The sequence below is a fragment of the Ammospiza nelsoni genome, chromosome 4, assembly GCF_027579445.1.
Source record: "Ammospiza nelsoni isolate bAmmNel1 chromosome 4, bAmmNel1.pri, whole genome shotgun sequence".
NCBI classification, from domain to species: Eukaryota; Metazoa; Chordata; class Aves; order Passeriformes; family Passerellidae; genus Ammospiza; species Ammospiza nelsoni.
Genome location: NC_080636.1, coordinates 68,956,964 through 69,101,142, shown reverse-complemented (window position 1 = coordinate 69,101,142; position 144,179 = coordinate 68,956,964). Strand labels below are relative to the sequence as shown.

The following is a 144,179-nucleotide window of genomic DNA, read 5'->3' as shown; positions in this document are numbered from 1 at the left end:
GACCCTCACATATTCCATCACCATCTTTGACATCTTCTCTTCCTCCTCCCACCTCCAGCATGCTCTACCCCTTCTCAGAGTTCCAAAAGTGGTAGGTGGGAAAGGGAAAGCCTGTATTTATCAGGCAGGCAGCCAAACAGAAGAGATAAATAAATTGTGAGCTTGTACCAGGGCCCCTCAGAGTAAACTTAGCTGAAATCACTGGGTAATTTAAGAACAGGAGGGAAAAGGAGAAGATATATGACAGAAAAGTATGATCATACAAACCTCACCTCTAAAAGAAACATGGAGATAAGCACCAACCAGATCACCTGACTGGTGGAAATATGCCTGGGTGACAGAAGAACTCTCTAAGGAACTCTTGCATTGAAGTTCTTAGTCACCATCACAAACTACAAACTAGGTTTCTCTTCCCCTCATTGTCCCAAGAAGTTTCGGTTCCACCTCTGTCACGTGACTACAGCATCACCGTGCCATTTGTGTCAGAGCCTGGATTTTCCCTTTCATACACCCCCAAACAGCAATGACATTTTACATGATGCATTAATGAAAGGCTTAGCAACTGACTCGCGTCAAAACCTAAACCTTTGTGACAGTTAACATTTAACACTCTGCAAGTGCCATAAAGGGAGTCCTAGAGCTGATGCTTGGTGTTGTACAGAGCATGTGGATGGCAAGATAAAAGACAAGGAAGAACGGGATGTTTCAGGGCAGAAACAATCAGCAACTTTCTTTAAATAATTAAGGTTTCTTAGTAGATCAGGTAGACATAAATATTTTCTCCTGCATCTCTCTTACTTCACAGTGGCCAATCAACATGAGTCCCAAAGAGCAGGCCTACCCAACGCCTCAGCCTAGTACTGTAAAGATAATCTCCTCATGAGTTTTTGAAAAGCCGGACCTGATACTGTTCCTGAGAGTGTTCAGAACAACAGACTCTGCTAAAAACAGGTTTGATTTTCACCCACTGCACTAGTAACTGCTTTAATTATAAACCTGAATTGTAGTTAGGGCCTCATCTACTGGCTTAGCTATAACAGTTGAAAACATTTACCTTACATGGGCAAAAAACCCTATAGGGCATAAGAAACAAAGAGAAAAGAGGAAGACATACATAAAATAGCTGTGACATAACCACAAGAGTAACAGTAGAAGTAAGCACTGTTCTTCTTGTTAGATTTTTTAGAAATATTTCAGGTTCTATCTCAAGAAAGTCAAAAATACAAATTGGGACAAAAAAATCAGCTTAAGTGTTTTAATTTTTGCTACAGGCTAATAGAAAAAAATTTCTCAGAAAGAAAATAATTTTAACTGCTACTGACTTTTAACTCGGCAGAAGACCAAAGTCCCAGCTTCTCCTAAAAACTGAAGTGAACACACATCTCAAACCACACAATCCAACATAGTTTCATATTGTGGGATTTAGCAGTCTGTTGCGTAATTTTTTAAGAGGAAAAGCTTCCAAAAGTGAGCAGATGCCGCAGGCTCAAAGTATCTTGGAATATACAAGATACACAAATTGTCTCTTTTTCTCTCAGAAAGGATGTGTCTTTGCTTTTCCCCTTGAAATTCACCTATGCTAAAAATCCAGAATCACAAAACAGTAGCGCAAAATCAATCTATTCCACTAGAGGAGTAATAATCAGTTTCTGGTAATGCATCACCTCTTCCATTCTTCTCTTTAGCTAAGAAATTTCTGTTCTGACTGTTCCAAAATTGTGTCCTTACAGAAGCAGACAAATTCTCCCTCCAGGTTTGCTAACCAACACCAGAAGACAGAACAAAAAATAAAGTGCAATGGTATGTCTACGTTTGTTCTGTACCTATAGAACAAACCCAAAACTCTAGAGAAAATTGCACTGCTGTTCAAATCCCTGCAACTGAACTACCTAAGTTCTGTGTTCAAAGCATAAAGGCTGTGTTTGACATTTTTAAAGCCAGGTCATTCTGGCTGACTGTAGTATCTCTGTACCTCAAGTATAGTTATTTAGATGGTACTTACTACATTTAAAGGTTTTATTACAATCCACAATGCTCTTACCCTACAGACAGGAAGCCACAATATTGCAGCTAAACTTACATAGCTGGTCATCTTCGTTTCCCTCTTGAATTTGGAAAGTAGCCAAAACAGTGAAGTCAGTAAGAAACCCTCATCCCCACAGGTACCAGAGGAAGTTTTGGTGCACAAGCTGCTACAGACCATAAATTACCTGAGGCTCCCTGACAAGTAGAAGGTCAGCCACATGAAAGCGATTCTAACAGGCAAAAACCATCAGTAAGTTAATGTGCTCAATGCTCCTTCATACAAATAAGCCTTTTGAGAAATCATCATCTCTACTGTATGAACACAGATGTGCCAAGGAGCTTCTCAAACCTGTTAGGTGGTACAGAATAGTCACTCCAAATGTTTAGCAAAACCAAAAAAGGACTCACTTGAGAGAGATCTCCTACAAAGAACCAAAAGAGCCTGCCTCTTTACTGTTCCACAGCACAAAATCCAAGAGCAACCCAACCACCCAAGCTACAGGTGCATCAGTAGAGTTCAGTTTGGCACCGCAGGGAGCTTTGCTGCACAGCACGCCCTTCCTTCCTGGGGCAAAAGCCAGGCCTGCTCAGGAACTCTCCAACACTCAGCTCAGCACCACCAACTTCCCTTACACCTTTACAAGTCAGCAGCTGTACTCAAGGTTCAGTATTGGACATACTAAAAATAAAGTCCTTCCAAACACATAAAAGGAATATTAGGAATAAAGTCCTTCCAAACTCAAAAAACCATTGCAATTTTAAGCTTAATGACATCTTCCTATGTGCCAGGCATCCCATACATTTTCCTTAGGCAATGGACAGCTTGCTACGCTATCTCTCCGAGAGGAAATCTTTCACCTGTTATCTTCCCAGTAACTCTGCTGTCCCCATAGACATGAGATGACAATATTCAGGGGCATACCTGAAATCCTTGCATTTTAACATGGGCTGAACTGCTAGGAAACTTTTTAATTGGAAAGGTCACAGGAGACAGATTTCTGGGAACATTTCCAGATAAATGCCACATTTCAGCAATGCTCTCTCATCAGATGTTACATAAAAGGTGGACAGACACTTTTCAGTGATAGCTTGCAGCAGGCCCACCTACCTCCTGAAGGTAAAGCTTAAATCCTCCAGAGCTGTACAGCACAAATGCCATCTTGCAATCCACAGTTGTGGAACGCCAGTCTCCACTGTCCACCTCTCTTGCTGCAGCCATGCACAGATCAGAACTAGAAACCAGAAGCTGATACAAAGTGAGGTGCTTCAGAAACTTCACCAAAAAAAATGAGGTGCTCACCATCTGTTATTATTTCGGCTGGCTGCGCTTTTAACTTGAAATTGAAAAACGTGCATAAAGCCAAAGTCCTCAGTTTTTAACAGTAAGTTGAATTCAGTCTCTCACATCCCAGATAAACATCCTAAATCTTGGTGCACAGTGGTGTGAAGGGATGGGTGCTCTTTGTTCCCCCTTCTATGCAGATATACCCTTGACTGGATCAGCTTTCTCAGTGTCGAATCCAAACAAATTCAGCTCTCTTGCACTAGTATTTTGCAACAACAAATATCATGTTGTCACTAAACTTACAAGCAATTCTAGCAACCAAAACAATAAAAAATTACCAGAAACCAGACCTCAGCCTTTCTACTCACCTCCTTACTGTCTCACTTTTTTCCCTTAATGGATTATGCCTCTTTTCTATTTCATTGGTGAGACGAGGGAAAAATTCATTCCACTCCATATTGTTCCCACTAATTCCCACTCCAAAGCCTTCAACATGTTTAAACATAAATCCTTGGAGCTTCTAACTCTTAGGACTTACCACTTCCAGTTAAGCAAAGGAAGAGTTAAATCCAGTCTCAAGACTCTGTAGTAATTATTCCCTATAACCTCCGTCCATGCTAAGCCTGTCTCACAGAAGAAGGCATGAGATTTACTATCTACAGAATACAAGAAAAAAAAAGGGCAACAAATATTTTTAGTATTTTATTAACCTTAACAAAACCAGCAAATTAAAGGGCGGTCACCTTTTTTGGAGAGGATTCACATTTAAATGGCAGCTATTAATATATAACGAACTATGTACAACTGTGTCAGCCATCAACTGAACACTAATCAATGTAATCCAAATCTTCTGGGATTCCAAAACCTTTATCTATTTTGCTCTCTTCAAATCCAAACTTACGCTTGGCCCAGGACTTTATTGAAAAGATGTTATCTGTAAACAGAATGAAAAACATTCATTTTGAGTATTTAGGAAAGCATGAATTTTAGTCTCAGCTACAACAAAATCCTTCCATTTGCAGTATCTCTTGTCTGTATGAAAAAGGTACATAGTGGGGAACATCATTATCAAGTAGATTTAGAACAGAAAACATGAGGCTCTTGTTAATAACCTCCAAAAAAGAGGAAATCATTTACTTAGCACCGAATAAAAATATGTTATCTTTATCTTTTCTTGCTCCTCTTTTACAAGGAGACTGAAAGCTACAATTACAGTGTAAGCCTGCTATAGAGTGATGAGGTAAGTGTGAGAATGCATAGTTAGTATTTTATAGGTCCTTCTTCAACTAGACACCTACTATGTGACTGTCTATAGCTACAAAAATTGGATTTAAATTTACCGTAAGGTCCTTTCTAGTCCTGCGTGTTTGTTCAGACACTATTTATTCAAGAAGCTTTATTTTAGTCAGGACTTCTCTTTTTAGCATCACATTACTTTAACATATACATTTTGTTCAATTTAACATAAGTTTTCACTGCAGCATTTACTGAAACTCATTACGTCATTTTTAACACCCATAAATTGCAGCATTCCTTAAGAGAGGAAGTGTTCACTGTCTCTGCACAGCTTAGAGATATTTTTTCTTTTCTTTAACCATCACACATTTGGTTTTAAAACTGTCTCTTCAAAAGAAAAATATGCTGCAGCATATAACCAAATTGTCTAATTAAATAGCAAAGTACTTCTACAGGCTGAGGCACAGCTCCTTTACCTCATTCAAAGCCTTGAGAACAGCCTGTCACCAACAGCAGAAAGCCCTGACAACTCCCAGAACACGTAATTTTGTTTCCCCATATGCAGTAAACAAGCCAGGTATAAAACAGTCCAAAGACTAAGACACTGATATCCTGCTGCACTTGGCACAACCAATGATAGCAAGCAGTCCATCAGCAGGAGATCTATTCTAGACAAAAAATTATAAACAATATTCTAAATAATTTTAAAAAACCATAAGGACATATAAATTGTTTGCTTTGAAAAATGGGAATGAATACAGCAAAGCTAAGCAACAACAGAAAACTGAGTTAAACTTCCATATGAATGTCATTACAGTAGCATTCTTTAAAACTATGCATCATTTTACCTGTCAAAACTGATCAATTAGTTTGAGAAATACCTACTTTGTATCAGCATCCTTCACATGGTAGCAGCAATAAGATTCCACAAAACATTCTACTCCTTATAAAGAAATGAACATTCAGAATAGAATTAAACTATCTGAATACCTGGGCATCACCATTTCCAGTCTCTATTGCTTTCCTCATCTTAAGAGATTTTAACTTATCCAAGGAAACAAGTTGCAGGATTTAATATAGTGTACAAGACAGCATCAGAAGAACAAATCTGTTATGGCATATGAAGTATATTCAGTAACAAAACTGAGAGGATGCATTCTTTTTGTTGAATCATAATAGTTTTATAAGTAAAATAAATTCCTCTATGTTTTTTTTAAGTGAGGACTATCCTATGTCAAATTCTTATCAAATTTAAAGTTCTTAATACTAAGTAGGTCTTTTACTGAAATTGCTCTAGTGTGAAGCTGTGTCACTGCAATACACACCAGTCCATCTGTTGGCTGCCTCCTTGGCCACTTGGTTTGTTTGGCCTGAAACAGAGAAAAACACCAACAACAATAAAAGCATACATCACAGTAAAATCATCACACAGTTTCAAGGCACAGAAACTAAATTTTTATTGATGTCATTTTTATGGAACCACACAATGTAAGGAAGTTATTCTACTGCTTCCAAATACTTGTTTTACACTTCTAAGGTTCCAACAAGCACAAAGCTTGGTTAAAGAAAAAGAGGAGTAAAGAGCATAAAAGATACCCTATGAACTACTATAAATTTTAAAAGCATATTTTAAAAGCACATTTTAAAATAAAATGACCCTAGTTTGGCTTGCCTAGGGGCTTAATTGTCTTCACCAAGATTTGAACTAGATATATGGCCTAAAGATATCAGAGGCAACAGAGATGGAAAATATTTCATAATCCTCTCTATACATAAGTAAACCATCACATGGGTATGCATGACTCTACAGAGATAAGGAGAATAACAAGGCAGCAGTCTATCATATCAATCCAAAAGTTTGTCATATAGCTCTGGAATATCTCCACAGCTTTGAGAATCCCTCAATGAAATTAAAACAAAATAATGTTTCTGGCAATTAAACTTGGCTTATGTCCCTTAACACCATTCCAGAACTAAACACGTAATAGTAAATTACCATTACTACAAGCAGGTTTTGTATCGTTTCCATGAGACAAAACAACCAGGAAGAATTCCTCTTAGATCACCTTGCTCCCATTAAAGTAAGCACTGAATCGAATTAAGCAGGTTAGGCTGGAACGTGGGAATTTATCAGAATCATTCTGGTTCTCACGCCTACATGTAACTTAAGCTATTCCCAGTCAGTCTTGTCAGTACTTGCATGATAATACTCATTTGAATGGTCAGCATGAAACTTGTCTCCAGGGTACTGAGATATGAATACATGATCAGGTACCCACTGTTATACACATTAAATATGTTGAAAAATCATCTGCTAGCACACAGGAAGGGAAGTACTCATTACTCCAACCTTAATAGTAACTGATATGAAAAATGTTTACATTGGAGTAATTTCAAAGCCAATACAGTTTCTAAAACTGGCCTACAATTAGAAAGTTTGAGCACAGCATGAAGAAAAGCAAAAAAGATGAACAAAACACTGAGTGGGAAAGAAAATGGCATTTTTGCTTACTTGCATGCATCAGAAATTCAAGTTTAGCCTGAGAGAGGGATCCTTTATTTCCTTTGCTGAGTGCTTGCTGCCATCCCCACTTGTTCAGTTCCACAACTGGGAGCACAGACAACAAACTTGCAGCTGATGGCATTTGGAACAGTACCTAACCCTACTTAATGCAAGTCTGCAGAGTAAGAGCTTCCACTCATCAAGACTTTAAATGTGTGACCTCAGCATTCTACTGTAAAACTTGACAGCTGTATTTGACTCCAAGTAATGAAGTTTGAAATGAAGTGAAGAAAGTGGGATGGCATTAAACTCCATGGATCCAGAGCTGTGAGGTGACAGCATCCTGGTGGTGGGGGAGCCAACCTATTCCACAGCTCTTGTGAGGTCTCAGCAGAAAGCTCAGTTTTGCTGGAAGCAATTGACCAGCACAACAGTGGCAGCATGGTGCCCTCACCCTGCAAACACTGCTCATGTGTGCTAAAATATACATATGTCATCATGTGTTCTGAAAATGTGACTTCACACCTCTGCCAAAGAAAAGGCTGAGGTGATGGCAGACATAGGCTGGACAACAAGTGAGAATTGCAGTCACTGCCTATAACCAATTGTGGCTAGAAATGAAAACATGGTAGTGAGAGCAGGAAGGTATAATGAGGAAATACAGACAGACAGACAGATAATACCCAGTGTCTCATGGCTACAGGTGAACATTTAGCTATCTGAAGACAAGATTTAAGCCCCTTGGGATCAGTCTTAAGTCTTGCCTATGATTCCACTGCGTGACCTTGTGTGTCTGCTGCAACCAATACCATGCCTGAAGAGGAACAAGATAGTTGATAGTTACGGACCTGCATCTCCAGGCACAGACACCAGTCACGTGTGCATCACTGCCAGCATCTTCCAGAGACCTCACAAGAACTGTTAGAAATTAAGAACTCTGCCCCTTCAGTGCTTTCTGGAACTCTTTTATAGTTGCTTGTTGGGACTTTCATTGGTTGCACCATCTGTATGTACACATGCACAGATGATGAGGGAAAGCAGGAGTAGTAAAGCAGACACCCCCTGACACACCTACTTTATGTATGGGTGTAGCTAACTCCATGCTACTTCTGACTGCTTGTTCTCTAGCTCACACAGGGGGATCACACAGCCAGGCTGGTTCTTAGACTGCACTGAAAAAGAAACTCAAGATCTGAAGAGAGCAATAGCATGGGAACTCAAAAATATACACTCCAAAACAGAATAAGGACACCAACTGTGTGAAGCTGTAAAAGGGAGAAACTCAAACACAGCCCTAAGGGCAACTGGCTAATTGCCAAAACCATCACAACCATGGAGCCCCAAACTTGGCTGGAGTCCTTCTGATCCTCCTGCTCACCAGAGCTGCTCTAATTGAACTTGATTTTTGGCAACTGCTAAATAGTACTCCAGTACTGAATCTGCACAAGACAATGAAACGCCAAATATGCAGTAGAGGTGAGCAAAAGAGGAGGCAACATTTTCCAGATGCTTCCAGATGTTCTCATTATCATTAGGCTCTAGTTACAGTCTGCATATAGGCTGACAATATATTGCTGTCTGGAAGCTGCAAAACAATCCATTTGTTCTGGACATTACATATTTATTTCACCTATTTGTGTGACAATGAATCAGTAGACTTTCCCACTCCCATGTCTGCAGGATACAAGTAATTTATTTGGCTAAGGCACATACCTGTATCCTCTGCTGACTAATTTCAGGCACATTTGGCATTTTCTAAGAAAGAAAATGGAAGCTTGCATTTTTGTCTCCAAAACTGAACAAAAGCAACCATTGTATGTACAGCAGTGCAAGGCCCAGGAGCAGCAAGACGTGAAGTGCTGGTCTGTTATGTCAGCAAAACACACCTGGAAACATGCCCAAAACAGTGAAAGGCTACAGGACAGAGTTATTTTGACCAGTCCTCATGAAAGTTTTTTTTCCCCTCAACTCCTAGTATCTCTGGAGAACTGCAGGGAACTCAAAAAGCCCAGATTCTGGGAACTGAACCATTATCCCAAGCATATTGTGATTGTCCTTCTCACAGGGACAATCCCCTCTACGCCCTCAGAGGAAAGCAAAGGTATGGAAAGGAAGGTCCAGCCACAGTAAATGCCTAAAATGAAAACAAGGGTGGGTTGGAAACATGCTTTTCAATGCAGGGAAGTGGCATTCTACCAGCGACCTGCAGGTATTTTGGAGCAGGCCAGGAGACAGAGGTGACAAACGGGCACATGGACAGATGTCAGAGGTGCACCAAAAAGCTTCTAAAGCAAATGGACAGCACCTGGTGAGGAGTCAAGGCCAGCAGCACAGAACATCAGCACAGCAGTGTTTCCAACAAATCTCAACAGGCATTATATATTGACTCAAATCATTGTAAGGCCACAATGTCTCTGATCTGACTCAGGAAGCCCCTACAGTCATTCTCAGCATACTGCAGAACTACAGCCTCCTCTTTCCTTCTTCCCCCAGATTCTCTCACTTTTTCACTGGAAGGGGGAGAGAGTTTGAATTAAAAATCCTATTTGCATTCCAAAATTGAATGGCCAAAACTGCAGAAGTCTCAAATATTTCCACAGGGCTAAAATCAATTGTGATAGTAACAACCACCATCTCCTCAGAAACATTTTCCAAATGTACTTTAGGTTGTTCCTAAAAACATTTTTAAGTCTCACACATATCATTACAGGAACACTAAGGATACAGTCATGGAAGAGTACTCAAATTCAGATTGTAAAGGCACCATATGACAGTTCTGGTAGCTATAGTAAAAGAAACAAAACAAAACAAACCAATGCCCAGAACCAGCTCACAACCACCTGAGCTGGCAGAAACGAACAAAGAGCTGTCACTTTCTCTGATCTCCTAGATCCTACTCTGGCATTTTCTGGATAACTTTAAGGACTCCTAGGTCCAGGAACCTCTACTTCCCCAGAATAACAAAAGCTAATTGTATTTATAAAGCTTACACACTTGAGTGCCAGTTTTGACCTACCACAACTAATGCCACAAGAAAATGGTATGGACTTCCTCACTTAAAAGGCACGTGACTGCAGAGGGAATTAGCACCTTCCCAGGGAGAGAGTCACCCATCAGCCTGTAGGGTGTTAGCAGACACATGCAAAATACAACTGCAGCCTTCACCAGTGGGCGAGGGAGTTATTTTACAGCATGGATCACAATTCCTCAGCATGAAACACAGGGAACAGCTGCAACTGTTCTCAGGGACCAGGGAGGATTATTAGCCCAAAGATTCCCAATCTCTCCCGTGAAACTGGTCAGGGTAAATTAAGTGCATTAAGTGGATTTGAATTCCCGTAATAAATATGCATTCACTTGGAACTAATTCAAAGATGAAAAATGGCAACTACAGTAGGAACATGTAAACTTGAACCTCTCATGACTCTGGATAACCCTCTGCAGAAGGCAGTGGATAATCATTCTCCTGCACATATGTTGTCCTTACTTTCCAGAAACATTACCTTGCCATCATGACAGTGACAGACTTGTTTTCCTACTTCTCCTGGGGTAGCATCACTATAATATCCTGTGACGCAGTTTCCAAAATTCTTTCCACTAATGAAAACATCTCATGCAAATAAAGATCCCATCTCCAAAGGCCAGGGTAGAAGGTGAGCATAGAAATGATACACCTGTCATCCACAGAAAGTACAAAAGGTTATTGCCTAGTAATTCCTACCCACCTGTCCATTCAAACTGACACCACAGACTCCGATCAAGAGCCCATGGCTTGCCATTGGAGACTATTTATGGAAATGATGTGATGAAGTGGCTTCTTAAGGTCCATATTTGAGTATCCTTGAGAATAAGTAATCTACAACACTGTCAACAGGCTGAATGTGGCAAGAAGAGCTCTACAAGAATGTTTTGTAACCCTGTACCAGGCAGATATGTCTATACTATTGGAAATCTTTATCCTCCCTCATGCTTCCCAAATGGGAACTTCCTCTTATAAACAGAATAAAGAGCTGCCGTGTAGAAAAGTGATAGCACATCAGAATTCTGTCAACTCCTTTGAATCCAAAATAACACATCACTCCTCTCCCATACTCCAGTATCCTACACAACACTTTTCCTCATTACGTTAATCAACAGGTCAGAATTCATTACTAAATTCAAGTCAATGTGTAAATATGATTTCTCATTTAAATGGCATCACAAACTCAACTCAACTTTTTATACTGACTTATTTTAGACTCTGAATAAAGTTTCAGCACTACAAGAAAAATCACTGACAGTTATGAATGCTAGCTACTGATCTACAACTATTCTGAAAAGCATAGAACACAATATAAGCCATTTGAGGCAGAAAAATACTCAATAGTGATATATGAATTAACAAAATCAGCATTTCTGCTGCAACACCAGTGTATATATGCTTGGAAATGAACCTGAGCAAATAGGTATCACAGTGCCAGTCTTGTCTACCGGGTGAGATGTAGCAGTGCACAGCTGAGCTACTAAGAAGCTGATTCACATTGCTGAGAATATGGTTTTAAAGGGTCTGCGATCTCTGTCAGTGTGTCTGAAAAAAGTGTCAAGTCGCATCAGCAAAAAAAACTGTATGAAAAGGTCACACTGTCAAATTTCATCAGTATGTACACAGGGTCTTCTTCAAAAATGTCCAACAGAATTTGTCAGAATTGCTACCCAAAAGTTCCTCTATGCAAGACATGGTCTGGCACTTAAGTTTACTATACTCATGTACCTACAGAAAAATACCATTTACCTTTCAAGTGTTGTAGTTGAAAATCCACACTGAAATCTTAGTTGCATAACTAAAATACATCAATTTTCATCCAAAGAGCAGAGGGAAGCAATGAGCTTGCAAAACAGAAACAAGCACACCAACTTCATTCAGGGCTGATTCAGGTCTCCCTGACACCACTCTGTTTTTCTTGCACTGGACAACTCTTCCTTCCCCACTTCATTCCCAAATAAATGCCACACCTTCAGCACAGCTAAAGGAACTTGCACACTTCTGAGCTGCTGAATTGTATTTCACAAGGAAGCCCATGCCAGGGCACCATGGTTTTTGGGCAGATGTGTATTGCAATCTGCTGTGACCTCATGTGCCACAGACATTGCAGAGAAGAGTCTGGAAGGCATTGCAAGAGGTTCTCTGGTCTCTGTCACCACAACTCAAAATATGTTCAACTTTTCCTATGCCATTTCTGAGGTATTTGTTGCCTGTTTTTAAGGTTTCCAATTTTCTGGCCCTACAATTTAAGGCTATTACTTTTTGCCACCTTCTCCATGAACCTGAGTAACAGGCTGCTCCTTTTCTTCTCTTGAGGAGATACAGATATGCACAACCCACTAAGAACCATCTTCTTTTGAGCCCTATTTTTGTAAAGTTTTTTTGTCTCAGAATGTGATTGCTCAATGTCCTTTTGCTCTACTCTGAGCACTTAGTTACATGAATATAGGAATGCTTTGAAATAAAGTACTAGGCTATATCCAGGTAGGATATCCAACACTGACAATGTGTTACAGCTGAAGCCATGCTAAAGCTTTTAGTGCCACACTTTCTGCCTTGAGCAGAAAGATTATTTTATACATCTCATTGTGGGTTATACCACTGCTTTTGTATCTTAGTGTAGGGGTTTTTCTTGGCACAACAAAAATTCTTATATTCAATTCTGACATCTTTTTTCAAAGCCTCCCCACTTAACCAACTGCCTCAGATCATTTGTGTAGCACAATATCCTTGAATACAGATAACAGCCTTGCACCTGCCACTACCGAATGCTATCCATTGGTTATTAGACCATCTTTGCAGTTTATCATGATCATTTTGCAATCACATTCTGTCCTTTGTCCATGCAGTCTCTCCTAGTGTCATCATCTGCAAATATAACAAAAGAACATCTTCTATTGTATTATCCAGCTCATTAATATAAACACTGAGCAGATGCACATACATGACAGACCACATTACAGAGCTTCATCAACTCCATTTCCCTTTCTGATACTGGATTGCTCACACATTATAAAGTAGTTTGAGATTTCACACTACTGCTGTTTCATCAGGATTATATTTCCCTACCTTTCTTAAAACAGCGTCATGCAAAACTGACTCAAAATACCAAAGAGAAACTTCCCCCCAAAAGATCTCATACAGTGGCAGAGAGAAAACTTCTGTGTTGTTCTAGCTGTTTCCAAATTGGTTTTCTGTTCTGAATTTTTCTCTGATAACCTGCCCTTTTCAGTGAAACTAATTCATATGACATTAAAGTGAGAAGGGAAGAAAAAACATTAGAAATACTGTCAAATGTGCTAACATTAGTCTTGCACTTACACAACCTGCCCTGCAAAATCTTCTGTTAAATGGCACAGGACAAGGTATCTATATTAAGAATAAACAGTCATTATCCAGAAAAACACATAGTGAAAACATAACACACCATCCCATAAAATATAGGAGATATTTTAACATAAAAGATTAGTAATACATTTCTTTAAGCAAGGCCAGGGAAGACCTCAATTTGACAGCCCTGCATAATAGCAGTAAAGACAATGAACTAAAATCCACAATACCCTTCCTGATGTAATTTTGCATGTCAAAGTCATGAAAATATATAGGCCAGTACATTCCTTCAAATATCCCCATAACTTTATCAAAATTATCTGAATGGGTGCTACCATACACAACAAACTCAGCAGGTCTAACCCTGGAAGACAGAAGCAAAATACTTACTCCACACAAGCCTTTTTGTTTCATATATTAATGGATCTATAGATTAGATCCTTTCCTCAGGGCACTCCTAAATAGAAGAGTGTCATAAATGAAACCATAAGCCAATTCACTCCTAAATAAAAGAGTGCCATAAATGTAGCCATAAGTAGCCATTTTCCACACCACAAATTTTATCAAGTGTTTACTATTCCCAAGCAGCTCAAGAGCTTTTGCCATAAGGATTTACTGGCAGAGACAATAAAGCTATTCCTATATACTTCACCTATGAGCCTCTCACTTTAACTATTTTTTCTGTCATTCCAATATAAACAAATAAGAAACAAAATAAAGAACAAAAATATGTCTTGTGAGTGTTCTCATTTGATTTAAAGAAAAAGCAACCTTCCAGAGTAGCAAGTTCATTTAAGCAGGGTGTTTGCTACATACATTATCTAAAGATTTGGTCCTCCAACTGCCTTCTTTCTGAGTGTCCAAGGAAAGCTCCGCTGACAAAAAATAGCTTTTTGCTTAACTAGCTAAAATGCAGCTTCATTTTAAAGCAAGTTGGCTTAAGTCGACACTCCCTAAGAATAGTCTGGCTAGAATGTGTTTGAGGTATAAAAACACAAGTATGCATAAGTCTAAATATTTAGGACAATTTCTCATTGCAGAGTAACCTCTTATCTGACGACCAAACACAGAGACAGAGAAATTCTCTGAAACGCAGAGAATAAGAGCCTTTTGCTGAAAGCCAAATGACCCTTCTGGAGTTAAGCTTTCCAGCTTCAGCCAAAAGCCCCATATTTCACTTTAAGCTTTGTGCCTTAGGTATGTGTGTACAGACGCTTCTTAATTTGCCCAGTTTGACCTGGTGGCCTTTCATTCATTATTCTTCATGGCTGTTATATTTTCCTTTTTTTCTAAGTGCCAAAAGCTGCTCACTCATTTACATACTCCCTCATTCAAGTTTTTTCAAATCCATTTTCTAACAGTTCCATTCATTGCAGAGTTCATGAAAATCCCCTTATGAAAACTCATCACCTGTTCCTAGTTGGTCAGAAGATCCCTGGGTGCTCTTCAGAGATTACCACATGACAGACAATTCTGTGAGGTACATGACAAATGACCACATGTACCAGTGTCTTGTGAAGAAGGCAATGAAAGACTTCTTCAGATTTTCTGGATGGAAAGAGAGATTCAAAGACCTCAGGAGAGTCCATCACAAGATACAGGCATCTACACCATCAGTTCCTAACTTGAGCTGACAGCTTATCACTGGTGAACTTCAGCACTGGAACGAAGGAAGGGCCAAGGTGAGAACTCTTTAACTTGCTTTTGTCAGGCAAGGTCCTTAAGCCATTACATTACAGCCTCTGGTAATCACAGCCAGATTCTGCTTAGTAAGTGTTTCCTTAGTCAAAGGATCAGCCTTTTCAATATCTGAAATGCAGGCAAGCCTCCTTTGATTTTCAAGATAAAAAAAAAACCAGAAGGGCTGAAGATAAAGGGGCAGATACTCTGCTCAAATGGGCAATTCCATCCAGTTTCTTATGATTACCAAAGCAGCTTGGATCAGTAATCAAAGTACACATTGGTACCTCCGTTCATTAAGTACCCTGTTCCTTTTCTCAACTTTACTTAACAGCTAAAATTTTAGCATTACTGTACAAAACTCTATGTTCACATTCCAGTACATGTATTATTCCTCATTCTTTCTAGAAACTAAGTTATGTTTAGTTTTCATTAGTTTGATTTACATTTTAATGTAGTTTTTGAACAGGTAATTTAATTTGTCAACCTTCCAAATGAATGACAAGCCATTCCAAGAACCGTATAGGGAGCAGGGGAAACAAAACAAAATTCTTAGTTTATTGCGAACAGTAGAGTAACCATGTCCTTTCGTAACTGGTGCACATCTATTTATACTCTGGTACTCCATGATGAAGGAGGAAAAAAGGCGTGGGTGTGTGAGCTGTGTAGTTTTGTTCTGATTAGTAGCAGATCGCCTGCAAGCTCCATATATGAACATCCATTGTCTACTTCCTGTCATATTCTCACCCAGATTCTCTGGAGAGGACTATATTAAATATATAATACTCTGTAAGATGAGACTCATTAAAAAAGGAGTACTTGCGTTTATAACCATTATTTTTCTACGTACTTTTAAGCAAGTGTCTGATTCATTCCAAGGAAAGTTTAGTTTAACCCACTAAGACTAACTTAAGTGTGAGTGAAGACACAAGTCTAACATCAGCAGAATGACTAATTTCCAACTGCAGACCTCTGTTAACAGCATTGCTGCACAAACTGTAAAAAGCACAGCTTGTTTCAGATGCCAGGTGCATATTTCATGGTCAGTAGCTAGGAAATATTCTCCTAATTGTAAACTGAACATACTGCATGTAAAAGTGATTAAAAAAACATTTTCTCTAAAGGCTTCATCTGTACACTATTGATCTTGGTGGCACCTAGACCAGGCTCAAAATTATTTGTAGATTTCCACTTTTCCAAGTGGAAACATTCAATTTTTTTAATAGTTTATTAGCTGATACTGCTGACAAGGCTTTTTAGTTTAAATCACCTTTCTGATTCAATTTCTGAACAACAATCCATTAAACCATTTGTAAATTATTGTCATTCTGACACATTTTGAGTAAAATTGATGCAACTCATTTTAAAGTCCCTCCATTAGCCAGGATAGTCCAATCTTCATTTAATTTCTTCGCTACTGTTTCTCTTCTGGGAACAGGAACTATTCCTAGCATTAGTAAGTATGTCCCAAAGAATCTACCTCTTAGTACTAAAGTTTTTGTAACATGAAGTACATCTGCATATGCAACACATTTTCAAATTGATTTGAACATAAGAGAATAGCTGGGTGTATCAAAAAAAAAAACAACGCCCAAACTAAGCACTCAAAAAAATCTAAACAAACATTAACTTTTCAGCATTAACCTTTCAGATATTACGATGAATGAAAGAATTGGACAATACAGAACTCTTTTCTCATACTGTCTATATACCCTGACAATTCCTCAGTTTGTCAAGCTAAAATTTTCTTTGTTTAGAAACATCAGAATTAGAAATTTTTGAAGGACCTAAAAGGAAAAAAAGACATTTTCAAATACATATTACATATAACATGACATTTTCATGGTATTCAGTAAAGTCTGGGTGTTTTACCAAAATTTATTTTCACAGAATCATGTAAGTATTAATTTTAGAAAATAACTTGAACTGGACTGGCAGTGATGCCTCTGAGACCACACATTCAGAGAGTCAAAAGAATAACTATGTGGATATTTGTAGTTTAAAATCGTGTCCATTTGAACCCCCTGTCTCTCTTGTTACAGGATAAAAATAAACAGACAGAGCTAAAGTAAAAAGGCTGACACCAAAATTGCTACATGTGTTGTATCTGGTAGTTTGCTAATTTTTGAGAAAACAAGCTTGCCTAGACATGTTGAGATCACTGTTTTAAAGGTAAAAGCCTAAGACATAAAAGTTATCAGTAACCAGACGTTCTAAAAACATGCTAAATCAAAAAGGAATGCTGACAGGCAAGATCCCAGGCCCCATAAATATTAGCAATCATACCACACAGAAGTCAGTGCAGTCAGTAGGTAGCTACTCCTGAGAGAGCTGCCCTATCCAAAGACACACAGTAACAAAGCATGGCTATTGTGTAAGAACAAGCAAAGGCCTAACAATGTTTTACAAATTTTAATTCCTCTTATTACAGTGAAAGAACAAGAAGTTTGAAATTCTAGAAATGTTTATTTTACAGTGAACACTGAAAGTGTTTAGCTGTTTCCAATTACAAGCTGACCAGCAACTCAGAGGAAAGTCCCTACCATTTATACACTTATGTTGCCAGACAAACTTTTCTATAAAATTAATTATGAGAAAAATTTTATTAGCTCCTTAACACCTCTCTCTGGCAGGCAGAAAGAATTAAACATATGCAGCAGGGTAATCTTGATATTAGGTGGAACTTTTTCTGTTGACTTTATGAAAATCTGCATCAACTATGAACTATTGTAAGCTTGCTCTCTCCATGGCTGTGTTGTCTACCATAACCTTTAGAGAATCCAGCAGCATCATCTCTCCAACTCTGCATACACGCATACCATGTCACAAAAACAGACAAATCTCTCTACAATGGCTGCTCTCCCATGACAATATATCCCACCTACACAGACCTGTCTCAAAGGTGAGAAACAATCTCCATCTGAAGCAGGGTCACAAGTTGATTAGAAAAGTTTAAAATCCCACTATTTGTTTGGCTTTTTTTACTTCAAATTATTCTTTTCAGTTTTACTGCCTTTGAGAAATAATTTATTAATCAGTGCTAACTCACAGAAGGTGTCTTAAACAACACTACCAAGTGGCAAAGACAAACTTCTGAACTGCAGAGGTCATTAGAAAAAAATCTACATATTTTGCTGTTCTAGATATATTTTTACAATACTGTTCCTGTAAAATGTTATTATCTGAATATATCCACAAGACCAGACTATTACGTAGCTTCCTCTAGTGGTCAGTCCCTAAACCTTGTTGCTTCTGCTATTTACTCTAGTTACTTGTTACACACAAATTCTGTGTTCAAATGCTGTAAATTTGAGAAGGCATTAAAATTTATACTGCAATGTACCTCTAATACAAAAGCCAAGGAAACTACACCAAAACTTAGAGCAAAACATTGGTTAGTTGACACTAAAACAGTGAACTAGCTAAACAGTGAAGTCAGCAAAAACCAGAGTTATTAGTTTTCCCATTTGCACCCTTGTGAATATGCATTATAATATATTTAGTTACATGGTCAAGTTTGACTTTCCCACCATAAGACTCAGGAAGTAAAGACAGATGTTCAGTTTTTAGCTGAGTCTTCAGATATTTGCTATGAATCATTCAAACTTTTGTTTTGACCCTGAAAATTATGTATGTATGTGTGCGTGTGTGCATGCACGTTTCAATGAGCCTTGCTGCTGTGCAACTGGTTTCCTTCTGCAAAACTCTGCTGAGGGTTAAAAGACACACCAAAGCATTCTCCAAATTTGAAGGCCACTGAAAACAGATGACAACTTGATATAGCCCTAAAATACCACAAGAAGAATCAAGGCAGCTCTCTGTCCTACAGGATGAGAAATTAAGAGGATGAAATTTTACACTGGGCATCAGGAAGATTGCCTTACAGGTTGAAGTCATTAAGGAGGAAGAGAGAAAACCCAAAGGTAGAAAGTGACAACTGCCTGTTACAAAATATATTTTACTGAATATATTTTACTGAATATATTTATTCAACTGTTAAAAAGAGTGTGATTACATAACATAACAGCCATCTCTGACTCTAAAATAAGGTAGTTAGAAATCTGCTCAGGTGATATAACTGAAAATAATCCCAAGGGTTATGTTATCTAAATTGTACAGATGTAGAAAATTGTATCACCCACGTGCAGTTTGAAAATCTGTGAATGAGTAACTTTTATAATATGTCTTTTTTCTGTGAAACAGCAGCAATAACTTTTATGTCCAGCTGAATGTATTTCATTGCCTAAGATGCTTTACTGCCTTCTTACTTTTGCCTTTGCACTTTTCTGCACTCTGGAACCAAAAGAAATTCCCCTAAACCCTTTTTTTTTTTTCTTTCCATCTCTTCTATAAAGCCTGTCAACTTCCATTCAGCTCTGACAAGGGCATTAATTCCCCAAAACTGACACCACCATTTACTCATTCATACATTGCCAGCAACAATGCATGCTGCCAGTGTAGCAATGCCTGACAAAACACATAATGAAGCAGAAACTTAATTTTAAGTTCAAAGACAAATTAATTTTGAAGCACTACTGCACACTCCCCTGGGAAGCCTACAGGTAGCTCAACAGTGCTAACCTCACAAGTGCCTTAAATGCTCATCTCTCCATCATAGAAATTCACATGGAGCTTCCACACATTTGGACAAAAAAACCCAAATGCACAACATACAGACAAAAGACAAGGGCATGACTGAAGCACTAAGTATTACATTTCCTTCCCTTTTTTTCTTTCTTTCCAAGATACCAGTCTGCATGTTACCAGCTAATGCAGCTTGCCCTAGCATTGCAGCTGTGATTTGCTCCCTTGTGCTCTATTTAGAAACGTGCTCACTGCGACTGTTTCAAAAGAGGCTCTCAAACCATTCTGTGAGATGCTGACTGTAAGGGTACCTCAGCAGTTAAAATACCTGATGTTACACATCCCTCTGCTGTTGGTATCTGCCTAACCTCATTCATTTTTACAGCTGGAATCAGCTGGAATGTGTCTTCTCCTCAGGAGAGCAGGCAGCAAGGGATTTACAGCACAGTAACTAACCTCAGGTCTCAAGTTTGCTTATTCCCTGGCATACCATTACATCCTTGGGGAAAGATAACACAGCTGACAAAAAATGTCACAGCTCCTCAAAATAAATAATATCTGTCCAAATTTGGAGAGTGCTGCCAACTCTGTTTATGTTCCTGGCTTTCTCTCAGAACAGCTCTAAAGCTGTGAACTTTGTTAATAAAATAAGAAAGGAGAAAGATTTAGCCACATCTCTTTTCAGAAAAAGTTTTGTGCCTGTTTCTCATCACTTTGTAAAATCATTTTGCCATTACAGCAACCTGAATACGCAGTGGTGCTTGGGTAGCAATGTAAGGGCCTAATAAATAAAACATGAAGGCTGCAGAAGAGAAAATTAAATAAAATTTCATGCATGCTTTTCATTTTTCATGCTAAGGATCAAAATATTAAGTGCATTTCAGTGCCAAATTCTGTATTAAAGTCACTGATAATTCTCTGTATTCCATTAGTTAGAAACTCCAACCAAAACCCAGCATGTCAGAGACAGTACAGTCAGTCAAGATTGTGTAACCTACTTTCATGTACGTGACAATTAAGCATCTCTAATGAAATGCTTATGTTTTAAATAGGCAAGACAAAGTACAAAGATACCAATCTTAACAGCTTGGAACTGAAGGCAAATGGGAGCTAGAGACTCCTCCTCCTACACACATTCTAGGGTACAGCACGAGTTATAGAATTAACATGGTTCTGGAAAGGATGACCCTGATGTTAATTCTAAAGCATCAGAGTATTTCAATTATAGGATTGTTTCTCAACTGCTCAGGTGGTGGCAGATTAAGTATCAATGAACTTCCTCATGTATAACAGAACAGAACATGAAAAGAAATGGTCAGCGTACCTGTTTTGTATTGCTCAGCTTTAAAAAGAAAAGCAGTTATTCTTTGACTAACTTCTGACTACCAGATTTTAGGCCAAAGAAGTGCAGAACTTTTCAGGCAAAGGATCACTTGAAACAATGCACAACTTACGCATCTCTTCAACCACGTCTGGATCACATTCCCTGTATTTGTCTATTTCTGTCTTTAGCTGCTCTTTCTTCTGCCGAAGGGCAGCAAGTTCCTTCAGCAGAGCTGCACGATCCGCCTGAGCATTCAAAGGATGTTGGGAGATACAAAAAAACCCTCCAATTATTAAAAACAGTAATTATCATCCAAAGTTTTTTAAAAATAAAAATATACAATTAAAATTTAAAAGCTGCTTTCACTACTGCTTTCTGTCTATTGAGCATTTGAACTACTTGAGCATTTTATTTTATTACATAGAATTCTCAGAGATATTAAATGATACTGAATACCAGCTGGAAGGAAAAAAAGTTAAGGCCAAAATGTATCGATAAAAGAACAATTTTCTACAACCTTTAAACCATGGTTTAACAAACTCCAAAGAGATCTCTTAATTATTTGGCTTAAAGGTTAAGCAGTATTTAGGAGTTTTAGTCTTGTAATTGTAAAAAAATTGTAATTGTAAAAAAGATGGCATTACAGAAAAACCTACCATCCACCCTTCCACAAATTGAGATGCTGTGTATGAACACCCTCTGAATTTGTCTTTTTTTCTTTTGCACACCCTTTAAGAGCAATGGTCTCAAAAATAAATTCATGCATTTATGTCATGGTAGTCTTTGCTAGGATTGTACACAATACTGACCTCAAAGATTCTATCGATCAATAAGAATCTGCAGACACTGACTCAACATGAGCTCTCCCACAGCCAGCTCAGCACATAGTTCTAATTCAGTCTGTAGCTACAGACAAACACTGGAACTGGCTGATATTCAAATAACTCAAGCTAGGGTAGCCTAGAAGAGCCAGATTGCATGAGTCTGTAAGCCATCGAGATTTTACCAATGGCAATCTCCATGGCAACCCAGCAGTCTGAGGTCTTTGTGGATCTGGGATTTTGTTTACAGTTGTTGGGTTTTTCCCCCCAAAACTTCCATATTTTCCAGTGCTTTTGCCAACAGTTTGGATTCAGCATGTTCTGAAAATGCAGTATGGAAATCAAAAGTTTCCAGATGCTGAGGTATGGAGGTGAGATGCTTGGAGACCTACATTGCAATCTAGATTTTTTAGGACTACTTCTTGATGTAAAATCAGGAATGAAAATGTTGGAAACATCAGCCAGAACAGGATTTCCAGACCAATAGCTGTCTGTAGGGCAGGCCACATGCTGGAGAAGCCCAAGGCTGAAACAGTTTGTTTGGAAACATGACAAGCACAATTATGTGAGAAACCTGCCTGTGATTCCTGATTACAGTCCATTGTGAATGAATGAATAAAGAATTCCCATTAAAGACACTGCCAAAAAGCAGGTTTTAATTGAATTTGTGGAACTGCAACATTAACAGAGTTTGATGGTAAGGTTCACTCTATTCCTTTCTAGATAAATGAAACATACGTAGGGAAAACCTAGAGTGTTTCTACAAAACAGTTCGGATTTGAAGATTTGGCACTTTCCTACAAAATTCAATTCCTCCTGAAAGCTTCTGGCTATGCATGTTTATTGGAGGTTTAAATCACTTTAGACTGAGCATCTCAGAGCAAGTCAGCAACCTAGCAACCTAGAATACCATACAAAGTATTTCTAATATGTTGGTTATGACAAACAGCAAGCCTAGATATATTTTTTCAGTGTTAACAGCTTCAGCAGCAAAGAGCACTGGGCTTACATTACTGCTCAGAACAGTAATTTAGGAAACTATATTACAAATAAGTTGAAAAAAACCCAAACCAACATCGAAGTTTGTAGCTACCAGTTTTGGCAGTTCAGCACACATTGGCAACTCTGGTACAGGCCTTTGGGTAGTTCAAGTTTTAAGATACTTTTATATCTGAAAACACCTGGAAGTACTACATTAGTATCTACAAGAAGTACATACTTGTAGCACTATTTCCTTGTAGGATTACAAACCCTCCAAAGCAACTTACAGTATCTTCACGTCCAATTTTTGATTTCTCGATGCTTTTTTCTAAAGTCTCTTTTTTCTGACTGCTTTCAGCAAACTAATAAGGAAAACAAAGAACAAAATAAAACTTTTCCAGTAACATTAAACAGCTATAAAATGTGCATAAATATTAATACATTTAAATAAACAAGGGAATATATATTTTTAAAATACACGTGTTTAAAAAATAATTGAATTTTAAAATACATGTGTAACTTATGTAATAAAAATAAAGACAAAATAAATACAAAAGTGCCCAAATATAAATCTGAGGCTCTGACCCCCAGAGAAGAATTACAGGAAACAACTTCAAGTCTAAGAAATATTTATTCCTGTGGCACATAATCTTGTTATATACTTCACGTTCAGCATGGGACTAAAATCCTGTTTCATACCATAACCTGGCATCTCTATGTAAAGGACCCCCTAACATGGAGGCTTTGGATCTGATGATTTCCTTGGGTCCTTTTCCAGCTGTCCCTATTCAAGGAAGCAGTGACAAATGCTGCAGCAGCTCCACCTGCTCAGCTGTGGATACCGGTGTTCCCAAAGTGTGGTATGCCACTGGCACAGCCCCAATCCCTTTTACATGCTGATGAACAGAAGCCTCTATTCAAAGGCATGCAAAGCTGTGGCCCCCTTTTACTGTGTGGCCCTTGCACTGCCAGAGCTCACAGAGATCCCTTCCTTCAAGCCCAAGGCAGAGGAATCTCACAGGGCTGGTGTGAATAATCCTTCCATTTTTCTGTTACATCAGGAGAAATAATTTGCCGAGAGAGAGCTCTCTCCTTTAACCTGCCACCCATCTTGAACCAGGCCCTTCCAGTTCAGTTGGCAGTTTTCCAGAGATACTTTGCAAACTCTTAAGCTGAGCAGGACTATGACTCGACCCTGAGGGACACCATACTCGGCATCAGACAAAGCACCTTGAAATATTAAATGAGATGAACAAGAATGAAAAAAAAATTCTAATAAAAAACAGTTACTGCATTGAAACCAACACAAAAGAGGAAAAAAAGAAACAATAGCATGCTTTTTGAGTACCCTTTGTTTTAGTTTTAAAACTAAAGCACCAATCAGTATACCAATATATCACAGTAACTGTAAAAAGAACAGCTGCCAGACCTCAGCTTTTACTCTGCTCTACCCCAAGATCCCCCACATGAGTCCTCCACTTCTACATTCCCCTTCTCACTGAGGATCCCACTGAGTGCAAAAGCATTCCCAGATATTTCTTGCAATCTCCTTGATAGTTTAACCATATCCCTAAAATTGTGCAGCTGATATAAATACATTCATGCAACACTCCTTTGGAGTATAATGCACTCCTTTGGAGGTATAATCACTTCTCAATTTCAATTTAAACTAATGTTTGGTCCGTATTTTCAGAATACTAAATGTAAATAAATCAGGCAGAGCTTACTGCCAAGTCTTGAAGATCAGTCATAACAGTAAAAAGAAACTCCATACTGCTGGTCCATAAAGATTAGGATACAGCCCAACTGCAGCTCACTGGATTTAGTGGTTCCTTTCACAGCTTGATTTAAAAAAATAATTACTCTGTGTTCATGCATGTGTGAGCATGCATACAGCCAAAAAGTCTCCTTTCTAAAAGAATGCTTTAGTTTTCTTCAATTTATATAGGAATTATACTAATGGTAAGACATAATTTGAGGAAAAATATGTCCAGCTGCTTACTTTCTGCTCTCAGTGCAAGAAACCAGAGAGGCAGCATGGGTTTCACTATGTGGCTTGAAGTAGACCAACATCTTAGTTTTGGTGGATAGTCAAAGAGTACTCCTTCCAGGCTTTCCACAAAATTCTTAAAAGAGTAGGTGTGTTAGTCCCCACATGATGCCATACCAAACAGAGGTACACAGTTCAGAAGGGGTAAGTACTTAGATGCAGTTTGCAGTTCACTAAGTCCAGGGAACACAAACCCCAGAGCAAGTCATTTGGCATCTCTGAAGGCAGGATTTTTCTGGAGCAAAACCCACAGAGGACATAGAAAAGCCAAGGAGCTTACCTAGACCCTTATACTGCAAGTGCAAAGAAGCCAATGCTCTCTGCAAGGGAGGTCATAAAGGTGTCATTTTTTCTCTTTTTTTCTTCATACTCATTAAGTTCTAAAGGAATGTTTCTGCTTTCTCTAAAATGGATGTACAGGAGGAGCTCTCAAGGAGTGCAAATTATAAAAGCTGGTTTCCAGCATGGAAGCACCCAATAAGACATCATTTTCTTGCTCCTCTGTATGCCACATCATTTACTAATGCAAGAAATACTAATGACAAACTATGGGAGATAAAGGAATTTCTTAGATTCTGTCCTACACAACATGCAAGGTTACTGTGCCATGAGGTTAGAAGACCTTCCTTTGCCTAAAAGCAAAGATGATTTTTACATAATCTTATTTAAGATATTACCTTCTTAACTCACAGATTTTAATTGCTTGGGTATTTTCTGATTTTTAAATTATTCTTTAATTATTATTACACTTAACAAAAAGAAAATAAATGAATTGACACTTCAGCTCTTTATGCATTATTTTGAAGTCATGGTGGTTTTCCTCTATAACAAATAAATGTGAGGATACAGAAAGGAAGAGCAGAAGGAGGCAAGATATAGAAAAAACCCTAACAGAGGACAAGGATTCAAAGGGTGAGGAACAGATTGCCAGGGTTTGTACAAAGAATCTATGACTATGAGAGAAGCAGAAGGGCTTGGATAGAGAGGTGGAAACACAGCTGAAAATAACTATAATGAAAGAAGGAAAGAAGCAAGGATAAAGGAGTCAGAGGAAGGAAGGATACACATGATACAATACTTAATTGAAAGGCAAGTGCAAATGGCAAATGACAGTTTATAGGGCATTAAAAAGAAAAAAAAAAGCAGAATATGCAAACATTGTGTATGCATGATAGCAGACAACCACATCTGGACAAATACAGTGACTTACTTTCCCACTCACCAGCTGTAGAAAAGCTTGATTGCAAAGAAGTACAGTACCAAATGAAATATTTCAATCCTTGGAGCAACTTTCCAGGGGAACTGGCAAACAATTTCTCAAGGAACATTAACCACCCTGAGAAATCTATTTCCTGCCAAAAGCAGAGAGGCCAATCCAGAGATAAAGATACTGTGTGCCCTCTATGTTTCTTGAGAGACATGTCTGGGCTGACACAGGAACAACCTTCTGCCACAAGTGTTAACAGACCAGCTGTGGAAAAGAAGTACAGAGAGATTCTACTCCACTACAAAGTTTCATGTCTCCTATCTGACTGCTCTGAATCAGCACATGATTAAACAAAATGCAAGAAAGCAGTAAAAACATCATCTAGGGGAAAGAAAAAGGAGAGGAGACTAAATAATTCAAAATTAAGAAGTTAAAAATGTTCTCCACAAGAGCATTTTCATGTTTTCAAAACACAGTGGGAGCCTGCAAGAAGACAGTTTAATGAAGAAAGTAACTAGCATCTATAAAACAGGAGAGTTGGGGAACAATTTCTTTAGTTTACAGACCAGTATGATCAATTAAATGGCCACTAGCCTTAGACACTGATACAATCCCAAGTGCCCAATTTCCGAAAAGCGAAAAATCACTCAAAGGGATGATATTTCCTACTCTGCAAAGGTATCACAATGTTTAGCAAGACGTGTGCAGCAGTTTGGGCGTGCAAAGTGCTGTGTGCTGGTGATAGCACTAGTTCCATCAGGGAACTTGGGGCCTAGTTTGTATCAAAGAACACAGATTAGACATACTCACATCATTTATAATCTAGTATGAACACATTAATAGCAGGGCTCCCCTTCAGCAAGCCACTGATCTACATTTGGAAGAGGAATGTTTAACCCCAATGAACAAGAGCAGCAGGTTCCAGTTCCAGTCTTTCTCAAAACCTGCCTGATAAACTTATATTCTGGAATAAAAATCTACTTTTTTTTTCCTCCAGCAAAGGTTTTTCTTGGTCCTATGCCATCTGATTCCCTGTTTTTAACCACTCTAACCACCAGTATCCCACAAACATGTAGCTTGTCTCACCAGCATATTAAAATATCTACAAACCCAGTATAAGCCATGCAAACCCAGCCCCTGAGCATGTTTACTGGCCAAGAATCAAGCCAAGGTCTCACATGCTAACCACCAAGAGTGCTCACAGCTGTTAACTCACTGTCATTATGGTCTGAAAAAGAAATATCATCCGTTTGGGTTTTCTTTTGGCCAAACACTCAACCAAAAATGGTATTCAAAACTACTGCTCTTGTGAGCTCCACTCACTGTGGCACTACAGAATTAAAGACATCAATTTTTTAATAATTTCTAACTTGTAAAGTTATTTGCTTTAGGTTTGAAGCTCACTGTGCCTTGTTTCAGGCCAAAGGCAATGCTAATTGTCTTTTGGTTAAACGAAAACAGTTCAAGAGGTTTAGGGTAACATTAAGCAGTAGATAGGTGCATTTCTTTTCTATGGGAAAACCAACTCACTACTGAAAACCTTAAGTAGAATTGACAGAAGGTATGGAAAGAAAGTACTTCAAAGCATTCCTCTAGATTTTAAAGAAAGATAGAAAAAACTGAAGTTAAAAACAGACTAATAATATATAGAGGAAAAATGCAAAGATTAACAGCCAAAGAACAATCTGAAAATATTGAAAACAGACCTTTGTGTTAAAAGAAAGGCAGAGAACATTACTAAAAGAAATCACTTAACAATTACTGTTGACTAAAACTTAGAGGAAGAAAAATCCCAAAGGGCAGCACACTGACATGCAGAACTGCTTTCTTAAGTACTACACTAAGCAAGCATACAGCTACTCCTTTTACATGCAGAGTCCCAAATCCATGCTTCCCAGAGTTTCCAAATACATGTAAGCAAACTTTGCAGCCAGCTAATCATGGTCACAGAGCATGGAGAGCCCTCCTGTGACCTGCAGCACTGTGGCCTCTGCTCTGATCCCAGGATGTCCTGTATCACTCATGAAATGCCATTTCTCCATATAACCCATCCAGGGAACTGAACTACAGCAGGAGCAGCCACCAGCTCCACCGGGGCCTCCATCAGAGATGTGATAAATGTCCCATTAAACTCTCATGAGGCACAAACGGCAAACATACACTCGCTACATAAATACAACTGAGATCTATTTCTTTCCTTATCTTTTAACATTTGTGAAAGGAAGAGAAAGCAGCATGCAAGGTCTTACCCTGAGCCACCCCAACTCATTTCAGCAACATGAAGTAGGGATTTATATTTGGTGGGACATAGAAAGAGCAACTAGGACTCTGCAACAGTTCAGGAAATAGAAGTAAGAACAAGAGTAGAGATAAAGCAAGATCAAGTAAGAATTTTTAACTCATAAACTGAACAAGAAAGAAGATTTTTTCAGCAAGAGGACATCATAAAATGGAAGGAAAACAGACTGTCAAAAAAAAGAACGGAAGAGTTAGGGCCCACCACATTTCTGTATTCATAAAAATTTTGTTTTTAAATACTGAAATATAGGTATATTGGAAAAATGTTCAAGAACTCTCTTCTCTTTATGAAATTTTACCATAAGAAGAATTTTAATGCAATCTTTGAAAGAGTCAATTCAAAAACTTGGGAGAGAATAGGGAATAAACTTGATTTTCTGGAGAAAAAGGATCACATAATTGGTCAGGTTGGAAGGGACCACAGTGGATCATCTGGTCCAATGTCCCTGTTCAAGCAGGGTTGGCCTAGAGCACACTGCACAGGATTGTATCCAGATTGTTGTTGAATATCTCCAGTGGTGGAGACTCCACAACCCCTCTGGGCAACCTGTGCTGCTGCTTGGTCACCTGTACAGTGAGTGACCTTATTCCTCCTTTCAGGTAGAACTTCCTGTGCCTCAGTTTCTGCGCACTGCCTCTTGTCCTGTTGCTTTGCACCATCAAAAAGAGCCTCAATCCATCTTCTTCATAGCCACCCTTTTGATATTTACACACATTAAGGAGGTCCCCTGTCAGTCACCTCTTCTTGAGGCTGAACAAGCCTGGCTCCTGCAGCATTTCCTCATAGAATTGATTCTCAGACCCTCAACCAACCTAGTAGCTCTTCACTGGACCCCTCCAGGAGCTCCATGTCTCTCTTCTACTGTGGAACTCAGAACTGGACACAGAACTTCAAATGTGGCCACCAGGACTGAGCAGAGGGACAGTATCACTTCCCTCAACCTGTTTTTTCTAAGGCACTCCCAGGAAACCACTGGCCTTCTTGGCCACCCAGGCTGGCTCACAGCACACAGCTGGCTCAGGGACAGCCTGCTGTCCACCAAGTTCTCTGGGTCCTTCTCTGCTGAGCTGCCTTCCAGCAGGTCAGCCCCTAGCTAGATGCATGCTGTTTTTTCTCCCTAAGTGTGGGACCCTGCATTTGTCCCTGTTGAATTTCAGAAGGTGGCCAGATGTCATTTTAGATGGGACTTGGCCTTTCAAGTTTCATTTCTACTTCTCCTGACCACCTCTCAATACTCACTCCAAGTAGCCTGGCCTTGCTTCTGTTTCCTGGTAACTTTTTGCTTTTGCTTGAGTAATGACAGCAGTTCTTTATTCATCTATGGTGGTTTGTTTCTTGTGTCCTTGGCCTGACTCTTTCTCAGTAGGATGCATCATTCTCAAGTGTGGAGGAAGGGAGCCTTGATCATCAACAAACTCTCCTGGCCCGCTCTTCCCTGCAGAGCCTGGTTCCCATGGGATTCTTCCAAGAATATCCCTAAAGAGGCTAAAGTGAGTTTACCTAAAGGCCATGGTCATCATCTTGCTAGCTGTCCTGCTACCTCTTCATCCAACACTGAACTCTACAATCTTGTGGTCACTACAGCCAAGGCTGCCCCCAACCTTCACATCCCAACAAGACTTCCTTGTTGGTTACTATGAGGTCAGTCAGCACACCATTCCTTGTGGGATCCTCCACCATCTGTGGCAGGCAGTTACTGTCAGTGCTTTTCAGGAACCTCCTGGACTGACCAAGTATTGCTGTACAGCTTCTCCAGCAGATGTCAGAGAGCTTAAAAGTTCCCCACAAGAACCAAGGCCTGTGACTCTGAGACTTGCTGCTAATTGCCTGTAGAAGGCCTCATCCCTCTCCTCCTCTTGATCAGGCAGCCTGCAGCACATACCCACAACAGGGTCACTCTTTCCACTCTGCTCTTTTATCCTGACCCATAAGCTCTTGACTCCCTCATCATGCTCACTAAGACAGAGCTGAATACATTCCCTTTCCCCTAAAATACATCACATTTGCTATTAAATTAAAGGATAGTACACTGATTATTTTAAGTAAGTAACACTTGCTCCAAAACATCATAGTATTAATCCTGCCAATGTGTAAGTTCTTTCTTTTTTAAGAGGGACTGAAGAGATAACAAGTGTGAATTTTTAAGTTTAGCACTATAAATATGTCAGTGATTAAAAAAAAGTATCTGACAGTCATACTAAGTAAGTGAAGGTTTTTTTTTTCAGGGGATTAAACTGAAAAAATACCTGACTCTCCATACAACTGTTTGACAAAGCACTACAAAGACTCTCAAAAACTAATAATTCTTAAGTTAATTCTCAGCATTCACAAGCAGTATTTCTATGTTTTGCTAGAGTATCCATGTGGGAAAAACTGATTTACTTGCCCCTCCCACAAACACAATTCATTTTACATTTCAAGATAAAATTTAGGCCTATAATCCTGATTTACTTAATATGCTAACAGATCAGAGTAAGCTGAAATACGATACAGTAAATTAGGCATGGCTCTGTTCTCAGGCCATGTTGAATACGAGTATTTGGGTTTTTTCTGGCAAATAAAGTAAAATGTGGGGTATTCAGAAGAAACAAATGAGAAATTCCCCCTCCACACGAACCTTCACTCATCCACATGAGGGTTCAAACATACAAACCTGATATTGTTACCTGCAATTATTTTAAAAGTATTACCATACAGCAAGTCTCTCTACATTAAAAGTATTTTAATGCAATTATTTTCCATCTTTTTAGATTTGCCATAATAATTAAGTTAATTTAGAGTAAATGTCTTGCCAAGAGCTTTTGTTTTTGCTTCATTCATTTGCAACACCATTTGATAAGTAGTGGTTATGCAACAAAAACTAACTGCTCAAGGCCAACCTCCTTAAAAGACAAAAGGTGAAAGAAACAGTTGTGCAGGCTCAATGAAAGAACCGAATTTCTGTGGCTGCTTTCAGAGTTGGTGTAATTGGCACAACCTGAGGGACAGATGGCTGTCTACTCAGATACAAATATCAAGTACGCCCCAATCAACCTAAAAAAACCCCAAACCAACAAAAAACAGCTGAAATACCTCTTTCAACACTGTTTCACAAATGCAAGAAATCTAATAAGGAAAGCTGAAAGAACTTCAAAAGATATTCACATGACTGACAGAACTACAGAAAATTTTCATACCTGGACATGAAGGATATGCTTGTTACTGAACATTAGGGTATTTAATAAACCTACAAAGTCCAAGGTGGTAGTTAATAGGCCTGTTCAAGGCAGGAAGAACATAGAAAGATATTTTCCCTTGGAAAGAAAGGGAGAGGATGAAGAGAAGTTTCAATTTTTCCCTGAAGGCTTTTTAAAGATTGCTATCTGAAGCAGCTGGACCATACACTGACAATGCCTTCAGAGACTATGCAGAGACAGGCACAAGTTAAAACACAATATTCATGCAATACTCCCTAAGCTCTCATTCTGCTTAAAGACTTTAGAAACAAAAATCAAACTTTATTCCACAACCTTCTAGAAATGCCCAAATTCTACACTGAGATATTATCAGTAAAATAATAAACCTTAGTAAAATACATCTATCAAACTTCAGAGTTTTGACAGCAGTTTTACATACTAACTCTTTATGCCAATTTTATCATTTTTAAATAATGCTTAGACAGATCACCCAGTCATCTCCAATTCTTGATACAAAGAAGAATCTTTCCATGTGTTCAAAAATAATGAGCTGTTTGGCTGTGACAAGAAAGACCTTTTCCTCTAAAGCCTCCCTGCATCAAAATAACACATTTTGGTGTTATACTCTGGGTTTTTTGTTTAGTTTTTCTTTAATTTTATTCCTTTCAGAAGAGGAAAATTCTATGAAGTGAGACTTCTATAATTGCTTGCTGGTAGCTCATTTCTGCATGCATGTTCATTTCTAAAATAAAATACGCTATATTAATTGAATGAAAAGATTTTAAGGTGAAAGTCAAAGTTTACATTAAATAGGACTACAATTCAGTGTCTCCATCAAATCCAGCTTTGAAAGTAGTACTGCTGCCTATCATTAGGCTGGAAGCTTCTGGCCTTACAGTGCAGGCAAATTTCCAGACAGCACAGAACATTTAAGCCTTTAAAGTTTCTCGGGATGCTGGTTATCTGCTGATCTGCTGAATGGTCATTGCCACCTGCCATGCTGACCATGGGGCACAAGGAGATGTGCAGGGCTGTGTCTCTGCCAGACCTGACTGGGCTTCTACAGTGAGAGCCCTGTTTTTACTTCCAGTTTCTTTTCATTTCAGATTAACACTTTCACTGCAGTGCCAGGAATGGAGCTAGCAGCAATGGAGCCAGCTAGCAAACCTCTTCAAAAAGGTAAACTGCTTAATGATATTACTTAAAAAATTCAGTGTCACACACAATCCTGTTTGAAAAACCTAGTGGTCTTCCTATTTATCAGAATAAATATCTATGTATCCTTTTTAATGTAGTAGGAATCTTCCTTCAAACCTACGTAAAAATTTTTAGAGTTATTACAGAGCCAGTTTTAAAAACAATTGCTCTTAAATCATGCCAATTTTACCTTATGCTCATCAAGGAAGGAAAGGAAAACCTACACTTCACAGTTGCCATCAAGTTAGTTATATATTAACAGTAAAAGGAAAAGCATGAAATTCAACTAATGAACACCAAAGAATGAAGTTGCTTAAGTCCAACAGAAGCCTCCAGAGCACTGTATTTTTAGAAATCTGCCATGACAGCAGTAACTAAGCATACCCTCCAGGGCTTTGTAGAATGCCATAAAACATAATTCCAGAAGGCTCTAATAAGCTACAGCATTAGAAGAGTTCTCTGATGGACATTTAGGACATAGTAAATGCACAATCATTTTAAGATATCACCATTATTCAAGTGCAAGATGCAGAAGTAACAAAAATTGTGGACTATTTAAATAAAATTTTATTAGCATTTTCCAGGGCAATAATAGAGGGAATAAGCCTTACAGGATCAATGAACAAATGGGCATAGATGTAATCAACATATTGACAATGTTTAAATTATGCAAATTCTCAGCCTCTTGCCCTTATTGCTACAGCTTCCCCTGGATGGTTTGAAGTGAGTTAGTCACACCATACCAGCTCTGCAATAGGCCATTTCTTTATGAGTCTAGTCCCTCAGTTCAAATAAAATGTACACGTCAGTGAAAGCCAGAAGGCTGAACATGGGAAGCGTCACAAATTGTCTCTGTTGGGAGAGTAATTACTATGCAAGAGAAATAAAAAAAAGTGAGCCAGCACAGATGGAATCACCCAGCTCACTGGGGCTGCAGACTATCAAAATGGTCAGGAAAATCCAAGGAAGAATAACTTACTAACTAACCAACTAACTAAGTAGAAAGCTAAATGACACATCCTCAAATAAGAGGGGAAAAAAGGAGGCCTAGCATGCATATGGGAAGACTACTCCAACAGCTTAGTCACCACACTGGGATCCTGCCTACATATTACAGAGTAATAGAATGGTAAGGGTTGGAAGGGATCTTAAAGACCATCCAGTCCCAACTACCTATGCCATGGGCAGGGACACATTCCACTAGACCACACTGCTCAAGGCCTTATAATGGCATTAAAAGAAAGACCTCTTCCGCCATCATAATTTTACTTTTCCTAGAAAGGAACAATTTATTGCATTTTCTGCAACCTAATAAAATTAAATTGTAAGCACACATATGTCTAAATTACTGAATGAGAAAAATGTCTAAATAAGTAATTCCTAGCATAAGTCACACACATTAGTTCTGACTTCTGGTTCTGCAAAGGTACTTTTCTGGTTTAGAGGACAATTCTTTAACCATACAATCTACTACCTAAAATTAATAAAATATATATGAAAAAGATAGTGCTAAGCTTTCTAAATGTATTACAGCAAAGCTTCAGATCATGATAAACTCTAAGACATTTTATGCCCACAAGTCCTTTTTTTTCAATAGACAAAGAATTTTTAAAAACACACTGAATACAGCTTTGCAATGGATAATGTGAAAATATTACATCGCAAAAATAAACTGTTCTATTGAAAGCATTAAGCCATGGATTCCAAAGGTGTTGCACATGTACCTCTAGGAATAGCTCATCACTGCTGAGAGGCAAAAAAACCCAAATCAGTGAGACCCTGCATTCAGAACTATCAAAGGCTGAAAACTGCAATAGAGACCTGAGGTGTGTGAGGAGCTCTGCTGAGAGCTGATGCTGCATCATCTACTGAGGACATTTCTACAAAGCAATGCCAAAAGCTTGCTCCACAGAACTGGGTCCCACAGGCTCTCCCTGCTGATGCAAAGCTCCATCTGGGACACAAAACTTGTCCAGTGTCTACAGCAGCATCACCCAACTTCAAGCACCATCAGGCTTGCTACTCCTCACTGCAATCTGTCATCTCCAGGGATTTGCACCTCAGTTCAGGACTGGTTACTTTTAGCCAGCCACTGCTGAGCACTTGTACTTAACTGCAGTCCAGGATCAACCTCCAAACCATGTGGAAATACCCCAACAACTGAGTCAATGGGATGAAGGAGGAGGCTGCTCACACTGGAACAATGAGGACAGCAGAAGTTTCCTGAGCTTTGCAGGGGACGGGATAGGTATAAGTCCAATTGTGTCAGGAACCCACATCTTAAAAAGGAACCCACTAGGCCGCGGCAAAATATCCAAATATGGATAACATTGTAACCAGACCAGTGAAGAGATTTTTGCTTTCATGTCCAGCACATCCGTCTCAAAATACAAAATGGAGACATGACAGCTCACTGATCCACACCAAAAAATGTCTCCTCCAACAGGGCTCATACAGCAATACATAAAATCATCTCAGACTAGAATTCAGCCAATCAGACACAGAGAACACGTATTGACAAGCACTCTATCCAATCTTATAAAACATACGTAATCGTAGCTAAAACAAAGACTAGTTCATAAGGGACAAAGAACAGAGTTCTATTCATGCTAACCTTCTAAAGATATACATTAAATAACCTTGTTGCCATCCTAAAGCCAATTCCACAGAGACCTATTGTAGTTTGTCATGTCTACTGCTTGGGAAACTTTTCCGCTTGTATTTGCAATGCTAACAAAACTTCAGTCTGAGGCCTACATACTTCTTTTAACCATTTCTTAAAAATCCTCTAACCTTATGGATTCCAACAAGCTTCAGTCAGTGGTCTCAAGCAGACTTATTCAGCAACTTTCCAGTCACAGTATTTAAGGAGGAAAAATATGTCTAAAAGGATAGAAATAGACCAAGCTGCATCTTTAAAGAACTTTCTGATGGTTAAAACTAAAAAATTTTTTGTGTGCATTCTAAATAAACAAGGTTCTGTTCTTTTACTTATGTTGTCAGATATCTTCAGGAGGCTTCAAGCCAGATTACTCACAATATGAATATTTTTTTCCATTAACTATTTTCAAACAATGCGCTTTCCTAACATAAGCATTTCCTAATACAGCATTCCCTTAATTTTTTTTACTAAAATAAATTCTTTAACTTTTCATATTTCAATGCTCATTAATACAAACAATTTAATACATATGAAGTCACTTGATTTCAACAAGTTCATTCCTGGCTGGGGGGTGAGGTTTGTTCGGTTTATCTTTTTTTTTTTTCCAAACTAGTTGGCAAATGTGAGTCAGGATGTACCCAGTGCAAATTCTCTCCTTGGTTCAATATATCAGTCATGGGAAGTGAAAATCCCTCCTTTTACCAGCCCTAGGGCAGGGATTTAAGGAATGAAACATCAACTAATCTTTTCTACTTTAACTAACAGAGGTCCAATGCAAGCTTAGTGGGAGAAAAACATTTCCAGCAACTCTCAAGTCTCTTGGTCATGAGTATGTTGAAGCAAGCACAGGGAACAGCACAAAATGTCCATCCTGTATCCTGCTCTAAAAACATTCTGTTCCATCTCCGTTGCAGCTCAAGGTGACACCATTTTGCTCTTAGCTGGAAGAGCAGCTCCAACAGTTTTGGCTGTTAAACTTTTCCTTGCAAAAGCCTCAGAACACAAAAGATTAACCCACAAGAGAGCAACACCATAAGAAATCAGACAAATAACAACACAGTAAAATGAACAGTTTTAAATGGATCAGTGAAATGAGCACCACCACACTGAGGAAAGAAACTAACTAATTGTTTTCCCACGCTACACAGTGCTAACAGTACTGTCAATAGTTACACTAACAAACACAACACCTTTGAAGTGCTTGGTATTTCAGGTCAGATTCAAGTGTTTCGCCCAAGACACAGATGAAAAAATGAAAAAAAATCTAAGCTTAATCTGTTTATACTAAGGCTACATCAGAAAGATTTCTCTTTTCCTCACTCACAACTGTTATACCAAGAATAAACATCTTGTTTTGTCAAACTATAACTGATCATAGGTAACTTCAGGCTTCTAAATCCAACAGACAGAAAAATATTTTAAGACTACATCATTTCACCTTTTCTTAGGGAAGGAAGACTAATCCCCCAGTAAAGCTTCAAAAGTTCCCTTTACAAGCAAGGCTGTATTAAAATTTTCTCCACTTATAAACATTGCTAAAATATTATTTCTCAGTCCACACCCTTGCTCTCTTTCACCACCTCACACCTGTACCCAACCTAAGCAAATGCAACTTCCACATGCAAACAAACCAAATGTGTGTATAAACCCATCTCCCCAAAATGCAGCTGCCAACATATTTCACTTTTTCAGTGGTCTTCTTCACAGATGCATAAGCATAACCAAGAGGTGAAGAATAAGCACCTGACAGAAGGCACAAACCTTTAGGAGCAACCACACCACTGCAAAACAAATCAATACAAAATCCAAAGGGACCTACTTAGCAATTCTCACTGTGGGAGCTATTGGAGGAAATAGTTCTAGCAGATGCTACACAAACTAAAGACATTTGCTATCCTTGCTTTTCAGAAAAACAGGAAGAGGCCCAAGCAGTAACTTGGGGTTAGAGGGCACCACCAAGATACTAATTAGATCAGCACAAGATCTGCCTCATATATAAGTCAGGGATTAGTGCCCCTCTCCAAACACCTGCCTCCAAAAAAGCAAGCCAAAAGATGGGGTCAGGCAGGGAAGCTGTCAAAAGAAACTTTAGCACTGTTTTTAACTGTGGTATCTCTGCACACTGATCACGTAATAAATCCTTCCTGGAAAAAGTCTGATGTATACAGCACCCCTGTGAAGTGCAGCTTAAAACATCCAGACAAAACTGGCTTGATCTTCATTATGAATACCAAGCCAGACTTCTTTGCTTCTGCATCTCCAAGATGGGATGTGGCTTAATAATCACTAAAAAATCTGAAACAAAAAAAAAGTTTCAAGAACAGCTCCTTAAACAGCCTACCAGAATCTCAAGTTCTGTAAAATGCAGAATGCTATGAGCAACCTGGCTGTAACATTCTGAAGTACCAACATATGCAGGCAAAAGGTCCTGCAGCAGGCCCAACTTGTCTCAGTGCTGTGAATTAGTAGGGGAATTTACATCATGAAGCAGCCTGTTCTGTTCTTCCACATTATTTCCATATGACAATTTAGCACTGGGGATCCCTCCTTTCCCTTGACTATTTACCCATGCCCTCAGGAAACACAGATAATGCCTCCTGGGAAAAAGCCTTAATTGCAGCATGAACTGAACTGCTGGATTTTGAAACATGCTTTAAGTAAGGCAGCCTGATTCTGGCTTTTAACTGCTCCACAGAGACAGACTCATGCAGTTAACAATCAATGTGGACAGGACACAGAGAGCAAACACATCTCTCAGCATGCCACGAGCTCCGTATGGGAATGATCAAAGACAAGCAACATGCAACAGAAATGGTACAATAGCTGACTCTTTTCCTCTGCTTTGTATGTTCTGACAAGAAGCTTTGTGATAGTCAGTGACTAGCTTTAGAAGTCCTTAAGAAAATCTGTATGTGTGCACATCAAGAAGAGTACAAACACCAAAAGAGCTAATTTGAACTCACAGACAGAACCTGTTATCATCTTGTAAAAATGTTCAGAGAGCTTTTCATTGAAAATGCCACCTTTCCACTGTGTCAACAGAGAAGTTATTTTCAGCTAGTGAAAATGCTTTTCCCTGAAATGCTGAAACATTTCCAGTCTCATCAGAAAAGCAAGGTAATGAAGAGAAGTACTTTTGAAGAACTCATACCATCATCTAAAGAGAGCTCTCATACCAACAAGCCCAAATGTCAGGGGCAGGGCTTGGTTTGCAAGTAAGGTTCTGGTAATAAAACTATTTCTGGAACAGTTTTATATTGCAGAATTGTTCATATCAGAACGTGGAAATAGCATCACAAGTCAATAACTACATGCCTATTACACTTCCATAATAACAGATGTGTTTGTTTAAGTGAAAGTACATTTAAAGCAGTTCAGCATATTTTTGTAGGCAATTCCTGGGTATTTACCATGGAGCACATTAGGCAGATTCTGCAAGACATTCCAAGGAAGACAGATATTCATCAGGGTATGCCAGAGACTTGCTTGACCAATTTTGTTCAAAATTCACAATGGGACTAGGCCCAAGGGCAAGGACAACAAATACAACTCCTCCTTTCAGCTACTTGGCTATAATATGGAGCATGAGCAACAACAAAAAGGATCCAAGAGCAAATCATTTACATTCGACAAAACAATGGCACCAGGGAGTTGGGTGAACAAAGCAGGAGTTTTGGAATGCATTTGTTCAGTTTTTCAGTTGGCAATTTATGTGCTGGCAGAGTAAGCAGCCTTGTCTAAAACTAGTGTGAATGTACTAATAAGTTGATTAATTTTACTGGGAAGTTCAGTTCCAACTCAGTGCAGAGTTAAACTAATCTCTTTCAGACAAATGAAACTCCACTGGAATAAGAGCCAGTGCATTGTTACTACCAGTCTATAAAAATTAAGTCCAGTTGTGCCAGGTTAAGTCCATGCCTGAAAACAGTAAAACCATATTCAGCTAAGTCAAACTCCCTTTTCAATTCAAGATGGCAAAAAAAAGCATTTTTCTTTTGATTATTTTGATATAACTGTATAACTATAAAGAAATAGCTGAAGTTGACAACACTGTACATAAGACAGCAATGCCTGAGATTCATTCAGAGCTATGCCTGAAGAAAATAATGGCTGTAAAAATGTTCAGATGCTTCCAGTAAATCTGCATTAATTCAAATGATTCTTTGAAGAAAGAACATAATGCTGAATAATCACAGGAAGGGTTGGCAGTGCTGCAGTACAATCACACCACATGGTCTCAAAAAGCTCATTTGTTCATCTTGTTACCATATACTCCCATTGCAAATAAACTGATGAACAGATGCTTTCCCACTCCCATTAGAAGCAGAAAGAAAGACAGTTCCCAAAAAGTAGGAGAGAACCAGATGCACAGAACAGCAATGTTGCAATGAAAGATGCCCTGCTCCTCTGAAGAGGAGCCTCTCCTCCCCCAGTCCTCTGCCCTGGCGAGGCCTCCTCAGGAGTGCTCTGCCCTGCTCTGGGGTGCTCAGCTCAAGAAAGACAAGCAGCTACTGGAGAGGGTCCAGCAGAGGGCTATGGAGATAAGGAGGGACTGGAATATCTCTCTTGTGAGGAAAGGCTGAGGGAGATGGACCAGTGCAGCCTGAAGAGATGACTTCACAGCAGACAGGGGACCTTATCAATACAAATACCTTAAGGACAGGTGTCCAGAGGATGGAGCCCAACTCTTTACAGTGAGGGCCAGCAAAAAGACAATGGGCAACTGGCACAAACACAAAGTTTTATGTAAGTAAGAGAAAAAACTTCTTTCCTTTGAGGATGACAGAGCACAGGAACAGACTGCCCAGGGAGGTCATTGACCCTTTTCTGGAGATACTCCAGATCCACCTGCACATTATCATGTGCAACCTGCTCCAGGTGAACCCGCTTTAGCAGGGAATTGGACTACATCTCCATCTTCTAACCCCAACCATTCCTTGATTCTGTGATTCGTGACCAATTTGCTCTTTTCTCCTGCTAAAAGTGCAGTATGGGATTACAGAAGTGCTCACAAATTAAGCCACCAATAAAAGCAAATGAAAACACAATGGCCTAAGTAGAAACCATTGCCTCATCTACTCAGGTTATGCATTCCAGCTGTCATCACTTTGATTGCCTCATGATAGCCTACCTTATAGAAAAGACACAAAAGCATGCTACCTTTGAGTCCTTAAATGATGCTTTGCACCATGACTAGCATGCTTTCAGCAGCAAGTAGACAAGAAGTTTTCTCAAGCTCCAATAAGAACCTCCAGTTTTCCTGAGGTAACAGTAAGATAATGACAGTGCCCCACTATGAGTGACAGATAATTCCTATAGTAAAATCTGTGTGACATGTACATTTGTACACATGAGAGATATAAACAAAAATGACAAGGGGGTATAAGAAAAAGCAAACCCATTCAGATAAACAAGTATTTTTCATAAAACAGATTTACCTGAGACTCTAACTCCTCCAATTTACGCTTCCTGGCATGAAGAGCTTTACTTGGGAAAGCCCAGAAATAATTGGAAGTTCCAATTCTATCAGTGTCCACCATGCCATCATCAACAAGGCTCTGCAGAATCTCTTTCACTGACATCGAGGCTAAGAAAAGCAAAAATGTAAAATCAGAACTGCATAGCAGCTGGACTATGGAAAATTATGAATACCACAAAGTACCATCTACAATCATCTGTATTGCCCTCCAGTGTCAGCTAGCTGGAAGATTTCTCTAGGACAACATGCTCAAAGCTTCACTTGAAGGGATGAATCTTTCTGAAACCAGCAGTTTGCTCCTAAATGCTGCTATTCTGCACATCTGCTACCAGATGTTTGCAAAACACTGCTCAGAAGTATTGCACAAAACACATGCATGTTACACTACAATACCATAATAAGTCCATGAGAGGCACCTGAGAAGTTGTCCTGCAATCTTAATTCTAACTTGGGATTAACTTAAGTTTCTTGACTGGGAGTGTAATTACATTTCACTTTGTAATGGAATGTATGTAGCAGCATACATTTCACAGCAGCAGAGACACTAAAGCCATCAGTCTACAGACTCAGGAAGGACAGATTCTGATTTTCATTATATTCACTTCCAATACAAAACATCATTTACATTCACAAGCATCAACATTTCTGAACATAACTGAAAATTTCAAACCTATGGTATAATTCACCATTTAAAAAAAAATGGTACCTGTTCAACAAAGCTAAGTAGTTATGTTATCCTCAGGTGTTGCAGATATAAAGACTTTTGAGCTCAATCACAGGTTTTGGTACCTGATGTTCAATTTCAAGATTACAGGGGGTCCCATATCTTTTGGAAGCTATAGGCTGGATGTCAGGATGGGAGCAGGTTAGTAATTTTTCTTTTCAGAGAAACTGGGGCATGGGTTGTGTGGCTAAATGCCTTCATATGCAGAGACAGGGTGAATTTGGACTATTCAAAGGTGTTAATGGCTTTAGAAACTCTAAACTCAATTTTACTGCAAATTACAACTAAACACATGCACTGACATACCAAACAAGAGAGCACCACATCTCTTCAGAAGCCCATGAATGCCTCTGTTAGCTGCTGACACAACTGAAAAACTCTGCTTTTGATATTCACATCTGCAGTTCTCTCAGCAAGTTCATTTACTCTTGCAGTGCCACCAAGATAAGCTGGAGAAGGACAGTGGTAACTACGTAAACATTAAGCTTTGCCTCCCTTCTGTCAATGAGCACAGAGGAAAATGAATAAGGAACATACAAAACAATCCAAGAGCACAGATAAATCCTCTTGGACCTAATCCTAAACCAATGGATCTCATCAGGAAGGCTTTCATAGAAAAGACAAGCCCCTTCCATCTATAGCTGTCCAGCCACTTCTGGAGGAGAAAAGCTCAAAAGCACACTACCCATGTACATTTGGACTAGGATTTTAAACATTTGTGATATTACAGGCAGATATTTAATACCTGAGTGCAAGCAATGATTTCATACACTGAAAGTCACTGCAAGTCAGACAGCTCAGAGCCTAAGCAAGCCCCCATCCCATGTCACTTTTAACACTACAGCCCTGCCACTGACCAGTCTCCCATTCTAGCTGTATTTTCCATTATTAAAATCACAAACCTAAGATTGTAGCCAGGAAAATTTACACTGCAGGACTTACCTCAAAAATGATTTCTTGCTCAAGAGAAATAAAGTTTATAAACACTTACTGATCCCTTTTTCTTTTGGAGCAATCTTCTCTAGATCCTTCAACTGGAAGACATCTTTCTGTGCAAAACATAAAAGACATTTCAGTTCCAAATGACAGCATCATCTAAGCCTGAGTGTTTTTTACACTAAATCAATGCCAACTAAAGCAAGTACGAAATACATTGTATGCTTTGGTTTTGCTTGGGAAACAGCCTGCATATCCCTCAGTAGAACTGGAACATTCTGAGAATTAAATAATAAGAAAAAAACTATTATTGTAACAAGCCCTTCTCTTTCCTCTGGTGATCTGAAGCCATCATATTTCATTTCAAATTAGACTATAAAGCCCTTAAATCCCAGGTTAGACTGTCAGCACAGACACCCCACATTGCTCCAGTACTCAAGTGTCACAGTATTTTTTCTAAAAGGTAAAACATGGTGCATTACATGTGCCACCAATACAACTGTAGCTCAGCTTTTGGATCTCCAGGTTTCCTCTCCCCAGAGACCCTTTCCAACTCTGCTCTCAGTTTTTCTAAAGCTCAGATTTCTTTCTCCTCTCATAAAATGCAGTGAGATACTTCCTAATTTCCTGCTGTCCCTTCTTATGGTAACAGACTCCAAATGAGATGTCCATAAGTAGCACATGAAGAATTTAATATCACCGGTGCATCTTTATTCCTTGTCTCCCCCTGGGGATGGCCACCTGATCAGAAGTTAAACAAATGAAGTTTTGCCCCTGTAATTTTCACCCTGATGTCACAGGGCATCAGTGAAATGCCTGCCAGGGTAGAGAGTTCAGCTACATCCACAGTTAAGCTCCTTTTAGGACCTGTTTTCCCACCAATGTAAATGCAGGACAATTGCAAGTTACTTACTGTTTCAAAAAAAATCTCCATCATACGGGCTCTCTTCTCTTCAAAACTCAGACCTTTTTTCTTGGACTAGAACAGGGGAAATAACAAAAAAACTAACCAAGATATTCAGTCATCAGAATTAGTATGTGCTCAGAATTCAAATCTATTTATCTGTAAGTTATATCTGACATCCTTTAAAATACCTGACCACCAAACCTAGGCTTTCAGATACACTCCTTTGCAAATAATCTCTACACTAAGCTCATCTATGAAATGGAGGAACCTACCTTTAAGTTTGGAGCCAGCCATTCACATAACCCAACCCCACTCCAGCCTCAATGCTCCTTGACACATACCAATCCCAAAACATGTATTTATACCAAACTCACACAAATGTTTAATAACTCTTACAAAGATAAAGAGTATCTTCTGTTTGGTTTAGTTTTTTTTTAAATTACTTTCTATCTTGTGATATGCAGAGAGTAGTGTGAGCTGTAGGCCATTCAGGCTTTTTTTGAGGAGTTACAGAGCATTTTGAGATATGCCCTTCTTCAAAGGTCCAAACCAACTATATAATTTCAAGGTCATATTTTAAAAACCATGTTGCTTTTATTTCTTTTCTCTCTGGTTGTGTGACCAAACATTAAATAACTTGGGTTGAGCTCCAAACAAAATGCAGAAATGGCTATTCACAAACTGCTATCAACAACACAAAACTGAGAGACAATCTCCTCTGGTCACTTTCAGAGGTGCTATTTTGATATGCCTCTTATAAAATTAGGATGTAAAATATTTCTCAGAGAATTGGAGTTTTTTTAATAGCATTTACCATAATCCTCAACAACCCAAAAGCAGCAGCCACAATTGGAATCTGAAGTTTCCCCTTGCCCTACCCTGATTCATACACTGTGTGCAGCTACAAAAAAGGGAAAGGGGGATAGAAAGGGCTAAATAGGATGTTGGCAGAAAAAGGTCTCATTTTGAAAAACAAACAAACAAAAGGCATATTGTCACCTATAAATCAGTGGAAGTCAGTAGTCTAACAACAAGATACTTTGAGAAAGATATGGTTATGTTTCCAAGTTTCCAACAGAAAGGAGTCAACACTATTTTTACTTTTTAGTAGCAGCTTCTTTTTTAAAAAGAACACAATCAGGCAGTACATAACACTTAAAAACATACACCAAAGGCAAAATGGCCAGATTGATTTACTTTTAAAAAACAAATGTAAAAGCTAGCTTATGCAGCTGCAGTAATACATAGACAGGAGCAGAAGCAATTCACTATTATATGTCACAAAGAGCACCATTATTATTTTTTTAGGTCACCTCTCCTCTTTCAGCCGTCCATACCCTAGGTCAGCACTGCTGCCTCCTGCGATGTCAGTATATTGCAGGATGAGAACCTGGAGCTGCCGTGAACATTTAAGCAGGAGCATGAACAGAAAGCAGACGGATTTAACTTCCACCTCCTGCTTTCTCCAAGAGCCGTCAAGGCGCCAGGAGCAGCAGCAGGAACCAAACCCGCAGGCGCACGACGCGCAATGGAAGCGGCGCTTCTGGAGCCACGTGCTTGCAGCTACGCCCCCCGAGGGCCACTCCGGCAAACAGAGCAAAGCAACGAAGCCAAAAGCACTCTCCGTGGAGGTTATTGACTTTCACGTTAATTCCCACCTCACTGGCAGGCATTCCCACCACAAATATTAACCACACCACGGGCATCCCTTTCGCTGCCGCTCCCGCGGGCAGACGGAGGAATGCGGTGCTGTGAGCGCACCTGCGATCCGCTCTGCCCGCTCCCCACAGCCGCAGTCAGAGGCTCAGCCTGGCCACACCTGGGCTCCCGTGTCCCGGGGGGAAGCAGCGGGCACCGTACCCACCCCGAGCCACAGCCACGGGGCTATGGCCGCTCCTCCGGGTGCCGGCTCGTTTACATCGCTCTTCAACAACCCAAAGGCACGGCCCACGCCGCGCTGACCTGCACCCCCAGAACCGGCACCGTGGGGCCTCCCCGGAGCGGGAGCCCCGCTCCCCTCAGAGCCACCGGGGCGGGGGGACAGCGAGGCCGGGCACCGTCACCCGCCATCACCGCAGGGGCGGCTCCCCCCGCAGCCTTTGCGGGCGCCCGGGAAGGAAAGCAGGGCGAGGCGGAGGGCGGGCGGCCCCGCTTACCATGTCGCGGGCGGGCGGCGCGGTTTGATTCCGGCGCCACCGGGCGGGAAGAGGCCGCCGGGAGGCCGCGAGGCCGCGTGCGCAGCGCCGCCTGCCGCCCGCCCTGCCCGGCCCCGCCCGGCCCGCGGCCCTCACCGCCGTCACGGCGGGAACGGGGTGGCCGTGCATGGCGCCGTGGTTTCGGCCGGTGTGTGCGTGGCTTTTTTTTTTTTTAATTTTTTTTTTTTTCGTTTGGTTTGGGTTTTTATTTTTTTGGGTTTTTGTGTTTTTTTTTTTTTTTTTTAATTGTAGAATAAAACTGAGGGCACAAAAAGAACATGATAACCGTGGTCTAGCGCCACACGTATTGTACTGAACAAAAGGCCTGTCACAGGAGCCACGGGATGTGGAAAAATAAACCCTCGCTGCCCGTGGAAAGGAAGGGCCCGGCCGCATCTGGTGTTGCTTGAAGCAGTTGTTCGTTGCGATGACTGTTGTAGCAACTTTAATTACTGACGGCTTGCTTTAATTATTATTCGTGTTGTAAATCACTTTGCTTCAGCTGCAGCGAGTTGTGGGAAATTGCTTTGCAACAGCAGTGGCTTCATATGTGCCATACTAAGTCAAGAGTTTAAATGCAAGCAAATGAAAATGTGCAAGGTGAGATGTTAAGGCAGTTCCTGTGAATATTTTCAATGCCTTTTGCAAGGTGACCCCTTCCTTGAAACCTGACGTTCTTTTCCAATGATCCCATTCCTCATTGTATGCACCAGTGCGTTACTAAAAATGAAAAGCAAATTAGAAAAGACATTTTTAATACAAAGGTTTTTGTTCTTTCTCATGTGCATCACATTTTCAGCTTGCTAACTCAGGATGAAATCTATTGGTACACCCCCTCATCTGCTGTTGAAGGCTCCTATTCTGTCTCCCTGCCTTTCATTTCCTTTGGCCAGCCCTTAAAGTGACTATATCCCCACACTCCCTGTGACAGTTCTTTTCCTCCTGTCACCCTCACCACTGCAGTCCAAGGGTCTGGGCCCCTTCTTGCTCCTTCACAACCTGAAACAAAACTGAGCTCTGCTGTTTTTCTGCTGCTGCTACCAAGCAAATGATTGCTGCAACATTTGCAAAGCCCCCATTGCAGTGTAGGTTTTCTCTGAGCAACACATATGAGCGTCAGGATGGGTGTCAGAGCTGAGCACGCTGCCTGCAGTAGAGGAAGAGGAGAGGAAGTGTTTTCAGAGAGGCATTCACTCTTGATGTGGGCCTGGAGCAAGTACCTCGTGTCTTCCGTTCAATACTCATAAGGCAGCAGTGCTCCCTTCTCCCCATTACTTGTGAAAGTAGACTGCCAGCAAACACCCAGGTGTCACCCCGAGACCAAGCCAGCACCCGGCTGGAGCACACACCTGGAACCACAGCTGGAATGCATTCCTTGTTTCAGAGGTTGAATGTGATCACAGCAACCCAGAGAGCCCATCCACCTCCAAAACATGCTCTTGAGGAATATTGGGGCAAGTGGCTCTGCAGGTTTTCTCTGCCCATGGCCCCTGGGTGATGCCTTAAGACTTAGCTTTCACATTTTCCAGATTCTGTACTGCATTAGTAGATAATTCTGAACTTCATATCAAGTGTTAGAAAGTTCTCTTCACGTTAGTTAGACAAAACAATCCTTTTCCAGCCTGAGAACCAAGGACACCACTGCAGCTTCAGGCCCAAAAGGTATAAACAGCAGCAAATTGAGGAGAGCAGCCTGGGAGGATGGGACTTCATAACCTGAAGCTGTAATTGGACAATTAACCCCAATATGTGAATGGACCAAAACTTATAAAAGTGTGAAAACTCGTGAGTTGGTGTTCACCTTGGGAGGAGCCATGGCCGGGCTCTTGTAGTGCCCAAGGTGTATCCTTTGAAGGCCTTTTAATAAATACCTACTTTATTCCTTTAACACTGTCTAGCCTCTGCTCTAGGTATCCTCTCTAGGCATCATGGGGACAGCCAGGCTCAGCTGCCCCAAGTGCCCTGGCAGCCCTGAAGCCTTTAAAAGTGTCAGGAAAATCCATAAACACCAGAGGTTTATGTCCAAAAAGGAGACAGAGAAGTCCTGCAACTTCATTCAAATAAAGGGAGAGAGTCCCCTGGGGCACACACCTGCAGGGTTTTCTCTCTGGAGGTTTCAGAGGGCACAGCCTCCTTTTATCCCCAACTCCCAGCCTCATGTTGCCTCTTCCTTTCCCCACTGGCTGATGTACTTGGAAGGTAGAGCCTTCCTGAACTGCCTATCACATATTCCCCCTCGTACCTACTATTTTACGCCAAAGCTCAGAAACTCTGGCTTGGGCAGACCCGCTTGTTTGTTTCAGGAGCCAAGCTGTCTGGGCTCTGCAACAAACCTGCTGCCCAAAGTTAGTACAGACATTAAGACCCATTTCAAACATGTTAACCCCATACCTTCACCCAGCAAATTTGTTGTAAAGACATGAGCTTTCCTCTCAATGGCCACATCACCAGGTTCAATTGGCTCTGTAATAGGAGGTTCCCTAAAACCTCCCACATTTTGTAGCACCTGGTCAAAACTAGTTGAAAGACCACTGGGTGGGTGAAAGAGGTCCCAAACAAAAGTGTGTATCTCAATGCTTTGTCATTTGAGGGGTGGTTTTCCTTTACTGCAACAAGTGGAATGAATTACTCCTAAAATACATAAAGGCCTGGCATTTTTAATGGGCTTCAGAATGTCTAAAGGTGGTATTTCACAAAACTGCTAGTCTTATGATTCTAGAAACAAGACAATGGATGGAAATACAGTGTAATGGAGACTTATAACTGTGTCTTTCTGTTAGAATATTGTTCTTGTTTTCCTGTGATTTTCTTAAGCTTTAACAATCTGGGCTACATTTTCTATTCTAGGAGTCTGACTGAGATCTTTAAGTACTGGTCAAAATAGTTTTCCACTGTTCCTGAGTTAGAGAAAATACAGTGCTTTGCCACTGTAATTATGCTTGGATGAGACAAAATTTCTACTCTCCTTAATTTTGCTCTTACAATTGACTGTAGCTGAATTACAATCAGAAATTCTGTTTTGAAGGGACAATAAAGCGACGATGGCAGAAAGCTTAGCCAATAGAGAATGAAAATTGTCCTGGTTTAATTTTGTTCCTTTCATACATATGTGCCATAGCACAGTCTTAATTACATGAGCTATTTTTTCAGATGGGAAGAGGTCAAGTTGAATATGTCAGGAAATGTAATCCACAAATACCTGAGGTTTAAGACCAAAAAGGAGACAGAGGAGTCCTGCAACTTAATTCAAATAAAGGGAGAGGCCATGGGACATTTCTCATGGGTTCTCTCAAATTCTTAGGGGATGCAGCCTTCTTTTTATCCTAATTTCCCAGACATGTTTCCCTCTCTCTTTCCCCACTGGCTGAGGAACTTGAGAGGTACAGACTCCCTGAAACACCTAATACCTAATACCCCTTCTAATGTATAACCCCCCTCCCATTTTTCTTTTTCGTTGTGTCTCTGTTTTTTTTTTCTCTAAATCCAGAGATATAGCAGAGTCTTGAGTGAGTAACAGTTTGTGTCAATTAGTGGAATTCCTATGGAATTTATGGTTTTTCCCATTGCTTCTTTCACCTTGCTGTATCTGGCCTTATTTATGTATCAGGCCCACAGTTTGTCAGGACACCTTCTTCTCATTCCTTTCCAATAGCAGATCAGTTTATTTCTAGAAGGGTAAGAGCAAGCCTCTTGAGTCCTGTGGCTGCCTTCCACAGCACCTGTATGGCTGAGAGCAGTAGAGCTTGCAGGACAAGGAGATGCTCACCCCTGGGGGGTGATACCAACCTCTCTGGGGTCCAAGCAGTCTGTCATGGGCCATGGCCACACATCCGGAAGCAATATGATCCATGAGTATCCCATACCGGCCAGTCTGCAGCATCTGCTGCCTCATTTCATCCTTGAATGAGCTTTTGGACTGTAAGCAGATGTTCTCCCTACAAACATTTAACCCTTGAGTGAAAAACCCTTGGTGAGAAATGCTAGCTGGCCCTCCCCCAAAAGTTCCTGCTCCCACAACTTTGCCAGGCAGAAGTGAGCGTTACGGATATCCTCGAGGCGAGTAGCTCAAACAATAGGATTTTGGTCACGAGGCATTTCTCTGAAGGAACAAGGCATTCATGTGCCTAGCTCAGAACAAACCTGAGGGCAGCAGCCTTCAACTGCATGTAGCAATGAGCAGCAAGTGCTGGGTATCTCCTCTACCAGCACATCCTCCCTAGGGTCTGCCTAGGGAGAACATCTGTCCACAGAAATGACATTGACTGTTCCACTCCACTGAGATAGTTCACTTTGGTCCAAATTAGGGAGCATTCACATGAACTATCAGTAAAACTGTGGGGAGAGTTAAATGCAGAGCAGCACAGCTGGAGGTGAGAGAATGTCAGGCTAAGGAACAAGGAAACGTTTTTGAATGTGCAGTGGTATGTTAAGGGGTACCACTCTAAAGAGAGAAAGCCTGACTTAGGGTGGCTGCCCAAAGTACCTGCTCCTTTAGCTACTTTGGCCCTGTTCTCCCTGACATTGTTACTCGTTGGTGAGACTGGATTCTCTAGTCCTATTTACAGAACTCCTGAAAGATTCTCCTGCCTCATGTAGGTATTTTAATAAGTACCACAAGAGGGTCAAAGAGGAAGTTGGTCATTTACTGCAGATATTTTCTGGTAAACAAAAGTGTTCTCTGGTATTAGTGTTCAACCTGTCTGTCTGATTTTGCTCAGTGATGAAGAGCCTCTGCTGTAGTAATCCAGGGAACAGAAAACATTTCTAGCCTATCAATAAGAAAAGATTTGGAATGTAATAAGCATCTTACCTACTAAGCCCACTGGTTTCAGGAAATCCTGTGCTATTGCTTCTCTTCTTCATAGTATTTTTTTACATGGGAAGGAACAAGTGCTCTGCAACTCTGAATGTCAATCCAACACTGCTCGGCTTCAAGATGTGATGTTCTTTTAGCTGGCAAACAAATAAAGCCTTTGGTAATCATCTGAATTTCAGGGCAGATAGACAAGTACATTCAGCACCAAGAGTCTATGAGCGTGTTTTCATCTGGAGACTGACAGAAAACCAAAACTGATCCATTACATTGTACTAAGTTTGTCTTTAGGAGAAAAATGAGGCCTCGAAACATGGCTGCTGACACTCCCTGTGACTTGCAAGAAAATAAAACACATATTCCTCTAGAGGGTTTGGGGGAAAGAGCCACAAAAATGGACAGCTGCTCAGTATTTCAGCTGTCTCATTTCTGACTGTCCTGCCACTGAGCAAACACTCATCACTGGGGGTTTCACCAACCCTGCTAGTCCCTCCATTGAGGCTGCATCCAAGCCAAATGATGCATCTGAAGATTCTGTCTTACTTCGTGAGCAAGTTCCCAGTCACACTGAGTTCTCAAATTATTCCAGTTTGGAGAGTTCACCAGTGACCAAGAAGACATAGGTATTATGTGAAATTGAAGTTAATACAAGCTGGAAATTTGTTCTTACAGGAACAGAGTAAAACTGAACTCCTAAGGCAAATTTTCTGTTCTCCACAATAATTTATTTTGGTTTTCTGCAACAGACTGTTGAAAGATTATATCACACCTCAGCTAAAAGATACTGTGTACTTCTGTGATGCAAGCAGAAAAGCTTACAGCTCTTAATCTTACTGCCACCAATGAAAATCTTAATTTTTATTTCTGTAGTGAGGAAGGAAGAGAGGAACAAGGAAGTTCCAACTCTGCACCTTCTTCTCAAGAACAATTCAAGTCCGTCTTTCCTCTGTGTCATAAAAAATTTAACACCCATGAAAAAATCAGTTTCCTTAGTTTGTGACCTGTGGTGTCAGGGAAGAAAACTGGAAAAAATTACCTGTCTTCCTGCATTATGGGGTTACTTTTAGGGACAAGTGAGCATGAGACATATGAAAAATAAATCCTCAACCATGAAAATAACAGAGGAAACAAGCTTTATTTTTATTATTTGAAATTTTTGTGCGTGGTAAAGGTACACATTTGACTCTGGTTTTCCTACATTTTCAAGACAGAGTAATTTTTTTTGTCAGCTAAAGCATTATGAATACCATGGCACACAGGAAGCTAAAACTACACACACACACACACACACACACACACGCACGCACGCACACACGCACGCACGCACACACAAACACTTTGATGTGCATCTTTCATCCTTGACCTTAAGGAGAAAAAGTCTGTATTTAGCGTCATAGGGATTAAAAAAAAAAAAAACACAAACAAAAACATCATCATTGACAACAAAAAAACATGTGAGAAGAATATTTCATTATGAGTGTCAAGAGAGTACAAGGCTTATATATACACAAAACATATATTACAAAGATGGAATGTACAAAAACGTTTTAAAAAAACATGGAAAAAAGAACTGGAAAAACTCCTAGAACTGGAAAGCTGCAGCATATCAGCTGGTAGACATTTCTATCAGGGGCTGCTGCCACACACCACACAACTTAGGGAACATTCCCGTGTCATAAAGCCAAAGAAAAAGTGTCAGGGTTAAGGCTGTGTTGCTCACAAACATCGACTGAAGTGCTGTACATTTGTCAGAAATACAATGACCTGTTAGGAACCTTGCCACTCCATAGTACAAATGCCTTTTGTACACTTTCTACAAACAGGTCAGACAATCGCGGCTTGAATTCTTGAAGAAAAGTTTGACTTTACATCATGATTTCATAACAAGCTGTCTCCCACAACTGAAGGTCATTTCTTTATAACAAACACAACTTATTGGGCACTTATAGTTCTCATTATGGCAACACTAGATCCTTATTATAAAAAATATTGACATAAAATCAAAAACCCTCTAGCTTTTACAGAACAGATGAGCATTTACTAATAAGTAGCACTCCATCTTCATGAGGCAATTGCTTGCCTAAACCATTTTCCTTTTATTTTTCAGTACATTGGTGCTGGTTTAGCCTATGCAAAACTCTCCTATTGTTTATGTTGGATTTATCTGAACAGATCTTTTTATTCTATTCACTGAACAATGAAAATACAGTTGGCTAGTTTGTCCTAAAATGCTCTATATGACACAAAATCTAATAACCTTTTGAGATTACTTTTGAGTTGAAGATTTATTAAATGAAGCACATACTTTCACCATTCATGCTGTGCTGCTACTTAATTAGCATTCCAGGGAAGTCAAGGGGACATTTGGTTATACCTGAAATCTGGCAGCAGCATGCCTGTAAAGCCTTTAATAAATGCTAACAACTCAGCAAATCACGTAGTGCAATTCTGACCTTCCCTTAATTGGATAAGAAAAAAAGTCTGCCAGCTTTTAAGTGCAGAATTTCTGCATTGGTTGGTCTTTGTAAGCTTTGTAAGTCAAGCATTGTAGCGAAATTGGCTTAGAAGCACCGTAAAAGCAATGTGTTTCTCAGTTTCCCAGTGCCAGGCAGATAAGGTCAGACCTTGGAAGGGAATGTCCTATGCCACTAAATTTGAAGTTGACAGCATTTGCTATCAGAAATAACTTCAAATTCATGATATTCTTTAGGTGCTGCTCTGCTAAAAATGTCTGAAAATCCAAAAAACTACTCAATTTTAAGAAAAAATCCACAAAACTCCTAATAGCTTTGAGCTGGGTTGTGAGGAGGGTTATGTGCAGAATTCACTTATTTCATCAGGATGCACTGGGTTCACAAGGGTTATCTAAAATCCTGCTTAGCAATGCTGGACCAAAGGACTGAAAAGCTTTTGAAGGAAAGTGTATACATGAAATAGCACAGTCTTAAGTATCTATTTTGCTATATGGGTTAGGATCTGATTGTCATGCTTCTCAAAGTACCTGACAACAGAGGATTTGGCAATGTTTTCTGAGGGGTAAACATGTAAGCTTAGTAAAATTGTATTCTAAAAATCCATGTGCGGAACTAAGTGTGATAACTGACAACCACAGCACATTTTTAAAAGTTTTTACCTCAATCTCTTTATCGCAACCCCTTCTCTTTATTACTAAATACAGTTCAAATGCCTTTTCTTCACTGATGTGCTATTTAAGGGTCTTCCAATGTCAGAAAGTGTTATAAGGACACTTAGAATAAAATTTTGATCTACAGCTTTGTTAAATTTTGATAGGACAGTTTATTTGTAATGACCGAGATACCATCTTCAGAATTTTAGGACAAACTCAGTTCAAGCAGAGGATATTTTGTTCTCTTAGTAATAACAAATGTGAGTTTTAATATTCATAAATGTTACCACCAGTTTCTTAGCTTCGTTATACAGTCCTTAAGCTTCATGCACAAAATATTTATTCCAATGAAATAAAGAAACTTGTATTTGCACGAGAAATTTTAAATTGATTCTATGTGCAAAAAAAAAAAACAAAGGAAAGAAGAGGAAATATCTTCAGGAAACAGTAATTAAAAACCAGACAAACCCCCCATTTAAGAACCTTGGGGTCTGCATTTTTACAAGTCAAATGCAAGTTTATAAAAAAAACCATTTGTTTTTCTCAAATTTATCGAAACAACCACCTTACGTTTTAGAAATAAGACAAATACTTATTACAAGAAATTTTATCAAAGATTTCTTTCCATTTTGCAAACATGCTTAAAATACTCCCTTGTTTCTGACCCAATGCCCTTTTGTTTCAAGGCCCTAAAAAAGAGAAAGGAAAGACAGCACTTCCCAGGCTATTGTAGGCATTGGCAGCAAGCTCACAGCTCCTCAGGCAACACCTGAAAGGGAGCACCACTCTATCTATATCAGGCTACAGTAGCAATTCAACCTTTGACCACTGGATATAGAAATAAGAATAAAGCCAATGCTACTTTAGAAAGGACAAGGTCATACTTTAAAAACCCCCAACAAACCAAACATTAAAAACAGAACCATGCCTGTAAGCATTTCCAGTTAAATTAATACTTCAACAAAGAACACAGTAGAGAGATCTGGCAGAGGAAGAAAGGTCATTTTTCGGAGTACTGCCATTGTCAAATATCATACATACGTTCCAGTTTGCTGAAATAACCCACATTTACTTTTTTTTAATTTTTACGTCAATCAGTCATACATACATACATACATACATACAAACAAATTGGAACAAATCTCACAGTCCTTGTTTTGTCCTCTAACAAAATTCCCTTTGATGAAGGACTTCAGGAATTGGTTCAAATTCATTTTTATTTGTAACGTATTTTTTCTCACATAAAAACAAATAACTTTGGTAACCCTTGGCTTTCCTATACAACCTCTGTTTACCACAGTTCCTTTGGTTGTATAACGTAGGTCCTCCACAGGGTACTTCTCTGGCTTTCTGTCCTGTGTGAAGCTGCATCTTATTTTAGAGCTTAATACAATGACTTGCCGTAAGGAAACATGGCAATGAACACGTACGAAAGAGTGGCACACATTAGGTTAATTGACTTGACATTGTAATAACCCTGATCCTAATGAACTAGTTTGGTGTCAGAAGGTCTGTGGCTATACAGAAAATTCCTCTCCCACTAATGTATCGCTACAATTAAGTTTTTCCAGAGCTTTAGAAATGTCAGGTCTCTGCAAAGTCCTTCCTGCACATTGAGCAAGAGGAAGAGTGAACAACGGCTGCACGAAACAATCCTTCATTAATTCCACATGAGTAGGGAATTTGCATTGATTCTCATAGTGCTAAACACTGAGCTGTGTTGACGGTTAGAGCTAGACGGATTTTGTGAGACTTAACCTTATACTAAAAGGACCTACTTGTTCTACACAGTAAGAATGAAGAATGTTAGAAGTGTAATACCTACCATGATAATGAGATCTAGAAGATTCCCAGAGTCACCCCCAGGTTAAATAACGTGTAAGAATGATACTTCTTTAAATTTGGAAGCTCTGAGCAGGAGCTATCCCTTGCAGTCATCAAAAAGCTTTGGGGACTTTTCCCAAACTTCTCATTTTTGCCTTATTAGTTAATTCCAGTTTCATAGGATGCAGTTTGTGTTTAATTTCACATTGTCTTTATGAATTCAGTTACAGAGGATTTTTTTTATTAACACAAGAAAAAGTTCAGTGAGAAACATAAGAGGTGCAAGTCCTATGTAAACAAGGTAAGATTGGAAATAATCACAAGAAGTCCGTAAGAGACTCCTTTGTTATTAAAAATAAACACAAAATAGGAGATATCCGGCACTGGATCTCTAGGACAGGTCTTTTCTTAAGGGTGGGTGATTATCCAGCTCCAGAGCTCGTTGCTACTGTAAGTATCTGTAGACCTTGAAGCAGTGATTTCCAGAGTCTGCAACTACAACGTGACCATCCGAAGTAAGAGCCAGACCTTGGGGACCATAAAGGGGGTCAGCAGAGGTGTTAATGTAGGATAAAAATGATCCACTTCCATCAAAAACCTTTGAGGGTGAGAAAGCACAGAATAAATGTTATGAATAAAAAAGGAAAGTAGCGGACACAAAGTAGTCTGCTCTCTTTTAAGTCTCTCTTATACTGTTATACTTCTAATTTCTGAAACAGTGGACATACAATAGAATAAACAAGGGCAAAATCTGTTCTGTTATCTCATAATATGCAAGTTTATATACAAATGTATGTTCTTATTAAAAAGAACTAATTATAGCCATCAGGATCTTTGGCAATATTTAACACACAATAAAAGAATAGTAATAAAAAATAAGAACCTCAGCTGTTCCTGTTCTAAAAATAGTCAACTACAATAAATCAAACTTAATTGGGAACTCAACCAACACCTTGTTTTCCTAACATATATCACTATTGCGGCTAGCCTGGTTCTTAGGTTCCCACACAGAGAAAACCAGGAATTTGTTTACCCTGTTGACAGTGCTTCCTGAGAACAACTCATAAGCAGCTCCCTCAGTTTTATATTCAGTGGAAATAATACATACACTCATTTATTGGGTATTCTTTGGCAAACAGGAAGACCTTATGATTAGCACTTAAAAGATAAAAAGACTGCAACTCTCATAACTTGAAAGCAGAATAATTTCTCAATGTTTAAAAAAGATGATAAAGATCTGCTGCATTCAGCTCATTTGCTTTTTCATATTTTCCACTATGTCTCTGATCTTCTGTTATAGTGATTATAAATTACTATAATCTCAGCAATGCTTACAAGTCTCCTAAGTCATCAAGAAACTTTTGGGGAACTACTTGGCACCAAAATCCTTGGTCACCATGGCCATCAGAGCTGCCAGCAACCACACTGAAAAGCTCACAATGTAACACCACCAGGTCTGAAAGTGGAGAATGAGGCATATAAAGGATGGTGTGAGAAACCACACCACTTCTAATGCTGATGGTGTTTCTTGGGCAGTCTGAAGGCCAGAGTTAGCAACCCATTAGTTTTTTTAATCAAGCACCTTTGAAATACAGAAATTTTACCTGTATTCGGCTGTTTCCCCAATCTGCTACGATAATATTGCCATTAGAATCTACTGCTACTCCAGTTGGTGCATTAAATTGCCCATTTCCTTCTCCATTTGATCCAAACTTCAGCATGAACTCTCCCTCCTGGTTAAAGACCTGTATGGATTAAAACAACAACCTAAATATGGCACGGTATCAAGAATTATAAGATCTGATTCATCTCAGACATGGAGGCAAAGGGCCCCAGAATTCTTCTGCAGCTTGTACATCTTGAACTGAAAAGAGCTGAATGCAGATGCAGCACTGGGTGCTTTGTTTCTTTGGAACTAAAACACAATGGAGCAGATGCTCTCTTCTCTGCTTCCATAATCTAACACACATTGCAAATGATGGCATGCTGCTCTCTGCAGACAGGTCAGCAACTGAATTCTCTGTGATGGTAACAGGTTTAGACAGCAGAAAGATGGAGCTGATCAATGACTATTCTGTCAGTGACCTGGATGCACCAATGGGACCAAACAAGATACAAAATGTGTCATTTATACCATCCACAGCCATCTCTAAAATATTTTCATCCATTTTGGATCCAGGCCCAGCTACAGCACAAGGCCCAGCTGAGTTCTCAGAGACTGACTGTGGCTTGCACAAGAAAATGCAAAGACCTGACAAGTGCCAAGCGCACACTGAAGTGCTGATAAGGTGGAAGATGTCAGGGAATTATTGTGTTCTCAAACACCCACAGTGAACAGAGAAAAAAACATTTTGGGGGAGGAAATTAATGAAGTACCAAGTTAGTGCCTCAGAGGATTAAAGAAAATAATAATAATAAAAAGCCAACTAATGAAAAAATAGACAAAGATATATTGCTCTCTCTCTGGGCTAAAGTGACCAAATGAGAGAGAAGCCTACATTGCACAGGATTTTCCATAAAAGATGCCTGAGGGAAGGAACATCCTTGAAGGTTAATGGGGACAAGAGAAAAATGTTGCTGAGTGAGCTTGTTTAATTCAATACACTGGTGGCAGAAAGCAGCTTTTGGGACTCATAAGAGTGAAATTAATTTATTTAGTTATTTATAATTTATTATTTAAAAGAAGATGTACTCTCTGCTCTCAGCTTATAAACTCTCCAGAGTGTCAACAGTTATATGTACCAATTTAGAGAACACTACAGAAATAAGAATCTTTTCTGGTTAGTACCAAATTGTAACAAGTAACATTTGTATCCCATTGAGTCACACCAGAGACAGATGGGACACTCTGTTCTCATTAGAAATGTAATAATTATAAATCCTCTAGGATGCCACACTTCTTACATTTCTTCACTTTCTTTTTTTCATTTCAGTTTTTCCCTTGCTGTTAAGCCTCTCCAGGCATTCTTGTTACCAGGCAAACCTTGCTTGTGGAGAGGTAATTTATGAAGTCACAGGCCTCCTGCTGCTTTAGGGCTCCTGCAGCAGTCTTGGTTTTTGTGTTGTAATCCAAACCACGAGCTGCTGCTTCCTCACCAATTGCAAAAGGATGCGCAAGCAAGGCTGCTCTTCCAGACCTCGGTGATTCAGCACTGCTCAGGACACAAAGGTGTCTATGCTCAGGCAGCAACCTCCAATTTCAGGTGAATACATAACATTTATTTTTTCAATTAGAAATAGTGAAGAACTAGACTGAGGGTTCAACTTTATGTTCAGTCAAAATAGGCATTAGATGAAATGCGAGGGACTTTATTTTGTTGGTGTGTGGGACTGCCACACATGTCCTGAGAGCCCAGGTAGAACAGCATCCTGCCTCTGTCCTCCTGCTGCTCTCTCCTGTCGAGGGAGGGCACAAGAGCACACGCAGGAAGTGAGGGAAAGGGAATGCCTGAGAACAATCACACACAGGTGAGGCATTTCTGAAGTGGCCTGTGTCTCCTTCATAGACATTTGCCAACACAACTCAGCGTGTTTCCTTGGTCTGGTTTACTACTTGGACAAACAAATAAACTTCCTATCATACCATGACTTCAACAGGCTGAGAGTCAGGCATTGCCATGGGTGTACAGACTAGTGGCCAGTATTGCCCAGTGCAGGAGGCACTGAATGAAGACCAATAGGAACATGGGTTTTAAGAGAATCAGGTTGTAAAATGGGTCCAGTAATCTTAAAGCTTGTAGGTATGAAATTTAAAGACTGTAATGTATCTTTACTTTGCTATAATTTTACAACTAGAACTGTGGAAAGCTTTTACTGGGAAATTCAAAAGCCAGACTTTCAAAAGACAGAACACAGGGTCATTAACACGTTTGGCAGAGGGCTACTAAAATTAAGTAAAGTTAAAATTATTCATTTCAGATACAACCTATGTTTAAGCAATTGTGTTAGACACCATTATAGTGACACCAAAGGCAATGGACTACATCTTCACTAAGTGATGCACTGCATGCAGAGTTCTCTGAAAATGCTGTCCCTATAGCAGAGCTATATCACACTCCTTATATGGAATGTGATCTCTTTGGTTTTAACAATACGTTCTTTCCCCCAAAAAATATCATAATAAAATTAAAGTGGCAACTTTCCAAGTTGCCATTGACAGTACCTTGACAGAATGGTTATGAAAATCTGTAATGATAATTTCATTGTTGCTGTTTACAGCTGCAAAATGAGGACCTGCAATGCAGAAAAAGAAGAAAAAAATAGTAATACCATTAAAATAAAAAGTATGGGCAAATTAAAAAAAAAATCAGCCTGCCAGCATATTATGTTTGGCCTCTGAGCAACAGTAGTACAAGTGGGAATACCAATTTCAAATTAAGAGTAATTTTACTTCATGGTTTCTTTAAAAGCTCAGCATGCTTTTTGTAAACAGAAATAATTTCTTTTTCAACCAGTTGTCAGTTGTTATTGTTCCCAATAAGCATTGTTGATTTCTCCCTCTCTTGTATACATATGACTATGCAGAGATTTATGGGCTTATTAACAAGACAAAACATGAAGTGCTTAAGCATAAAGTTGTGCATACACTGAAAATTGTTATCAGAACCATTCCTTTAAATTCTTAATTGAAGTATTTTATGCTCTGTGTGCTCACATCTTACAAGCATTTGAGCTAACAAGTTTTAGGATAAATAAAAAAGTTACTTAGAAGACCACTGTCAGGGAAAAAGGGGCATTTTTTGCTTTAGATTGTGTATTGAAATATGTGTGCAAATTTGAGTAAAAAACAAATGGTAGTTTGAAAGCAGGCAAGTACCCAAATTAAAACACTTGTCACTATTTTGAGTTATTAAAGAGAACAAAACTCAGTTTCAGTTTTCACAGTATATCAGGGTAAACTATAACAAAAGTGAAAAATTTTGCAATGAAAACATTAAATTATTGACAACTTACCTGTTTTCTGTAGCCTATCAGCAAGAAGAGGTGATATATTTCTCAAATGCACTGTTAGAAAGTATTTGCCTACTTATTTTCAGGACATGTTTTTGCAAATTTTTGAATGAAAAGAAATTGAGATACCCAGAAAATTTAGCTGTGTTAGAGCACAAGCTCTCATAAATTATACATATTATGCCATAACACATTGCAAGAGATCTTAGGATAAAAACACATTGATGTTATTCCTGCCTTTCACTGTGAACCAGTCAAAACATCAGACCAATGAACCTACATACTAAAAATGACCCAACACCTGTAAAACGACCTGCATACTTAATTTGGCACCTTCATTTCAAATTTTGAAAGAATGCCTATTCACTTAAAATATATCAATGGGGTTGTTCTGTTTTTTAAACTTAAATTGAAGTACTTGAAAGACAGCATGTGCAAGCAGTCAGTTGAGTATAAATGGCAATTTCCCCAAACTTACACTGGCTGTTCCATAACTCTGCCTTCCTGATCTCAATCTTAACACTACCCCATTACACTCATTTTCTAAGAGATACCACTTAGGGCATTGGGGTTTGTGTGTCTGATGATTGGAAACACAAAGCACAGCATCTGAGTTGATTGTGCTGAACAGCTTAGTGTGGCAATTACAAAGCACTTATAAAATGCTAGTTAAGATCAGTCTTTCTTGGGTCACTGATCTGAAATGTTTCCAGGCAGAGGGAGGTAGATGAAACAATCTGGTTACAGTTGCATTAGCAGAACAGATGTTGCAGTCTGCCTGAGCAATCAAGCAAATAGGAGCTGTATGTCTAGCAGAACCTCTCCCCTGGAGGATAAAGGGGTAGGATACAGCATCTTCAACATGCTCAAACATCATGCAAATGTGAGCAGAAGAGGCAAGAAAAGGGGATTTACATATTACCATCAAGTGTACCTGCAAACTGCTTGTCACCATTTCCTCGACTTCCAAACCTGGTGACTATTTTGCCATTTGGCTGGAAGATGAAGACACAGCATGCTTTATTGTCCACTACAATGATGTGTCCATTACGATCCACCGAAACACCTTTGGGGCCCATGAGCTTTCCAGACCCAATTTTGGCCTAAATGGGAAAACACAAAACAGGAAAATATGTTGGCACAATAGAAATTAGTTAGTACTGTTTAAAGCTTGTATTACAGGCACAGAGCAGAACAGAGAGGCTTTTCTTCATCAGAAGTTGGAAGCAATAGTTATTATCAGCTCTTACCATGTACTTCATGATTTTTTTCTTCAGTTGAAAATAGTGTGCTTTCTGTATGTCTTTTCTAGACTGAAAAATCTGCCACCTCAGCAATTGAGTCCAAATATATAACTCATAAGAAATACAGTCATCAGATTTGTGTGACTTGATAAACCTGTCAGAAATGTCTGTATATCCAGCATTAGAGTAGCAGCAGGATAGGCAGACAAGCAGAAAGGACTTCTGTCTCCCATTGTGTGCTGTTTCTGAGTCCAACAACCGCCTTGATGGACAGGAGACATCTTTATCACTGCCTGCATCAAAGAAGTCAGAGTTCTTGGAGCATCAGGGCTGGGTTGGATGTAGGCTATGATGTCCTCTGTTGCCTTTCTTGGGTTAGTAAGACAACAGCACCTTATGAGTGCTCTCAGAAAGAATCTGAGCAGAGCTAAAGCTCAGGCTAACCTCTCTATCTTCCACCAGATTCCACATGAGATTGCTTCACATGCTGCTTAGACTCATGAAGTGTCAGCTGAAAACTGCAAAGGGGAGAGGATCATGTTGCCAAACAGCAAATGAAGCAATCTTTGAAACACTAAACAAATCAAAGCTTATTCCTGTCCTGTCTTAGGTAAATAAAATGATTTCCATAATTTTAAATAGGCCTTGTGACTACCAAAACCATCTGCCGGCATAATCAGCAACAGGAGGGGAATTGTATACAGTATTTCACTGGAAAAACGTTCAGTGGAGATGAGATGGATCTCATAACAGTAAATTACTTGGAAAGGCTAGAGAGCTGTCAAATCCAAAAATGCCAGAAGCATGCTTTGGTAGGTTTAAAATGAAGGGATTCTTAAAAGAGGATCTAAGAAACAGAGCAAGCAGAAATTGAGACCAAGCCTTCAAAGAATCCATGAACTACCTGGGCATATACAAGAAGACTTAGGATTACCTCACAATCCATTCTGCATTCTTCACCATTCAGCTTTTTCTTAGGCTGGGATTCTAGAAACTGTTTTAATTTACATAAAATCAGTTGGGTTTTGACCTTTCAGTTTAAAAAGGTTGTAAATACTCAATTGTTTGTGTTGGAATGGAGAAACTTGCATCCTGCTTATACACTTTTTTTTAATTGATGGACAGATTTGAAAGCACTTATTCAGGCTGGTTTCAAAAGTCTGTACTGGACAGAGAGTCCACCAGAGAGGCTTTGTTGAAATGATGAGTTCCAGAACTTTCAGATTCTATAGTAATTTGTGACAGACACATCCTGCAAACTGAAATTCATATATTGGTGAAGAACATACTTTTCTGTTTGCATTGGAATTTAAATGAAATATATACTAAGATGTTCATCTTATTTATGAAACAAGGCCATCTTTCACCTCACTGCCTTTGCAGAGTAAGACAGATCATCCCCTAGAACCAGCAATGCTGGGAGTCATAGAATCATTTCGGTTGGAAAAGACTTCTAGGCTTGAGTCCAAGCATTAACCTAACACTGTCATATTTACCATTAAACCATGTTCACAACTACCACATCTACTTCTGACTTCTCTGCCGCTCTCCCCTCCCTCCTGCAATTGGTGAGTAGCTGTGGGACAGATCACAAGGCATTGAGAAAATCCATTGCCTAACTCATTTTTCTCATGTCCCTGATGTTTTCAAAGCAAACAGAAGGAGCTCTCCTATCCTTAGTAAGTCTCATGCTCCTATTGCATGGTACATTCTTAGGTAGGATTGGGGTTGCAGGTAAAAAATAGGAATGATCCTAAAATAAAGCCACCTGGGGACCCTGAGGATGGCTGCTACTAAGCCACTACACAATTTTTTTCAGTCTCCAGTGAAGAAAATTCCAGGGAGCAAATCTTGCAGCTGCAAGACTATGCTTAGCCAACATGCAATAATCTTGTGTCAGTTTTATGTTCATGTACATATACTGTTAGAAACTGCAAAATATTTAGGCAAAATCTATCTAATTGAATCATGCTAAAATATCCCCAGGAAAAACTATTAAAATTTATTTTGTGTTCACCAGGGGAAAGATATCAGCAGACCTACAAATTGTATTTAGTTTGCATAACAACAAAGCAGCAAAATCATAAATCAAATGCAAATGTGTAGAAGTATTTCCTTTGGGGTGATTAAATCATATTCCCCTCCCTCCTTTGGGATGGCCATGTGGTTGTCCGCTTGAGCATTGCACCACTCCTTACCATCTTTCCAGGATTCCTAGGAAAATGACTCAGACTCATAAGTACAGTGTCCTAATGCCCATATAAACACATATGGAAAAAATATAACAAACAAATCACATACTACATTAATGGGCACTCAGTGCTGAGAAGAGTAATAAAAATCACTACTCTTGGGCCTGGTTTAAAATATAATTTGCAAGCAGCAATAAAGTATGCCCAGCTAGAGTTTGCAATGCTTTTTACTAAAAATCTGTTCCCAGTTTAGATCAAAATATGCTGATGACACATTATTGGATCTGGCTGAACATATTCTTTGCATATTTTTATTTCAGAAAATTTCTTAGAATTATAGGTTTGATTATTTAGAGCAGAACATTATGAAACTCAGTCACTCTCATTAAGTGTATGAATGGAAATACTTTCAGGCTTTTTTTTCATTAGAAATGAATACAGTATAATGAATCATGTAAACCCTTAATACAAATAATGTGTTTAATTTAATTCAGTCAGGGACATTATGTCCCTTATTTTATAGGCTCTAAGGAATTAAGGAATTTAGACTGGTTTTCAAACATGTGTTTATAAAGTCACCCGACCAGGTTGGAAAATATTCTACTGGGGGATATTCCTAGAGGTAAAAAAAAAAACAAACCAAAAAACCAAACCCAAAAAAACCTGATTAGCCTACATAAAACTTTATGAATACTTTTCCACTGTAGAAGTAAGCGTGTTAGGGCTAAGTTTAACTTTACCATGCTTGTTGCTGTCTGAAAGGTTCAAGATTGTCAGGGATTAATTAAAAACTTTCAACAAACCATCTTTTGCTGTTTGAGAACTTCTCTATTAAGGAGATACAACTTTGTCACACTTTGCAATATCACACAATAAGTGGATTTATCATTCATCTGACTGTCAAAATTCAACTGTGACCATTTAACCATACTACCCATTCCCATCAGTACATGGAACCAGCTTCAGACAGCTCTTTCCTTAATTCTACTGGTGAGACAAGGAAGAAGTCTGACATATCAAATACTTCCTATAATATTTTCCCATTTATCTAAACTTGATCTTAACTTGACTTGCAGAGCCCTGTTTGGTTGATAACAAGCTTGTCATCATATATACAGCTCTTCAAGACTAGAAAGAAAACAATCCTCAGAGGAACAGGAATCATTGTCTTGGCTCTGTTGTCCAGTTCCTTCATTAGGTTTGAACACCACTTGGGGAGGAGCTGGTACAGCTGCTTCACCATGCTTTCTCTCCTCAGCCTAGTGCTGTATCTGCTGCAACAGCTTTCTTAGCAATTTGAGAGTACTTGACAGAGGAAGCCAGCACTGTTATCCACCTCTTACAGATGAAGAAAATAAAGCACTGGGAAGTGAAATGGCAGATCACTAGTCACCCATGAGATCTGTGGCATAGCCGGAAATAGAAACCCCAAATCCTAAGACCCGGTCTGAGTCTTTATCACATCCAGGATAGTACAGTTCTTCATGTGAAGAAGCTCATATTTTGGTGCAACCTTAGATTAGAGTTTGCCCACCTCTGCATTTATGTAAGTTACAGCCTTGAGAAAACAGAACTCTGTCTTTGTTGCTGCCAGAACTAAGGAAGGTGACACTTTTCTGCCTGGCAGTGGAGGTTGCCAAGGGGAGTCAGTCCAGTGCTGTAATCAGGGACATGCCTGGGCCTGGCTCCAGGGAAATTTGCCTTATGGCTCACATGACTATTAAAATTCTGCTAAGGGAGAGTGAGGGCAAGTAAACACAGAAGGAAGGGGACAACATCAAAAATAGTTATATTAAGCTCAAAACAGCCCCCTGAGAGTGCTGAGTTAACAGCTAGCAGGCCACCTGCATCAGAGGAATTACACAATGATTTGCAGGCACAGTCCTTTGAAGGCAAATGCTGTTATCCCTTTCTCTCTCTCTGTTATTTTAGCAAGTGCTGCCCAATTTAATCTGACAAGGCCCCTGTAAGAATTACCACTGCCAACACACAAAAAATTACAAGGCTTTGCCCAGATTCCCACAGGCTAGATCTGTTACATCTATGTTCTGTGCTTCCATTATATTTTATTTTTCTGTGCTTCCGTTATATTTTATTTAACCCCATCACAGAATAATATCCTGAGTTGGAAGGATCATCAAGTCCAACTCCCAGTCCTACACCATCATGCCCAATACAAGTTCCATCCCTTCATGGCACTGACCGTCCCCATATCACAGCCTCACCCTCGGTGGGCATGACCTCCCAACCCCGTGTGTGTCCCCCCACAGTTCCCCCAGGCCCTGTGCTCACCCCACCTGCACTCCTCCTCCCAGCCCAGCTCTCCAGCTACACTGTGCAGTACAGGATCCCCTGAAGCAGTGCTGCACCAATACAGGACCCCCTACTCCCATTAGAGCTCCTCAGTGTGGCCCTGTGCCCAGTGCCCATCCATGTCTCCATCCCAGTGTTCCCACTGCCTCGCTCGTGCTGTCCCCATGCACGTGCTCTGCCACCTGCCCTCCACCCAGCTCCTGCACTTATGTGCTTATGCCTACCCTCTGTATAAAAAAATACTTCTACAAACATGTATTTTTCCTCTCATAAATATGGCTTATTGCATTCAATCTAAAAATAGTATTTTATACAATTGATGTTGCATCTCTCATTTAATCATTCTAGCCCCAAGAGCTATGCATCTGATGCATTAATTTGTATTAACCACACAAACACTGCCAACATCACACAGTTTTTGCATTTTTTGCAATCCAATGAAAACATTGACAGAAAACAAATCTAGGCTTTGCATCAGAGGAACTACATTAATAATTATTTTTTTCCAATACCTGCCTCCCTGCTGGTAGTATATCACATAGAGCATTCTGGCATCTCCAGAGCTTTTTCCTCCAGAGCTGGCACCATCCAAAATGCTGGACTTACATAATATCTTAAGAAGGCAGGAAAACAAGCCCTCCATGTTCTTTGTCCAGTTCACATTAAGGATATTAATAATTATTTAAAACATACCTAGGATGATCAGAATATTTGGATTCTTAACTAAATTACATTTTTCTTTGGCTTTGTTTTGGTGCTTTCATTTAATTTAAGAACTTCAGCCAAAAGTAAGGTTTTCCTGTGTAGCTATACATTTTCAAAATTACTTGACAACTAAAATCACATCCTCTCTGCAAGTGCAAACAATTTGTATTTTTTTTTTAACACTTGCATTATATTTTAGTATTGTTTTACTTTAGCTTGAAGTCCATACATGATCTGGATACTTCTAGAAGCATACACACTGGTTTCTCAGATGGAGGTCACTGAGGACTATGCAAGTACAATTACCTATTTGCATTTGCCACTTTGCAAAGACTATTTGGAGGAAGGCCATTTCTTGCTGCACACATGAGCGGCTCAGAACCTAAGCTTTTTGGCCACTAGGCTGCCAGAAGATTAGCCAAACAGGCCATATCTACCCAGTGCAGGACTCCAGAACTAAGTAAGTATGGTAGAAATTTCCCTCCAGGTCTATTATCCCTATGACCAGTGAGTACAGCTAACCTCTGCCAGAGGTGGCTCTCTCTAATGCATCACCAGACTTGGTATCATGCATTCAGAGAACAGCACCAAATCAAGGAAATCTTTAATTCTCTCTAGAACTGCTCCTGAACCCAAGTGAAATAAATGTTGTAGGTTGGAAATCATCAATGTAGTGTAGTAGCTGCTGTCTTATTTTATTCCCATTAAAGGGATCAGAGTTGCTATGAAAATATGAAGTTGTTTCCTTAGAATTTCTGATTTCTGAAACCTACAACATCATTACTATCTTTCAGTTTTTTCAGTACACAACACACCAGGTAGAACACTCCTGTTTATGCTGTAGCACTGAAACAACATCCTGGGTTACTCTTCCTTGCTTATATTACCAACAGGATCATATATAAATTATACACTATATTTGCTGATAAGTATGGAATAAAAGAGAAAGTCATCATCAGTCTGCTACCTTCTTTTTCTCCTCCATATGTCACTGAAGAGCTTCATGTACTCCTTGTAAGATTTTGTGTTTGTCTGTGTGCACACATGTATCTGCACACACCCTTCTGTACAATCAGAGTACTAATGATATGAAGGTTGTTGAGCTAGTCCAACTAGCCGTGCTGGCACTTGCTGTGCTCGACCATAAGTTACAGAAAGACATCTAGGCACGCAGTATGGAACATGCTGTCTCTGCTTGGTCTAACATTAGCATTGCTGCTGTGATCTCCTCCTATTAATTATACCATGTGGCTGGGTCAGGTCACATCACAACAATGGAATTTAGACTAAGCTACAGCCAAACTATGTAGTTTCTTGAAAAATAATGTTACTTTGCATTCCTTTGAAAGACAGAGAAAGCTCAGGAGAGTTCACATAGTAACTCGTACCTTAAATTTTCCATCTGATGAGAATATGCTAACCCATTTGTTATCATAGTCTGCAATAATGATGTCACCACTGGGATGCACAGCCACTCCTGTTGGCCGCTGCAGCTGGCCAGGAGACCTTCCTCGTATGCCAAAACGGCTTTTGAACTGACCATCATTGGAAAATATCTGTAATAGAAAACAGGGATTTTAAAATTATGTCCACATATGACCATCACCTATTTCTTGGAGCTTAGATTTTAGCAAGTCACTAATCAACACTATAATCAGGAAGAGAGCTGGGAACGTGAACCACTTTTACACAGTCCATATTTGAAAGTAATATATCTAATTTTAGAAGACCCTAATTTCAAAAAAAAGAAATTCTCATTGCACTGTTTTTTCAGTGAACTCAAAGTACTTCACAAACATTAATTAGCTTCACAATATCTCTCTCAGAAGGGAGGGAATGGTATTATTTCCTTACTAGAAATGAGGAAACTGAGGCACCGAGTGCTAAGTCTGTAGAAAACATAGGAATATGTCCTTGTGTCCCCAAGCCAGGTAACTAAACACTGAAGTTCCTCTGAAGAGGCTGCATATTACAAAGCATGAGGGTGCTGATGAATATTTGATTCTGTCTCTTTGAAAAAGCCTGGAAATGAGTTCTTATGGCATGTGGCTTGCTGGTGCTCCCACACAAGAACAAGCGACACACTGCTGCTGCTGCTGCCGTGTTCATTGCTACCACATGGGCAGCCTGGAGAGTGATGACAAATTGGTAATGGTAAAAAGGACACATGGCAAGCAAAAGAAAAAATATAGCTTGATTTTCGCAATTCTTTACAGAAGGATGGGCATCAGGGTGCTACCATAGAAAAGATTTGATTATATCAGAAAGAGAAATCAGTTAAATAGACTAAAAGCCACTTGAAAATGATATCTATATGCTCTTTTTCTATTTGTACTTCCTAAAAATTATATTTGTGGCACCATGCTCTAGATTTACATTTGAAAACATGAGAGTGATAAAATTTACAATGTAAAGTTATATTTACAGAAGGGCATTTTTCCAGATTATTGCACAACTTTTTTTTTCATTCATTGCCAAACATCATAAGGAAGGGAAATAAACTCTGATGATATACTAGATATAGTATAGATCTGAAAAAGATAGCTGCAGGTCAAGAAGATGGAAAGTAAATGGATAATAAATTACATTTCCCTTGTATTTTCTACATCAACTGAATTGTACAAAATGTGTCTTTCTGAGGCTACAAAATAGGGAGAGGTGTGGGGCAAGGAGAAAAACACTGAAATATTCTCATACCTGCACACACTGGTTGTTACTGTCTGCTATTAATATTTTTCCATTTGTAGATGCAGCTACACCTTGAAGATTTGTAAATTCCCCTTTGTTTCTTCCTTTGGTGCCTAAAATTGAACACAAAGCACATAAGAAATCAGGTTAGACAGGACTAATCAGTTAGGACCCAAATGTCAACACATGCAATTATTACATTTCTGATCAAAGGATTTCTATTTTGAAGAGTTCTTCTCACTTCTACAACTTCAAAGAACCCTCTCAGTAACAGACAGACAATTCTACTGACAAGACAAGATTGTTTAAGGGACTGTTCTCACTCTTCATCATGTGTCACCCAAGCCCCCATCAACATTAATTGCCTCTTCAGCCTTCCTAAATCAGTGCTCACAAATTGCCTCTTGCACGAGGGAAGCAGTAAAAGGTTTTTATACAAGTAATGGACTTTTTTAAACTGCAGATTTTTATTCTACTGAAAGGGTGAGTACATGGGAACACAGAGAGAGGGGCTAAGAAAAGAACCTGGACAGATGACATGGTTTTAGTTAAGTCTCCTCAGTGATATCATGAAGGTGGGATAGAACATATCACTTTGGATGGAGCTGTTTCAAGACAGGGAAGTTTCCTATTCCCTTATATATAGTTTGTAGTCATAGGCTTCAAAGATTCCCTTAGCAGGGAGATTCAGATGAAGAACTAGCTTTGAATGAATTGGACTTGTGAGCCAATGAAGACCAACACCTGGAGACTGAATGCTTCTGGAAAGACCTTGGATTGTTCTAATAAAGCAGTGTCCTCACACACACAAGTCTCATTTTAACCCATAAATGCACTTGTGTGTTACATAGAACTGTAAGTCTTTTGCCCAGTGGCTTAAGGAGATAAGGAGTTGTAAAATGTCAATTTTTCCACTAAAGTTCATTAAGTTTAGGTGGTTCATTAGATGTTTGTTCTGAGACATTCCAAGGGGAATCACAGAGCAAATTGTGATTTCTGACACCTACAACATCATTACTGTCTTTCAGTAAAGATCAGCTCCAAAGTGGCTGGTCCAAATTACACCTGGAACACAGGAACAGGAAGCAAATTCCTGATTTGTTTGTAAAGGAGGCTCAGGGGTCCTTAGAAAATACTTCAGCTATGATCTTGGACTCCAAGGTTATTAATAATAAAAGAAGCAAAAAAAAAAAAAAAGCCCAGCAAACAACTACCAACTCTATAAGCTGTCCTTTCCAAGACATGGATGCAGTGCTCTTTTTCCTGGTGAAATACTTTTACAAGCATTCACTGGCTGTGTATCTGGCATTAATTGGTTCCAATATATGGTTTTAACTGAAAAACTTGTATTTAATTTTAGTCAGTCCAAAATATTCTGGAGCACAGTGATTAAACTGTTCTGACTGTGACGCTTAATTTAAGACATATATATCAGCTCTAATTTGTATTTAGCTTTCATCAGGGATGTGAATGCTTGTAACAACCCTTCTTTCTTCTGTGGTGATGGCTGTGGGATGCATATTTCCTGTCACTAGCTAACAAGTAACATTTAATTTCTCTGCACTCAGTGCTGCAGGAATGTTCCTTTGTTTCAAGACTTATTTTCTTCAACTCCACCCGCTTCATCCTCTAAACAAGGCAAATGCTTCTCAGTTTTTGTACTGCAAGGGAAAAGTACATACTCAGGGAATAGTGAGTTACATACCAATTACATTACCCATACTTCAGCCATTTCTGTTTATTCTTTTAATAAGCAGTGCCTGAGGGATGCATGCAGCAATTTTTTTCCACCATATGCTAATGATAAGTTTCCTTCTTGCTTTTTAGCCAAAGAGAATGGATGAAAAGAGAGAAACATTCCCTTTACTACTGAGAGTAAAGGGAAAACATTTGTTAGAAAAGAGGAGGCATAAGCTAGAACATCTGGAACTAACTAACATGAACTTTATGGAATGTATGCTCTTTAGCCATAGAAAAATGTTCTTGAAAGTTGAGGAATTTTGTTTTTAAAGAGAAGAGACACCTATATAAAAAGTTATTCAGAGTGTTCTTCAGTGGAACTTTGTAAATATACATCAAAGGAAAAACTGAAAAAATTACCCAGGAATGTCATAGTCACGTTTCACAGTAAGTATAAGAAATAGCAATGTATTAGCATGCAGCTCCATGCAATGTCCTTGTAACTAGCACTTTGCAGCTATTAAACCTATTACCTAGCTCCTAATCTGCATACAGGCCCTTAGACAGTCCCCTCTGCAATGGCAGAAATTCCCCTGCAGAAGAAAGCTTACTTCCTCATATATGTTCAAGAGGAAATCAGATAGCTTTGAACTTTCCATTTTGAATAATTCACTATGCCAGCAGAGATCTGACGCCAAGCACAAGCATTTCAGATGATGAGAGGAAAGCCTGTAGGAAAGCATGTCAGCCTCTGGAAAAGCAGGCTTTTGCTGCTGACTCTGCAATACCAAAGGATGATAGCTCCCCTCTGTAAGCAGAAATTCCTTCCTTATGAACGGACCTGCCTAAGAGAGAGTCTTCAGCAAATCTCTTACTGCAAGATACCACCCTGAGATTTTACTGCAAGCTGCTGGGGACTGGGAAAAACAGGAGAGCTTTCAAAAGGAGACAACCCAGTTATTGGGAAGGAGATCTGTGGCCTGTGCAATATCTCCTGTTATACCATTTTTGTATACAGGTAATGATCAGATTTGTTTTAACCCTATCTAATTCCTTCTGGAATTACTGAGCATAGACTGCACAAACCAATTAATTTAGCTTTCAACAAAGAAAGTGTGCATTTTCTGCTCAAGATGATTCTAGTACACATAAAATGCTTCATAACTCCAATCTTTTACTCTTGAGCAATACATGTTATACTGAGTCTCACCAAAAAGAAGAAAAAAATAATCTAAAAGCCCATCAACACTGACAGGAGATGTTAAAATAACATCATGTAACTGTAATAAGAATCTGCTCTTTAAGTCCTGGGAATCTGAACAAACTTGTATAATGTATATTTTTGATGCTCATAGTAAGAGAAGGAGTGTTTTTTGCTTTCCAAGTTTTACTAATATGAACAACAACCTCCCTGCTTGCTAACCTAGATTCCCCAGCTTCCTAAAACACAAAGAAAAACATGTCAGTGCCTCCAGCAGGAAGGGAACAGATTCAGAGAGACAAAATCAAACTGCAGAAATATTACAGATTATTGGGAAGACTTAAGAGGTTGTGAGTGGCCATAACCTGTTGTGTAGGTACCATTTCTTTCCTGCCTACAGCACTTCAAGTAATTCTTCTGGTATTCCTTCCTATGTGGTACAGGAAAAAAAAGGGGCAAAACTAAACTGCATGGAAAGGTCTACATACATACTGCATAGACAAGTATCAAGGAGCTTTCTTTTTTCCCAGCTTCCTTTCTTTTTTTCCTCAGAGTGCCAAAAGAAATTTAGTCAAATCTTACACATTATGAGGCTGTGATATCTCCTCTCATAATAGATGCAGCTGAAGCACAAAAGTCTCTGTAGTAAAACTGCACTGAATTGTTAACCCTATGTGTTTGCTGTACAATGAATGTCAGTCTTTCTAATTCAAGTTCCCAAATAACCTTAAGGTTTAAAATCAGTCAGTCTGTTGTTGAAGGCACATTGTTTATAACCTTTAAAGAGGAATGAGTAATTCACTAGGAACTCTGGCAGATATGCCCACACGCTGTTGGTAGTGAAGATGGACTGGTTTGTGTTAATTTGCTTTACACAGCATCTGCCCTAAAAGCTTGGCCAAGACCCCCTCCAAGCCCTGCTCAGGCAGCAGAGACTCTGTCACCACAGACAGGTGTGCACAAACCTAGGGGTAAGCACAAATCAGAAATTCTTTGCTGCCAGAGCAGCCAAACCTCAAATAACAAGAGCCAAATCCAGGCCAGGTGTCTGTTGTCAGCACATCAGAACTACACTGGGGGCTTTGCCAGCAATGTGGTACCGAGAGCTCTGCCCTCCCTGTCCAGTACAGGTATGACTGCAGTGCAATGCAATGGAGGCCTGGCAAAATTCCACACTGACCATCACACCCCCATAGAGCTCACAATGAGCATCAGAGGGATTGAAGCTAATAAATGGCAAAAGGAAAGTCTACTTTCCCATTACTAGGTATTCCTATTTCTACAGCAGGAAGGCTGGACCAGGTGACCCAATGTGGGCCCTTCCAACCTTATTTCTTTGGTGATTCTGTGAAATGCCCAATCAAGAATCCCTTTGCTACCTCTAAGCCTGCTTTTAAACTGCACTAAAGCTATGATTACATAGAGCTTGTTTGTGATTTTTTTTATGTGGAATAAATTCACAGTAAGGCTTCTATTTGCTTTCAGCATTTATAACAGACCAGAAGATGACATTCACACCTAGTAAGGATGCTGACAGAAGTTCTGTTAAAGGAAATTTTTTTACACGCTAATGTACCAGCTAAACTTAGATGCTCAGTTACATGACTGAACAGACAACTAAACAGTCTGAGGATAAGGAAAATTGGAAAATTGAACTTTCTAGCAGAGGGCCAACTCTCCATCTGGCTGTATCTGATGCCAATTCCAAATATAAGTAAATGAAGAGGAAAAAGCAGTTAAAGTGGGAAATAGCACCATTACTGCTAAATGGTGTCAAAGAACCCAATCATGAAAAGTGCCAGAAGGGAAAAAATACTAAGGCACACAGCACAGCATGGCAGAGCTAGAACACAAGATGGGGTCCTGGACAGAGCAGCTGATGACAACCATGCCTCTCAACCCTTCTTTGAAGGACATGGAAGAGATTTACCAGGGAAGGTGGAAGTGGCACTGGTGGAATGACACTGTGAACATCCCTCACCTCTGCTCAGCATGAGTGTAAGGCACAAAAGCAGGGTAATGAAAGAAAGACTTCCCTCTCACTTTAGTGCTTCCTACCAGTTGTAGTTGTAGAGGTAGCAAAACCATTGGGCAGCAATTATTTTCTAGATTATCATAAGAACATCATTCTTGTTTGCATTTGTATAGACTAAGGACATCCTATGCAGATCTGCATGGACACACTCTTAGAGATTACACCTGTTTAAAAAGAATAGTAAGTTCAGGATATAAATTATTGAGAGAGAAAAAGAGAATGCAGAAAATACTCTGCTCTTGTAAATAATAAATTACATGAATGTATGAATGTGTAGTCAGTAATTTGACCTTGGAAAGTCTGAAGAGATCCACATGCCATTTTAAAAGCCACAACTAACACAGCATTGGCAGATGATACAGTGCACACATCCCCACGAACAAAATGCACTAATGTTGCATTAATGCTGTCTCTTGTTAGTACTAGCAGGAGAACAATCCCCTGCTAGAAGCTGATCAATTTACTTGTGCATAAAAGCCCGCACATCAGCATACATACAACAGCACACTGCACAGACCTGGATGCCCAGAGGAATATTACAGTGTGATTCTCCAACACAGCTGTACGAGCTTCTGGCAGGCCAAACAGAAGATTTATCTTAGCCAGCTAGAAATTCAGATCCAGATTTGGCAAGAGCCATTGGAGGAATTCAACAATGGGTTCAAAACAGAGATACACAGTAGTGTTGGAGAACAGTGATAAGCTCTTTACATTACCTCATCAACAAATGAACCAAACCTTAACTTTTTAAAGTGAGCTGAAACTGGAAGTAAATTAACTCCATGAAAGCAATCCTTGTGAAAACATCAGAAGTTTTACCTGTCTCAATAATTTTGCATAACTTGGAAGAATGTAAAACCCTAGAGCATTACACCTGTGACCTTTCGACAAAGCATACAGGAGCCTAGAGGAACATATCTATGTAGGGTCATTCTGTGAAATGAGTGGCTGAAAACTGAACACAAAATATTACTCTCAGCTCTGTTTTGTCTATAAAATAGTGATCCATATATCCCAAATGTGGACATTCCAAGAGATTTCATGGAAAAAAAGCCATGCATAGCTGAGCCATGCATAGCTCTTGTTCTAATGAAATACATCTTCCTGTTTTGAGTGGTGAAGAAGGGGAGAAGGTAGAATTCAAAAATAAAGCACATGGTCATGGTTGCATCACAACAGAACTAAAAGGCTCTGCACTTCTGGGAAAACATTTAAGACTTCTAGAGTTTATGGTGTGTTAGAGAGAGTAGTTTAAAAAAAAGCAAAAAGCACCTAACAAACAGCACCACTACCAACAAAACTATACCACTATTTGGTAGTCAAGCCAGAAATGCTCACTAGAAGCAAGGGATACAGAAGCTGAAATTACAAGCTGAAATTACTTTATTCCATACGAAAAGCTTTGCAATATGAATATTAACAATTTTTAAAATATCCCAAATCAAATGTATGCATTTCTCAACTGATAACCCAATTAAATATTTCCTGCAAACTATTTTTGGAAGTGTGTACTTCCAAAATGTACATATAAACAAAAGTCAGGAGGTCTAATGGTATTATCAGGTTGCTCTACTCACAGCTTTAGTTTTACAATAACTAAACTTTTTCATTCAGTTTCCCTGAACTATTTTTAAGTATGTCAACAGGCAGCCGAGTCACCTACCTATTCTGAAGATCAAATCATCTTCAATGGGATTCTCTTTTCTTTTGCCAGTGCTGTACATGCTCGCAGGTCTTTTCACAGCTTTCTGCTTCACATGACCACTGCCTGGAGATTTAACACGTCTCTTAACCCCTTCAGTGGTAGGAGACACATCTGCTGACCTGACCACTTTAAGTTTGAACGGGCTGCCCTTGATATGTTGATCGTAAAGTCTCAGTGACAAAGTGAAGTCCCCTTCCTTCTGAACAGTATACAAAAATTCATAAGTGCCGTTTTTGTTGTCAAGTATTTCTCCATCTGCTACGCTCCCATCAGGTGTGCTCAGTTCAGCAGTGAGGTAAGCATTCCCAGATTTACAGAGCTCCCCATCCTTGTCCTTGGTTGTGATGGTAACGGACATGGGCTGTCCGATCACCGTCTGCCTCAGTCCCTCACCAGTGGCAACTGTTTCAGAGGCAACAGCGTTGGTGGTTAAAATAGTGCCCAGGTTGTGAATGGACTTCTTCAGGCCTTCTGTTTCCACTATGAAGTCCAACTGATCGTTTTCTCGGGGCTGCAGTGGGAAGTCCCTCTCAGCCAGTTCGTTCAGCTTGTCACTCATCTGCTTCTTCACCAACAGGACTTCGGTTTCAGTGCCATGGTTGAGGGCTTGGGCAGTAAAGTTGCTGCAGCTTTTAATGCTTTCCTGTCCTTCTAGTAAGGTATCCAGCTGTGCCTGGAGGACCTGTGTGCATTACCAAACACCAGATTAGCATCATGTTACTAGCTATCCCAGGAAGAGCTATCCCAGGAAGATGTAGCATCTAAAGGTCATTGTAGACACCAAATTTATAATGTCTTATTTTACAGTTTAATTTAAACATTCATTTTAGAAGAAGTAGCACACTGATTGCCAACCTGTATTTGGAATACAATGCTGCAACACAAAACAATACCCTGGTTTGGGGATTCAAGACTTTACAGACCCACTCTCACACTAGATTGAATTATTGCCCCACATATCTTGTCTTGTTTGGTTTTGGGTTTTTTGGTTTTGTTCAGTTTTTTTTTTTTTTCTGTCTTGTTTTGGGTTTTTTGTTGTTGTTGTTCAGTTTTGGTATTTTTTGAGCAAAAACCCAGCAACAAATGTAGAAGTTTGAACCCTGCCCCATCTAACTCTCAGCAGTCACAGTTAATGAGATAATTACTGGAACTGAGTTATGTTCACAGAAGCAGAGATATTTTGGAGTCATGAGGTCCATTAATAAGAGAGGCTGCAAGAAACTTCTTGATACTGTTTCTTCAGAGACAAGGGAATTTGGGGGTTAATTCTCTATGGAGATGGACAAGAAGGCCTCAAGACCTGGATGCTCATCCATCCTGAGGAAAAGTGGGATTCCTGAACTAAATGAGTGAGGAAAGGAAAAATCTCCCCAGCAGAAGGTAAATTGATTCCTCACTTTCAGCAGGCAGGAAAGCAAAATCAACAGAATGGGTTGCGGATAGTGGAAAGAGTTGGATTGAGTAGCCAGAAATATTGGTGGGCAGCAAGTGGCCACTCAGTATTTAAGACTATGAAAGAGCTTCTATTATAGGGTCAGTTCTGGCCCTCAGCCTAAAATCCTTAAAACAGTATTGGCCTCAAAATTGCTAGGTGTGGGCTGGGAACAGGGCTAACAATTAAAAAAAAAAAAACAATTTTGCAATTAATTGGAAATGGATCCCTGAATTATGACAACCTAGCAGAGACATTCATGATAGTTAAGATAACATTGCAGCTGCCCATCACAATCTACACTGATAAAATCCCTAAATGAAGGTATCCAGTCACACAGTTGCTATGTTTTTCCTACATAGAAGAACTATGGCACAGACATGACTGTGAATTAGAGAAGTTATTTTGTTGACCATCATTGTAAAGTAAATATTTTTGAAACATTTCAATTGATGTAAAGTAAACTTTAAGACCGGATGCTACGAAATAGTCTTCCCTTGCTGAGACATTCTATGTAATGACACTGAATTCTAAAGGTATTTTTTTCTGAATTTTCCAAAGCTTTGAACTTTGGAAAGTTCACTGGAGAAAATCCAGGTTCATGTGTTACTGATATAGGAAAGTAATAGCAACACAAAATCTTTTAGAATGAACAAATTTCAAGACTACTCTGAAATTTCAAGTCATCTGCTTTTCTAGGCACATAGAAACTTCTCAGGATGCAATACAAGGCATTTCTAATCTGTTTGGTCTTCATTCAAAGACATAAGAAGTTAAAAGAGAGCATAGCCAACAAGGTCCCAGGATGACAAAACCCCATGTCCTTCAGCTAACAGATCACAAACTAAAAGAAAGACCATTTCCAGCTATTTTTTAAAATACTTTCTCAAGACAGTTTTCTTTCATTACAAAAATGAAAGATATTAAATCCTAACATAAATACTATTTTAAACGCACATAGAGTATTTTACATTTTACACTCTTTCAGTCCATTGGACAACAAACTGAACTGCCAACTTTTTCTTTGTAAAATGTAGCCACTGCATTTTTTTCATTTTTTAAAAGTATATGATCAGAATGGTTGTATTTTGCAGGACTACTAGTCATTCAAAAGTAAAATCCAATTTCAGTTGGGTTTTTTTTATACAAACAGGGTAGATGCCTCTTTTACTGCTTATGTACAATTGCATAAAAATTTGATTATCTAATGCTCACAGTTATTAAATTATTTTAAATCTCTTTGAACAATAATAAGATAATTTAACATAATATTCTGTTTTGTGTAGACTCTGTACACATACAGAATATATTTGCTTGCCATGGAAGTAAGTGTGACATCTTGAATACATTTAGATGAACCTGGGATCTAAGTTAACATTATTGATGCTCAAACTTCTGTGAGCTGCTGCTTAGCTCTGGAGATGACTAAAGTCTGTGCCCCAATGGTTTTGGGCTCCCCATGTTTCTAAAAGTATGTATCTTGTGCATATGTTAGCAGTCCTCCATTTCTACAGGCTCAGCAGTTTGGCACCTTTCTAATGATGTTTTCAAGCCAATTCTACATCCAGAAACACAGCATTCCTCCACTTCAGACATCTGGAGATGCTCAAGCTGCTCATTAATGGCACTCTTGAAACTCCAGTTATTGATGATATTTTCTCTTAACGGTAATTTTCAGGGAGAAATCTTTCTTTATAAAGCAGAGAACTGATGCACAGGAAAATAAGGACTAAATTCTTTAATTATCCTGATTCAGACCTAATAATCCTCAACAAAATCTCTACCCACCATGTTGCTTTGTAAAAGTACAGTTTTCTGTTTTCTTCCTCTGAAGCTTGGTCTACAATATAGGGGGAAAACCCCCAGAATCAATCATCCAGATAGGAAGTAAAAGAATGAATGCAGCTCTGCAACCTGTTACTCTCCTCATTCCCCTAAGAAAGTGAGATGTTCCTCTAATCTTTTTGCATTCCAACAGGTGGTATCTGACATGAAATAGGTTACCAAGCACTGGAAAGGAAAACAGTGCTTTGAGGCAATACAGGCAGCCTTAATCAGTTCTTCAGAATAAATTGTTTGGCCTGTATCTTCATGGTCATCTTATAAGGCTGAGCACCCTCAAGCAAGGCTCTGCAGCATCTGATTTTGGGAAAACAAAGTTCTCTGGATCTCAGACACAATTTGTCAAACTGGCGTCCTGCATAATTTGTAAAAACTGGCTGATTAAAGTAACAGCTTTTCACTGAAACAAAAAATACCTCTTACTTTGTGTTTAAGGCCATAATTCACTTCCAGCTCCATGAGCAGCACGCTCTTTCGCACATTTAAAGTCTTCTGGAGTTCATCAAAAGTGGAATGAATGTCATCTACGATGCTAGCCTTTTGGTTGGTTAACTGGTGTATGATTTCAGATATAAAATGAAGTGCTGAGTCAATCTCCGGAAGCCTGAGGGAAAAATTAAATTACAAAGATTGCTGTTTCAAAAGTCATTAAACATTGGCCCTTGCCCTGGTATCTTTTGATTAAACCCTCTCATCAGCAGGCTGTCTTTAAATTTGGTCATTTCCCAGAATTAAGTTCATTCCTTTTATAACCACACAGTAGGTCTGGTCTGATAAAATAAGGCTAAGCCACAGTCGTCCCCTGTGCAAATCCATTAGACTTTAAGCATTGCCAACAATGAGGCCTTGGATCCTGCCCTTTATGCTGTATATCTACTCAAGAAGATATAACTAGATTTATCCCACTTTTTTTTTTTTTAAGCCATTTTGCCACCGTAGTGTTTGTACCTGTCTTTTTAACAACCAGCATTATTTAGTTAGCTATCATTAAATTCATGACTGGACAGCAGTTTCCTCCTTAGCATTTTATGCCCCTTCTTTGCACGACACTTGCATTTCTAATGGCCTCTGTTATGTAAAAGACAAACAGGAATCTTTTGCTCTTTTTGCTAACCCCTCAGTACATCCCACTCAATGGATTTTTTGTCCTTATGCTAGACTCACTATCCCCATTTCCTAGGTAAATACCCATGGAACCAGCACATTAAGACATCTACTTCAGTCAGCACAGGAAGCCAATGATAAAACTGAAAATGGAAAACAGTCAGTGGAGTCTCCATACCTTTTGTTGACAGCATCCAACTGGACCTGGAGGGAAGCCTTGTGTTGCTCCACCACATCCTTGAGTGGTACCGTGGGATGCTCTGCATGCTCTCCCTCAGTGCACTCCCGGCACATGGCTGTCTCACAGGACTGGCAGTAAAACTCCATCACCTGGAAAAGTGCACAACTCTGCACTCAAACATGGCAGCAGGAACATAACTCAAAGCACATCTTACTGAGTCTTGAACTTGTTTATTAGCCAAGCTCTGAGACAAAGCTTCTGTTTTCTTATGCACAAATAATTTACTGCCTAAAAGATGGCTGTTATTCTTACATATTTTATATCAAAATGCTAATTTAAAACCACTTAATTCTATCATAAAGTGTCAGAACAGCAGCCTGTGAACAACACTGAACATCATTGCTGGTCCTAACATCATCTTTGTACTATGTAACAGTAAGTTTTGGGGTTTCTCTTACGGACTCCATGAAACAACTCAAAAAAAAACAGGCATTCAACCACCCTCATTAACTCAATCCTTAGTCTTCTCATAGGGTTTGCTAAAGAAAGTGCAAACTTAGGCTGTTTTTCATAACCGGGTCACTCTTGAAACACAAACTCAGTGGAAATCACCAAACAACAAGTTTATTTGCTGGAGGAAAGCACCCTAAATGAATCTACATGCTGCAAGGAAAAATCTCCATATCCCATTACTAATCCCTTAAAACCATTAAAACCTCATATCTGAGATTGTAATTGGAATGCTGATCTACACTTGAAAGAGGAGGAGATTGCTTAAACCTCTTAAGTACCCAGCAAGATGCTCTTTAGAGATAAAAATAGATCTTTACATGTAATAGATAACCCAAATTCTGAATATATTCATGAAGGAAAAGAAACAGAGAAGTCCTGTGCCCCAAATCACATGTTAGTCAAAATAATGCACATATATGCAAATTTGGCATGAGACTTTCTTTCACAGCTAGTAAGTCCTTGGGCACAAAGCCTTTTAGGCTTATTAAAAAGGATATGAGGAAGTTTGTAGTATATGCTTCAAAGCAAGACATTGGCAGCTCCTTTGCATTCAGAGCATATCATCAGAATCTTGAATAATTCAGCTGATGCTTCTGGCACTCACACATCTTGCACAAAAATGGTTGTGCTAGATTTGTTGGTTGATGAGATGGTTGTGTAGAACCAGCTGTTTTCAGGTGAGCAGAGGGATTTGTAACAGCACCGTGCAAAATACCAGGCTGCTCCAAGGCATCTTGAGAATTAAGGAGGGGGATGCAATGACCATGTTTTGCATGTGGCTGTTAGCATTAACAGGATTTTCCTCTGATAAGCTCCTTTCTGTCCTATTCCCATTCTTCCCTCTTATCTCAATTCACAAGATATGGGATTCACATGCAGTGAGGGTTTAGTCATTTGTCAGCCACTCATGTAAGCTCAGAAAATTTAAAAGTTGATCCAAATAACCTGTGTAACATCAAATAGATCAGCAACAGGAAAAAAAAGTAGACCTTCAAAACAATGTCAACCCCCATGAATAATACTCCAGTCACGGTGAATTTAGCAGTCTCATTGTAGTAGATCTCCGAGGCCTGATAGTTACTTCGGTAGGCACTGTGATGTGATGCATTCTTACAGTGCATAGAGGAAATCAGTTAAACAGAGTTTAGGATTTAAGTTCTTTTCAAAGGCTTCAAAAGTCTGCAATCAGAAGCAGTCAAAAGGAATAATATTTTACTAGGAAACTCTGAAATCTTCTTATATGGCCAAAAAAATTAATTCATTTCTTTTGCATGAGTGTCCTAAATTCAACTTTCTGCCTCTCAAAAATTTAATGCTTAGGTTCAAGATATTTCAACACGTCCTTTATTTATTCAGTATTTTAATCTTTGGGTACAGTGATTAGAATAATTTAGTATTTCTGTTTTCTACTAACCACCCCATAATAAACATCATTATATTTGCAGCCACATATAGAAGAAAGGAAGCATCTCATTGGCATTAAGGTTGTTCAGCCTAAACAACTTTCCTCCTCTTTATTTATGCATCAGGGAAACACAGAAGTTCAAATAACAAACAAATCACAAAGACCTAATGTGTATCTCTATATAGAAGAAGGTGTCTTTGACTCAAATTCAAAATGTCTCGAGAGAAGCAGCTTTCATTTCCCACTATAATTTTTGTATTGTGCATAGATGAAGGAGAAGGAAAACCTCATAATACAATTCAACCTTCAACTGTCTAGATAAGCTAATTTCCTAATTTTTTCTTAGCATCTCTTAATCAGGCAAGACTGAATTCTAACTACAGACAGACAAGTATCACTGAGTTTTCATTTCTCCCCTCCATGCCCAATGTGAGCATCTCCAAAAAAAAATTTTCATTATGACAGGTTTGCCCTACAAAATATCTCAGAAAAGGACATTTGCCTCTACTTTCCAAATTCTAGAGAACTCTAGGACAGGATATACTGTAGCATGCAGCACTGGCTTCAGCTGTATTTCCACAAATTCAATGAGAACATTCCCATTAGCTGTAATGAAATGTGAATTAATACCCACCAGTTCTGAAATCCCATCCAGTAATTCCTACCTTAAACCAGACCAGCATATTTCAGCACAATGATGTAACTAGAGACCCATGCACATCTTCACTACTATACTTCAACTGAATTTACAGAAACTTAAAATTGCATAATCAAGGATCCAAGTACTGAACTAGATTTCACAAAGCCAAGACACACTAATTCCAGCCCTTCAAAGGTCAGGTCTTGAGGAAAAAGCTCTCACCAATCACAAGCCCCTCTTCTCTAAAATCACATTTGTAAAATCACATTGCTCAGCCTCTGCTTTCTATATGTTTGAATTAAAAGAGCAGTCTACAGCAAAAGGATGAGTCAGCTCTTTGCCACCCACCTTCCTCATGTCACACACACATGCTTAATTCCTCTGTCCCAGGGCTAAAGTGCACCTTAGCTTTGTGTGCTTTGGCTTTCTAAAGAATGTAAGTTTGAATTACCTGAGGGCACCTCTGAGCTAGCTGATAAAATTTAGAATGTGTGTTTCTCTCCCTCTCTAGTCACAGCTTTTGCCCTACCCACAGATTACACTTTAATGGGATACATGAGTGAGTGACATGGTGGGAAGTACAGAGGTGAGGAGAAAAAGCAAGGGTTTAAAAGGTAAGATATGAAGTCACTTCATCAGAATATCAAGGATAGGTGATTTTTTATTTTTCTAAGAGAAGCATACAGGCAGTAAGCAACAGCTCCACAAGTTCAGGAAGTGTTTTTGAAGGAAAGATCTTATGCCTGTCAAGTTGCCAAGCTATGCTATGATCTTTTGAGAAAAAGCTAGTCAGAGATAAGGCATTCTCTCTTGTTAAAAGTGTTTAATTTAATACTGTGTATTCTCTCTTGTTACACTCTAGAGGCAGAAAATACATTGCCCCACCTTCTACATTGTAAAAACATGGATCCTTCACTCTGAGCTGGTTTTCAGTTCAAATTCAAACAAAACCCAAGTATAGACATTTCAGAGGCTACATAACTCATTACATACAATGGAGTTAGAATTTCACAGCTTGCCCGGCCCTGGCTTTTCTACTGCCCCTAAATGATTGTAGATCAAGGTTTCAAATCCAGAATGCTTTCATACACAAGAGCTGCAGGTGTTTCACACCTGAGAATAAAGCCAATCTTATTTCAATGTGTAGGCAGAAGATAAGAATCTTCTACTGGTTCAAAAGTTCCATATGTGCCCTATAACCTTGATTTAACAGGAACATACACTTGTGCTCCATGGTGGGTCAAAATGAGGAAGGGTTTTTTATAGTTCAGGCACAGGTAATACAAAAGATCTTAATACAAAAGTTGATTAAGATACTACAAACTAAGTTTCATTCTTCATAAGAAGACAGAGAACAAAGCTGCCACAAGAGAGGATGGGAGAATGTGCGCAGAAGGTATAAAGTAAACATACACATATGGAAAATATGAGTGATGGGAATAGGGGACCAACTGGGAAGGGAAAGTATCTAATCTGCATGGCCTGAGGAAGGCTAAGTTCCAAGCAGACAGGCAAGCAAATGAGAAAGTATCTCTGCATCAGTTTCTATCTTAATCAGAGAGGTTTAAGTCCAGGATGGCTGAAATGATAGAAAAAAAAAAAACTTGTTTAATCAGAAACTTATTTCCAAGCTAATATGAAGAAAAACTGGTAATATTTAAAAAAAATATATTTGATGCAAATAGTAAAAATACAATGGGTCTGACCCTACCCGAAACAATATGTAAAAATTAATGGTGACTGGATTTAGTGCAGAATGACTGCTGGTTCGGTAAAGGCATTCTCCTCCAGCTGCCAGCTCAATCTTTTTTCACTTCCTGAAGCCGCCAGTAAAGTTACTAGCAGCCAGGCACTTAGAATCATAGAATACCTCGAGCTGGAAGGGACCTACAAGGGTCACCGAAATCAAACTCCTGGCCCTGCCAAGGACCACCCCAAGAGTCATACCACGGGCCTGAGAGCATTGTCCAAATGCTTCTTGAACTCTGGCAGGCTTGGTGCTGTGACCACTGCCCAGGAATCACATTCCAGGGAAGACATTCTGGATGAAGACGTTTTACATATTTCCTAATATCTAACCTATTTGCCACACAGTGCTCTTGTGTCCTGAACCTACAAAGCCAGCAGAATCCCATTTCCTCAGTGAGGCTTAAGGTGCCTAGCACCTTGCCCTGTGCACCCTTGCAGCCCAACCCACATGGCCAGCCTCAAGCAGCTCTCCCCATCTCAAGGACTAATGCGTGCACTTAGCTTTTCATTTCTTAGCTTCACAAAGCTTTAAATTGGAGTCACCCTCAGGCTATCCCCAACCCTCCCAGATGCCTACTGAAGCGAGAGGATGTTCCCATCACACACTACTCAGCATCCTAAATGGCATGCTGTGTTTCAAGGCAAGCCAAGCTGGTTTAGAGGACTTACAAATGCACCTTTCCTTATAAAGGAGTTCTCAGAGAGGTATAAGGTGGCATGTTTTTGATTGTAGACAAGCCAGGCTTTTTTAAACTTACCCAAAGAATAATCAGCTGATAATTTAAAACACAAAACAAATAATACCTTAATTTTGACCTTTTTCTGCATTTCTCAATCAAATGGCTCCTATCAAAATGGCTATGTCAGAAAACAGCTATGATTCATTCTAAAGAGGGCAAATAAAATGCAAACAGAAACTAGGAATATATTAATCAGTAACCACTACACACACATTAGTATAATACACATTTTAAAAAGTTTCACCAGTTATTCATTAATCAGAGAGTCCAACATCAGTTCTACAAGTCCACCTAATTCCAAGAGAGAAGGAACTGAGCTATTCCTCTATTACAGTAATCATTACCTATCAGCTGAATTACTCCTACACAACCAATGTACCTACACTGAGTATCAAATAAAACAGCCCCCAGAAAGTTGTCTTAAACTACTGGCATGTTTCTTAGCTTGCATAGAAGCACAACATTCAGTTTACAATACAGCATTGCTGAGTTTTGCAGTCTCTATTTACATATTTGCATAAGTTCACCTATGAGTCAGGAGCTCATATGCCTATCATGAAGTTACACAGGTTAACACTGAAAATTGTGAAGTAAGCAGAGTTAACTCAGTTGAGGGCACTTGCTAATGAATATACTGATGTGATTTGAGGATGTGGGTGAGGACATGCTAGGTAAAAAGAGTAGGCAAAGGGAAAAAACAAAGCAGTGTCCAAGAACTGATATGAGAGATCCACAAAACACTGCAGATAAACAGAAGTGCTCTGTTTCTAGCCTGTGCTGATGCAAAGCATCCTAAGCTAGGAATCGCTTTTATTTGAGCTAGGAATCACTTTTACTTGGTTCTATGTTAACATGTTCACATATCTTTTGGTACTGCCCTAGCGTGCAGATCAGTAAAACTCATAAGGTCCTTGTCACATATTGCCAGACAAACACACAGCTACCCACAGCAACAGCTGATGCTACAAGGGCTAAGGAAAGCCAGCCCAAAGAAGTAAAGGCACAAGGTTCAGTACTTGCAGGACAATAATTCTGACCAAATGTGCCAAAAGACATCATCATCCCAGATGATTGGCAAGATAAAATAACATCCTGACTACTTCAAGATGCTCCACTGAAAACATTTGAGTTAATTTGAAGAATCAATTGTGTTTTGCTGATATATTATAAAATCAAAGAAATAGTATGATTCCACTTCCCCTGCTTTCTCTTTAGAAAAAGACACCCATGAAACCCAGACAAGTCAGCACATATCAATACCTGCACACAGCACAGGTGGCTGTCTCACTTACATTTCCATCATGATTGGGGCAGGAGAGTGGTTTGCCTGCAGCAACAGCAGTGACAGTCTCCAAGATGGAGGACTCCTCAATGCTGTTGTCCGGCGTTCGCTGCAGGACATCCATCAGGTTGGTGATAAAGAAGTTGTTCTGGAGTGCAGAAACCCCTTTCTCTGGCAGAATGGACGTCTGGCGGCACACGGGGCAGGAAAGGGTTAAGCTATGGGCTGGAATGTAATTCTGTAAACACCTATGGGGAAGGAAGGTGGAAGGAGAAAGAAAGGGAAAGTATCATCAAAGAAGGAAAAAAGCCCTTTCATCAGTTAAAGAGCTGGTTTGAAATAGTGCTACCCCTACTTATAAAAGTACATCAAACAGGCTTCTGAAGCAAAAGTGATTATGGGGAATAATTTTTCATTTAAACCTTTTTTTACTCTGCCACATGAAAAAAAAAGGTTCAATAAGCAGACATCATTAAAAGAGCTACATGCCTTTTTTGGGATATTCATGCAGTTGATCATGCTTTCAGATGCCTACTGCATGCTGCTCACAGGATGTTTTATGCAGTAAAAATTTTGAATTTATCTGATAAAGTCTCACAGACATGAAGTTGCACCAAGTATTTGAGCCTGTGCCTTTAACTGACTAATTGGTGCTTGACCCTTGTCTTTCCAACAGAATCTCCTTTAATAACTTGTGTTTGTGGGTTTAGTGTTTCAGAGGTAAAACATGGTCCCAATAAAATCAAAGGAAATTTTTTCATGTATTTCAATTTGGAAAGTTATTTGGCAGCTACCCAAAATCAACAGAGCTTTCTTTATGACATGGGGAACTACCTGCTATGTTATCACAGTTTATGTTAAGGGGCGTTTTGGAGGAAATTTTTGTGTTTGATTGGGAGGGCAGTGTTGGTGTTTTTCAGAAAAAATAAATTTCACAGAGTATAAACCTGACACAAAAGTTCAGCAATCAACAATATGCACAATATGCACCAGGCTGACCCAGGTGAGACTTAAGGCCACTTTTGGCCTTGGAAATGAAGTTAACACCTGCCTGGGCATGCAATATACAGCTGCATGCAATATCCTATATTCAGTATGGTCCTGTAAGCAGAAGAAGCTTTGCAGAAAGCAGTTCTTAAGGGGAGCAGTGCTACACCAAATTTCTCATGGGATGCCAACTGAGAAAGTGTGACCTCACACAGCTCCACAAGCCTTTTACAAGGGTTTTGGTTGCACCACTCTTCATCTTCCCCTGGCAGCCCTCCTCCTGACCCTCCAGTAAGGGCTCCATGAAAGGAGAGCTTAGACTTTGCACATCAGCACTTCACTGGAAGAGTTCTTCCAGCATCTCTCCATAGCCAGATCAGCCTAAGAGGATTACAGTGAAAACCAGAAGCTAACCTTGGGTTTTACACATGAACAGAAGTCAGGAAACTTAACACATGATGGTGAAAATGTTGTCTCAGTGACTTCAATAAGAGTTTCAGTGCAGCCTTTTTTAATGCTGGGATTTCCTATTGTTCTACAAAAGATCGGTTCATCTGACACAGGCAGAGATCCACAATTTTTCTTTCACCCTGTGCAAAATTAGGGATTCACACCACAATTCTTCCTAAAAGGTGGAAATCTCCTAAATTAAATATGTTCACACCGCTATATACCGTTTATAAACATTCTACTGCCATTCAATATACAATCCAGAGTTGCATCTCATCATCAGATTAAGAACTAACCATTAATTCTTCACCTAACTTTTCTGCAGGCCTGTATTTTTCACAATTTGATGGATAATGCAACATTAAAGTATCATTATGCATATGCAGTTTATTCAGCCAAAGACAGTAAAAGGCAGGTTGGTTTATCACATCTCTTCCCAGAGAGTTTTCCCACTTCAGTCAACCAAACTGCAGAATAATGAAGACATTTATTCTCAGGTTATTAATAATGTATATATCATGTAAAACTCTTGGACATTAAAAGGATGGGATAATTACTTATTGACTTAGTAAATCAACAAATATTTTTTTCTTGCTTCTAATTACACGATAATCACAATAAATTTGAGACCATTAACTTGAGGTCCAAATTCTGGCTATCATCACCTTTCACACTGTAGTAACCATATTCATTAGTTTAATTGGATTTACTTTTTGTTTACTCTTCCATAAAGGGAATGCATTCCAAATATGCCACTGCTGTCTCTTCTTCCTGCATGACACAAATATGTTTTCCTACATCTCTGCCTCTCCAGCCTTCCCAGACTTTATCATGCCTTAACAGGACATTTACAAGTAAAGGGGAAAGTCCCGTTCCACTAAAGGATGCCTTGTCCTGTGCTTGCAGCATGACACAAATCCTGAGTTACCAGCCTGAGGAAAGGACTTACCTCTCACAGAAAGTGTGCAGGCAGGGAAGTACTTTGGGGTTCTTGTAACGGTCCAGGCATATGCTGCAAATCAGAAACTGCTTGTCAATCTGACGGACCACAGGACTTGGGATGTTGGAGCCTTCACTGGCCATCCTAGACCACTGACATATGGGTCCTGTTCCCTTCTACCCTGCACACTGCTGGAGCAGGGTGGGAAAAAGAAGAAAAGAAAAAAAAGAAGAAAAATGGCTTATAAACTAAATGAAATAAAATCATTGACAATTCCACTCATGTTTTATCCTTATGCAGGAATTCATACTTCCAAAACCAAAACAAGAAAGAATTAAACTTCTAAAATGGTTTATCACTGATGACAGCCAGGGAAACAGTCAGCAACATCTACAACACCTCTGCCTCAGCATTCTGGAAAGGCATGCTGCCTCTGGACTGAAAGAGTTACAGGGCTGTCTGGTTTTAAAGAAAACCCACGATGAAAACATTCTTGTGCCAATAGGTTCAGCCAGTGCTAACAAACATCAGATTTCTTACATCTACAGTACTGCTGGCAAAATGCTCAAACTGGAACTGCACCAGCCAGTCAAATGGCTGCATCACAGACAGAGTTTGAAAATTGTTCACCTAACAATTTTTTTCCCCTGTCGGTGCTGGTATTGCCAAAAATATCGTAGATTTTGACTTCAGGAAGCCCCCGAACCAGACAGCCCCTGGGAAGGAATGCTCAAATTCTGCATCACCAGTAGGGATGAGGTAGACACAATGAAAATCCTCATGATAAAAGAAACAGAGCAAAGAAGAGGCAACTGATAGCCACTGAGAATCAGCAATGGCAGGGTGAAGGATATGTGAAGCACATTCAAATAATAAATGCAATAAAAATGTAATTCTAGGCAGAACTAGTAGTAAGAATCATGTTTCTAGGACTGAGGATTCTTCATAATCTGGCACACAAAGCATGAAATAAAAGGCTAAGAAAAAAGTCTACTAACTGTTAGAATTAAAATCGCAGGTTAAAGAGATGAGAGCAGGCTTGGAACGCCTCCTGTCCTGGAACAAGGCACAGGGAGAGAAAAACGTAGGTTCTTTTCAGCTGGAGATACAGATTATAGCCAATAATAGAATAAATTGTGAAAACAGAAGACAGGAGGAAAAGGATGGAAGCAACCACAGAAAAAAGTAAACTGCCTGCTAAAATAGTTTAGGGAAACCTGGCAAGCAGCGTCCCTGGCAGGGTGGCCCAGCAGGAACTCCTGTCCATCAGCATTTCTAGCAGGCTGAAGTGCCAGGAGGTGCAGGCGCGAGTGCCGCAGCACCGAGCTCTGCCAGACCTCCCGCACCCACAGCGGAACTGGCTCCTCTTCTCTCTGAGCTGCAGCCCAGCCGGCCTTCTTCTCTGCAGGTACACTCCTGAGGGGTCTAACTGCTTCCTGAACAATTTCTACCCCTTTTTACTCACCCATTTCAGACAATTTGAGATCTAGCTTGAGGGCAGTTCAGGCTTTCCAAGACAGAAACAACAAGCCCTCTGCTGATCATGCTCAAAGGTCATGCAAAGCAGAATGCTTTGCATGACCTGTGTAGCATTTTATTGTTAGTGTTACATTAGGTCTTCTTCCTGTGCTTGAACGAACAGCACACTAGACTGTCAGTTGAACCCATGCTGCTCTTCCTGAGCTGTGTACTTAGCCATACTGCTATGTTTTACTTACTACACTGAGCAAGGGGCTATTTCTAGGATAATGACAATGATTATGGATCATAAGTCAGCTCTGCTGGCTTCCCTGATAACAGGTTCCTGGGGCATCGCCTCGGTGTTAGCAAATTCAGCAGCATAAAGTTATTCACAGTTCAAATACCCAACAGCAGTAACTGACATTTCATTCGATGGAAAACACTTATGGCAAGTCCTTTTGTTTCCTTTTATACCGGGGAAGGGGAAACTGCAATTATAAAAATTGCTCTAGTACTCATAAAATATCATGTTTGCTCATGACCCAAAAATGCATGATTTCAGGATTGATAATATTTGCATGTCTTTTTAATATTTTTTAATATTAAAAAAAATTCTTTCCCCATAGTAAGATAAAATGTATTACGTAAACACAAATTATTTTTTCCTATTTAAATGCCAAAAATCACAGAGAATTAACCTTAGGAGACCAATTAGCAAACCACATTACTTTTAAAAAGCTTGAGTTAAAGGTGGCTTTACAAGAAATGGAACCAAAATATCTGGCTTTTACAAAACAGAGTAGAAAGACCAGACAATCAAATTCCCATTAATGTATTCATACATTTGGCAGCTTAACATGCAGAACATCAGCAACATGTTTCAAAAGGAAAATTCATTCTACCACTCACACAGCTGTGTTTGCCTCCCACCCTCCCTCCCCAAATGTTAGAGGCAGGGACTCAAATAAAACAGGCAAGATAACAAGAAGCAGGAGGATTTCTTATCAAAATCATGGTTTCCAAATTGGAAACACCAACAGTATAATTTTTTTGTTATAGACTGAACATAAACTACTGGAAAAAGCTGTACTTAAGATATGAAAGAATAGGTCTCCAGTGAATGCTGCCTGTCATTTAACAGAAGAAAGTTCTCTAGCAGCCAGGTATTTTCTGTACTTCATCTTTCCCTTATCAAGTAAAGCTACAACAGCACATAGTGGTTACACAAGAAAATCTGCTGCTGGCTGAAAAAAAATAATATTGATTTAGCCTGTTTTTCATCTTAGTTTTTCACATTCCTCCAATGTCACCACAAAATCAAGTAATTCTTAGCATTTCATAGACAAATCTCATGCTAGCTACTTTATTTTTCAAATGCTCATCCTTTAAGCTTTGTCAACGAAAGAAACCATGATTCAGAAATAAGTGCTTTTAATACTCTGTATTTTATCTGAAATGCAGCAGGCTATGACTGTCATTTATCCCCTGTGTTCACATAAATCAGATTTAAAACATGCACCTGGAAATAGAATTTCACCTGTACATTTCAAGCTTCAGCCACTACCTGGTACAACTTCTCACACTAATAGTCCCTTTAAAAATGAGTATGGCATTTGAGTATGGCATTTGCAGGATTCTGCAGCCTCTCTAAGGCAATTCCACCTTTGATGTAATCTTGATGAATGTGATGTAGCTATGAGAAGGATGATTTTGCTCATTCACTCAATGAAAGCAACTGTACAATCAAAGAGTCTTTGAAGAAAATCTGAAGATTTTAGACAACGTTTTTGAATTTCACCCAACAGTATTTTTTCTGATTTACTGCTATGCTTGCAGCAATGTAAGCTTTCAATGTATTAGCAGTGTGAGATTTTGCAAAGTAACTCTACTTTTACATGAAAAATGTTATTTTTTTAAAGTAGCATCTTCTGAGCTCAAAAAATGCCAGAGTGCTTTTCAGAGGTTCATTATGTCTTACAATCAAAACAGAGCAGCTAAAGCATGAGCTTCGAAAATGGGGCTCTTACTTCTCCATGTAGTTACACTTCGTAATTTAAATATGCAAAGCTAAAGCACTAGGAAACATTGCACCAAACAAGACATAAGCCCCCACCCATTTATCTGTCACACACACACACTCAAAACCAAATTCAGGTTCGCTAAACCAAGTGCAGTAAAGGGTTCTGAAATTTACTCCCTTTGTCGCCCTTTTGAGGCTCAAGGATCGCTATCTTCCCAGCACCCCCCAAAAACAGCATCACTCTTTTTCCTTCTGCTTGGAGATACGATTTTCATTTAAAATGTACTGAACAGCAAAGAAAGGAGAAAACAATGGCTCTCTAAGCTAGCAGAAAGCTTTGCCCCGCTATGCATGCATGCCTTCAGGAAAGCCAGGGTGCGGCCCCACCCATATAAAAGGAACTTCCTATAGCACTGGAAAAGGAGGAAAAGAAAAAAAAAATCACGGTCGGTATAGCAAATGACAGTTCCAGAAGAGTTGTTTCAGATAAATAGAGACATGTAACAGAAAAATGCATCCTTTCTACAGGTATCCTCAAATGAGCTCTGGAACTCCTGAAAATTCTCTATTAGTTTCCCAACCAAGAAAAGACATTGAGGAATCAAGTAACTGTTCACTTCACAGGATTTTATTCCTAAAAGAGCAGAATTTTGTGTTACAATACACTGCTGTCTCTGAAATCCACCCAGCCAGAGCTGCAACTAGCTTGAAAGTACAGCCTGAGGAGAACAAATTGGTTACAGCTTATTCATCCTCTTCTTATCAATGGTATTCACAACCTACAGGGTCTATTCATGTACTATGAATGAATAGGTTTCCAATGGCAACGTTTCCAAAGGAACAGTTAGGCCTCCAGAGCCATAAGAAAGGGTGGGGAACCTCAATAATGTTGCTTCAAGGACTGGGAGAGCGGAGGCTTTAAAGTCCTTAAAACAGATAGATCACCTGTCCACAGTCTGTAGGAACAAAGAAGAGATTCAAGCCATTTCTAGCAGCAGCCCCCAGATTAGCCAATACAGAACACACTGAGCAAATTAATAATCAGAACCGCCATACAGTCCACTTGTGTAAAAGTCTTGATAAGCTAAATTTGCATTCCTTTCTCTCCCACTCTTGCAATCAGCTTAGTGCCTTGTTTAAAACACAGCAACTCTCTTCATTCTTACAGCATGCAGAAATGTAATGAACAATCAGGGGCTAAAACAGGAGCAACCCAGCAGCAGCCACCAGGAATAACACTGAGCAAACTTGAGCATTTCAGACCTACCCATCTTTGTAGAAAAATAGCTTAATCAGTGCAGTGCTGAGGATAAAATCCTTGCAGGGACGGAGCTGCAGTTCCGCAGTAATCCAAACGAACAAACCATCATCTGTTAATATTTCAAGCCTCACGCTTAAGACTGCTAAGGAGTCCCTATCACAGCACAATCATTATTAGATGCACAAGAGATTTTGTGCTCTAAGGAATGACGCTCCATTCCATGAAGAGGACAGGTGGAAAGAAAAATGGAAGAATAAGAGGAGGCCCACTGAAGTCGTCATGAATTTTTTTTTCTCCCTGGGTCATTTACAAGTGGGAGACCCCTTCAGGATTCAAACCAATCAATCTTTATTTAGCACATCTTTTTCTCACTCAGCCTGTGTAGAAAGACTGCAGCAAATGGTGCAAGGCATTGTGGGATGGGGATGCAGCAGAGAGCTGCAACCAGATTCGCTGGGCTCTTTTTTTTTCCTCCCTACTCAGCAATCAGCTGTTCTGAGGCTCCGCGCACGGCCATTGAATTTGGTCACCAGAATGTTATTACAGGATTAGCAGGCGGAGACAGCTACCACTGTGCATCTGGCATGTCAATGCAGCTAAGAAATACATATGCAAATACTACTCACAAATCGGAAAAAGGATTTAACTCCGAAGGAGAGAGCAAGTATTACATAACACCCATTACCAGGACAGCTGCCAGAGATAAAACGAAAGCACTTTCGTTTATAAAGAAGATAAAGTTTAACATTTAATGATTCCACTCAGATTTTTCCAGGATTCTGGGTATTTCTTGGAACGTAATTCTTCCCTGCTCCAACTTTAAGAAGCAACAAAAGACCCCAAAAACGCTCTTAGTCTCTCTCCAGATGTTTAAAGCAGAAGCAAAGAGCCTCTCTGGAAAACTGTGCTACTGACACACAAACCAGCAGCAGCTTCTATTACAGAGCCATATATTTGACCTGACTCAGTCTCAAGTCAAATATTCAAGGCAGCAAGTAGTAAACTCATATTCAAGGAATTTGAGAATCAAAGCTAACAGACTGTTCAACTTTTCTATAAACATTAATGAAAATGTATATTATTATTATTATCATACTTAATCTATTTACTTGCTTACATTTTTTAAAATTTCACAGATCAACTCTGATTTTACTAGGCTGTTACCAAAGAAATAAAAAAAAAAAAATTGGTGCCTGCCATTTTTCAGCTAAGCAGAGAAGGTTGTTAAAAAGCTGCTTGTGAATATGCAGACACTACTGAAGTAAAGCAACATAGAATTAGCTTTGTCTTCCAGTATAACAGCTGGTGGGTTTTGCAGACAAGGTAGTATTAGCATCTCTAAATACAGTGTATCTTTTCTTTTGAAAAAAACAAATCATATGCAAGTATTTCAGCTAACTGAGGCTAACAAAGCTTCCCACAAATAAAAGAACACAAAGCACCATTTGCATCAATAAGAAAACACGTGGGGCTTAAATACTCTCTCTGCCACCCCGACTTAATTAGGACAGATACAGCTATTTTACAAGTTTAAAATGTTGTCCCAAGCTCTTTAAGCACGGTTTCCATTTTATTCCACTCTTGAATTGATGAGTTAAGTAGTATTAAAAATCATTTAGTGTGACTGAAATGTAATCTAAATTCCTGTTGAAAATACAAATTCTGCACACATTCTTTACTTTCCACTTAATGATCATTTAGCCAGATCATTTTATGCATCAGACAGATCCAGCCTGGTTTCCCTGGACAATATGCCCACAGGGTGAAGGCATGTTGTAATCCAGTTTATAACCTGAAATGAAACATCAGGCAGCATGTGTGCATGTATCATGGTTTGGGGTGCCTGTGCCAAAATACTGCCCCTCTAACTCCCTTAACATGTGCTGAACTCAATCAAAGAGAGAGCACAAGGTATGTTTCATTTTAGCTCCAACATTTAAGAGCAGCAGGCATCTGGACAGCAGGATTCACAGTTTAAAAAAAGGCCAGAGATTTCAGGCATGTTTTTGGAGACATAGTTTTTTTTATTCTTTGGTTCAGGGAGGTTTTTGGTTTTCTTTTTAAACTGTCTGAGGAATCTGTATAGCAAAGAACAAGCAAAAGGTTTCACTCCCACAACAAGAAGATACAAGGCCTTTTTTATTTCTGCCAGTGGAACAAGACACTTATAACAAAAATCAAGTGATAAAGTTCAGGAGCAGCACCCCCAGAACTGAAGACTGTCGGACAGAAGCGTGCAGGCACAATTTAGTTGCTTGCTCATTTCTAACACTGCATTTACATATGCTAAAACAGAATGACCAATATCACTCAAATTACTATTTCCATTGATGGTCAGCAGTAAGGACTACATACCCCTCTGAACAGATCCCATAACATACCTCATGGCCAAAGGAGACTGCTGGAGCCACAGCTGCAGCCACTCTGATAGGGAAATACACTTCCAAAAGAGAGATTCCTTCAAAGTGCTGTTCTCTTAAAATTAACTCTGAAAAGTTGCCTGCTGACAATGAGCTGATACTCCACAAATTATCCTGCTTCTTCAACAGAACAAAAACGTGCTACTGTGGCAAGGAAGTTGAGACAAAAGGCATAGCATTTCTCTGAGATTTTTCTTGTTATGTGTTGATACGTGGGTTCCTTCTCCTTAGTGAAGAGGAAATTGATTCAATCTTGCACTTTACCCCCATAGCAGTTACAACCAGACTCATTCAAATAGGTTTATTGTATGTGCATGTCTTTTGTGCTGGGAGGTGGGGGTGGGGGTGGTCATTATATGCTTTGTTTTGTTTGTTGTTTTTCTGTTTTTATTTTAAAAAGAATAGGCTACTTTTCCTCAGAAAATTGCTGCATTTCATTGTTGCTGTTGACTTATCTGTGTCACTGCTGACCACTGAAGAAAGTTCTGGAGAAGAAAATACATAGTACATGCCATCTTTGTAGTGCCGTGGAAGAGTGATCTAGCTTCTCTTGTCATCCCCTGTAAATGTCCTGGGTTTTGAATAACTTATTGTTTCTCCTGTTACAAACACAACCTGAATTCATATTCTTAGGGAGGCCATGATTATTAAGCTACAAAAAAACCCCTCAAAGTTAACTTACAGGTCATAGGTAGATATTGATAATATTAAATAAGTCATCCAAACACTCCAAGTTAAGACTAATGGTCTGCACTGAAGCCTATACTATAAACTGACTGAATGAGAGTAGTCTAGCTCACCCTGCTGTACAAGAGATTTTAAGGTCAGCAGAAAAAAAAAATATTGGGTTAGTTCAAACTAAATGACCAGCTAATACAGTCCTGGCAATTAAGGCTGACTGAAAAGTAAGAGATGTGAGAGACCAGAAATCAATTACCCAAAGCCAACATGCTGGAAATGAGGATTAGATTAGGAACACAAATATAGCATAGGATGTGCTGTTACAGCCATCACACAGTTCCACGCATCCCTAATTTGACCCTGGTGCCAGGAGAGCAAGTGGGGTGAAACAGCTAAGTTTTGCCATTGTGGAGCCATGCCCGCAACCAGGAATCAAGGGGCCTAAGCCTTCCTTATGAGCCGGTGGCCTTTACCTTTCACTGCTGCAGTTGTGAACCCATGCAGAACCAGCAGCTTCCACAGAGCAAGAGCAACTTCCAGTCCTCAATCCACATCCTCCAGCAGTCCAGGCTGTAGCTCACACCCTCTGAGAACAGCAAGAGCTTCCTCCCACTGTGGGTTTGTAGCCAGAGAGCATGTCTGCCCCAAAAGAAGCTCTGCTACGTCCTGGTTCCTCCCCACCAACCACAGCCGTGAGCCATGGTCACTCCCTCATCTTATGATCCAGCAGAGCAGATGCTTTTTCCCAAAGCTTGTGATACAACACAAGGGATTTGTCAAAGCCTGGGAGGCAAACAACTTGAAAGGTTTGCCTGGGATGTAATGCTGGAAACTTTCCCAGCAGCCCAGCAGCCATCCTCCTATGACTTTGCCACCTTCTTTTATTTCCTTCTACCTTCTGCTTATGCCTGGTTCAGCTTGCCAAGGTTGCGGCTTTTGCAGCACAGCTGCAGCACGGCTGGGACAGCCTGGCCTCCCTGCTCAGCCAGCCTGAGCCTTCCTGGCAGCCAGCCTGCACTTCCTGCCTCTCTCCACCACCGAAGTTGCAAGTCAGGCAGCACCAGACACAATCTGCTTTTCTCCCCTCCGAATTATTCTTTCTTTTCCTCCTATTGCCATTGAGGTGGCACTGCAGTCACCAGAAACAATCTCTGTATTCTGGCATTCCTTCTGCACAGCAATGGGCTGACCTTCAGTATCACTGTCAGATGCAGATGTCATGAATTAGATTTTTTTAAAATAGTTTTCAGCTGCTGAAGGCACAGGAATAACAGGAATAGAACCCACTGCTACAAATTAAAGCCTTGCTTAATAGTGTTACATGTTTAATGATTTATACTTTTTTCTTCCTCCTTTCCCCATCCTGTAATCAAAGCTCACAAAAGGGTGAGCCCCTGAAATGTGGGTGGACCTCTTAAGACATCACCATACTAATGCTTTACACTCCAGTTTGTGCAGGGAAGGTAAGGGCTGGCATCTAATACCCACATTTATTCTCTCCTCATCCCCACAACTTGTGCCTCTGCAGTAGCCCTTCTCCACCCCACTTGGGAGGTGAATAGTCCTGCTTCCATCCCCAGAGACCCTATCTCCCAGCTCTCCTGTCTTTGGACGGAGAGGGGACCTACTGGTGGCTGCACGGCACACACCAAGGGACAAGTCTGGCAGGTTAGAGCTTGTGTGATCACACAGTCATCACCAACTGAGAGGTTATTTGTCTGAGGTGTTCATTAACTCTTCTTGAGTCAGGGTCTTGCACAATAAATTCCAAAACAGCTGGAACACACTAAATTTACTGCACATGAGACAACAACGCATGGATGGGCATCCATGAATCCTCAACCAAATACCCCAAATTCTCAAAAAGGAGATTTCAAAGAGAAGGGGTAGGAAATTAATAGGAAGGACACATCAAGGGAAAGAAAAGGATAAAAGTATCACATTAAATTATAGCATCAGAATTGTAACTTAGGGCCCTTTCCATGTTTAACAGAATGTCATACTCTCAGGTGAGCTCTAAAAAAATCTGCAGTAAGGTATGTCAAAGTAATTATTTCAGGAACTAGATGTTATACAGTCATAAGTAAAAGAATTTTAAATTTTATACTTGCCATCCAAAGCAGTAAGAGCATCTCTACTGAAAAAAACTCTTCCCTGACTACCAGTACTGTTACCATCACCCTTATATTTAGACATTTTTGACTCTCTAGGTCTACCTATTCTCTGAACACTGACAGGTCTCTGTTCAGCCTTTATAGGTACACAGGCACAAATAAAACCAAGCTGAACTGACAAATAATTAAAAGTGCACCTGAAAACACTGCTGCTTCCATAAACATCTGCTGGGAAATGTTACTTGAAATAAAAGTGCTCCATGAAGACTCCACACTAATTACTGTTAACACTTCCAGGAGCAGGAAAACACGCAATAGAGCAAAAAGAAGGAAGCTGATCAGGAATCTATTTGAAAAGAGGTCCTTGGTCTTTTCTACATACTATTAGATATAAGATATGTTGAAAAATGCTCTAGGCATTTTCTTCAGAGTTGCTGAGCAACAAGAAAAAACAATAAATGCAAGCAGAAAATGTTCAATGCTTTTAGTACTGAGCTGTATGGTGAAAATTGTAGAGACCATCCCCTCCACTCCCTCCTGAGACGGCATCTGTGCCAAACTGCATGTCCACTGCAGCTCTCACTTTAGGGGAGATGACACACTTCAGGCGCTGGAGTATAGTCACATATTCTCTGATGACCACCAAAAAGTTACTCTGTTGTTTCCATTTAATTCAGTAGGATTTTGGTGAACTACCATGAAGTTCAAATCAGCAAGGGAGAAGGCTGCACTCAGCAATCATTACAAGCCATGTAACCTCTTCACAAAATTAACTTAAGAGAGTACCAATCCTTTAGATTGTTTTTCTTGCAGCCTTCAAAACTCCCACTTCCCATCAAATATAACACATGAAACACAACCTAGGAGGTAAAGGAACCCAAACCACCTTAGGTGTCTTACAGCAAGAAACAGGAGATAGAATCTAAGTATTAAAAACAGCAAAAATGGAGGCAGAAAGGGAAGGAATTATCATCTTAGCACAAAAGCACATATTGGAATAAGGACTAAGAAGGAGGGAGAAAAAAGAGCTCCTCTCCAGCATGTGAGCAGCCTGAAATCAGGTTCACATGCTCTGTAACATTTATACTGTTTAAACATAAAATATTGGTTGCTGCACCTCCATATTTACCTTAGCTGTTGAACAGTACCCACCTCATTTTCTTGTCCACAGCCCAGCAACAATGTTAACTTTTATATCTGCCAAGTCTTCTTCTGAACCAAAATATCTTTCAAAAACACAGCAATAAGTCTAAACATGTAGGTGGCCGTTGGGTTCAGAGAAAACCTTGCTCAAGCGTTAGGTGGCAGGCAGAAGTTTACCCAGGCAGGCTCTTTATGTTGGCAAAAGTGCAATGCTGAGCTTTCACAGCAAGTAGGTAAACACATAGCTATGTGCAGCAGGTAGTATGGCAGCACAGGCAGTAGTGAGAAACAATGTCAGGACAACCTTGGCAAAAGTAGCTCTGTGGGTTTGAACAATGGTTGTGGGCACAGGAGCTGAACAGCCCAAACAACCATAGCAAAAAGCCATCTACAGCTCGGTGGGAGCTCAAAGTGCTCAGAGCTCGAGTGTGCCAGCTCTGACGCTGTGTCCTCCACCTCCACACTCACAGGGACACTCTATTTGACTTTCCAGCAGTCAGTTCCAGCAGTTCAAAACCTGGAAACACCCAATGGCTGAACTTCACCCAGTAAACATGTCCTTCCAGTCCTCAGCAAGGACACTCATTTGCTGATTGCCCGCCAGCACTCCTATTTAAAGAACTGTTGTTATTGGAAATAGCTGAAACCTTTCCACAGCAGGGATTAAGTGCTCCCTGCACCTTGTGCCTTGCCTGCAGGAATGCATCAATTCCCAGCATGTGCTTCCACAGCAGAGTTCTACCACAGCCACAGTAACACGTGTTATCTGCCTGCAAAGTCCGTCAAACCGCTGGGTGGGCAGGATCCCCAGACAGTCCGACCAAGCAGCCACTCTGGCTCAGCCCAGGCTTTCCCCAAGCCTCCTCCCTGAAGTGAAAGGTTTTATACATGACACGAAGCTGTCTACCTTTACCCTTCATCTCCAAAAACAACTCTCCTAAGCTTCCTCTTAGACATCTCTTGCAGGTTCAGGCCAGATGCCCAAAGGCCCTTATGGGGCATTGCCAGGCTGCTCATAAGCAAAGGCTCAGCATTGATGTAGGTTAGATTTCTGCAAAAATGACATTCTCAGGAGACCTTGTACATACACTCCTGCATGAATGTCAGTCTTTTCAACTGGCATCACAACTTAAGAAGCAACAACTAATGAAAGAGAAATAAAGCAGAACCACTCATATGCACAATTTTAAGACTCTCCCAAGTTGAACTGGGAAATACAGGACATTCATTTCTACACGAAAAGACATCCATTTTACGTTATAGGAAGCCAACTACATTTTTGTGTATGCAAAAAGCAAATTAGGAAACAGTATCAGAAACTATAATATAATAACCATGTGAATGCATCTGTCTGTTAAACAAAAAAAAAGCCCTTGGAAAAAAATCTGGCATCAGAGAGATAAGAACAATATTGTCTTAAATCAACCACATTATCACTTGGATTGTGATAGCCCCTGGAATCTCTTTCAAGTACCAGAATCCTGCTGTGATAGGCACCTGCTACACAGCATACAAGCTCCCTTGCAAACATAGGTAACCCGTATCTTAAGGCCAAACACAGTTAGACTGTTGCTATGTGACTGTATCTGTGACACTAAGCACTTTCTAAACTAGGATGTAAGTTTGCATAGCCAGCCATCAATTTAGATTTAGATAAGGAGTGTCTTTGAAAAGAAAGAGGTGCAAGACAGTGGCTCATATAGTATGAAACTCTTGCAGTCAGGAACAGCGGCAGATCTTAGCATCCTCTTTCCTTTGCAAACTCTATAAGTGGATATAAGAACTGGCTGAGATTTTAGAAATAGTTCTTGTGATAACTGTGACAAGATGCACCATGTTGTTACTGAAACAGATTATACACCTAAGTGATAAAACCCATGAGAGGTGTATGCAGACTAACCAGATGTAAGCACTGATAGTACAAGGAATTGAGAAATCCTAGTGGAAAGCCAGTTACAAACAGGACATGGAGACAGCCCTGCCTCAGGTACATAACTTCTCTAACTCAGATTCCACAGTATGCAGCTCTTAGGACGTATTCCAAATAACTTAAATGCTTTTGGAAGGTTGATGAAACAGTAGTCATTAGGTTTTTGGCAGGTGGAGTCCACTTGAGTTAAATTTTATTCACAATGTATTGTTTTTTCATTATTTGTATCTATTGCTTCTTACTATTCCTTTTACAGTCCACAGAAGAGAAGCTTCTTTTGCAGATACCAGTAATGTGCTGGATAATTCACCCTGTGAGCTGTGAAACCCATTGTCCAGGGTGCTACAGTTGTTAATATTTTACAGGCATTCCAGGAGAGTGGGACAAATTCCTGGTGAATAAATTTATTAAAGACACCACCTCTACCAGGAGCAGAACTGGAAGCACAAATTATTGAATGCAGAAGATCATTTTAAAGAGTACCAGGATATCTCTGATCCATTCTTGTGCTCTTCTGTAGGCATCTACTGTCAGTACCCATCCAAATTATAAGGCTAGGCTAGATTTACTTTTGATTTGACCCAGACAAACCTTCAAATTACTCAGAGCAGACATCACAGAAGCCTCATAGTAGCCACTCCTTTTTGGCATAGTTAATTGCCACGAATGGCTTTACAGGGCTGCTTCTTTGCAAAAAGAGGGCCACTTTGCAAAGCTGGGCCATTTAGGGATGTCAGGTGAAAAGAATCCCTCAGACATCTGCCTTATTACACCACTGTTGCATGAGAAATGCCACTCAGGGCCTTTAGCATTTCATTTACCCATTACAAGTCACACAGACAAGACTCCCAACAATGGTGAATGACTAAGCATCACCCCAAGCAGAGAACCTTTTATAGTGAATACAATAATAACCTAGCACTCCTTTTCCCTCTTCCTCTTACCTTTTCAAATTTACTTCATCCTTAAGAAAAAAAAAAAAAAAAAAAAAGAGACTTCCAGTGATATTTCCTTTTTCTGGTTTCTCTGCATAGGTACTCTGTATTATTAATGTGTTAAGCAATGTCATAGAGCTTGGGGAAATGATGCCTTGATCACTGTCCTGGTTCTTCTCATTTAAAAGCTGCACACCTTCATCATCAGAGGTCCCTTCAGACTGTGCACATCTTCAGAGCAGGCTGTTCAGAGGATAAAGGCCACCATTCAGGAGCACAGATAAAAACCCATCCCAAAAGTTAAATATGGGAAGAAATCTTCCTGCTTTTACAATTAACTGTATTCAAGACTGTGTAATATGTCAGCTTCTGATAAGACAAACAAAAATTTTAAACTGTGCCAACAGAGGAAATGGAACTACTCTTTTTTCTTTTTTTTGCAAATTCATCTTGCTATACAAACATTTTTACATGCTCTAATCTAATTTGGTTTTTACTAAGTTTTATAGGATGGAATAGTAAAACCTAATTAAAATGAGGAAGCTAAGGGATGAGGGGATTCTCTGCCTACACAGAACATATAGTGCAATTCTTATAGAACGATCCTCCAATACTTAATGTCTTCCTTCTCTGTGTAATAAAGGGCTGCATTTATCTCCACTGAGAGATTTTAAGTAAAGAATTACTTTTGTAAACTTATGAAAAATTATTTGTCTTTAATTAGGAACTAAGCATCTCAGAACATGTCTGTATTTATAATCAAAATTTATTTCCAGCTGTTTTAGATGCAAGACAAAAAGTTATCACTGCTTACTTGATAAAGAGAATGTAATATTCATGGTGCAACACTTAATTTTATCTTTCTTATATTTTCTGAGCTGAGATGCACAAAGATCTGCTGCTCCCAAAACTACTCAGAGCAGACTCAGAATTATGTAATAAGAGAAGAACCAGTTCTTTGAAAAGGATCCAGTAAAACTTAGAAGCACTTTGGAAAGACCACATATTAACCCATATTGTAGTACTGTGTCAGAGTAACACTCAGGAGAAAAAACCACCATCAGAGGCTATGAAATAATCTGTGGCTCTACTTGATATGTTGGCCCTAGGTTTCCTAACTTCAGCACAGTGCAATTACTTGAGTTCTAGATATCAAATTAAATCTGCTTTCAAGATAAAAACAAAAACAACAAAGCAACCAAAAAAAAAAAAAAAAACACCAAAAAAAAAAAAAAAAACCCAACAAAATAACCTAGAAACAGTACAAACCAGCACCTGCAGAGGTTTATCTTGTGGGAGTTAATCCCTGAAGGTTTACATTAACACTTCCACCAATAGAGGGATTACAGGAGAGAAAGTTGCAGAAGGGAATTTCATGAATACTGTTTGCTTACTGGAAAAGGAACAGAAAAAGCAAAACCAAACCAAAAAACCCGTGTGAATGCAGAGGAATATGGCAGCTTTTCCTCTTCATGAGTTTATGTATGTTGTAAATGGCTTGCTCCTCAGTCCTGCATTTTCATTCCTGGGGGTCATTGTAGTTCCTGAAGAATTTTTAAGTAGAGGGATTTACAGTATTTGCAACTTACAGCTGTTCACAGAAGAACCAGGGGGCCCCGAAGACATCATTGAAACTGCTGACACCTGCTATTTTGGAAGTCCCATTTCTCACAAAATATGCAATTTCTCAAATAGTACAGATCATGGGCCTAATATGGTTGGGGCTAAATATGGGACACTTACTGTCTCTCCAAGGACCACTACAGAGATTAATGCATTCAGAGGCACACAAAACCCATAATTGTTGGGATCTTTTCAAGAACATTTCCAAGTTCAGCACAATCTTTTGATGCAATCTGTTGTTGTTCTGTAAGTAATTGTAAGAAAAGCATATTTTCTCAAGATTCCATCACTACTTCAGAGGGCTTTTGCTCTGCAAAAGGTGCAGGAGCATTTTGCACTTTCATGTTTTCATACTATTCAGAGTTATGTAGTTCAAAATAATATGGGCACTGTTCTTCCCTTGCTAAATTAACTCCTGAGCACTTCACAAAACACAATGGTAGATATCACACACCTTCAGGCTCACAAACAACCAGGTTCTGCTGAACTTTGATGTAGAATGAGGCAGTATACATCATCATAGGGACTATAGCTCTTTTTAAGCCATCAGTCCAGACATGACAAATTTCCAAATTACACATTTGCTGAAGCAGGATCCTCAAAACTAGCATTCCAAACACATTTTATAAAAAAAAAGAAAAAGAAAAAGAAAAAGAAAAAGAAAAAGAAAAAGAAAAAGAAAAAGAAAAAGAAAAAGAAAAAGAAAAAGAAAAAGAAAAAGAAAAAGAAAAAGAAAAAGAAAAAGAAAAAGAAAAAGAAAAAGAAAGAAAAGAAAATAGAAAAAGAAAAAGAAAAAGAAAAAGAAAGAAAAGAAAATAGAAAAAAAAAAAGAAAAAGAAAAAAGAAAAAAAGAAAAAAAAAAGAAGTGGGATTGTCATTCAAGAAAAAAAAATCAAGAATAGAAGCTCATGGCAGCACAAAACAAATAGCTTTCCATGACAAAAGAACAGAAAGTCACCCATAAATAAACTGATCATACACATGTTTAGGCAGACTAATAACACTTAGACAAATAAATCCATACTGGATTAGGAGCAAGCAAATTGCTGAACAGTCATCTCAAGCATTTAAAATCTGATCAAATGTAATTGCATCTACTTCAATCCTTATGTCTCTTTCACAAAGAGCATCCACCTTGGCATAAGGACTGAAAATCACCATCCATGCAATTAACCACTCCTACAATGTATGTAAAATTGATAATATTCAGATGGTTTTAAAGTGAGACAGAATGAATAATACTTTTACACATGAGCAAAAGCACTGACCACAAAAAGCAGAGTTGTTTGGAGTTCTTCCAGGGAAATATTAAGTATATACATGATTACAGTAAATTTTTTAAGTCATTTCTCTTCTCCTAGTGGCAGGGCATATTCTTATGTTATTACCACCTAGGTTTACTATTTAGCAATAAACCATCACAGCCATTTCAGCATGAGTTTCTTTTGATGCTTGTGTTAGCAGGGTCACTGTGTAATGTAAGAAGTGCCAGAATACAAGCTGCTAACATTTTTCACGTGTCTATGATTAGTCTCTTCTTAATTTAGCTGTGCCTCTTTTAATCCTACTGCAACTAGACAGATGGATAGAGCCAGCCAACATCTACCTGCTGCATCTACCGGTTCAGTACCTCAAGAACTATATGTCATTTGCATTTCCAATTTCAATTTTTCCTTTTGAATGGGATTTGCCTTGGAGTTTTTGCCCTAAAGTCCAGCTAGCAAGTAGGAAGGCTGCCTGGTTGCCAGCAGACTTCTCAGCTGACTAGATCCTTGGCAGTCCCCACACAGAACATTAGTGACATGTTACATCATTTGTTTCATGGTATGGTATTCCAATTATAAACTGTTATCAAGCTAAATTACTGACTTCCAGCTAAAATTACCTTCAAAATAAGTGATGCCCAATCCAAATATAACCAGGCAACCCAATTATTAGAAGGAATGACATGCAATATGTCTACAGATTGTGGACAGAAAATGTTTAGACAGCCTGTGGTAGAAAACCAAGGCAAATACCTTTAACGTTACAATTCATACAATAAATATTTATCTATTTAAACCACAGAAATAAAATGTGGTCTTGACAGAAATAAAACCATTCAGAAAGTTTGACATGAAATGCCATTTTCATTTCTCCAGAGGTCAGCCTGAGCTTTGTTTAGTGGAAGGCATTCTTTATTTCAGTTGATCAAAAAAAAAAAGGAAGAAAAAAGATCTAGTGCACAAAACAGGAATTCTTCCAAATTTCATTTGTTAAGTGTTTGCAACCAAGCAGCTCTTTCCTTTACAGACCCGTTAACACAAACCTTACAGCACACCAAGGGACTGCCTGCAATCCATTCATGTCACATACCAAACAGAAAAGCAAATCCAACTCAAACAGAAGGATCATATCTTAAAAACTAACTTAACAAAAATTGAGATATAGAGAGGTGAAGTACATTTATGTGACTGCTAAGCCCTGCTTGTGTCACTTCAGTATTTTAAAAACCTCTAAATAGTCATTATTTTCTTTCCTATATTGATTTCTTCCAACAAATATTGATTCTTGTTTTCAGTCTAGTTTTTTTTAACAGCCCATGCCACGCATTTCACATGGCTAGCTCTCCCCACCTTTTGTTATTTTTACCAGGAAACATTACAGAAAACAAAAGAAACCCCTGCAGTCTCTGGAAATAGCATATAATTATAGAGAATTATAATTTTGGTTGAAGGTGTCAGCCAAGTGTAGCATTTGCTACAGTGGATTGCAATGTGGCAGTCACTGGAGTTCTTTAATAACTGAAAAAGGAGCATTTATATATGTTACCCTGCCAAATATGGATGGGCAGAATTCCAGGAGAAATTTTTTAGGGCTTTGGAATTAGTGGCATTTTATAATACAGAATACTGCATTGTCTGTAAACAACTGATTAAATCTAAAGTGTTATTCCCTTATATAATGCCATTGTGTTATGAACATTATAAACTGAATTTACTATTTGCAGTAATATATGCTTGCTGCTGTGTATAAAAAAACAGTACAAACTAGCTACACTTGTATCTTCAGACACACTTAATTCTGATGAGACAATATGCTTGCCAGCAGATCAAATCAAATGGTTTTACATGTGGCTCAAGGATTTATCCCAACCTACTACCAAGGATTTATCCTAACCTACTATACATTGTGCCTTTGTTTTTATAAAAATAGTTCATATGTCTAGACACAGTGATACATGTTTCTGCAGAACTGTGTATGTTTAATACTTCATGCAAATGATTAAATTTCAGCTTCAGTATAGTAATGTACAACACTTTGTTCTCGGGATTAGAACACCCAGTACCTTTCCAGTTAATTGAATTCCTCAGTTTTCCTCAAAGGAATCAGGAGCATCACTGTGTTTGCATAAGCTGTCCAAATTCTAGTTTTGTTATGAATTAATGAAATTCCATTATCAGGCAAAGACAGGCCCAGAATGCTTTCATGATGGCTTCAAGCACCAATTATCTGGGATTTTCCAGTAAACAACTTGAGCTTCAAGCTAAAACCAGGACTGTCAGAGAAAGAATAGTATCATGGGCTGGGGAAATCCCCCAGTAGAATTACCATCTTGGTCCAGGTATGGTCTAATGTTCCAAACATTGTGCATGCTGCTGGACATAGCAGAATTCAGACAGCACTTGCATGTGCCACCAGACCATGGACACTGCTTGTCTCAAATCTAGCCACAAACACAAAGTTTCATCAAATATCAATGCCATGAAAAGGATGAACTTTTAAGACACACATACCTCCACCACTTCTCCAAAGCCTTAAATGTATACATACTTCTAATTTTTATTCTGTGTCGAGAAGGATGCATTCCCTGTCTCCCTTTGCAAATTACATAAAGAAATCAAAAGATATTTCCCTGAAATATCTTGACTGAAATAATTGTTTGTATGGTTTTAATCCTTCCCTCTTCCCAGAAACCCTATAATCAAATCTAGAATTGGTTCTGTCATAAAACCTAATTAAAATTTCCTTCCTCAAGCAGTGTTACAGATGCTCCTTGAACCAAAGCTCTCTTTACCCTTCTCCCTGAAGAAAGATGTAATTATTAAAGGCCTATCAAAGCCATTTCTCATGAAAAAGGATGAATCTCAAGAACTGAAATGAACCCTCCACGAAGAAAACACAAACCTGTTCTTTATAACCAAATTGTGGGCACTGCAGGTCCAGGTCAGACATGGGAGTGTCTTCACCACTCAAGTTTGTAAAATGTTTTGCTGAGATGTTTGAGGAAACCTTTGGTTTATGGTAAGCAGTTCTGGATGAGGGTCAAAGCACAGAAGCCTTATTTCATTTTGTTAGCAGCTAACAGACTGATTCCTCCCCCAAACTCTCTGGAAACAGGGAACAACCTCCTCTTTCTGCTGCCTGTATTTTTGAGCAGGATGATGCAATCCCAAAACCAGGTACAGCAGCTTTCCAGTACCTTCTCTCTAGAACCACGCTTTAGATATCATCCATAAAATTACGGGACTAACTTGAAAATAAACATATTCATACAGATTTTAACAAAACAAACCTTTTAATATGCTTTTCAAACCCTACAGTTTATATTTCCAATTTTATTAAAATATTCACATTGTCTAGAAGCTCTCATTAGTATTTCTAGTCAATGTCATTTGTTTTCACACAAGCAGCAATGTGGAATTTTGAGGAAAAAAACTTCTGACTATTAGATCACAATAGTTGGCCATAGACTATTATCTAGATAATAAATTCTTTGCCCACAAAAACAAAAAATCCAAGGCTGGAACAGAAAGCAACTTTTCTTAAGCTACCTCCTTATCTAAGTAATATTTATTTAGTCATTGCACTTTCACAACAATTTTCTTATTTGTCCCCCTGTAAATTAACATTTATGTCATTGCTTTGGCCTGATAAATATTTGAGTTCAGGATGATTTTCTTGGTCTGTTTCTTGCTTCATTCTTAGTATACTACCTAGTATATTATCTATAATTATACCCCTTTTTTTTTTTACTTAAACCTATCAATCTGCCTGACAGTCTGCCTAGACTGCATTTTGAAAATAGCAAAATGAACTAAGGGGAGAGTAATCAACCTACATCACTAACCTATGGAGAGCTATGAATCAGGTAATGGCTCAAGTTACACTTCACAAAAGCACCACAGAATATGGCAACATAAATGCCAACTTCCAGCTTCAAAAAATGAACCATTGGGAAAAGTAAACTGTCTCTCCTAATTAGACCTTGGCATTGTCCTCTCAGATTTACAGAGTCATTATTTTGCTTTGAATAAACATCACTATTTCTCTCCTAGGCAAACTCCTTGGCTCTGTTTCAATTATTTCTTTTAAATATTAAAGAACAGGAAACATTTGTTTTCCATTGTCACATCCTGTCTTCTTTACATAGCATCACACAGTCCCCTTTGAAACGCCTGCTCTTACGGCAAGCCTGACATGCACAGTTCAATCAAAACATTTGCTATTGTCTTTTGCCAGCTACAAACAAATTTCTGCACAAACACTGAAAAGGTTTAAAGGTTCCGACAGCCGAGCTAAAGCCGAGTTAACACGACTGTCAAAGAAAGGCGGTGTCAAACTGCTCGGCTTCCCCGCTACCACCCTGACTTAAGAAAGAAAAAGAAAGACAAAACAATTCACTCACTCACACAGCAGAGCTCCTGGCAAGAGCTCACTGGCTGTAAAACCACTGCTCTCACAAAATACTCGAAAGCAGAAACAGCACACAAACATTTAGAGATGAGCGTGAAAGGGTAACTTACATTATTTAGAAAGACAGTGGGAAAGTGCTGCTGCAGTTTCTTCGTTATTTTACACTGCTCTCGGCAGAGCAGACAACCGAAAAAGTTCATCTAAAGAAATCCCTCCTTTTAATTCTCTCTCTCCCAGTTCATTTACTCTGGAGTCCCTCAGCCTGAAGAGATCCGACAGTCAAAAGTTTATCCCCTTGTATTTCCGAATGATATGGCCGACTTTCCTTGGACACATACCAATGATGCAGTAAAAATAGACAAAACTGGGGGGGGGGGGGGGGGGAGGGAAGAAGCAATCTAGCTTGAGCCTGAATCTTCTTAACTCAATGTTTTCTGTAAAAGCTGCTCTTATGTCAGAAGTTCCCATTCCTACCCTAACTCGCGGAGCGCTCAGTCACCCATCTGGTTCTCATAAACTGCAAATTACAGGCAAACCAGGGAACGTACACGGTCCAGCTTAGCAGAACTCCCCAAGCACCGGCCTTAAAGTAACCTGAGGTACAAAGGCTTTGAAAGCAAACAGCCGGCCCTGTGCCGGGATGGGGTCCCGTCCGCAGACGCCTGAGGGCTCCCCCGGCAGCCCGGAGCGCCACCCACGCTCGGGGCACGGCACCGGGCCCCGCGCTCCCCGCGGTGGAGACACAGCGGCCCTGCAGCCCTCCCCGGCTCCCGGCGCAAACAGCCTGCTGGAAAGGGCAGGGAAATCCAGTGCGGCGCATGAAACCGGCAACAGTTCAGCAAGTCATTTACAACAACCTGGTTTTTATAGCAGATACGCGAAGCCTCACCCCCCTTACATCCTCTAAATGCTTCCAGGTGGGAAGCAAATCTAATGTGTTGCAAAGTTTTGGTTTTCTTGTTTGTTTGTTTTGGGGTTTTTTTTTGTGTTTTTTTTTTTTCCTACTGAGGCAACTCAGAGCCAGTGCACAGTAGCTGAACAGGGACCTTCTAGGGTGGCTCAAGCCATTCCTTACCAGAATGAACATTTTACCAAAAGTAACAGAAGCAAAGTTTTGATACGCACCCCATGAAAGTCCATGCCTCAAAGCCCCCAAGTCACCTTCAGCCCCTATTTTCATCTATTTAAAGGTCTAGTGCCCTGATTTCATTCAAGTACCAAAGGCTTGAGGAGTCACCTATATATTTGGATACTTCATGGCTTTTGCGTCAGGACAGAATAAGATTCTTTTCCCAATAAAAAAATCAAGCAAAAAAATGGTGGATAAAAAAAGTTTTGTTATTGCTTAAAATTAAAGTTTTATCCGTATGTTCTTAAAAATAACAAGTTTTATTTAGTTGTTAGTTTAAGCAGAGGACTTTTTCAAGCTTTTCTACTGGGAACAATTTACTCTGCTTGAACAATGAGACTCTGAACAAGGCAGCTTTCACTAAAGCATCAGTGAATCAGTACAGTGAGTCATTAACAAAATAAAAACACCATTGTAAACGCTCTGACTAAAAGTCCTGAGCCTTGTCACTTGCTCAGTTTTTCATCTCAGCACAATCAGGACTGTGCTGATTGTCTACTCATTTGTACCTGGATCCAGGACTGACACAACTGGACTGTTAAAGCCAAAAGCAGGTGAATGATTAAAATAAATCCTCAAAACAAACAAGCAAACAACAACACCACCAAACCCAAAAAACAAGGCTGTGTAATCAGTAGAAGCAAAGGAGGAAATTATGAATTAATTTTTTGTGTTTTGCCTGTGCTGTCACAATTCCTTCCAGTAGTTGTGTAACTCATTGAATAATTTCAGTCACATCAGGTAGAGATCCCAAAGGTATTATATTCCTACAGCTTTTGTGAAAAAAAAAAGGCAGCTGTCCAGATGAGTGAAATACAATCCAGTGATCCAAGAGGCCACACATGAACTCAGCTGTACTATTAGACACCAGGGCACCCCACACAAACAAGAAGCCTATGAGAATAGATTTCACGTGCCCTACGGCTCTGCTGCTACCAAAGTTGGACAACTTTGCCTATATTCTAGCATTTTTCCTCTCTTCTGTTCTCTTGTCAAGGTAGAAAGCAGCAAAACACACAAAATGCACAGATGTCAGCTGAAGCAAAATATAGTATTTTTTGAAACAGCAATAAGCAGGGTTTGGTAACAGTTGAGTTTAGTAATAAACAAGTGGGGTGACCTGACTACCTCATGTTCTTACTGATATTTCCCATGATACCAAAGAACCTGATCCTTGTAGAGCAGACACAGGTTTGGGGACAGAAATTATTTCATGGGCCACAGCAGAGTAGTCTTTGTGTGGTTTTCTGAGCACGTAGGTCTCTCCCCACTGTACAAGGACAAGCTGAATGACTGTTATCTTTGGAGTAAGAACACTTTTTTCTGGTGAGACATGGTAATAAAGAGAAGAGTAAGTGGAAATAACCACTTTCAGTTTGTGGTGCTTTTGCTGACTGAATGTTTTTTATCCCAAAGGAGCAAATGTATTAATTCACACTGATCTCTCAGGTGGTCTTCAAGATATCTGTTCTCTCAAAAAACCAGTTCATTTGCATCAAAGGTAGCTTTCACAAATAGCAATTCCTCAAGAAAACCTCAAGAAAATTCAAGATTCAAAAACAGTAGATCAATTTTAAATTGATCTTCATTTTTCAGGCTCTGAGGATCATCCTTACTCACTAACTTTATCTCCTTTTTTTTTTGCATTTTTCATTTCGTCTTTTACCTCATCCTTATGAGGTACCAGTATCCTACTGTCCATACACAGCTCCTGCCTCCAGGCAGGCCAGCTGTATGTCCCTCCACTATTGCCTGGATCTAAGCCATTGTTTGATGCTCACATTTTCATCTCTCACTCTTTGTCTCTGTGAATTTTGGGGCAGTCAAGCCCCATGTTCCTACTGAGCACAGGGATCTTGGCTTTCTGGAGAAATGGAGATGGAAAATATTCATCACTTTGATGGTGAGAAAATTTTCTCTAGAAAGCTTCATATAGGAAAGACTGCAACAAAGAACAGATCAGATAGGAAAAACAACTTTCTAGGAGCAATTTGTCTTCTCAGAAAAATGGCAGCTTTCATTTAGGATATTTTCAAATGCCTATACAAAACTACCCTGTTATTTTCACCAAGATCAACTATGTTACCAATATTAGTAGGACAAGAGTGGAATAGGATGCAGCTTAGATACTGATTATGCTGATTATGTAGATGCTTGAAAGGTTTTTTCAAACCCTTAAAGCAAGGGAAAAGTGTCCCTCCTAAGTGAGTGACAGACAGGTTGTGACACACAGGAGATGGCAGAATATGTATCTCTCTTGATCTGAACTCTGCTCCCATCTAGTCTAATGTGGATATATTGGAAACACTGCATTGCAAAGGTATAGTTGAAACCAATCTGGTTTCCAACTAGTTTTTTCCAGCTTAAATATTGAGAAAGTGACAAGTGAAAGGTCTTGGTTTGGTAGAGGATGCACTTTCCATTTAATTTGAATGAATCTGTGAAATTATCTAAATGATAGAAGCTCAGAATGGTAGATTAACAAGCCTGGGTCTCACCAAAGGTATATGTCCACCTTTGGTTTTAACACTAGACCACTTGGTGTAGGACCTCAAATATATTTATGCAGATTTCTAGTCAGTCACAACTGAAGTTCTAGATGAGTCTTCTGATGCAAACAAGCTGGCAGGCATTGTACTGACTGAAAAACCACAGGTCTGATAAACTGAAACAAAACTATCCCTGGAAGAGTTCAAGGTGAAGTTTCAGTTCACTTAATGAAATAAAATAACATAGATTTTGGGACTGACAGTAACTAATTTTTAAAAGACAAATTAGCTGTGACATTATAAATCATTTATCACCAGCATTTTAAAGCCAGCACATGGAACAGCTGCCTTGGGTCTGGGTTCAAATGCTAAACTTCTATTCAGTAGGTCTGGCCTCATGTATTTTATCATAGTACTCCAGCTTGGTGGCCAGTGACTTGAGTTTGGCAAAAGCCTGTCTCCCTCCAGAAAGAGACATAATTGTTAGCTGGTCTTCCAAACAGATACCATGTGATAATCCTTTGCTGCCTGCTACAACTCTTAGATGAGAATGGGGCTGTTTCAGTGCTTTTGGTATTGTTTTCATGATGTATGTGTTTTGCTTTATAATGTATCACTTCTCTTCCACAGAAAGAAAAATGCAGCTCAGCCAAACCCCAATGCATGATAACCTTGATGTCATCATTGGAGAAGCCCCATGGCTGCTTCTGTTTTCACTACTGCCTGCAGTAGCCCCTGACTGTCCCCAGGAAAGAAAAAGGGAGAATAAGCACAACTAAGCCACTTTTCCCATCAAGTCTCACATCTGTCACTGCAGGAATCTGGGCTTGCCTGGGGCACATGAACTTACTCGGAGCACATCGGTTATGGAGACATACACAGCCTGTTCCCTTCTAAGTGAGATGAAATGATGATTCCTTTTTCCCACCTGGAAATCCACAAAACAGGAGTTAATGGCTGGATACTTCATACTCTTTAAACAACTATGCAGTGCATATGCTCCAGTTGTTTTCATCAGTTGTTTCAATCAAATATTAGAAGAACATAATTTCAAAAGACAAACATTAGACTGTTTTCAAAGGCCCCTGTTCGCCTCTGAGTGCACCCTCACACTTTTTACCTCACACTGAGGCACTTGCTGAACTCCCAGTGAACAGACACAGTTCATTGCCTGACTCAAAGCTGCCCTGTGAAAAAATGCATCTATTTGCTGCAACCCGAGAGAGGTGAATTAACTCCTCAGTGTCCACTGAGTGCTGCAGACATTATGGACTGGAGCAGGGGAAGAAAGACAACTACAAGCAAATGCTCAAGGCTTCTTATAAAAATACACCATGGAAACAGCAGGTAAGCCCCACACTCCTCCTGACTGTAGTCCTACTTCAAGGTCTTCAGCCACACTTTTGTGGCAATTACATCCCTTAAATATGGGCATACACTCAGTTTGTGCCCAGTTCACGCTTCTGCTCTGCACCATAGTTTGCTACTCTGAGGCTCCTGTAAAATTGTACTGTCTCAGTATTACTGTTTTTCACAAACTTCCATTCATGTAAACTTCCTTTCAAAAGTGAGTATCCTGGAAACACTGGTGTAAAACATTTTCATATGTCTGCATTCATGAAAAGTTCTGAACCAAAAGTAATGTGCCCAAATCCCTCTTTTTGTTTGAAAACATCATTCATCCAAGAATCAGAAATGTTACCATGTGACTGGTAACACAAAGAAATGAGCACATGAAGAATCACAGCAAACAGTTCAAAAGCAGCTCTGGGCCTGAAGTTGGTTCACAAGATATTTGTTGAACACTGGACACTTTGTTTGCCAAGAAAAACAGAAAAGGCTGTTTTTTCTAAAAAATACCCCCATGCTTATATATTTCTTGGCTTAGTCTTTCTCTGACCTTGCCTGGAGCTATCCCCCTTCACAGCACACAAAAACTAGTTATGTGCCTGGTTCACCCCTGGACCTGTCCTACTTTCCTGCCTTCAAGTACAATAAAGAGAAAAAAGAAAGCATGTTGAGACCTTTGCACTGAAGAACCTGAGACTCCAGGGGAGAACAAAGAGCCCCCTGTCTCTCAGACAGCAAGCACTGGGCTGTAGTGAGAAACACAGAGAGTAGGAAGAGAATACAGCAGGAGCAAAGAGCTCTGGGGAAGCTCTTAAGGACTGAGAGGCAGGGAGAACAAGCATCTTAAATGGCATGGAACACAGAGGTTCAGGAGGATGGGACATGACAGGCCAGGAAAAGTGGTGCCTCTAGGATAGGAAAAGAGTTGTGGCAGAAATATGATGAGCCTGTGAATTTTGTGAGTGAGGCAAGGGGCACAGACAACAGGGAAAAGCTACATGCCCTCCCTACACAGGCATGAGCTGGACACTTGGACTAAGGATGAGGGGCCAGAAGACACTACAAGCCAGAGTGAAAGGCTGACAGGCTTGAAGCTGAGCAGAGCTTTGGGCAGGTAGGGAACAAGACTTTCTCCACTGAAACTACCCTTATCTACATACCTGCATGCGTATAAAAGATGCTGTCCCTGCTCCATCCACATGAACACCTCTTCCCACTCCTGCATCCTCTCTTTTGCAGCCAGAGCCACATCAGTCCTGGCCCACATTTTCCCATCTATGTATTGGAGTGTGACAGTGTAACATTTTCTATAGCCAGTATGATCCAAGGAAATGTTTTGCTGTAGGTCTGGATCCCAAATTGTATATGAGTGTTAATCATAGATTTCAAAGTGAAAGAGAGGAATGGGTATCAGGAGAAAATTACAGGGAAAATAGAGAGGAAGAGACATCTCTTCAGACAGACGGTCTCAAGAAGACAATGTCTGAAAAGTGCTGAAGGTTCAGTCACTGCAATACTGGAGTTGACATTAACCTCATCAAATACTTATCAACTTTCTCTTACACATTTGAAAACTAATTGAAAAGAAGGCCAAAGGTATCATGCTAAAGTTAAACATCCCAGTCAGAAACAGAAATTAAATCACACATATGGGAAAAGATTGTAATTCTCACAGTCCCATTTCAGTCTTTAAGTAACCAGCCTCTCTATCACCTTCAGCAAGAGTTTTGCCAGAATAAGACCTGCAGAATTCCATGCCAGGATATCAGTATAAAAAATGTTAACTTTTGACAGCACATTAAGGGATTACATTAGGGAGCATTAGGTAAAGTGTCAACTGAAGATGCTGCATAAGATGAAAGATGTCAAGAAGAAAACAAGCCACAGTATGATTTCATTTAGTGAGAGAAACTGCAGTGCACTCCCTGAATTTTAACGGATACAATACTTCTCAGTTTCACATGCTGTGAACGAGCCGTGATAAGAGGAAAAGGCTGATGACAGCCGTGATAATTTCTTTAGACAGAAGCAACGAAGAAGAACACAGCAAGTTACCCCCTTAATTAGGAACATTTTATGCTACAAACTAAAATTGCTGCTTTATTAGACCTTTGGGCAACTACACAGGCTGAAAGAAGGAAACTGAAATACTTAAAAGCTTCTTCATGGTAGAAGAAACCATGGCGTCTATTATATTTCCTGCCTACTTGAGCACATACAGGGATACAATTTGCTTTCTGGGCCAGAGAGAGGTGAGCTAGAGAGAGAAATGAGACATCTGGAGGCTACAATTACTATACCAGTCCTGTATGTACCCTAAAAGAAGGTAGTTTGCACAAATGTGCCTTTTACACACTATCAAAGCAAAGCAGCAATGCAGAGAGCCTGTTCTGTAAGCCAGTAATTCCAGTAAGAAGAAAGTTTAGGGCTTGCCAATGGAATCCAAGGAAACATCTTCCCAGCATGAGAGCAGAGCATAGCCAGTGCAAGGGCTGGAATGCCACTGAAGATTGTTTCTTTCAGCATTGCTGGCTAGCACAGAGGCCAGATATGTCAGACAGGAGGGAGAGGAGTCAAAGAACCAGTGGAAACTGGCACATACTGATGATTTAAAGGCAGCACAGCCTTTCACTGCCATTCACTCTCTGTCACAGGCAAAGAAGGTAGGAACTAATCCCTTTTTTCTCTCTTGACCCAAATTTTCCATTATATTTCAGGCAGGCCACCCTACAGAATGAGATCTGTTGCAAATACCTGGCTGAGAGACTTCCTCTATTCTCCTGGGGTGAATTTTGCACATGAACTTGCCTAGCAATCCTTTTCTTTCCTAAGAGCAGGTAACTTCTCCAGGTAACACCACCAAATTAAAATGCACACACTAGAGGAAGATCCTCTCCTCCTAATGCATGAGTGAGATCTGGGTACTACAGCTCTGCTGCTTTTATAACAGAAAAGGCTGAATGCTTAGAGTCTTTTTTCATTTTTTCAGAACCAACCAGTATGTTCCATTTTAGTGGCAACAACATCCCTTACCTAGCATCCAATACCTAGCAAAAGGGATCTGGGGATAAAAAAAGGCCACAATGAAAGATTTCAAGAGCTTTTATAGGCACAGGTAAAATCTGAGGATATTAGTCAGATGGTTCAGATTTAAGAGAGAAGGCAACTTACGCAAGGAGGCTAAGGAGGCAAATTTCAGCATTTATCCGCATGGAGACCTGAGTTCTGATAGCGAGTGATTTTACAAGGAAATCTATCCAAACCTGACAGAAGGCTGCCATTGCTTCTTTCACGTCCTCAGACTGTTTCCTATTACCTGGCAGTTCAGTTTCCTGGTCAGACTCAAACAGCTGAGGGGAGGGAGACATGCAATATTTCACTTACAGGCTGTTTCTTATCATAACCTTAATTGATGTGTGTCAAGCATATAAGGCAAATTAGCAGAGCACCTGCTAATAAAAAAACCTGAGGCAAAAAGTACCCTTAAACTCTTCTGTTTTCACTAAAAATTCAAATGCCCAGTGTCATGAATTAGAGCTCCAATAACTGAAAATCCTTCGTAATTTAGAGAGTTGTTCCTTCCCAAGATATTGATCCATTCTGGGAGCTGGTCTGACATTCCCAAGGGCAGTGTAGGGGAAATAAAGTGGATCTAATAATCCGGTTACCATGAGTATATTCAGGAAATACTGGTAAGAAGTCAGGGTTTCAGTCAACCCCAAATGAACACCTTTCATTAAGTTCTGAACAATTGAACAATAGCTATATTACAAGTGTGCCTGCAGACCAAATACTCAGCCACAGGAAATTGCTGGCAAATGCACCTACAGAAGCAGAGGAAGAAAATGAGCCACAGTAAGCAGTTCTATTTCCAGCTTCCTTGCAGATTTTATCTCCTTTTGTAGATTGAGCATGATATGCTTCTCTGCTTGCCAGGCCATCTGAAAGCTTTGTTAATGAGTATTAGTAAATAACTCTGTTTTCACAAACTGCCTACTAGCTCAGAATCAAAAAGTGCAATTATAGCTTATTCAGTTCAGAGCAGTTCTTTTATGAAGGATGTTGATTCAGCACCTTGTTTTAGCAAGCCCTGTAAATACATCTTCAAAATTATCTCTCTGGGAGGAAAAAAAATCAATTTTAATTTTCTGCCTGTTTACCCCAATGCAAATCAAACAGGCACAGTCTGCCCCTTCAGAGCCAGCCATGTTGTGCTGAGCTCGTGATGCACAAGGGATTTCTTTCTTTAGTCAAGAGACAGCCAATGTGGTGAGCATATTGATTCCTCCTAATTATGTACTGCAAGGGCACAGCAACAATTCCTAGGTGTGTGGTCTATCTCATGGCTGTCATTTAAGTCCTGAGATCCTGCTTTCTTAATCTATAGACAAAAACCATCTTTACTAATCAAGGCTTAGTATCTATCTGCTGCTTAGTGTAACTGACTGAAACACTCAGGCTTGTATTCACAGCCTGGCACAGAAGCAGCTTATTTCAGTAATTAGCTTTAATTCATACACTACCACACATGCACTGTACTGCTGCAGAGAAGGCTCAGACTCAGAGCTGAACAACCATCAGCATCAAGACCCACCTAAAAGTACTAAGTACAACAGCTGCCTATCATTTGATCTGTGTTATTAGAAAGTTTCTGTCCACCTGTCTCTTAGCCACTGCTTCCTAAACATAATATTGCTTGAGTGGCACTCTGCAATCCACAGCTCACTGAATGATGCAATCATTAAGATCCTATAGGTGAGTAAGATTGTTGAGCCAAAAGTTTCCAGGCTGCACCAGGGCTGTCTGTGGAAGCTGTGCACTGCCTAAAACACAAGCAGCACAGCAGAGACCAAGGCACAGCCCCAGAGATTCCCCTACTGAGTACATCCACAGGTGGCAAGCTAAACAAGCTGAAAGGAACATGGCATCAGGCCTTGCTTTGGACTTGCTTTTAATTTTTCTTTTTTTGGCATGAGCCAAAGCTAATGAAGATCTGATTGCAACTTATTTCCTGTGATTTTAAACATAGGAATAATGAACATGCTTATTTACAATGACAGGCACCTTTCTCCCCCTGAGGTATCTTGAACTCACTGAGCCCCAGTTATCACATGAAACCTACACACAGACTTGCCTAAACTTCAGCAGCAGACTACTTCTGAGATTCTGTATGGTGGCCAGCTCTGACACAGACATTAAAACTTAATTTGCTGGTGTAAATGGTAAAAGAGAAAGTCTAAAAAGTCCATAAATATATGCAGTGCAGGTATAAGTTGAAGAATACTGCCAAAAAGACAATATTTGAGTTCAAATTCTGAAAATTAGAAAGGGTATACTAAATATGCAAGAAGTCATGCTCATTCCATCTCTACAATCTTTTGCTCTGTGGAGCTGTGAACAATTCCCAATAACAATTCCCAGTAAACAAAGAGGACTGAAATCTCTGACCATGACTTTCTTTTTCTACTGCTAGGTATATATCTTCAAACATGACAGCACCTATCAGCATTTTGGGAAGCATTCATTTTATAGTATCTAATTTCCAGCCATTTCACACTTTTCCAAACCACACTACTCATGACCTTGCAAAAATTGCTGGTGTTTAAAGTGAGACTGGATGATGAAATATTGTAAATGCATCTAAAAATATGAACCAGATGCAGATTAATTTAAGTTGTGTGTATATATATGTGTGTGTACAAAAAAACCTCAACAACTTAGTAAGTTTAAATGGATTATGTCCTTATTAACTTCTTCCCTTTTGTCTTCCAGGAAGGTCTCATTTGGCATTGAAATCGTGTGGTCCTTGCAGTCATGACACAGCATACAAAGTAGCTGCTCTTTTACTTCAGACAGAGGAAAATACTTTAATAGCTGCCTCTCTGAATGACAGCACCTACCTGCCTTGCTAAAACATGCCCTTAGTCTTACGAGAAAAGCCCCAACAAGACAGAAGGCTACTTACTAATGTTCCATAGAGTCCAGGCGGGAGAGTCGGAGGCTGAAATTCACTGTGCCTCTGATGAGAAGATTTAGCTGCCTGCAGCATTCAGACAGTTTGTCCCATTAGGACCATCGGGCGGCTGAGTTAAAGGGTGGCCGTGCACAAACATAAACAGCTTGTCAGCACAAGCCAAAGAGGCGGGCCAGCCCTGCCAGCCACAATGCGAGCCAATGATTAGCTCCTTCTTCGCATTCTGGGTGTTCAAGATATTGGGTTTCATTCTTAAGCAGGGGAACAAGAGGGACTGACTGGGAAGGGCTAAGGCTTGACGGTTTACTGCTAGGCATTAAAATGGTTAAGGTAGGAGGAAAAACAAAAATCAATAGATCACTTTGGGAAAAGCACATATTTGCTGTGTATTCATATAAACACTTCTAGGGAGCCTGCAGGCATCTCCAAGGCACACTTTCTTTTAGGTCAATCAAACATACAAGCAAACAAAAGACCTCTAAATTAAATTTAGTTCATATTCGCTGTATAGAAGTTTCACTTGCAAAGTCTCTAATTTTAATTCTCTCCATTCTTTTTCTTATTCTCATGCTTCCTAACATGCTTTATCTGCTTTATTTGCTGACAGTGGCATTTCTCACTTCTCTGTCACAAATGTCTTACCCTGACCTTCTTGACCTGACCCCCCAACCTTTATTGATCCCCCTATGATTGCTTCTCTTCACCTCCATCTTAACTGCTTGTTCTTTGGGTCCTGATCTCCCGGAAAGAGCAGGGTCACAACAGAGGCACCTTACAGTAAGGTTCTGTGAGACAACCAAATTGATCTAGCAAATTATTGCTATCAAAAGGGGAGGTGCTACGTCTGCCTTCTCTTCAGCACCACACTGTGCCCTTCTTGTCTGTCCCCCCATCAATCAAGAAAGGCAGTGTGGCACAGAAGCAAATGCTTCTCAGTCAGTTTACTAATCTTAACACAGAGACAAAAGAGGTATTGCATGGAGTAAATATTCCCTGAAATATAAGCTCCTTCTGATCTTGTCTGAGTCATCTATGTTCCCACCTGTCTGCCCAGGTTCCTCTCTCCCTTTGTTGTTTGAATTGAATTGTTCCTAGTTAATTGAATACCCTGCTTACAGCTGCTGATCCCATTTCATCCCAGCTCTGTCCTACTTTCTTATGCCTCTAGTTTGGCTGTGAGGCCTGTCTGCCACCAAAATCTGTCTCATTAAGTGTTCTATAATGACTCCCTGCATAAATATCATGCTTTGTGCTTCAAGCCTCAGGCTCCTTGAGCTCTTTTTTGCTATCCTCCTCAAAAACCATGCCATCTTTTTGGCTTTCACTGTTTTTTTCTCTGACTTTTCTGATTAATTCTTCTCTCAGCATCTACTCCTCCCTCTCTCACACTCCCAAAGGCACCCTACTTCTTGTTATATTCTATCCAGCTTTTACTATTTCCTTGTGCAGGCTCCTGTACCACTGACTCATGTCAGTGATTTACGAGCATCCATTTGTATTGTTTAGCTTTATGCTTTTCTCCAGTCTTATATTTCACCCTGTGTTTTAGGCATATTGTATTAAATGCCCTGACAGCTTTTAATTTTAAGATCCTTTTTCTGGGGTCGAATTAAAGCGGTGCAATCACACTACATTCCTGCAGTCTTGGCACAAGTCATTTCTCTCCCTCCCTGCTTTGCTAAAGGAGCTGAACTCGCTGCAGCAGCAGATGCTGGAGTTAGCACCTCGCTCAGACAGGCGGGGTATCGTAGCTGAGCTCTCTGGCTTCTGCTGACAGGCTGCACGAGAGCTCTGGCACAAAGCTCTGCATCACAATGTGCTCAGGTCATGTTTGCAAGTTTTTCTTCACAGTGAGACATACTAGACACGTTCTTCAATGACATCTCAGATTCTGACACAATTGCACAGCTCCATCAGCTGCACCCAGGGACATAACATACATTGCCTCTACTCTTGCTGGATTTCTCACTCAGTCTGTGCTATCCACACCAATATCATTATTTTACCATAGCTCTTTTCCAGTATTTTTAACCTGTAAATCTCTGCTCAGGTCCACCATGTGATCACAGTATATGATTCATTATTTTGATTCTTGAGCCTAGAACTTATTCCCAATGCACCTGCATTGCTTTCCACAAAAAATTCAGCAGCTGAGGTAATCTTTTGTTCCATACCACAGCCACATTGCCTGCACCTCCATGAAAGCCGTGCTTTCATGTCCTGAGCTTCAAGGCCTTTTCAGAATTTCTTCTTTCTTACGGATCCACTCCCACATCTCTCTTCATCACAAAGCCTGGCTTTTCAGCTTTCTCTCTTCCTTACAAAGCTCTCTTTTCTTACCTTTTCTTCTATGCAGAGAATGCCCTGCTTCATCAAATCAAATTACCTACTTTTCTTTCTCTTCTACAATCTACGTCACAAAATATAGAAATAATGTATCAGAGTGAGAGTAGGTGAAAAGTCACTCCAGAAAGAGAGATGTTTCATCAGAGTATATAAAATATATGTGCTATAAATCTTCTACCATCAACTATATACTGCATGTTACTGCGCCTTACACTGTTAGATTTTTTTATGGAACAGGATAGGCATGAAAAGCTCTTGATGGATATCGATCAAGTGCCCAAACACTGTACATGAGATTGTGAAAAGACTGCTATGAAAAGACTGTTTGTAGATGCACAAGAGAAAGCAACCTAACTATTGCATCTCTGATTCCCATGGAAATTTATTTAAGATGCTAATTCAGTGTAGCCACAAATAAAGAAACAAAAAAAAGAGCAAGAATGAGCTGATTTAGTGGACTTTGTTGAAAAGGCACACTTTAGACAAAGTCATCCTGGGTACAACTCCTGTGACTTCAATCATAGCATTATGCCAAGGATGAAGCTGCCTCTTTGTCCTTAAGCCTGGCATGACACAGGAAAAGTGTTACCAGCACTGCCAACAATACTAACCCGGCACCAGCTAATAGTGATGGCCAAGCTGATTTAATAATTTACTTTTATCAAACGGGTTATCCCTCTCTCTTTACTGCCATTCCCAGTTGCACAGGCCTGTATCTCTCTCACACACTGTTGCAGGAACAGTGTGAAAGCTCACAGCCCAAATTTGTCTTGCTGGATATGTCTTTCAGACAGGTTAATGGTCTGACTCAATACCCCTGCCATGTTAGGCACCCGAAGTGCCAGTGGAGGGAAACAGTAATCATGTTTTAGATAGAGAGGGCAAAAGGTGGAGACCAGAATCACCATCTTATTTTTCATATGCAAAAGATGGCTGTCATCCCCAAGAAGCTACCATCTATCCTGGGGTGAAACTTAAAACCATGACCCCCAAACCCATACCATTCACCAAACACAAGATCCCAAAAGCTGATGAGTTCCTTCCAGCTCAGCATATTCTATGATTCTATGATATGATTCAGCAGAACTTTGCCCACTCCCTCAGCTGCAGACTCCATGGGTGACATTTTGATTCTGTCCCTTTCATTTTACCATCCATGCATCTGGCTCCTATCATTCATTGTTTGCTTTCCAAAACTGGGGTTTTTTTTACTATTTTGCAGCCTCAGCCCACCCTCACTCTGCCCTTTCTTCTCAAAACATGCTCAGCTGGATGCTATTTTGCCTGTTCTTTGCATCTCCCTTTGGGGCCAACAAGGAACCTCAGGCCCCCTGAGGCTCAGGCTGTCCAGTTTCTGTCTACATTGCTGCTGGGAGGAGACCTGCCCTGATTCTCCAGCAGAAGCCACAGATGCTGCAGAATGGAGTGATGTTTTTGTCATGTTTTACTGGCCTACTTTCAGTTATAAAAGGAGTTACAAGTTATTCCCAGAAAACACACCAGCTTAAGCAATGGAAGACTTCAGATAGTGACAAAAGAAGTGAAACTGTGTAGCTGAAATGTCTCTTTCCTGTTAAAAACGAAAGCAAAAGGCAGAAATGGGAAGGGGAAGAGATCATGCCCAGATGCACCACACTAACATATGAATCTGCAATCAGTGGGAACTTGGGTTTAGTCCCAGCTCAGACCATGTGCATTTTGAACTTTGAGCTCTTGGACCACTTTCTAATTAGAGAGCAAGTGACACACTGTGGAACGATTTAACCCTTTGGTAGTGCCTCCTGAGGTGTAGCAAAAGCCCAAAGAGACTCTGGGGATGTGTCTAACCCCTGGAAGCCACAAAGACTACAGGATCTATGCCTATGCTCCAAATAGACTAAGTGAAATAACTGCTGTCAGCACCTCTTTTCATGGCTCCCTACACAGAAAGGTCAGGCTTACAACTACTCCTTCCTGTGCTGCTGAATGATTGCTGGAATCTCCCCCTAATGTGCCAGCTTTCCATCCAGAATCTGCCTGTCTTCAAGACAGAATAGTTCCTTCAACCTCATCAGTAATGCCACACCAAGGATCAGATCAAACAGATACCTGCAGCAACTTAATAGTGTAAATAACACCACACTGAACCAAGAGACCTCTTCTCTGCTTAACAGGAGTGGAAAAGCAGCAGAGTAACTGTAACTAAAAACACAATTCTAGCATTAGGAGCTGTGTGGAAAGAAACTAAGGTTATACAGCTGATGTACATCAACAGCTGTCATGATTATCACTGGTGTTCTAGTTAGATCTGCACCTGTGATTTCATTTTTTTATATCCCCTTGTAATGTGGTAATAGTATGTCTTACCTATTTCACAGAAGTTCTGTGTGCATACAGTTACAGTTCTTTGAGGCTCTCACTGAAGACATTTCAGACATAGAAACTTTTTATTTTCACAGCTGACTTAAGAAATATATCCTTTGAAAGCAAATAAACAGGATAACTACTTTGGCAAGATAAGTGTTTTTTAAAATTTCCTACCACCTCAAAGGTCACTCATTCAAAACACAACACAAATGCACTAATAAAAGGAGATATACCTCCAAAAATCCATGCACTATGGGTAAAGATTAACTTTGGCACTGTAGAGCACAGTAAACCTACAAGTTTAAAGTCCATCTAAGCAAGTTTTCTGCCTAGCTTCTTTGTGTCCCATTTCCTGGTGAGAGATGTTTCACAGGCCTCAGTTGTCACAGAGTTCAGAGGAGGCCTTTCAAGTACAAACTACTCTTTGCACACGCCCTCTGTTTCGCATTCAGTTGTGCTCTACCTTATTTGCAGACCAATGGCCTCAGTTCTCATCTCACCTGGAATTTGGGTAGTCAGAGTTTTTGAGCCTTAAGGTTTTTATAGGCAGATCTGTGACAGCAAGGTAGCAAGAAGTGTCAAAGCTACTTCTGAAATATCTGTCTAATGTACATGCTGGTAAAGCAGCAGAAAACTCAATCAAGAAGCAAAGCAAATTAGCCTGTCTTGGGCACCATGCTGCCATCACTGGCTTATATATTCAAGCTGGCTATTAGCTACCTTAAGCCTTGCTATACTACACTGCAGACATTTCTCAGTTAAATTCTGTGAATTAATCTAGACTCAACATTTAAATTTCACTGTTGTTATGGGGCGATTCATGCACTTCTAGAAGGGTTTTGCAAATCATGCTGAAACATTCCTTATCTCTGATTAGGTTTAGAGTAAAAAAAAATATTTCAGAAGGACAGATGCTTTGGCTTTGGAACAGATCTTTGTTCAGAGTGTCAGGTATGCTGACAAAGAGCCAAAAAATAGGCACAGACCCAGCAGCACACACATCCATCCTAATTTCAAATTACAAGATAACTTGTCTCCAAGGAATGCTTTCCTATATAACAGTATAAACATTTCCAGTGGTATTTTTGGAACTGACAAATTCCTTATTTTGTATGGCCTTTGTCACAAGAAAAATATCACCTCTCCAGTTTCTCACCCCTCTGTGGGCTGTGTTCTTGCTCAGACAGAAGAACACAAGGGAAATTTCCAAAAGAACTCTTTTGTGAAGACCTTGCTGTTATACAACAAACAGACAGCATTAATTAGAAGACTGCCTTCAAGATAGCTGTGGTTCCTGCTCCCATAAGAAACCCTATTCATCGTGAACTCAGCAGTAAATATTCCACTTGCTTCTTTGGCACAGAACCAAATTCCTGCATCAACTAGAGCAAAGGATGCTCAGAGACCAAGAGGGATTTGCCCATCACAGGAAAAATGCTCAGATTAGCGATGCAGTGACCTTGGTTCAAAGAAAGCACTTTAATACATGCCTTTCTGTCAAGCATATGAGAACTCCTGCTGATTTCACTGTCACATCAATGAGGTCAGCCACGGATTTATTCAGGAACTAAAAGGAATTAACTCCCTTCACACATACACACCCCCTGAATAATGGCCAGAGTGGTCTGTGCCCAGTGGTGCAGATGTGACTTGTCCCTCCCCTCTCCCAGTGTGGATCAGGAGTTTACCTCTCCTTGAATGACACTACTGATGCATTTTATGCCTTCTTGCTGAATAAGAGTGACTGGGGTACCAAAAAACTGCTATACCTAACTTACTCCTATTTCCCTTTCTACCCAGCAAGCCTAGATGAAGCGTGCCAGTTACCAAGCAGGTGGAAACACTGAAATAATTTAACTGCTTGAAACTGCAGAGGCACAACAAAGGTCAGAATCATTCATTTGGACACAGAAATCCAGAGAGAAAGTGGTGTGTCCTATATAAGCCTGCAAGCAAACACAACAGGCCAAGTTTTCAGTATTCTCATATAACAAGCTAGTAAGAGGAATTTTAATGAATTCCAGGTGCTCTCAAGTCAAGTTCCTTGTGAAAACCCATCCCCTCCAAAAACCAGGGACATACTAGATCTCAAGCAAAGCTCTGTCATAAAGGTATTCTGAGCAGCAGGAGAGGAAAAGAATACTTTAATTTTAAAGATACTACAAACGTCAGCCATGCAGGAGAACTCAATTAAAAGCTAAAACTTTTATCTTTTACCCCTTGATCCAAGTAGTAAAAAGGCTAAAACTGTCATGTAATCAGAACCAAACCCTACCCACGTCTGGATTTAATTATGCCGTGCCATTTTACAGCAGCCTAAGAAAATGGAACTGGGGGTCAAATAATCCTAGAATAATTCTTCAGTCAGTCACACATATAAGAACCTGGGTAAGCATGGATAACAGACAACATCAGCAGACTGAGCATACAAAGATTCTAATTAAAGGTAAGAACAACTACCAAGAAGTTCATAGACAAATGGCTCACTTCAGAGTGACAGCACCTACCAAAAAAATTCTGTATGGTCTACAAAATTCAAGCAAACTTACAAAACTAATGCATACTGAAAGGATGGAGCTCTGGTCAATAGCTGCTCACTGATTTGAAAAGAAATTGAATTAATAGAATTCTAAAACTCTTCAGAAATACATATTTTTGTATGAGTTCTACACGTATTTAAAACAGATTCTCCATAAGAAAGTATTTATATGAGATTGTATGCTTATATAGCAACTGTAAATTACAGGGAGAAATCTACATAAGAATATGCTTTTAATTAATTAATATGAAAGTATAAAGGACATATCATTTAATTATTTAGTATTATGAGTATACAATGTGAGTATAAAATCAACCAAAATACATAATTTTTAATTGAAAGCAAAACATTCTAGATACGTTACTTGCAAATGTTAACTGGGGAGAACAAAGTCTTTTGAAATATTACCTAGCCAGCAAAGAAGCTTGGAGATACTGTATATTCTAGCTCAAGCAAATAAATAAAAGTGTATATGCAAAAGCAATGCAAATGCTACCCAAATTAGTAAGGGTTTCCTGAAGATACATAGCATGAAATTAAATTACAATTTCTATAACCTGCATCCAGTATCACTATGGTATTTTTTTAGTATTATGAAATCAGTTCCATGTCAGTCTGGGTTTTTTTTTCCTATTTAACAGAGCTTTTTATGAAAAAAAAAAGGTGCCACTTCTTCCAGCATGTATTCTTCTTATTGCTCTATTCTGCCTCATTCCTTTAGCAAGGATCCCCTGATCCTGTTAAAACAGCCAGAGCTGCCCAACTGCACCACAGTGCTCCACCAGGGCCTCTGTGTTCATCCAGGCTGCAACATGGATTAAATTATAGCTCACACACTGTGATTCGATTTTGCATGCAAGGAACAAAATCTGTGTGAGGTAATACTGCACAGGACCCAGGGTCTGGATGAACAGCAGGCCTTGAAACTTTGTGTGCATTCACTTGTGCTTTTCTGCCTGCTTGTCAAGGTCAGCAACATGGCACATTTAAAGGAGGCTTCTTGCATTGAAAGGATTTTGTTTGCTCTTGGTTGGTTTCTGACTCAAGCTCAAGCTGAGAGACCTCACAGAAGGAGGCAATGATTATTGCATTGTAATTGCTAAAATTCAGCAATTGCTCACATTCATGCAGTTATTTTAAAGCTATATTTCTTGGTCATTTTAAGGTCAGGTCAAAGACATAAAAAACTACAAGTCAGCCAGAATCTTATCTTGAATTCATCCCACTGGCATCCATAGATATGATGACATCTAAAACCCCTTGATATTCCAGAGGATTCAAGAACACTGGTGTCTACAATACAGGTCACATGCATTCTGAAAAGCAAATATTCTGCAGAGTCAAAACTCTGTTTAACTTGTGAATGAGGAAAAAAGTTAAACCTTCTCAGCAGCATTTCAACTGAAGATGGTCCAGTCTTTTTTCCTTTCCCTTCTTTCCTCCTCCATAGCAATTTCAGACTCCACAATAAGTTCCAATGTCACTTTTGAGAAGGGGAAGAACCCACAGAGATATTTAATATCATCCTCAACAGAACAAATTACCATTTGGGGTGTTTTTCTAAGAAGTCTTCCTACAGCTATACTTAGGAACTTCCTTGTTACACAGAGGTACTGAATACCATGATGTTTGCCCAGAGCAGAATTTTTTGTTGATTGTGCATTTTAATACTATAATCTATAAACATGGTAATTTTATATTTCTCCATTAAGTGACCCTATTTCAGCTTTTAAGAGACTGACAGCCTTCACTGGCTAGCATGAAATTTTTCATGCTAGACGTCTGCCTCATTAAAAAAAGAAAAATCAGCCAAAATTGAATTGTTTCTGAGAACAAGATTAAGAAAAATCAGGTCACTTTGTGTGACAAAAATTCAGGTGTCTTTGAGAACTATGAAAATCCTCAGCTTTTCAGTAGGATACTAAACAATAGGGAGAGGCTTTAACCCAGACAATGATTTTTTTAACATCACATGAATATGCACATTAACCTCACTGTGACCCAATGCATACTCACTTGGGAGATGAATTTTTTGGTGATACTGGCAGCCTGCTTTCTGTCCTTTCCTAGTGCTTGTGTAGCATCTCTTAAATACAAACCTTGCAATAGAGGACGATATTAAACCACATACATCCAATCCACTTCAATGAAAGACTAAATTCACAAGGCACTGAAGGGAACTCTGGTAAGAGAAGTATTCCCATGGGCAGCATTCTCAGAAGACATACTGTTTTACAGAAACTCCCCAGTATGAAATCCTGCTGATTTTATTGCATACTGTACTATTTCCTCACTGTTCCTTCCTAATTTCAACTATGGTAGCCAGCTCAAGACCTCACTGTGGTCAAGCAGCATGCTTTGCAGGTGAGCAATAGTAGAAGGTCTTGGTCCAGATAAAGCCAGTGGAATCTATTCAGTGAATGATGCCAAGTGAACAGAACAAAGAGACTGCCCTGTCACTGTACTTCCCCAAGCTGGCTCTTAGAGGAATCATACTTTGGCTATAGCAAATAAAAATGACCAACAATTGTTAGCAGCAACAATTAAGCCATTCATTGTGACTCTTGGGGAATGATGGATAGAGTTTCTTGTACCATCCTCACCCCAGCTGCACTCTTGTCAATTCCTCCTTCATGGAAGTTGTGTGATTTGAGCATCTGTTCTGAATCAGATAAACAAAGTGCTATGGACTATGGTATTACACATACCCACTGACAAACAGTCCTGTGAAGAGACAGTGACCCACTGGCCTAAGGAATTGCCCTGACAGTGACAGGCAGCCCTATACCTACTTTTAATCCCCATATCTGATAAAAGCAATCAGCTGAAGGGATCTCTTTATAAAGGCACTAGATTAACACCTTTATTTAGATAGTTCATCAAAATCCCAAATTACATTGTGATGTTGTACCACTTGTTGCTCTGAAAACACTCAAACTTTCCTCAGTGACAGGGGGGAAGAATATTTACAGGAAAATGCTTTCTATATGATAGGATCAGAGTAGGGGGGGGGTCTCTCTTGCTCAAGGATCTAAGCTATTTTTTCCCAGCTCCATAAATCATAACATCAGCTCTGGTTTCTTCTAGAGTTAGCTGGCTGAGCATCAAGGAACATCAAATAGAGATTTTTGCTTTCTGCTCTCCATAGCGCTTGCACTCAGATGTGTCTATCTGCCCTCACATCTTCAAGAATAAAGCAAAAAAAAAAAACTTTCAGAAAACATTTCAAGCACAGAACCATTTTAAAAAGCATTTCTGTAAGCCAATGGTGAGGCCTTTTGTTTTCCCAAAAGGACAAACTCATACTTCCCAAAAACCAGAAGTGTTTTACATGGTGGTCCTCCCCTACCTACACTCTCTGATGCTGAACAAGCTATGAACATTTCTGGAAAAGAAGTAATTAACTGCAAATATGATTTCAGTGCATGAACAATCAAGGCCAGAACCAAAGCAAATCATCACATGTCTCCTGATAATTACAGTGAAAATAATTACTTATTTCCTCATCAATAATTATTGATTCCTAGAAGACCTCTGATGTCATAGCATGTTATTCATTATAAGCATTATACAATGGCATCTATGTTACAAGCTTCACTATGTTTACTCTCAACATGTTCTCGAAAACAAAAGAAAAGCTGAACAAATTCTTGATTTCTCATTTTAAAGCATACACTATTAATTTCATAGAGAAAAAGAGTACTTTGGCCAATCCACCTAGTAGGGACACTGATGGCTGGAAGCCCATTTGGGGTAAAATTTTGCCATGGGAATATGCAGTATGAGTTGCATTCACTTTTAGGATGGCTATATCTTGGCCCAAGGTTAGTAAGCATATTGTCCTGGGAACTGCAAACATACTAAAATAATTTGGCTGTTAGTTATCTAACTCTTTAATCAATTTTCAACCTCATTGCTTTACTTTTACATAGCAATTACTACTGACTAATTAAAAATCTGAGGGCCACACATACTGTAACAAAGCTATGGCAACCTATGGATTTCAGGTATGTCAGTAGGGCAACACTCAGAATGCCAAGGGAGTTGATGTCAACTTCCTCTTTCAGAAATGTAGCCATGACATCCCGCAGGATCTACTCTGCATTCTGCTAAAATCACTTATTTCAGTGAACCTATTTCCAAATAACAACAGAAGCTGGTTGATTACAAAGTATTCAACAGAGGTAGCTCAAGATCAGTCTGCAAACTCCCTACTTTCTTAAAAAGGGCCCTTCAATTCCCACTGAATTGAAGAGTGGGGGTAAACAGAATAGCAAAAAACAGGAAAAACCCATTTTTCAATTGCTCCTCTAGATAGGTAAAGGAGACTCAAAAGTACTGAAGCTTTTAAATTAAGACAACCCATGTTTCAAAAAGACAAACAAGCTTTAGTGTTTTGGTTATTTCTGATTTACTATCTTTAAAATTAGGTCATTACTTTTAGGAATGCTTTGAAATAAATGAATGGCAGGAGAGGATTTCAGAATGTTCTTAAGAGTAATCCATACCATTCCTGGGGTTAAACTGTTTTGTCTTTGACCTTCCAGTTTATCCCTTTGGGAATCACGTTATTGTCTCATAAGAAAAGAGGTACCCATCTTAATATTCCTAGCCTAATGACTTCTGCAAAATCCTTTTAAAATACTAACCAGATTGAAATACTACTGTTTTATCCATCCAGATCAAGCTGGATTTATGATTAATTGCATGCTTGCAAATAATCTTTCAGACTTTTATTCATCATTCCCTGTATGAAAAAAGAAAAAGTCATTTGAGGAGTACAACATCCCTTCATGTTTGTTAGCTTGCATTTGTGTAAATCCTTTCAACTGCTTTATGGAAGGAACAACAGTGACACTGTCAGAATAAATTTAAATTTCATTTTTAATATGTCACTAAAGTGGTACAAATTGTGGTGTCAATGCAAAAAGAGATATCATGAATTATAATTTCAAAATGAAATATAAAAATCCTAGGAAATTCAAAGTAGAATATCTTTTCAACTGTGATTTGGCCCTCTGGGATCCTTCAGATTTTTTATTCCTGCATATACAACTAGATTTATCACCTCAAAATAAAAATGGCTCTTAGAAATCATAGTGGTTTATGTGATGCACATTTCCAGAAAGAATAAATTTGCCTTTGGGCTCAGATATGTTGATTACATTACTCAGTTAAGTTACAGCTTGTATTCACATGCTACAGTCTTGCTTTGTGAAAGATGATCTGAAGAGTGTAAAAATTGAACACATAAAGTACCTTCAGCATGAAATAGTGTGTTTTAATGGGGCTTTGTGAACTACAGAGTTGTCCTGACTGACTTCAGATGGCAGTTTAGTCCTAGTTTATGAGTATCAAAACTAGTGTGTACCTTACACCATATCATCCAAACAAAAGGTAGTAGAAAAGGTGATGTTAACAGATGTGTGACTGCTCCTGAAATCTACTTGTAAGATGGATAAGGAGCAGAGTGATGGGGAGAATTGGTCTTACAGAAAATGCAAATGAATATTCTCATCTGTGAGACTCTCATCTCACCCATATTGTGAACCTTACTGTCCACCCCAAATCACAGTACATCTTCCATGAGTCAATTAGTGTGTGATGGTCATGTGTCATGCTGCTGCTATTTCATGTGAATAATCAACATTGAAATTTAGATTCTGTAAATAATCAAAAGTAAACATACTTCATTAAACTTAATAATGAATATTATTACCTTAGTAATTAAGTTTATAATGAATCTTATTAACTTAGTAATTGGCAATAGCATGTTAATTTTAAGGAAAATCTTTGTTGGTGGTCCAGAAATATTTTGTAATTATAACCATGTTTTGGTCAGTTGAGTTAATTTCAATTAATATAATTCATTAACTTAATACCTAAATACTAACAGCCTAAAGGGAGATACTTTCAGTGAACCAGTATGACAGCTTTAAAATAAGGTCACAGTAAGTGTATGTCATTCCCTAATTTTAATTACTTGTAATTTCAAGCCTATGTCTAAGCAAATTCTGGTATCCTAAAGACCAGTTCAGATAACACAGTACCAACATCTGTGTTCTGAATGAAGATAAAGACAAGAAAGGTAGTAAGTGAGTGCAAAGAAGGTTTCAATTTATTTGTAATAGAGCTTGTAAGCAGTCTGGGGGCAAGGATTACCTTCTGTTTCTGTACAATACCTAGCTCAGTAACAAAAACCAGTATCCCTAGATGCTGCAGAAATAGCAAAGAGCAATAATAAAATAAATGCAGAATGAAATGATAATGCCATTGATGCAAGTCAGAATTTCATATGAGGTATACTGACAGAAGTTTAATGAACTGCACTGAATCAATCTGACACTGCACAGTTCTTGGGAAACAACCAAGTCCTGAATAATTTGATTTAAAAGAAATTATGGCTGCTGCAGTTATTTTTCTCAGATTTTTTTCTTCAAGCAAAGCTCACAGAAAATAGCAGCATCCCTATTTATTTTTTTCTTCAACATTATCAGATGATTAAATAGATTGGGCTTATTTGTGGCTTCTCATTTGAAAATCAAAATCCAAAACTCAGCCTAGGTATCTGAGCTATGTTAAGTTACATTAACTGATGCCTTAGCTTCTTTTTTATTCCTCAACTAAATGAGCATAATGTTGTTCTTCCTAACAGATTTTTATATCTTAGTAATTCTCAAATAACAGCAATGTTTGTATGAAAGCAGGTAAAATTTGGAAGAAAAGGGAAAGGAGAAAGGAAGGGAAGGAGGAGTTAACTACTGTAAGATGTTTATGGAAATTTGTCCTTACCTAGTTCATTTGCCTCAGAATTCTTCTTGTAGGGAATTAGGAGAAAGGAGAAGGGATCACAGAATACTAACTGGAAAGAAAAGACCAACACAGATACATAGCCTTTCCTATACTACAGTAGAGAGAAGGTGATCATGGAATGCAGTGTTCCCAGTTTTAAAGAGCAGAGGGGGGAGGAAACACTTCCTCTATGAATAGAAGGGAAGAACACTAAAACAAAATTTTAAAAAGCTGCTTGCTTGTAGTAAGACAAAAAACTTGGAGTGACATAGAACTCCTACCTTGAAACAGGAGGAAAAAAGGAAAGAAATACTGGAAAAAACTATTTTCCTTTTCGGTGTCTTGGTAAGTAGCAATGGATTTGGCACTATTAAATCTAAATATTTAATGCTTTGCAGGGGTTATCCGTGTTGGCAGCTCACCCTGTGCTTTGCAAGGAGAATATTGAAAATTCTCTTGAACTGTGGCCAGTTGCAAACCGGCTGGACAAGACTGGCCTGGAGCAGTTACTGGTGTTCACCTTCCTACTCTCCAAGAGAGGTCAAGCACAAGGTGAACAGGTTTGTTCCCTGATCAGCCATGCACTCTGCCTGCCTTTCCTACAAGCCAAGGTTTCACACCTCCCAGAAATATTTATGCAGCAGGGCTGAAACCACTGAGGTACCCTATCAGTGTCACTGATCTGTTACCAGGGGTAAAGGTATCTGAGAATCTGACACACCAGTGAGCACGGGAGCGCTCACACCTCAGTGTCTTCAGAGAAAGTTACAAAGCATTGATGCATGTAGTAGCAAATGAGATTTCAGCTCAGGGCTGCAGCACCAAAAACTGCAGGGGATTGCTTAATATTCGGTGAACATATGCCTAAAAAGTCAGTGCACGTGCTATCAGAATTTCAGCATCCTGTGCACATCAATGAACTTTGCTTAAGCTTCATCAGGATCCATTTACATTCTGGATAAGAGACTGAGGAGCAAAACTGGCGTATGATGTAAACAGCAAAGTTAAAGGCCAAAACCTTCTTTTCAGGATATCTGTCAGGAAGATGCCTGAATAGATTTTAAATAAAACAGCTCTGAAATTTTCCATCCATGTCCCAAATCTTCCCAGAAGGACTTCTGAAATTATTCAGGACACATATGAATAATTTCTCTATATTTGAGAGACTTAGGCAGGGGCTTTCAATGTATAATCCAAACAAGCAGTGGATTAACTGTCTTCAGCTGAAAGCCTGCCAGATGACTGCCCTTCTCCACACACATGGCATTTGATGTCTGCCACTTTAATATTTTGACATTTTTGTGAGAGACATTGTCCTGAAAGGTCACCACTTGTCTCAGCAGCTGGCTGGCTGCCACTGAGGCTCGGGAAGCTGAGCTCCGCAGCTGTCGTTAAAAATTACCATCTTCACAACTAAGTTTCAGGGAAGCTACGAATTTATGTCTATGAGGGAAAAAAGGAGACAAGAGGAAGGAAAAGGAAGCTTCAAAATCAGCTTTTACTTGCTACAGTGAAGACAGGCATTTATACATATACATCTGTAAGATGAGGCAGAAATATTTCAAAAGCAGCTAATAAACACAACAGTCACCAAATACCTGTGTTACAGCATCATTATGGGTTATACCATGAATATGTTTAGTCCTCTATTGCAGCAAACTACACACATATTCTCTCCCTATTCACTTAATGGCAGTCACCTGTTAACTGTGCAAGTGGCATTCTCACATGGCTCATGAAAAACTGACAGTACCACTGGTCCCCAGGAAATAACAAAAACTGTAAATAAAGCAAGAAACATGACAAAGCAATTGAAACAAATTTGCTACAGCCTGCATTTCTTTTGTAGTTATCTGACTACTATTTATAATTGGTAATGATCACAGGCTGTTTTCAAGAAGCAGATTTCGTGCACAGCACAGTAAGAATTCATTAGCCATATACTCGATAGGACAATGGCAATACAGAAACTTTGATTTAGAAAGGAGAATAAAAACCAACATACTACTTCTTCAGCGCTATGAGACCAAAAATAAACTGACAAGTATCAATTTTCTTCCTTACAATATCACCACAACACTGAGAAACCTTCAGCTCCACTGATTCCCAACCACCTTACTATCCTGTCTTGATGCCACTGTGGCAGATAAAGATCGTTTCCTGTACAGACAGAATGAGATGGGTGAAAAACATGCATTGCTCACCGTGCTATGTTCATTGTTCTTATCAGGTCAGATGCAGACTTGCTGGTGCCCCTTATGATGACTATTTGTTTGTGCTTCTGAAAATAAGGTACTGTCAAGTTCCTTAATGAGAAGTCCGGGTCTGCATTTATGGATTTTTTTAAAAAAGATTCCAGGTGAAAAATACCGTGGAAAATTTTTCTTCTATGTACTCCCAAACTATCTATTCCTGCTGTATATCTAATCTAAGCAGAAAAACATCTCTCTATAAGTACCAGCATTTGCTGGACTTCTCCCCTTGCAGAAAAAATAGCAAGGAGACATCCCCAAAATCAACAAACACAACTGCAAACTATTTGTTCTGGAAAGCTTTCAAGCATCCCTTTCCCTCAGCAGCTCTTCCACTGAAAGCCAGAACAATACTGCAGAGAAGCTTCCCCTGTCAGGATGTTTTCAGCTTTCATCTCTCTGCTTTTTCAAGCAGAAGACTAAGGTAGAAACCTTAATTAGCAATCTGAAAGCACCACACAGGCAAGGAATACTTACATTTGCAACTGTATTTGTGATATTTGCGCACTGATCCAGCGACTGGTGATTACAAAGAAGAGAAAGAGCTTTTTAGGCTGCCTTTCAAGTCTTGCAGCAGTGAAATGAAGGCTGCTATCTGAAAGCTACTCATTTTCTATATGCTGTGCTCTACTTGCTTCCCATGTGCATACAACACAGCTGCCAGATTTAATAACCATGTCAGCCTGCTTTCCCCAGAAAGCAGCAGAGAGATGACAGGATGAAGTAGCCAGAGCGTTAATCTGTAGTTATGGCTGCACTAAGCCTTGAATGAATGTCACAGTTTTATTGCCTTTGAAGAAAAAAAGCCAAAACAAATCAACGCTGTTCATGAAAAGAATAAGAGCAAAATGATTTCAGAAATGTTAATCCATACTTGCCCCAGTGATATTAAAGTACATTAAAGACATTTTACCATTTTTTTTCCCTATCAGTTAACAAATCCTAGGACTTGAGTTTTTTTATTCCTTTCAGAATACATTTTTCCTAGCAGTGTATGCTTGTACCCCAAAAGAACAAAACCATTAACTGACAAATTAGTTGAGCTTCCCTTCTCTCCTGTTTCTCTCTAGAAGGAAGCATTTCCATACCTGTTTGTCTTTGCTGACTTCTTTCAGGCAAAAAAAAAAGTTAATAAAAAAGAGGGGAAATTCTCTTTTACCATTTAAATTCTCCCATGCACAGTGGTTCCTAGAGCACTGGACTTTAGTATCTGCTGTGGTCAGTTCACTGCCAAGGTGGAGCATCGCCGTACCTCCAGCTGTAAAACCAGTTCCACGCCAGGGAAGGGCAGCCAGACTTTACATGACAAGAGAAGGTGCCACTCATGCAGTCAAAAACAACAAACTGAAAACAAACCCAGAAACGCTGGGTTGGATCTGCAACAGTGCAGGGATGCCGCAGAGGTCATATGACATCTGTGCGCGTCTTTTTCTCTCTCTCTCATTTATATTCCTTTCACTTCCCTTGGAGGCACCTTCTCAGCAGGGAGTGGTTTCTGTGGAAACTACGGACAGTCGGTTTTCCCCTCGGAGAAACTGTTACTATGGTAACCTTACATAATGTATATGGCCTAGATTCTTTTAAAAAATATTCTAACCCTGAAATTCTCATTATAAAATTAGAGCTGATTTGTCTGGGGGGCAGGAAATACGGTTATTTAAAAATTGCATTAGAAATGTAGGATAAAAAAAATCCAAATGGTGTTACAAATTAAATGAGAATATAGGGGGCATGTCATTGCATCATTCAAAAAGGCAAAATAATTTGCAAATGCCAGTAAACAAGTCTATTATTTAGCACTTGTGGGAAGCAAGGAGGAAGGGAAGCATAGACTTGACATCATGGCTCACTGCAGCAATCAATATTGCATCTTGCAGAGTCGAATTTTTCTCTCTATGTTTATTCTTCCAGCAACCAGGACCTCATTTAATGATGTAAGCCCAAATACTGCTTACATCCACCCCACTCAAAACTGAAATATCAGCTTCAAAGTCACTTACCCTGCACTATGAAATCATACTACGTCAAAACTCGAGGAAGTGCCTGAAAGGAGCTGTGTGAGTCAGTGAGTCAGTGTAGCGAGCAGTACAGCAGAAAAGAGAAGGCACACTGCTGTTTATATGACTCTCTTCTCAGCTCAGAGACGCACAGCCCTGGTGGGGAGGGCAGGGCAGGTCTGTCAGATGATGTTAGGGACAGGGGGATGTTAGGGCCCCAGCAATGGGGCTGGGCAGGGTGAGCCTCCTAAGTCAGCAAGTAAAGATCTGCCTGGTTGGGGGGCACATCAATGTTTTGTGACCCTGGTGAAACAGGTAGGTAGGTGCCTCCCATCCCTCCTCTACCTGCAGCAACCCTTGCAGATAACCCTTATCCTGGTTACACTAATCAAAAGTCAAATTGTTAAGAAGGCAAAGCTACCAGATCAATATGACATAAAACTGGTGATTTCAGCTTGAACAACACTGTTGGGGAAACTTTGCTAGAATCCTACCTTGGCAATATCTGTGTAGTGACTCAGTGGATTGGTATCTCTCCTGACCTGTCAGCCTAGCATGTTATTAGCATGAACCACATTAATATACACAGAAGATTGATTTTTCTTCCCTCCTTCTATTAAGAAGATGAACAAGAGAGAGCACCTGGCCTACAGAACATTTTCCCAAAACTTAAGCAAGGTCCTCCTTCCTGCATTCTGCAGTGCAAAGGAGGCTCTCCAGGTGGGACAAAGCAGCCATGAAGCATTGCTTCAAAGCCCACAGCCTTTATCTTTCTTGTGTGGTGGACATACTTTTACAAAAGAGACTCATACTGCCTGAAGGTGAAGTGTTGTTTGGGATGTGGCTTCTCCAAACAGGTGTTCAAGGCCAGGATTTCACAAAAAACTTGCTGGTGCCACAAGTGATCAGACATATTGTAATATAAAATCCCTCAAAGAGGTTTCACTGCAATGGGCAAAAGACACTAGACTTTTAAATTAAAGAAGAAAACTATTCCAAAAATTGCACTGAACACCCAAATTGACCTATACAGCAGATTTATTCTGACAATCACACAGAGCAGTATTTTACCAGAGGCTGTGCACACAAACACATTTTTGTCTGTGAAACTCGAGGGGTGTATGAAGATGCAAAACCATTAAACATTCTCTCTCCTTTACACGGAAAAATGAAGATTTGATGCATTGTGTTAACTTCAATTGTGTTTGAGGAAGTTCAGCATCAGCAGGATACAGTCTAAAACTTACATGACTGAAAATTTTATGATTTATCAAGTATCACATTCCTAGACAAACATAACACAGGAGTCAGGTCTCTCTGGCATTTCACTTTTAAACCCCAGGGCTCTCATGTTCTATCCACAGGACATACAACCACAAAGCATTACAATCAATCTCTTCCTTTTTAAAATTAAAAAAAAAAAAAAATGAAAATATTTGCAACAAAAGTCTGCATCAATTTCTGAATTAATCTTATATACAAAATTAAAGAATAATTAGACAAATGTCAAGTGAAACATATATTTAGTGGCTCTAGGAAAGTCAATATATTCAAAAAGAAAAGCAACAAAATGAAAAGATTCCTTAAGCAGATTAGAAAGAGCTGAGCTGTCACTTAAACTCATGTAGTTCTGATATTTTGCTATATAAAACCTTGAACTTCAAAGAGTACATTGCACAAAGACAGCAACAGGGACAAATTGAGAAATTAATATTACAACAAGGTAAAGCAATGAACCTAATAGCTTATTTTTTAAAAAGCAGAAAACATCTGACATAGAATGAGAAGGCTCAACTGTGTTTTATAGCTGTGCCAAGTCTTCCAACACAAAAAACCACAGCACAGCGCCAACATGGTTACATGACTTCTGGATTGAGCTAAGCAACATCTACCCAACTTCCAGTGTGGAAGCAACATGAACTTAGAGTCCTCTCCTTTGTCTATGTAGACAGTCTGAGTATCCAACTCGTGGACACCTGTGGCTTCCTCAGGCAAAGGACAGGGCACACAGCTCAGAAGTGGACATTTCACTAGTGCCACTGTGCTTCCAGTAAGTTAACATACAGCACTTACACTTCTTAGCTCAAACTCCAATCATGCTGTAAGGCTGAGATACTGCTGAGAAGGCAGTTAGACTAAAAAAAAGAAAGATCTGCATTCATAGCAGGACTCAGGCACACAAAGATGCAGCTGTAACCTGTGAACTTGCTGTTAGTTTCCTTCCATCAGGGAGTTAGATCACTCTAGGAGCTCAAGCTTCTCTTGACAGTCTAAGATCTGCAAAAATGGCCTCTCAGCAAATAGAATCAGAAAAAAAAACTGTAATTGAGCTGTTATGATCTGCACATTGTTTGGCACACCTCATGGAACATGATAGCAGCTCTACAGTTTACCATAGAGCTGAGAAAGGCAGACTTTCAGTGGTTATTTAAAATGTTATTTTAAATGTCTTTCATCAATTCCATCAGTATTTATTATGTTTTCCACATCTTTGCCCACACCATTACATCAGGTCTATGGAAAAATATATTAACAACACAATATTATATATGACTTTGGTCAGAGATAGAAGTGTCAATAGAAACCCTTTGTACAATATTACATCACTCATTCCAAAGGAAATCTCTTGTTGTCACACCACCTCAGTTAACTCCATACCAGGCTTTTACACAGACAGGTTACTTCTATTTCTAGGGCACTGACTGCTCATCAGATTTGCGCTGCTTTTCATACTACAGTCTCCTCTCTCTCATGGTCCTATTATAGTGAAAAAGTCCCACTCCCCATCTACTCCAATTGACATGCTTTGGATGAAGAAAAGAAATCTTAGCAGTAAACAAAGGAAGAGACAGATTCACAAAGAGGCACGGGCAGGGGTGTCAGCTCCTAACCACAAGGTGCCTTGCAGTCTGCAGATCCTCCTGCCAAGATTTCTGTGCTTAAGCAATCCACAGGAATGACACCCACAAAAGCCAGCACATTAGCACAGAGCTGTCTAACTTGGCTACTGTGAATGGCAAGATATTAAGTTCTCTCCATGAACTTGGTATCCTCATCTGGACTGCAGGAAAATGCCCATCTCCAACTGGGATTCATATATTCATACTCATTCTCTTAAGTTCCCTTTCTTAAAAATGCTGACTGGGGAAGAGATTAGAGCCAGTTACTGAACTCAAGGGATGACAGATTTGGGCTCAAATCTCCTAGCAGCCAGATAAAAGCATAACCAACATTCCCTTATTTAATTGTATCTTTTTAGGTTATTGTAACTTTGGATTCCTCCTAAAGCTGCTGTCTTGCTATTAGCAAATAGCAAAGGGAATGTGGGAGGGAACAAAGACCACTGCATAGCCTGTAGTCAGGCTGTTGTTTAAGGCACTAACCTGGAAAGTCCAATCTCTGCCTCGGTAATTGGCTGCTCATTAGGCGTAGAATCAGATTTCTGTGTCCCCGACGGCAGGAGCTGTTTTGCTGGGGTTCAACAGGTGCTTTCTGAGCTCTGTCAGACTAAATGCTTCAGAGAGGACAGGCACAGTGTCTGTCCACAGTATGATGGAGATGCCTAGCTGCTCAGCCCTTGCTGCTGCTTAGCATCTCCAGACACCTGGGTTACGTGGCAGGTTTTGAAGGCTGACATTCCTGCCTGAAGTATTTAAGATGGCCATTAGGCATTTAAGGCCATGTCTATAAATGTGGGTGCAGGGCCACCTGAGCTGGCAGGGATCTGCATAGTGACTCATAAAACAGAAATGCCAGGGAGCTCAGTGCACAAACACACAATCTGGCTCTGTGCATGGCCACTAACAAGCCTTTGTGCTGTGCACAAGCCTGCACTCCATTGTAACTGTTCCAGATTGAGGGTTCCTGAACTCTAGTCTACCCCAGAGAGTAAGCAGGCCATACATCTGGCCTCAGTCCCTGCATGGATCTTGCCTGAGTTCAGCCAAGGAATACTCATCATGGGGATTAAAACCAAACTGATTTCATCTAGCCTAGAACACACAGGAAACACATCAAAGGTGGATTTCTGCCTGGGTTTCTCATGGATTTCAATTTTAGTTAACGCTTACAACTGCAAGCCTTCCTATTTCTTTTCTTGTTTTAGAGGCACAAATCATTGCCAAGGCTTTGGCAGCCAGACCAGAAAATAGTGACAAATAGTGTAAGCTGATCTGGCAGGCTTCATTAAGGGCAGATTAAACATTGACAGTCCCCAAGGTTTTTGTGATATGATTGCATGACATGGCCAATGAACTAGTCACTCCCTAGGGTGAGAAGCAGAGATGATGTTCAACTGCCTGGAGAGTGGAACAGAGACTACTCTGTGAAATTACAT

At 39.6% G+C, this 144,179-nt stretch overlaps 2 protein-coding genes across 12 annotated transcripts; both read right to left on the bottom strand.

Moving 5' to 3' along the window:
• Window positions 1–3,999: 3,999 nt before the first annotated feature.
• MND1 (meiotic nuclear divisions 1) lies at window positions 4,000–45,634 on the bottom strand. 4 transcript variants are annotated; one of them, XM_059470894.1, is made up of 8 exons: window positions 45,585–45,634; window positions 43,435–43,500; window positions 42,577–42,634; window positions 40,821–40,969; window positions 23,079–23,153; window positions 21,120–21,234; window positions 5,872–5,916; window positions 4,000–4,244 (listed from the first exon to the last, which is right to left on the bottom strand). In XM_059470894.1, exons 1-8 carry the CDS (start codon window positions 45,585–45,587, stop codon window positions 4,138–4,140), a joined length of 618 nt encoding a protein of 205 aa, XP_059326877.1. In that variant the 5' UTR covers window positions 45,588–45,634; the 3' UTR covers window positions 4,000–4,137. The 4 variants fall into 4 exon arrangements, with proteins under 4 accessions (XP_059326877.1, XP_059326881.1, XP_059326879.1 ...); XM_059470898.1 differs by lacking the exon at window positions 45,585–45,634 and adding an exon at window positions 45,190–45,208; XM_059470896.1 differs by lacking the exon at window positions 45,585–45,634 and adding an exon at window positions 44,766–44,902.
• Window positions 45,635–52,014: 6,380 nt separating this feature from the next.
• Window positions 52,015–139,185, bottom strand: TRIM2 (tripartite motif containing 2). Of its 8 annotated transcripts, none has more exons than XM_059469921.1 (13): window positions 94,114–94,448; window positions 90,364–90,421; window positions 89,375–89,556; window positions 86,999–87,236; window positions 80,657–80,808; window positions 79,798–79,978; window positions 76,059–76,782; window positions 69,489–69,592; window positions 68,180–68,347; window positions 61,260–61,440; window positions 59,550–59,620; window positions 56,992–57,132; window positions 52,015–55,985 (listed from the first exon to the last, which is right to left on the bottom strand). In XM_059469921.1, exons 3-13 carry the CDS (start codon window positions 89,506–89,508, stop codon window positions 55,833–55,835), a joined length of 2,247 nt encoding a protein of 748 aa, XP_059325904.1. In that variant the 5' UTR covers window positions 89,509–89,556; window positions 90,364–90,421; window positions 94,114–94,448; the 3' UTR covers window positions 52,015–55,832. The 8 variants fall into 8 exon arrangements, with proteins under 8 accessions (XP_059325904.1, XP_059325905.1, XP_059325901.1 ...); XM_059469922.1 differs by having other exon boundaries at window positions 89,375–89,553; XM_059469918.1 differs by lacking the exons at window positions 90,364–90,421; window positions 94,114–94,448 and adding an exon at window positions 139,006–139,185.
• Between the last annotated feature and the right edge of the window lie 4,994 nt (window positions 139,186–144,179).

Coding starts and splice junctions, on each gene's coding strand:
- TRIM2 (XM_059469918.1), bottom strand. CDS start 89,508: ATGGCCAGTGAAGGCTCCAACATCCCAAGTCCTGTGGTCCGTCAGATT. Junction 79,979..80,656: donor TTGGATGCTGTCAACAAAAG/GTATGGAGACTC, acceptor TTTTTCCCTCAG/GCTTCCGGAGATTGACTCAG. Junction 69,593..76,058: donor TGATTTGATCTTCAGAATAG/GTAGGTGACTCG, acceptor GTTCAATTTTAG/GCACCAAAGGAAGAAACAAA.
- MND1 (XM_059470894.1), bottom strand. Junction 40,970..42,576: donor TCCAAAAGAAAAAGGGATCA/GTAAGTGTTTAT, acceptor TGCTTTTCTTAG/CCTCGATGTCAGTGAAAGAG. Junction 23,154..40,820: donor TGGAGGAGTTAGAGTCTCAG/GTAAATCTGTTT, acceptor TTTCCTTATTAG/TTTGCTGAAAGCAGTCAGAA.